General features: G+C 37.4%; 6 protein-coding genes across 10 annotated transcripts in view; 3 read left to right on the top strand and 3 right to left on the bottom strand.

Moving 5' to 3' along the window:
• LOC139137457 (high affinity cGMP-specific 3',5'-cyclic phosphodiesterase 9A-like) overlaps positions 1-35,906 on the bottom strand; it is a 142,473-nt gene extending 106,567 nt beyond the window's left edge. Inside the window, exon 1 of one of the 2 annotated variants that reach the window (XM_070705567.1) lies at positions 35,643-35,906. In XM_070705567.1, coding sequence (XP_070561668.1) covers positions 35,643-35,730 — 88 coding nt within the window. In that variant the 5' untranslated portion in view covers positions 35,731-35,906. The remainder of the gene's footprint in view (positions 1-35,642) is intronic. The other variant, XM_070705568.1, reaches the window with a different exon arrangement.
• A 9,633-nt stretch (positions 35,907-45,539) lies between these two features.
• LOC139137456 (serine-rich adhesin for platelets-like) lies at positions 45,540-89,302 on the top strand. Of its 4 annotated transcripts, none has more exons than XM_070705566.1 (11): positions 45,540-45,740; positions 63,818-63,880; positions 66,148-66,286; positions 68,339-68,441; positions 69,121-69,262; positions 71,962-72,194; positions 72,487-72,678; positions 73,165-73,266; positions 76,146-80,249; positions 80,805-81,072; positions 83,422-89,302. In XM_070705566.1, the coding sequence occupies exons 1-11, from the start codon at positions 45,695-45,697 to the stop codon at positions 83,547-83,549; spliced, it is 5,520 nt and encodes a 1,839-aa protein (XP_070561667.1). In that variant the 5' UTR covers positions 45,540-45,694; the 3' UTR covers positions 83,550-89,302. The 4 variants fall into 4 exon arrangements, with proteins under 4 accessions (XP_070561667.1, XP_070561664.1, XP_070561665.1 ...); XM_070705563.1 differs by having other exon boundaries at positions 80,532-81,072; XM_070705564.1 differs by lacking the exon at positions 45,540-45,740 and adding an exon at positions 56,343-56,482 and having other exon boundaries at positions 80,532-81,072.
• Positions 89,303-94,094: 4,792 nt separating this feature from the next.
• Positions 94,095-102,731, top strand: LOC139137455 (interleukin-1 receptor accessory protein-like 1-B). The gene is made up of 7 exons (XM_070705562.1): positions 94,095-94,523; positions 96,784-97,086; positions 98,435-98,675; positions 99,087-99,214; positions 99,448-99,624; positions 100,301-100,438; positions 101,631-102,731. Exons 1-7 carry the CDS (start codon positions 94,385-94,387, stop codon positions 101,987-101,989), a joined length of 1,485 nt encoding a protein of 494 aa, XP_070561663.1. The 5' UTR covers positions 94,095-94,384; the 3' UTR covers positions 101,990-102,731.
• Positions 102,732-113,695: 10,964 nt separating this feature from the next.
• LOC139136481 (uncharacterized) lies at positions 113,696-115,988 on the bottom strand. Its single transcript, XM_070704207.1, has 2 exons — positions 115,715-115,988; positions 113,696-114,057 (listed from the first exon to the last, which is right to left on the bottom strand). The coding sequence occupies exons 1-2, from the start codon at positions 115,986-115,988 to the stop codon at positions 113,696-113,698; spliced, it is 636 nt and encodes a 211-aa protein (XP_070560308.1).
• Positions 115,989-126,996: 11,008 nt separating this feature from the next.
• On the top strand, positions 126,997-129,159 carry LOC139137454 (uncharacterized). The gene is made up of 3 exons (XM_070705561.1): positions 126,997-127,297; positions 127,489-127,638; positions 127,919-129,159. Exons 1-3 carry the CDS (start codon positions 127,014-127,016, stop codon positions 129,150-129,152), a joined length of 1,668 nt encoding a protein of 555 aa, XP_070561662.1. The 5' UTR covers positions 126,997-127,013; the 3' UTR covers positions 129,153-129,159.
• A 379-nt stretch (positions 129,160-129,538) lies between these two features.
• Positions 129,539-132,894, bottom strand: LOC139136480 (uncharacterized). The gene is made up of 3 exons (XM_070704206.1): positions 132,862-132,894; positions 132,495-132,715; positions 129,539-132,006 (listed from the first exon to the last, which is right to left on the bottom strand). Exons 1-3 carry the CDS (start codon positions 132,892-132,894, stop codon positions 129,894-129,896), a joined length of 2,367 nt encoding a protein of 788 aa, XP_070560307.1. The 3' UTR covers positions 129,539-129,893.
• Positions 132,895-144,179: the final 11,285 nt, after the last annotated feature.

The raw sequence follows: 144,179 nt of genomic DNA, 5'->3' as shown, positions 1-144,179 counted from the left end.
CACTCATTTTCGTTCATATGACTCTGAACCTCCAGGAAACGATTGGGAAGAAAGGGTTATCTTGAATATTGAGGTACTCGCCGATATTTTGCAAAATTAAATGAGAAAAAATGCAAGGAAAATGCCGACAGGCTTACACAATGACAGTTTTCAGACTCGGAGGCATATGATCATCTCTGCAGATTATGCAACAGGCCCAGATCACGTGAGGCCATGAGGGGATATCCACGCAACTCAGTACCAAACACTAGCGCTCACACAGAGTGAGCAAACACAAAGTGAGTACCCCTAACGTCAGCTCAGTAGTCTGTAATAGATTGTAGTCAACTAAGAAACCTTGGAGAAAGGCTTAACACTGTGGCTATGCCGCTAAGTCCCTTTTGATTTTTGTCATAGCTCAAAATCGTTCTCCCACACCTCAACCTGAGCCATGACACCCCCACCAGTTTATGATATGACCCATCACAATGGCATGCCGTCAACGGATCTTGACAGACGGAAGTCTTGACAGACGGAAGTTCTTGACAGCAGCATTGGTTTTCAACTCTAATACCTTCTCTGTCTATAAATAGACACGAGAAGGTAAAAACATGTAAATTTATTGAATATTATTCGTAACTATTTTTTCACCAGCTTAAAACCTGCCTGATGTTTGGTCTCTATTTGCAACAAGGAAGCACTCTATGATCCAGAAAAGTTCTCGACATACATGTACCATGGTAACTTTGCAAGCTTTCTAATGAATACTTTATTCTAGACTTTGGAAAACTAGTAGTCCATTAAAAATAAATAATCAGTCAGATGATGATTTTCAAATCAGCCCTATATTTGCTTCATGAATATTTGAAAATTCAAGTTGGCTGATAGGTCTCCATAATAATACCCGGTAACTAACTATAAGAGAAAAATCTTAATATTTGATTTTAATGCAAAGCACATGCAAATTTCACAGCTTTTGCATTAAAATTTTTATCAGGAAATCAAAACGATATTGAGAGCATTAATTTTTCCTACAGTTTCTCCCCAGGATGTACTGGATTGTCTCCGCATTGACTCTGCACTACAATTACTGCCACCAGTGCCAAGTGACATAGAATATACCACTTGGACAACCATACGCCTCTCTAAGGCATGCTTCAAATAACAGGAAATTATTAAACACATTCATTTTCAGCAAGCACAAGCCACAATGAATGACAATTGACGATTTTGCTGAGCTGAATTCCCTTCAAAAACATTTTTTTCTCAGAATTGGGGTAGGGTGAACATAAGACCTCTGTAACTTTGTCTCATTCTGGGTCATCAAGAAACCATAACTTCCATATCGGCCAAATAAAAGAATTGTGTGTTTCCGGTAAGCCAACCTACCGTAGCAAAACCTGCTGACCTTTGACATTTTTTTGAATTTAAAAAAAGGAGTAAATTCTCAAAATTTTAGCCATCAAGTAGGAAAATAAAAAAAATTTCCCACAACCTACCCATGCTAATTTTCACAGACGTGTTAACATTTGGTCTTATTTGAATTTTTTTAATTCAACAAGCAATTAAAGTGATCTATCGCAAAGAGAGGAACTTTGTTGACAGAAACTGCAATATGAGCACTGTGTCTGAGTTGCCAGCAACAGCCCTAGCTGAAAATTATCTTCATTGCTTGTTCAAAACATAGTATGCTCCTTGAAAGTAAATGACATAAACTTTTGCTCAAACTTTCCTCAATGAAACTTTCAAAAAAATCAAGAATAAAGATCAGGGTTCACTGTACAAAGTTTGGGACTAGAAAAACAGATTACCTAACATTTACAGACAAATTACCAAACATTTATCAATATTTGAAATTCAAAATGGCCGCCATCCCAAATTAACCTGTTCACAGAAAGTTACAGTGCTACAGCACCATAATTTTAATGTTGGTGTTATAAAAGCAATCTGAATGCACGGCTCAAGTACAGAGAGAACAATATTTTCCACTTAGTTTAGCTCTGCAAATGAAACCATGACACCCAATTCACAGTGTTTGTACGATTGAGAGACACACATGTTAAAACATCATTTAAAATGCCATGTACTGATAATTGTTCCTCCACCGATGTATCCAATGCCGGCCCGTATGCTCAGTAAAGATATGCTGAAGTTGTCTCCGATGGTTAAACTAGTCAGTGGCAGTCATACTAGCCATTCTTGTGCATAAAACACATACAAAAAGAGTGAACAGTACAAACATCATGATCTTATCCGTGCCCGCCATTTTGAACTTTGAAAGGTCAGAGGTCACACATAGCTAGTTATCATGTCTGAACTGAAGCTAAATTCAAGCCTTGGGCAGGTGCTATGCGGGACAATTTGGCCCTGGCCAACTTTGCCTATGTGAACAGGGTATATGTTAACTCTATGGGGAAAAAGAAAGTTTTCAATTTTCAAAAAACTAAGAAGTGAAATTTAATGCTCCATAAGCTTTAAAATGAGCCCTACAAGCAGAAGATTAGAAAAGAGTTGTAAAAATATGAGAGTCAAAATCTCTGTCCTTGAGCGGTATTCTATTTTAATTTCACAAAGCCTGCAGAGATGATGTGTTCCTGTTACCATTTCAAACAAATTAAAAGGCATATTATACCTGATACATAACTGGGAAAGGAAACTCCAGATGTATATTGCAAACTGATGAACACTTCGCATTTAACAATGGGCATGCAGACTTCCCTTCATGTACACCGATCTCAAATAGCAAAAAATACACAGGAAATTTCACACAATGCCTGGGAGAAATCTATTCCCATCAATTGCTTTTTTTCATGCTGATAAAAATTTACTGCAGGGTATAATACTACTTCTGAAATCCCTGATTTACCATTGAGAGTGACAAGCCACTGCTTCCAGTTACACATACATTTTTTAGATATGATTGCAGTTGAACATAGCTCTTGTCCCAGCCGACTTGGCCTGATAGCGTACAGCACAGTTTCTGACACTTTTGCAAGTTAACAGAAATTCTACTTTTTCCAATAGCCTAAGGAGAGACATGCAAAAGATTTCCAGTGGGTCTTTGGAAATGTAATTGCCTTCAGAACTTTGGAATAATTCAGGTTTTTAGACATGGCCTAGTTTAAGGAAAAGATTTTCTCTGGTCAGTTCCAGTTAGGAATGATATTTCTTTAATTGCACCAAATACCCGACTTAGTCTATGTTAGCTATGAATACGCAGCAGTTCTGTGGCATATCGATCGCTCTCGGGTCAGGGGTCATCGTCACAGAACCGCTGCAAGCCAACCCATATGCTTTATTGGATAAGAATATGTCATTTCAACCATATTTCTATTGGCAGTCGACAGGTTTCTGCAACATTTGTCCCCTTGCACACTATGCACTGAATACACTGAAGTTCAACAAAGACTGATCATCGTAAACCAGTCTTCTTTACAGCAACAGCTACAGCGTCACCATGGGTTTGCATAAGTTGTACAGCAGCAGTAAAGTGCTGGTTTACAAGTGTAGCAAAAATAAAGTGCTGGCTTACAAGTGTAGCAAAAATATAGTGCTGGCTTACAAGTGTAGCAAAAATATAGTGGTGGCTTACAGGTGTAGCAGAAATAAAGTGCTGGTGGGCAAGTACAGTGGAAATAAAGTGCTGGCTCGTGAGTGCAGCAAAAATAAAGTACTTGCTCGCAATAATGCAAAGACATCACACTCCTTGCCATCCTGCATTGGAACTTTTCGCTAGATTTTTAGAGTCAGAGTGTTCACATTCAACCTCTTTATCAACTCTGTGTGGCATCATCCTATCGTTTACTGTGGTTTGGCTGGACAAACACACAGAGCAGCAGGGGTGACAGGGTTAAAACACCCCACCCTATTTTTCAGTATATTAAAGTTGGTCCACCCATATACTCTGGTATTTTGTTTGGAAATGAACTACATTAAATACATTCCACTGTTTATAGGGCAGGTCTTCAAACAAGAAGTGTGTGTACCAAAGTTATAAATATACGTTACAATAAACCAAAACGGAACTACTTCGGTAGTTTTAAAACTAGACTGTCTTATTAAAGAATGCAGGTGGTCTAGCAGGGCTATTTAGGCATGTTTCTGGGAACTAGATTTGATACTTGTAAAGATACACATTAATGGCATGCCTCCGGAGGTGGCAGCAAGCAGCTCACTGATACACATGCGCATGCGTCACTGCAGTACAATTACTACATTAAAATCTTGACATCATAGTCACCACCATTGCAATCCTAAATGCTTATGATATGAGTGTGTTATCACAGTTACTACGATGTATTCAGAATTTGAAAATAAGTTCACACCATTACTATATTTCCGTATTTTATGGGTTCAGCCCTATTGTGATATTATTGTGAAAAATTATCAAAAAATACTGTGAATATTAGAAAACTATCACAAATCAACACTGAACAATAATCGTAGTCATCATCATTTTGTAGCACAATGGTGAATATCAGGTTGTTAAAACTCACTGAATGCATGAAACATCTGATAAGTCAATTTACTAATTATATATTCATTTATGCAAAGTGTATTCACGAGCATTGTTTGAATATGCAAATCAATTGATGCTTATTATCAATGGAGAATATTGATTAGCCTAAAATCATGCACTTGCTTTATACGCAACAGTAAAAATCATACTCTGCCAGTACACTAATCACTCAGAAATAATCACATTTGGCAGATAATACTAAGTCTCTAATGACTACAGTAACAAGTTTCTCAGGAAACAAATTTGGTGTCAAATATCAAGGTATGGTACACTGATCACCAAGAGTTTCACTGCAATGTGAAACTAATACTACGACCCTGCTTCTGATTTAATGTATTAGTACAGGACACACAGCTGGCTTAAACTTGTTCTATATTTTCAAAGTCCAACTTAAATCAAACAAGCATTCAATGAGGTCTTTTTTATTGGCAATTGAAAAATGGTTTGATGACCAGTGAGGGTGACACGGGGTCAACCCAGAGCTGTACACAACTGGAGTAGTGCTGTGTTTGTTTACAAGTGTTTTGCTTATACAGGGTTGTTTGGGATTTCGACTACATCCAGTTGCAGGCAACTTGTTTTCCAGCACTACCAAAGCTCTGACTGCAGCAGGAGTGCACAAGATATTCAGTTTCACAGATCTCTGATTTGCAAATAGTATATATAATATACCATAGCCTATTTGCCTGAGGGTAGGTAACCATTTGCGCAACACCAGAAGAGCAAATGGTCTCCTGCCTCGAAGGTACTTTAATCCCTTGCTCGGGCTATGTTTTTATTACATGCCTCTCTTACATAGTTTCACTCTAATATTTTACGTTTAATTGTAAATGACAATAATATGCTTTATTTCCATTTTTATAGACAAAAATCCGTTAAAAAATAGAATGATTTTCATAATTGAACACCAAAATAACAGATTTTCTATGTAAAACATTTAAATTGATCATCTTTATGTCCCAAAGTTGTCAAGTTGAAAATAGTTCCGGGCCATTCAAATAGACTATGTGGCCCGCTACGTCATCAACAAGTTAGCATTGAATATCTATGGGGCTCGGGACGCTCGATATATGAGGCAAATAATAATAGGCTTTTAGGGACTTCTGAAAAGACATACTCACAGAAAGACCTGATTTTCAATCATTTGAAGAGTTGCACTACTTGATTTTGTGGGACCATTCCTTATGAATTTTTTCAAGTTGATATATATACGGTGAGTATAACAGGTGTGTTGAAATACGGCGGGCATAGTTTATCCATGACACCTGATGTCACCTCTTGATCATATAACTTTGGAGGTCCATATATCATCACTTTGACGATGCCTTGCGTGTAGGAAGCATCTGTTGTGTGACCAAGTGTTAGTTGTGTAGTTATTGAGCTTGTAACTATGGATATGTGTGATAGGGACTGACTATTGTGCACCATGCTAGCTTTATATGCCTACTTCATGTTCAAATCTTTTCTTTACTTTTGTTTTCATCTGTGTTTGGTTCTTCTGTGCCAGATGGTTGCCAAGAACATTCCTATGTGGATTTGAACAGATTCATAAAATAGGGTCTCATTCCCCAGGGGTGGTCGTATAACCACCAATGCATGAATTAATGGGGGCATTCCTTTACCATGAAAGTACCTGTTGTCGTTGTTATTATCTGTTACACCTTATTACTGTCAACACGCTCATGGTTACTGGTTTCCTAAACATGTCACAGACCGGTCTCACAAGAATTCCTTATGCCTGAAAGTATAATCTATAACTCTCGACTCTGTCTTTGACCTTCACCCATGGGGAAGGCCAAAGACAAAGTCCAGATTTCTAAACTAGCCTAAAGAAAGTGACAAGTTCTAATGAAAAGAAGGCTACACCAACTACATCTATATACAATCTTCATTGATGACTCAGACACATCCTCAAATAGGTATTTTCCTTTGGTAATAACATTTTACACAGACTTTTTATTGCAGAGACCTGATTTTTATATCAATTAATAGGGTCTTGCCAATATATCATCAAAATACTCGCCTAGTTATGAACTCAAAAAGCAAGACATTTGAATGGAAAATGCAAATACATTATGAAGTTTTGTATCTAGCTGCTTGCTTTCACACAAAATCCAAATTTTATTTATGGTAGTATGTGCCTCGAAAGTGAAATACTTACACTGACATCCAACAGAAAATCTATTGCAGGAACCTGAGCTGTTGTGACGATTAACCTGGTGTAAAGTGTGAAACAGCAGATTACAAACTGCCAAATTCCTACCCTGAAAAATGTTTGACAGACAACTTTTACAAATTTTTGTGGTCATTCATTGGTTAACTTATAGATTGTGTTTTGCAACCTTTCTGTTGATATTTCATAATTTTGTTGACACTCTGCTCGGTAGCAACAAATATCTATGGAGCCCCAACCACTGTCATGTGTACTTGTAATGCACTCAACCCAAAGTTGAGCTTCACTGAGTGGCTATTTGGGGTTTGAGTGTTTCAACTTCACTTTGTAAAGGCACCTTTTCAGCGATGTTCTTCGACATTAAATGGTTTGAGAACATTCAGAAATCTTGAGCACCAAGGCAGAGGAATAGCCCTGACAGCTGACATTGTTGACCTCATTTTAATACCCGTGCATAAAATTAGTTTCATACTGATAAATCTGCCAAAGTTCCTTGAAGTTTCCTACTTCTCAAAAACAAGCACAATGTATGAAGCATTAGCCTCGCCATGGAGCGCTTCAAGTCCATAAAAGGTCAAACCAAACATTAGTAAATACACTCAATTTGATGAGTTGGTGATGCTTGCACATATGTAATTCAACATCCTAACTACTAATAAGCGTTAACAAACAGGAACGCAAAACAAAATAACAGACATGAAAGATTCTTCTCTGAAGTGAAATGAAGAAAAACAAATTTCTATGCAGTTGGTACATGTATGTCTAGCCCATGCCACTGTGTACAGGTAACTTCCCGGATACTGCCAGCTCTCGACGTATCGATAAATCTGAAATTGCCACTTAATACAGCTGCCCTATGGCCTTGCAGACTGTGTCATTATCCAGGTGTACAAAGAATTCCGGAAAGGGAAGAGCAATGCGTGGCAGAAAAGTCATGCAATAATCCTCACAGGCTTTGGGGGAAAAGATCCAAAGACTTCTACATTCTTTCTGCTTGCCGTGCCACCATCAGTTCCCCATCAATATATAGTCAGTGATTGTTAAATAGGATGTGCTGGGTAGTTGTTGACACACATACAAATTCCTCGCTGGAGCTGACTTCACTAAGCAAAGCTGAACAGATGTGTGTTTACGCAGTGTATTACATTTCCTTTGTGATGGAAAAAGGAAAATAAATCATGCTACACTTTGCACTGGAATGGCTACAGGTTTGGAATGACCGGGCGAATGACCAATATTGGATCTTAAGTGCGTGCGATATAGACATGCTACTTTTTTCATTTTAAAATTTGACTTCGTTTCAGAGTTGGCATTACTTGCTTACTACCTCCCTAAAATTCCACACTTTCCAAATCTTCAAGTAATGTGAATATTTATTTTTGACAGTAACAAGGCAAAGAAGGAAAAGTTATTTCTGTTCCGAGGGTTTTTCCACTTTTGAAATCCCCTCTGATGTAATGGTTGGTCCCTAAAACTGCTTATTATTTTAATCAACTGAACTACACATGATAGATATAGGGTTAGATTTTGCTTAATTACTCGATAGTTTTTTTATTTATTTATTTTTATTTATTTATTTGTTTATTTATTTATTTATTTATTTATTTATTTATTCGTTCATTCATTCACTCACTCATTCATTCATTCATGATGACTTCCACAGCTATGGCAATTTAGGAAAGACAGTTAGTTATATAGGGAACAAATTGAGAACAGCTTGAAACTCAGAGATAATGCTGATAAAATACACCTACCAAGGTAAACTGCAATGTTCAGCCTCACTTGTGCTGGTACATGTTTACTCTGTGCAAAATGCAATGATTCATTATCCCGCCAGCACAAGTAAAAGTATTGTACTCATTTGGCTAAATTCACAGTACAGATTTCATTCAGACACAATTATGACAGAAATCTAGGATTTAAACATCAAATGCTGGCATAATTTTCCTTTTTTTTATTCACTCAATCATCCAACAGGCGAAAGCCAAATTACAGGATGAGGCACCCACAATATGAACCTATTACCCAATGAAGCAATGAGGAATTAAGTGCCTTGCTCAAGGGCACAACACCGTGCTCAAGTCTTAAATTCACCATCTTCCAGTTGCACGTCTGCTACCCTAACCACTGGCCCACAACACCTAAGTGCAAATATCTGAATGAATGAATGTACGGCAAAGGTGATCAAAGAACACAACTTCCTGGATAAATGTGATAAAAATTTCTAGGTCATCTCATTATACCTATACAGAGTTTATTAACTGCTGTTAACACAATAAATGTTACCATGGTTTTCCAGGTCATTTTGTTCCAATTCCCTGTGGTATTCCAAGGCAATTACGTGTGTTGATTCCTGGAATGTTACCATGGTTACAAAGCTGTTTACAAACTTCATTACAGCGAAAATGCCACATCAACCTTTGAAGGAACACTGGTGTACACCAATGAAGCCAATTATATTACAAACATGAAGGGTAAAGGCCATTTCACACCCTTACCCATGAACATTTGTTTAACCCTTTGAGCGCTGCAATTTTCTCCCGCCAAAATTTTAGTGCAAAATTTAACCAATTTTTATGAATTTTTCTGTAAGTTTTGGATAATTTTGGACCAAATGGACATCACCTTTCATTGGCTATAGTTTTTTCCCAAAATGTTGGCAAAAATCTGAGAAAAATTGACTAGGGTTTATTTTATAAAGGGAACAAAAATAGACTTTGGCGCTCAAAGGGTTAACCACCCTGCTGAGGACAAATAGGTTAGAGCACAGTTCCTCTGTGGTTAGAGCACAGTTGTAGGCTGAAGGGGATTCCAGTTACCTTGAACTGAAAACTTGCATATAAACTTAAAGGTATACAGTCACCTGTAATCTAAATATGCCCATATATGGTCAAAGGAGCGTTCCTTGGATTCGAAATGTCCATGTGAGGGCGCTGTTTTTAAAAAGCGGCCACCCGCTTAAAATCTGTGATTGGTTAGATTTTCTCTTTCCATGGTAACTGTGGCAAAATTGGAACAGGTAACAGTATACCTTTAAACGGACATAAACTGTAACTTGTGGCAAGTTTTTCAGTATTCTGCTTCTGTATTTCAACTACGGTGTCTGACCCTCATCCATTTGTCATGCTGAAATTTTGAGTATTCTTCTTGTCAACACAGCTTGTGTGTGTGTAGTGATCATTGTTTATTGTTTACAAATTAATTCTTGTCCGGACTTGAATACAATTTTCAACAATAACAATGTAGATTATACTCATATAGGTTGTGTTGATATGCTAACTACTTGGCATTAAATTACAGTTTACGGATTCAATTCAGAAAGTGTAGGGAAACCACAAAACAAAGTTCTGAAAAGACTGCCAAAAGATACAGTTTATGGAGTTAACTTTTAATAATCTGGACACAACAAAATATAAATCATGGAAAATATATCTGACTGTTTTACGCCCTCAGTACTTAGCTGCACCGATGATGAAATATGCTGCATAACCACTTATTGACCATTTCAAGAGATTAAATCTCCATACCGTACATGATGTGTTCTGCAATACCATAATTTAACTGTTGCATGGTGTTGGAATTACCATGGAAATAAACACAGTATGGAACAGACATGATTTGTTCCAGTGGGAGGAATTGTCCTCGTAATACTGGCCACCCACAGTGCTGATTTGAAATAAGCACACCTACAACGCTACACTGACAGAACCTTGCAAATTACAGTTTCTGAACAGACATGCCACACTGCAGTCCATGGTAGATCTATTGTGGAAGATTTATTGCAGAAGCATCAAATCTGTCAATGCAGGTGGAACTATGTAGACTGTAAGACGGATTGAGTTACTTGGAGTTAACGACTCCACATTCTTTCTCTCCCCCTCTTCCTAATGGACGGTATAACTACCATGTAGCATACATTTCACTCCAGGCGTGAAATTATGATGAGGATTTCTATTAGAATTAGGTCTGCATTAGAATCGCTGAAAGGTAATACTTTGCACACAGCCGCTCATCCAGGATGTCTAGTCTATGTCGCTTTGCAGTACCGCAGATTTGCAATAAATACACTGAAAATCTCATTAAATTTCAATATTTGCTGTCTGAAGCATTTGCAGGACAAAATTGCTCCTTCGCTAAAATGGAAATTGTTTTTGACAAGTTCCTCAAGCAAAAAGGAAAAGTTCTTGGAATACTTACATGTACAATGTTAAAACACACTTAATGACTGACATAAATATCAATGCTTTACAGATTATGGACCAAATGTACATTGTAGAGTAATCTTTTTACAGCGAACAACACATTTTATAATGTCTTGTTCCAGTATCAAAAGGATTTAAACTCCTTTATTTTCTTTTGAGAAAATGCATCACTGTCACGACGTACAGTGAATAAGAGAAATGTTCATATATTGTGAGCTGTGCACAGCTGTAGTACTTGCATTCAATTTGGCAATAGTAGACTGCAATCTGTTACACTCCACTAGTTGAAATGACGTCAGGAATTTTTTTTTCCCCTATTCTTAAAGCGCTCTACAACAACATCACACACCAATGGTCTGGAAGATTAATGCAACTGTCATTTACTGAAAAACGTGTCCTCTGCATACATTCTTCAATACCAATAACAGACTATGCCGTGTTTTAATTTTTGATCTGAAGTGATTTATACAAACAAAACACTACTCTAACACAATCTTGAATTGAGAAAATATAACACAAAGATGCTATATTGAAAGAAGCACAGAAAAAAATGTCTGCATATATACTTTTAAGCTAGATATTGATAAACCAGGATATGAAATGAAGTGACATGGTATTCCAAATTTTCATTTCCTTGGTAACTCAGGACTGCTGTTTCCAAGACCCCGAATATTTGATGACAGCTCCTAGGTGAATTTAATGTAACTGCCAACCTGTAACTAAGAATTAAAGGACCGACAGACGATGTAGAAAACTGAAAAAGTTATAACTGTCGAGTAAATTATCGAGAAATCACAGAAATTTATGACAGAGTGGGTGACGTTTGTGGATTTGGTCATATGTTTCCCTTCGAAGAGTAGATTACATGCAAAGCTGCCTTACATCATTCACAAAATAACGAGCAATATTATGTATTATGTATCTGTTTTTTAAGCAATCTATTCATATGTTAATAACCATATAAAAATATTTTCACAAAAAATATATATGCAAATTATGCATTTAAATGTGAATTGGCCAACACTCAGTTTTTCCAAGCTGTAAAGATCATTGGTTATTGTTACAACAGCTACATACAAAACCTAGACACCATATGAGCCTAGATACTTTCCTGGGTAAGATGTTATTCATAATGAGGAAAAACAGATAATTTGTTAACCAATTTCATAAAAAAAGCCAAGTATAAGGATAAAATTACTTCAGGCATCTGAAGAAAACGCAAACATGTTCTTATCAGAAGTGTTATTTCAAATGCCATACATTACAAACTGTGTTTTCCCTTGAAATTAAATGCAGTCGATGGAATGACAACCAATTTTGATAATTCACTATGTATATTGGAGATGCATTGATAAACCTATTTTGCCAGTGGGATATTACAAGTATCGATGCTGTCCTTTTGAATTCAGATCCCAACTGAACTGAAATTTCAGTACAAGCATAAGGAAAGGAATTCTTAACTGAATGATAGTCGTGAGGAACTTTGATGACACTAAACCCACTCTCAAATTGATATGTTTTCTGGCATATAATTTGAGCAATTTTAATGGCAGAGTGAGAAGCAAATATAGCTGCGGCTTCATAAAAACTGTTTTCACCCAGATGACTTGGAGAGATCAAGAAATTTTCACACACTGAGTTTAAAAACAACTGCAACTGATTCTGAGCGAAACACGAAAGTGGCAAATCTTCAAGTGCAGTCTCTGTGCACATGAAAATATTTGTTAAATGATGTAACCAAGCTGTGTCCGTATGCACTAATAATAGTATCAAAATGAATGAACCTTTAACAGGACATGTACGTACCTCTGTGAAATTTCCACTTTCTGCGTAATTGAATAGATATGCTCTGAAAAACTTTTTTGTTCTCATTTATCATCAAACAATGTCAAATTAAATTTCAAAGGGATATTTCAATATTATATTAACTCCCATTGGTTTTAAATATCTACAAATGTTAAGGATGTAAAATCTTACTCTTTTATTACCCACAATACTTATATAGGGCTGATTCAATATTACTAACAATGCCCTTATTGGCTTGCAACATATTTTACAGCTCACAAATTTATAAGTAATTTTTTTTTCAATTATATTGCCCATATGGTAGTGTTTATTTGTACAGAAAATATTCAGGTTAATCACTATTTTTTGGGTATATAGTAATGCAAATTGAACAGACATATTTTTTAATTAACAGGATAAATGTGGAATTTGCCATATTGTTAATGATGGTATTCAACATCTAACAATTTGCTGCTTTTTCTCATTTAAAATGCCTGCCAATCTCTCTAGCACAAAAGAGAGCATAATGAAAATCTTTATGAAAACAAGCTCCTTTTTGATATTCTTTTGACTTCATTTTTGTTATTTCAATTCTCATTGTGAAATTGTAACCTTGCATGTCTTTCCCATTTCTAACACAGCTGGACACCCATGATCTGGGAATATGCAAGTGATAGCTGAACCCCTGTCATGTGACCTTTAGGCAGCCAATCAGAGTCATGCACAAAAACATGATCGAAAAGAGCAGCAAGACTTAAGACGACTAAAGCCCTGAACAATTTTAAAACCAACATGATCCTAGCGGGGTGCAGTTGCTTCAAAAAAAGCAAGGGCTTGCCAGAGAGCAAGTGCATTTCAAAAGCACAAAATGATAACTGCTAGTTGTGAGGGCAAGCTGTTAGTTTGTCAGTTCGATGACAATTTGTGACAAGTTGAACATTTTCATCCATTTACACAACCACAAAGTGGTTAGTACTAAATGCCAGGATGTCATTTGGCACACTTTAAAAACACCAGCAATCTTAAATCACAAACTGTGATGTGACATTTGAATTCATTTCAAAAATACTTAAGGTAATTAATTCATATAAATATGTCATTTTATGTTGCTATCGAAGAGGGGGAAAATCATATCAAACATACCTAGCAAGGGGATTACAAACTGAACTCAAATAGTTTGGCAGCATTGATATGATAAATTAATCCTCAATTTTGGTACGACCAGCCATTAGTGTGCTTTGAATTATGGATTTGTCTGTCTGAAAAATAACTTATGTCATGACTTTATGATTAACTACCATATTTATTCATAACAGAACATTTATACTATCAGAAAAATGTCAAAAAGAAAACAAACAAGCTGATACTAGCCAACACAGCTTTGCCACGATGTGTTGCACAAATGTAAGATAAAATAAGTTCAGCTATCCAGGGAGTGATTATCATAGTTTTGCAAAATGAACAAATGCCTCAGCATTAACCCTTTGAGCACCAAAGTCAATTTTTCTCACATTTAGAAAATATACTCCAGTTAATTTTTTTCAGATTTTTGTCAAAATTTTGATAACAAACTGTAGCCAATGAAATGTGATGTCCATTTGGTTAAAAATTATCAAAAAATTACAGAACAATTCATAAAAGTTGGTAAAAATGTTACACTAAAATTTGGGCAGGAAAAAATAACAGCGCTCAAAGAATTAAAATGTTATACAAACAGGGTTGAACTTAAAAGTATTCAAGCATCCCCTCATATGAGTCACGACCAGTTTTCTCATTTTTAATAGTCACAATTTGAACTAAGCTTCATAGGTTGGGTTCTGAATATGATACAACTTAAATCATACAGCAAATGAACATATTTTTGAGAAAAATATTACAAACAAGGGCCAAAATGGTAACCACTTATTTCATAAGTTCCTGATTGTTGTAAAATATATGTAAACAAAATGTTTGAAATAAAAGAAGACTATATTAAACATGTACGACTGCACAGCTGACCAGTAGCAGGTGAGGTTGTTTCACTGTACTTGTTTGGAGGGTAAACTGATTTACAATCAGGGTAATTTTGATAAGCTTATTTGATTAATGTGTTTCTCATATTTATAAAGTCTAATATTGCTGATGTTACTAGATAGCGCTGATGAAGAATTGCTAAATGCCACTTATAAACAGAGAATACGATACATGACAAGATGAAGTGAGTCAGTGACCTACACAAATTGGTGTAACACTATTGACACGCCACACAAATTAAAAGTTTATGACAGGTGTAATCATAATGGCTTGAAATTTAGTAGTTCTCAGACTACTGGCCATAAATAGAGTCACATAGACGTGTTTCATGAAATGTTATCAGCCAAATAGACCCTATCGGGAGTTTTATTTCAGGACTACAGTATCACATGAAGCATTTATTACAACTTTAAAGATTATGAAGTAAAAAAAATTATTATTTTACATCAGAGTAAGAAAGGGTATAAAAGTAGCAAAGAATTCTGTGTGCACTTTATCTGTTGACTTCAAAGTAAACTGATAATTTTCGCGGTGTAGAATGTTCACACACGTGGATGGAATGTGATGGTATTAACTTGCTGGTAACAGTGATGTTCAACAACGTTTTCAATATTTTTGTGTTGTATGTTACGTATGTAAAATGTGTGAAACAGTACATGTGTGTGGAGAGCAAAATTTTGTACCTCACCATATATATAAGTATTACAGTCTCCTGTTTTCAAATTCATGTCACTTTTCCCTCTCAAAGAACTGCTTAGTATTTCATAAGATTTGAAATCTATATTAATCATGTGTTTTTGCAAAGTCCTATGGATGCTCATTTTGACGTAGAATTACAACAAGAGGCTCAAATATTATATTTAACAAATTTCTAACTTAAGACAAACTGTGCCAAGACGAACACATGATAGTCTTAAAACATGTGTTTGGATGATTCACCTAAGGTTTTATGCAACCTTACACAATTTATTGTGCATGCAGTACACATTTTCCATTTCAAAGAAAATGTTACTCTGAAAAAAAATAGCCATTCGCTTTCCATCTTTGATACAGTTTTGATTGCAAAACCCCAGGTCAGACAAGACATATGTATCTTTTCACACACAGCAATATTTAACAAGGAAAAAATTTTGCCTCAATCCTTTCACTTTTTATTACGTAGATCACTGCTTTTATATTCCCGCCATTTATCCATGCCGCCAGCGAAAATGGAAATTACAACAAAATTGATGACATTAAAAGGCTTGGGCAGCATCCACTCTTGTTTCCATGGCAACAGACGTGTTATTTCTGAAGGATTTTGAATAAATAGCTCATTCAAAGAGAAATCAACATCCATGCAATTTATGACCCACGCTTGATAAAAATTGGTATTATTATATTGCTTCAGATATTATCAGGAGACTAATATGGTATTTTGATAACACCCTAGCAAGACAGTTTTTGATTAACATTTTATGAATTTTTACATGTATGGAAGACAAGTACAAAGATTGGATTACATCCTATGCTACTCAGACACCATTTAGGGAAGGCATGGGGCGGCTGATGATAAGCAAATGTCACTTACAGTGTTTGGAAAATTGATAATTTTGATGAAAATACAGGTAATTTTGGATATCTTGTGAAGAGCAACTGCAACTTTTGACAGAAATGAATTACTTTTGTTCTGTTAATGAATTTACTTTTTTCAATTCAGATTACAGTAGCAAAACCATCTTGTAACACCCAACTTTTAGTTTGTCTACACAGTTAATATGATAGGTGCATTGTTATTGCTGACAGTCAAATCAAAGTTGGAACAGAAATTTGACAGTCTACCTTCACAGACTTACCGACGGTGTTGACAGGCTAAACACTGGGTAACTTCCACATGCCACTGCCATGGGGTCAGATCAAGAAATTGTGGTCAATACAGAAGACAAAACCTTTGAAAAACCCACCGTAAGGTACCCTCACTGAGGCTTCATGCAAGTCAAGGATGTTACACAACATTGGGTAAAAAGGCAAACAAACCATAGCAACACCACCTGAAAACATAATATGATTTACAGTCTACAGCGTATGCATTAACTCAAAATAATATTTTACATCCTGTTGTATTTGTAGCATTTCGGGGAAAAAGCTGGTATTATCATAATCCTTTCTCTCAAAAAAAGCCGGAATATCAAAATACTTTTTTCTGAAGGGAGGAAGCTGAAATGTCATTGACTGCACTTCTGCTTGTGTTATAGATGTGCTTCTAATCACCTGACAAATGCCAGAGGGTCTGTAGGTGTCGCATCTGGCTCCGAGTCTAGAGGTGTGAGAACCGTGCCACTTTCCTCTTGAAAAACAGTAGTGGCTGATAGAAAATGAAAATCTCTAATCTCACTTCAGTGTGCTGTACCACGGCCTTTGTGAAGTCATCTTGCACAGTCAAAAAAGAATATCGACTTTGCCATCGTATTCCCCAGCATCTCTCACTCAGTCAGCTTTTTATAATAATTTTATTGACGTTACACCCTCAAGGGTGAACATAGTTAAGAACTAAGACTACAAAAAAGAGCCACACAGAATAAACAGGAAAAAAATCCAATTATCATGTGAAGTATTTGACATATATAAATATATTAAAAAATGTATAAATGTGTAAATATATAATGTATTGAGGAAAGTTGGGGTGTGAGTCTAGATTCATATGAGTCTAACCTGGAAAAGGAAGCCATGTACACGGCAATCTGAACTCCCTTCTGACTCACTCTCCTGTTTGGGAGAGCTAACCACATTTTAGTCGAAACCTGAGAGGTTCAACCAAGTTTGCAGGTATATCAGTTTGAAGTACCACTGAACACCAGTCCATCTGTAGAATAGTGGACCCGTACTTCCATATGGTAATAACCTGTGTGCATTAATAATCCTAATGAACTTTGATCCGTCTTGCTGTGACCCACTGATCTACAGTCTTGCAAAGCCCACACGAACACAAAAATTTTACCTTTTCACCATACAGTTTTGGTAGACACTCTGATTTGTTATTGCAAAGTGGGACCACTGAAGAGAGTAATAGTGTACACCAAATCAAGAACTACTTGTACGTAGATATTGACGGCTTGAAATTTGTAACTTTCGAATCATATTCAATTCAAATTCAATTCCAGACATTCTAAATCATGTATCCTTTTTGAAATACATAGATTGGCAAGACCCACTCAAATTATCGATATTTGAAATATACCATATGTACCTGGGGGAAAAAATTGGTGAAAAATGAGAACTCCATCCAAGTAACATATTGTCAGCGAGGTACATCCAAGTACTGAAATGAAAATTGTGGAAAACGCATGAGCTTGGGTAAATATTGCAATATTGAGGTGGCTGGATAAATCTATTTTAATCCAAACCTCGACAATGCCCGATTTGTGAGATGGTTGGAATTGACGAAATTTTATGCCATCACCATGGAAACAGCCATTTCTCTTGAATACACTTATCAAATACATCCATGGATCACCGACTGAGCAGGTGTAACATATGTCGACCATCAACGTCTCGATGAAGCAGTCGTGCATTAACCATTCAAACATAAAAAAGATTCATTAATTCATTATTCAAGAATCTTGGCAAAGGATAGCGAAGCAGTCAGTCTCAACTTTTAAGAGAGTCAGCTTCAAAAGTACAACGAACTGGAGAGCACTTTAGGGGTCATCTCCAAATTTAGCAAAGAGCAGGAAATGAGCGATATGGACTTGAACGGAAAGGAAATTTAGAACTCATATCCTTGGACAGAGTGAAACTCACAATCACTGTATACTGAGACGCTTGACAGAAACGGTGGAAGAATTTCAATTCTATAGCTTCAAGTTCTGATTATACACACACACGTCATTCCTGACAAGACCAGATTGTTTTGAAGTGTTATGACATTTCCGTCTTCTCTACAAACAAATTTATTAAATGTAAAGGTTCCACTAATTCAAGGATCCTGACGATGTAAAACAAATTATTCCCTATTACAAAAAACATTTCATCGGAGGGGTAATCAGTTAATTAATTGATTAATTATTTATTTATTTATTTATTTATTTATTATTTATTTATTTATTGGGAAAGCCTACAGGATCTAGTCCCATTTACAGGTTCCAAAAATAAACTCAAAACACAAAATTACAATATTACGGTCACTGAACAAGTCACATGAAAAAAGGGAGGTATATATACAAAAGGTCCTGTTCATGACAAAAACTACAATATTATTTTAAACACACCGGTATATCTAGTAATGATTTGGATGTCATTTAATGAAAACTACACAGATCTCAAACTGCATCAATTACAGTCTCAGCCAATCTTCTAGCCCTGAATGAGTATCTAGATTATTCTCATTTGCATTTTCACGATATGGCAGAGTTTATCAGCTGTACCATGGAAATGGAAAAATTCAGCTGACACATACTAAACATCCCGTCACGATTTCCTTCTCACGCCACACACAAAGAAACATATTAAAGGACATGGAATGAGAATCTGAATGTGTGATATGCAAACCTGGCTGGTTTAATATCGGCATGTCTCTGTGAAATGAAAATATCAAATTCATTTCAATGATCCAACATAGATATGCTATTACTGATTGCGTAGATCAATAACGTCATCAAAAACCAGCTTCATTTCAATTATTTTCATGAATTTTGAGGAAGATTAGATTTTTCAAATATTCCACATATACATATACTTTGAACTCACAACCTCATAGTCAGCCACTTTCGAAAGGCGCACTTAGGTGATTTTTTTTTCCCCATTCAGAATCACTCTACACAGGAGATCTGTTGATCGATAATTCAACATGCCCGCAGTCTCTCATTTATGATTCTCAATTATTTTCACGAAAGAGAGCACAAGACAGAGTAAAAATGTATGAAAAAAAAATAAATCTGCAGCAAATATTCCCTTGTTGCAGTGAAAATATGATAAACAGCATGATATCATGGATGGAAATGAATTATCGACATGATAATGTTTCCAGTGTAACATTAGAAATGTGATAACCAATGCAATATATATGATAAGACTGCAGGATAATCTTATTTTTGACTATTTCAGCATTTGGAAAACATCTGAGGAGTTCAGTTTAAGAGCTTCTCAAGAATTACCGCAGTGTTATTGGTGCTGTCGTGACAAGAGATGCCTATCTTTGCGACTATAATTTTGTTGCACTTTCTCTTCACGTCAGCGTGACTGATGGAGCTGAAACAATGACAATTGCTACTAACCACACGCAGCCAATTAAAGTAGGTTGAATAAAAGATAAATTGACACATAAAAATAGCAACAACTGGTGCATTTCAGTTGTATTATGCGCTGCACCTAAATTAGACTTAATTGTTCACCGAAAAGCTGCAAATTGGGTTTCTGAAAAATTTGCCTACAAAATTCACTGCAAGCGACAAACAATGTTGTTCATGTTAATGGTTGTAGTCATTTGTTCTTCAATTATAATTTATCTACAGCTGCCATTATGTAATCAAAAGTATGGAAATTTCTCAGAGGGTCTGAAAATCGCAAACACGTTGAAACAGTTCTATCCCTTACCATAGACCCTAGTCTTTTTCCAGGGTCTGTGCAAAAACATGTGCCTACCGCCATCACATGGGCATTTAATCCTTTCACGGCAGTGGTTTGGTCAGAATCTTTGTTTGAGCCAATCCATGATAGTGGTGAAAGGGTTCATTTTATTCCTAACCTGTTATCGTACTTTGCTAATATCGTAATTAATGTTCTCAGGACTGAAATAAATAACGTTAACACCTACTGCACACATATACACTGGTCACCAACATCAGATTGTTACAAGATGACATTACATGGTAGCAACAGACGGTGACTGGGATTACTGGGTGTCGTGATGGGCTTGAGAGGCGATGTACCCAGTTACCGATTTATGTTCTGAATCTGTGTAAATTTCTCTTTCCTGGCATGACATGGCGTGGTATTGATGATTGCTAATGGGCTGAAAAAGCTCTCTTGGTGCTGTAATGAGTTTGAGGGGTACAGGCAGGTACTCATAAGTGACACATTTAGCATTGTTGAATAAATATGAGTACTACAGTTGCCTGATTTAGCTACTGGGATTTTTTAGCACATGGTATTAAACCACAGGACGGTGGGATGGGCTTTCTGGGTGTTGTGATAAATTTCAGGGGTACCCAGCTACCAAAAGGCATTCTGCATCTTTGTGTCAAGTTCTCTGTACTGAAAAGGGGATGCATGCTGTATCAGGGCAACCACAGATGCACAGGATTACTGGGTGTTGAAATGGGCTTGATATGAGGGATCATGTACCCAAATACCAGAACACTTTCAGCACATTTGTTTACATTTCTGAGTAGTTGCATGACACTTTCCTGAGATATAATCATTATTTAGTGAAATCAAACAATTCAAACACTACAACAAACCCATGGAAACTATCACATAACTCTTGTAGGATAGATCATGTGGACTTACAGATAAGTTGTGTTGGAGCTCAAAAAGTCTACTTTTGCTGACAAAGGGTTCCAAGGCTATCTGTACTTGCACTTTTTCCAACTTTAAACCACTAGACTTGAGGACATTGGAACTGTACCCAATACATGCAATAGTGCATTGAAAGAGTTACAAAATCAAACTTCAGCTCTTCTTATTCACTGTTTTCATGAGATCTTCGCCAACCAAAAAACCAAAGTGCCCTCCTTAATTACCAACTCTTGGTGGAATGGGCTTATTGTGTGATTGGCAAGTGCCATCACACAGTTCTAAATGGCCTATGAGTAGCCAATCATGCGATTCCTCAGTGCTATGCTGTATAGAGTTCCAGATGGTTACGGCCTTGGCTTACAACCAACCTTGGGTTAGCTGGTAAAGGTTTGATTGACACTCTCATGAAGGCAGTAAACTTGATTTTCAATGGCAGTGATGCATTTCTGTAATGCAGGACCTGGCAATTCATTTGTGTTGCTACACTCACAAAGATAGTGTTAGTTGTATCACTACTCCTGATTGGTCCATACAATTGGCAGACTGTATTGGCGAAATGCTGCATTCAAAACTGTAGGGACCACTATGCCAACCTCACCATGATGCGCTGACATGAAGATACTTTTGATGAAGGAGGATGGACCTGTTAGCAGGGTGATGGTGTGCATGCACAATAAATGAGACTTTCATTGTTGAATGACTTATCATCAGGTGTATGGTAGGGGTAGGGGTAACTACAGCTAGTTTTGACGTCACATGAAGACTGCCATAGTCATAAGACCATCCATAGTGATCAGAAAAATGTAGATGTTTCGATACACCTTACAGAAGGGTTTGTTTCTTATCCGTATCATATCTTATATAAACAATGCAATAACATGGTTGTTTATTTCAAGTTTTTTATGCTGACATGAGGTCTAATTATCAACACAAAAATGATAACACAGTAGGAAAGGACAATAATTCACTTATAACTTTGCAGTGCATACATGTTATCCTGTGGATATTACCTTTTGCTACTGTGCATTGTATCATCTTTTCACATTTGATTTTTTAGCGAAGAAATGAAACTGACACAGCCAGTCTAGATCAACATGTGCGGGAGATGAAATCCTGAATCTCCTCTTCTTACAGGATATGATTCTGTTCTCTATATCAAAAGTGTGCATTCACTGGATGTACATATACCCCTGCAGAGTGTACATGAACTACATATCCACACTTGCAAGTACATATCATCTACAAATAAATAAAGTCGTCATCCATAGTTACCACAAATACATCAGACTAATCAGATCAGTTTATATAACTTTGCATTAATTTGCTAAATTGTATGAACAGAGAAACAGGCAGCATTACAATGAAGTAAGCCATAATGTCCATGAGATCTGAAGATTTATAATAGGCCTAAAAAATTCATGGAGGATTTTCACACACAGAAGAGCTGTGAACAGGTGACAAAGTAGCCTGTAACCCCGGATTGCAGATAATCCCAACATAACAAGGTGCCTGCGGTATCCTGAGATAGGCCTGCTATCACAATGTAACTGATCAGTGTTTATCAGCTATCACTGACAATGTTTGGCTAATCTAAGAGAGCATAAGCTGATGCAGCACAGACAACAAAACTCTCAGATAAAGTCTGACTGATTGGATTGCTGGTAACCAACACCAACCGTGATAAGAAGAGAAATTCATGTCCCATCATATCCAAAGCAGAGAACAATACTGATGTTATAACAACCAGTCTCCAGAGACTCATCCAAATCTGTTTACTTTTCAGCTCTTCTCTCCGTTTTAGGTAACACTGCTATTTTGGATGCTGTGTTGGTTATGTTATCAAAGGAGCCAAGGCCGGCCACGTAAAAAGATTTCTTTAAAGGCCACTAAATATTTAACACCTGGACACAAATCCCGTGTGCCAAATTACCTCAATCAGTGACTGTTAGTGAACACTTAACAACACCTATTGATCACACACATCGTCTGAAGAAAGTTACAAATACACTTCACTGCGGGCATTTTTAATTTCCTTCATTGCGGAAGATGCTTAATGCTCTATTCACTTGTTTCTGCTTGTATAAACATATCAGATCAACAAGTTGTTACTCAAGATTCTAACCGTTGTCTTCAGCGTATAGGCAAACACACCTTATGGAGTAAATCTATCTATCAGTCTGTGGGCCATTCTCTGTAACCCACTACTTCGTAACTATGACAATCAATAACAGAGGTACCAAAAAAAATCTTGACTAGTTGTGACCAGAAACTGAATAAAAAGAAAGACAATTTCACTTTTAGTTTATTTCACTTTAAATTTGCCTCAACAGTGATATGGACCATTTTCATGATTACAACTGATTTTTTTTTCATAAAGAGCAAACGATTCTCAAACATTGAGAACAAGTTTTACAAATTTTGAAAATGGTTTCTATTTTGGCTGAGCAGTATCTGAAAAGGAAAAAAGTAATAATGGCAGGTATACAGATAATTCACGGAAATGGCATCATTGGGTGTCATCCAGACTATCTTTTTTTTTATAATGAGGCAATTACAGTGTGAGTTCACAGTGCTATAATAGTATAATGAGGTGTCCATTAACCAACTTGTGAAAACAGACCTGGCATTCCCACAAGGATGTTGCCACACAAACTGACAAAACAAAGGACTGGCAGCATAGACCCTTCAGTTTTTGATGATATTGTGTCTTTAACTTCCTGAAGGATTACACTTCATTGCAGTATCAATACTTAACTACTTTTTCATCTTTATTTAACTTAGGTTACTTTTGATTCCAAAGACATATTGTCTGAAAAGAACATGCTACTCAGCATTTTCTATTTCTAGCAGAGCAATCTTGCATAATCTGTTACCAAAATACACTCAGCCTGGGTGACAAATGGGTATATCTCTGATATGATAAATCAATTTTATTGGCTTTTGACCTTGCCTCTGTCTGTTCTCTGTACACAGATCCCACCTAATCAATGAAATGGAAGTCGATATGTGCTGCAAGGGATGAGTACTTTGGCACGCGTTGTGTTGAGACATGTCTGCTGGAAGAGACGAAGATGACACCCTGGCCACAGAGCTGAAATCAAATCCCAGGACAGCAGACAGTGTAAATGTTAGTCTGGACTAGGAGTAATATTTGCCTGCAGAGATGAGCTTGTACTGTGCCCTCAGAAACATTCATCTCTGCTTGAGATATCAACACTGTCAATAAAATCACAGTACAGTAGTATCAGGTACTACATCCTTTAACAGACGGGGATCAAGTAGGATGGCATAAACAAGCATTGAGGCTTCAAACAAATGCAAACCCCTTCAGCAAAATGGTTTGGTCCACATCTATTGTCTTTAAACCATAGTGTTGAAACTGGGGAGTATGGTGAAAAGAAGCAGGAACAAGTGATCATGAGCAGTATATGACAGAAGTCAGTGAACTTGTTCAGTGGCGCTTTTCCTCGGAAAGCATGTGCAAAATTCTGGGAAGGAACAAATCTGCAAGGGAAGATCTGTTCAAAGGTGTGTAAAGCAGTGTTAGTATCAATCACTGAAAGACCTTCACTGTCATTTTCAGCATGGACTTTGCCTGCAAGGAACTCCTGAAAAAACACTCCTTCCACAGATCAGCAAGATGAATAAGTGTTATCAAGTAACTTGGTGACATTCAAAAGCATTCAATCTTGCAAATTTTATGTAAGCGATATTGTAGGACTGGCGAGCATCTGACATGAGGTCATACAATGTGTACAGAATCATAATAAATTTAATTTTATGAAACTACACACAAACTCTCATACATCCAGCTTCAGTAATACTGCGATCAGACAACAGTGATGTGTGTGACTTTAAAAGCCTAGGGGAATCAGTACATGGTGCCTGTGAGTTTGACATCACAAAATACAAACCATAATTTTTGGGAGTAACACAAAATATGATATCATAAAATATGTCAACATATATTGACATCACAGCCTATGAACAGCAGAATCTATGACATCACAGATTTGTTCACACATTTTCTCCGAAACAGCTATTATTAACATATGAATGGTGTCTGGCAACCAAAAGTGACAGACATCCCCAATTCAAGTGTATTGTATGGGTGAGATAAACACCAACAATGCACCCTTGACGACTCCATGTCAATGCACACAAAGGAAACGCACAAGCACTGTCAAGATGACCATTAGAATTAAAGAGGGTACATGGAAGGCTCCACTTGCGGAACCTGTGACTGTAGATGTGGAAATTTAAACCATATTATTATCTTCCTCCAAAAGGTTACCGTTCGCAACTTAAACATGCAGTCAGATTTTGTTTATAAGTTAGGAGTCATAGGGCAGCGGTTAGGGAACCAGACTTACTAATGGGGATGAAGCGTTTGAGATTTGAGCACGGTGTTTGTGCCCTGAAGCAAGTCACTTTTACTCCGCATTGCTTCATTGGGTGATAGATAGACACTACCTCATCCTGCAAATGTGTGATGATCATCTGCTGGATGAGTAATTGATTGAATAATAATAATTAAGAATGATTGAATTGAATGAAAAAGACAAATTCATGACCTTGTATTTCAACTTTCTCACATGCAATGACGTTACCAGTACATTTCGTTTATGCGTCATCCATTCAACACTCACAATGAATGGCCAGTTTTGAAACATCACCTGCCCCGTTATTCTATACCCCTTTTCCTGCCGGACAGTATCACTTCCCCATCAACCAAGCAGTAAAAAGCAGTATTGAACCAAAACATGACGTATTTTCACCCACTTGGCTTGGTTTGTTATAGCATCTTTTGTCCAAAAAATCAAGTTTACAGTATTTATGTTTTCAACAGCTTTCAAATATACAGTATTATGTTAAAATACATCAAATGGAATATGTTGTCTTTCATTATTTTAACCATCTTGACCTGGTGGTGAAATATGGACTTGGCAGGAAAAGGGTTAAACTTGAGAGTAGAGTTACCATCTTCTGTACTTGACCTTTTTCTGAGTGTAGAGGTGTTAGGAGCAAAGCTTGCACCTTAGACGTCATGTACCTTGGTGAAAAAAAAGGATGCACTAAACAGGCAATGCCAGGAAACACAAGTGATAAAAATACCACCTGAAGGCTAGACTGTCCCCTACAGTAATTACCCCCATCAAGGTTGCAACAGCCGTCAAGTGATTCAACCATGATAACCCTGACCATTTTTCAATATTATACAAATATGACCAAATACATACCTAAAGTTATTGCACCTGTCTATTTATTTCACCTAAACACCTTTTCTTTCTTCTAAAGACAGCAATACAGACTCAAAACAAAATCAGACCTGAATTTTCTTTTCAAATGTTATATCACTTGTTACCATGGTAACTTGACAACCACGCATCATTATCTCTTCACCCAATGGTTATTCTTTTCACAGGCAATTTAGTCACATTGTCAGCCTGTGAACAACCTGGTGGGTTTGCTAATTGACACTACTTGGCCGATGACATCACAATCCTTTATGACACTTTTAAATCCCTGCTATTTTTTGTTTACAATTACTACACTAGCTGACGCCTTTCTTATATTTACCATTCACACATTTACACAAGTTTCCAAGAACACCTCATGAAATCCGGGAAACACTCCATTGAGCAGACTTATCAGGAAAATTGTACTCAAACACATCACTTTCTCCCTGAAGAGAAATGTGCTGTGATTTACTCATGCACAAAGAAGTTCAATATCACTTTATATCAGAGGTTGAATATGAACAATTATTTGATAATAAACGCAGACACAGACACAGACAGTAGATCAATAGTGATGGTATATATATCTATCTATTTCTATCTATCTATTTCTATCTATCTATCTATCTATCTATCTATCTATCTATCTATCTATCTATCTATCTATCTATATATATATATATATATATATATATATATATATATATATATATATATATATATATATATATATATATATATATATATATATATATAATATATATATATATATATATATATATATCAGGGAAAGACACTTATTTTTTTATGTGTGTGACTTTAAAAGCCTAGGGGAATCAGTACACGGTGCCTTTGAGTTTGACATCACAAAATACAAACCATAATTTCTGAGAGAAACAGAATATATGACATCATAAAATATGTCAACACACATTGACATCACAGCCTATGAACAACAGAATCTATGACATCACAGATTTGTTCACACATATTCTCCAAACAGCTATTATTAACATATGAATGGTGTCTGGCAACCAAAAGTGACAGACATCCCCAATTCAAGTGTATTGTATGGGTGAGATAAACACCAACAATGCACCCTTGACGACTCCATGACAATGCACACAAAGGAAACGCACAAGCACTGTCAAGATGACCATCAGAATTAAAGAGGGTACATGGAAGGCTCCACTTGCGGAACCTGTGACTGTAGATGTGGAAATTTAAACCATATTATTATCTTCCTCCAAAAGGTTACCGTTCGCAACTTAAACATGCAGTCAGATTTTGTTTATAAGTTATAGGAGTCATAGGGCAGCGGTTAGGGAACCAGACTTACTATTGGTGATGAAGCGTTTGAGACTTGAGCACGGTGTAGTGCCCTGAAGCAAGTCACTTTTACCCCTCATTGCTTCATAGGGTAATAGACAGACACTACCTCATCCTGCAAATGTGATGATAATCTGCTGGATGAGTAATTGATTGAATGAAAAAGACAAATTTCATGACCTTGTATTTCAGCTTTCTCACATGCAATGACATTACCAGTACATTTCATTTTATGCGTCATCCCTTCAACACTCACAATGAATGGCTGGTTTTGAAACCTCAAGTTCACCTGCCCCGTTATTCTATACACTTGAGAGTAGAGTAACCATCTTCTGCACTTGACCTTTTCCTGAGTGTAGAGGTGTTAGGAGCAAAGCTTGCACCTTAGACGTCATGTACCTTGGTGAAAAAAAAGGATGCGCTAAACAGGCAATGCCAGGAAACATAAGTGATAAAAATACCACCTGAAGGCTAGACTGTCCCCTACAGTAATTACCCTCATCAAGGTTGCAACAGCCGTCAAGTGATTCAACCATGATCACCCTGACCATTTTTCAATATTCTACAAATATGACCAAATTCTCACCACAAGTTATTGCACCTGTCTATTTATTTCACCTAAACACCTTTTCCTTCTTCTAAAGACAGCAATACAGACTCAAAACAAAATAGACCTGAATTTTCTTTTCAAATGTTATATCACTTGTTACCATGGTAACTTGACAACCACGCATCATTATCTCTTCACCCAATGGTTATTCTTTTCACAGGCAATTTAGTCACATTGTCAGCCTGTGAACAACCTGGTGGGTTTGCTAATTGACACTACTTAGACGATGACACCACAATCCTTTATGACACTTTTAAATCCCTGCTATTTTTTGTTTACAATTACTAAGCGGACACCTTTCTAATATTTACCATTCACACTAGTTTCTAAGAAGACCTCATAAAATCTGGGAAACACTTCATTTAGCAGACTTATGAGGAAAATTGTACTTCTGGTCGAATTTTAACAATTATTTGATAACACACACACACACACACACACACACATATACCATCAGTAGATCAATGATGGTATATATATATATATATATATATATATATATATATATATATATATATATATATATATATACACACACACACACACACTGATATACTAGTTTATAGATAGATAGATATATTGATGTACCGGTATATATATATAGATATATTTCTTGCATAAATATTTTACATGTCATCTGTTTTAAGTCCACAAATTTCAATCGTTGATGCATCCTCAAATTTGCTGCCCCTTGACATACATAACCCATGCATCAAAGAAAGGTGACCTGAGAATACCACAATATGTATGTACAATTAAACTTCTGCATGCTCCACATTTTTGCAATACACACATGCTGTACAACTTAACACTGGTATGTTGTTTTGCTATTATATACTGAACACATTGAAAACAGTAATGGCTGAATTCGCTTTTAACACCAAACTGTAGAAATGCATAGAAAACCAATTTGTCTGTCTGCTGATGGTAAAAACTACAAACAACAAAAGGTCACCCAAATTTACTACGATGTTCAAACACAAGAACAAATAAATTTACATTTACATTTCACATGTGCATTTAGTGCCACTTTTTATATAACCATAGAGATTTTAAAATATTCATCTATAACAGTTATTACACTTCCTCAAAGTCAAAATGTATTGTAAATGCCTCTATAGCTGACTGCATACTTGATCGTTGGTATTTTTACAATAGGCTGAAGTGAAAGTTGATGCAAAACCGGTCAACAACCTACAGATCAGGCGAATGGTTATGATCTCGCAAACATCCCACAAGAAATTTGATTCTGCCAAACTTCGCCCACAATTGACAACTTTCTTGGAGGAACAGTGAACAAATCGATGGCAGCTTTCACGCCTTAGAAATCATCAGTAAGACTTGTAGTGACAATTCCTTTCAGCGATTCTTTAATCCTATAAAGCTATTGAACTCCTCAGCAATGTCTTGAGGCTTCACATGTATTTATCATGACCTACCAAATCCAATATTTTTTTCTTCAATGTGTACACCCACCTCTCAAAAGAAAATTGGCCAAAAGTAGAGACATACCAACTTTCTCTGATTTGGGCATTTTTTTAAACCTTGAGCCAGTGTTTTAGCCCACACCCATTGTTATCAATAGTGATTGTGAACCTGTTTACAGCAGAGGGGCAACAAACAGGTTGAGCGTTTACACGATGGAGTTTGTAGCTACACAAACACACCAGCTAATGTTCACAATCAGCAGGCTTGCTACTCCAGTTTTATATTTTCTTTTGTTTGCTTATGTCTGTGCTGAAGCTTACATGAAGTGACAATATTTCACGGTCTCATCGCACTGCCTGCAATACTGAAAATCACATAATCTACACAGCCCACAATACTGAAAATCGCATAATCTGTCTTCATACAAGATTACATGAACTTTGATCTCCTACTAATGCCTGTGATACCAAAAATCAAGCTATCTGTCTCCTGGGTTCAGTTCACACCTCTCAAGTATACCCACACACTGTACAAGGTGATCAGCTCTATACAATGTGGCGCATACGCATGGTCGCCCCTCGGAACACCACAGCTTGCAGCCGGGTAAACCCAATTGCTGCTCACTGGAGTTGAGAAGATTTAGTACACCCAGTGTTTTGATATATTTTCCAATATAGTTAAGGTACATAGCAACACACTGTTGTCATTCACCTTGTCATACGTGTCTTTGTGACTGCTCCACCCAACAGTCCTCTCAAGTGGGTCCTGCCATATCACTGGAAACAATGGGCTTAAACCAAACTATGTCAAAAAAAAGTTTATGATCTCAATATCCCCATTCTGATATTCCAAAAGCAAACACAGTCTATACCTGAGTACATTTTATTTAGTTTGGACAAAATCATGAAAGTCTGCCTTTCTGAGCTGGAAAAGATATTATATTACAAGTAACTTAAAGTCAAAATGTTTATAAATGTAATACATAAAATGCCGTTCTTTTTGGAGTGCACAAAGACAAAAAGCTAAACTCCCTATGTGTAAATATTCTGATAAATTTATGAGTTGATTTTTGTAGGAAATGAGTGGCCATATGCTGTCAAAAAATACTACACTGACCACAGAATGTACAGAACTAGAGCTTTCAACAAATTAGTCTACTTGTGTTGGAAGGCATTCCTGAGAAAATTCTGATTAAAGTAGATAGGGACACAAGACTTGTCATCTTTTAATGTATTTATCATTGGAAAGGCTGAAGCTGGATTAACGTAACCACACATACAGTACAAGCATGCAACACTGATCTTTCATCTCTAAGTCCACGAAAATGGGTCAGACTGTACTGATGGGGTGGAAAAAATGGTACGGTACGTATCCACACATTCTAGCATGTAAACACTGATCCTTCACCTCTTTAGTCCACGGAAATGGGTTGGACTGTACTGATGTGATGGAAAAAAAAAACAGTTCAGTACGTATCCACACATTCTAGCATGCATGCACTGGTCCTTCACCTTTTAAGTCTACGAAAATGGGGTGGACTGTACTGATGCAGTAGAGAAAACGGTACAAAATCCTAGTGTACCAGGGTGTTAAAAAATCTTTGTGATCATACATGGCATATCGTGAATGGTAGTCGACCACGCAAGAGGTGGATTTACAGAGGTTGTATTCTGTAATTGCATGCTCATTTACAAATAAAGATATTTGACCAGCAGCTCTAAAAAAATAATGAATATCTGGTTAATTCGGCCAGTACCCAGCTAAATATGAACATAACATATACGGGGCAATTAGATTGGCAGACATATATGCTGGCACGTTCTCATTTCATACTTCCTTGAAAGACAGGAACATAATCTGAAAATCTGAAATTCAATACAGGGTATTATGAATATCCAGACATACTGGGATTGCACCAATATAATAACAAAATATGAAACCTGATTTGCGATATTCCGTGAGTTTGTTGAACAAATTAGCTTTGATACAACCATTCCATCTCCTGAACTGACCCATATTAGTATGGCCCAGAACTGGTGCAGGGTACACCAAATTATTCCTTCCGGGCATGCATGCATTACTGGGACCTCAAGTCCGATAATGACTTGTCTGCTCCATGCACTGGGCTTCATCTTGTGCTGACAAAGCCAGTTTCCGTCGGCTAATAGGAAAACTCATCACATCTGCACGCTCTGCTGACGTTCGATTCGGCACGTTCCATTGACTAACATGATGACGCAAAGTTTGGCTCTTTACATCATGCCAATAAATCATATTTCAGAATAGCCTGCAGAAGCATAGACTTAAGTCTTATTCCCTGTAATATATATTCCAGTATAAAATGCTATACGGATTCCGTATCTCTTGTACAGAATTCGACAGAATTCTTTTTAAATAATGAAACTTGTATACATGTACATGTATACATGTATATCAACCATCCACAAGCACACAACTTCCTAGTCAATCGGCATGTCCTTCTAAAAATCTAAACATGATATATATAATTTAGAGGTTTACAGAACAAGCATGATGGCGTCGCTAAAAACTCAAGATATTTTTGAGCTCTTCAACTACAGGTGATGACAATTGGCATTTTAAAATCCTGTTACCGCACCGGTAGTGCTGTTTATCTTTTAAATCAAATTAAGGTGAATAATTGTTCCATTGTAAGCAGTATGTGTGAGGACTTAAGCAGCCACTACTATACTATCAACAGAGATCAGAGAAGTTGGGACATAAATTCCAATTATAGTACAGTGTTGTCATCACAGGATGTATTTGCAAGTCACAGGACAAAGACGCAAAGTGAAGAGATAGAAAGAGCAATATAAAAATATTGAGAGTTAGGACAGCTTCGGCTGCCCATTATAAAAGTTAAAGGAAGAGTATGGTTTTTCAGTATTTTTTTTGGTCATTTTTAATTTTATAATTTCGGCACACAGTCCATGTAGCCGACAATGAGATGCTAATGATATGCGTTTAAGGTCTCCTCGACTAACTTTCAGCTGGTTGCTCACTTTCTACTATTTTTATAGTATTTTATACAAAATCACAGACTTATCCTACAAGCAACTTAAAACTGATAGTGATTTTGTAGCTCATTCTTTACTATTTTTCATAGTATTTGGTAGCCGGTATCAGACAGTTCGTGTTCACGTCGGCTACATCATGGAGGTAGAAGGAGAGACCTTCTCTCTTTCTTCCTCCACGAGCTACATGTACATAGACGATCTGCCATAATTTCTTGCTCATATCCTCAATTCAGGTTGATAAATTTCATTATCAAATCTTCATTCATTCATTCATTCACTGAGCCCTGAATTTTGAGGACAAGTTCCCGATAAAAATACCTTCAAGCCATACCGTTATTCAACTAACCACTACATTTGAGGGCCACAAAATTGACCAAGTTGGATTTCCATATTTCAACATACATCCAAAAAAAATTTCTGTATTTGCCTGTGGTTGATTTTCTCATTAAAAAAGACACATGAAAGCATATTGCTGAAAGAAGAAACATATGTTACGGAAAAAATGTACAATATGCTCCAAGCTTTGACAGCCAGAACAGCCAAGAACAGCAAACAGGAAGTATCATAATACGGAGTTTATATCAGCATTTAAAACTGCAGGTACTGTGCATTAAAACATGCTCCAAATACAATCACTGAATTCATCCGTTACTATGCAAGGATGTCAAACGCCGTGTTGACAGTTGGAGTGTTGACTGACATCCCGCATTGAACATATGGGTGACAGATATTTGATCTGTTGGTTCATTAAGTGCACTGCGTACATAATTCAAGACAAAAAACAACTCTATTCATTATCTTGGGCCACTAATCAACCAGAATTTAAAGAAATATGCCAACTGCCATAATTGATTGAAAATCCCCGAGGCTGTATATTGCTGACAATTATCAACGTTTGTCCACTTGTCAAAGTGGATGTCTACTAGGTTAACGTCTGGCTTTGTGGCGGTACGCCAATACCTGTAGAACGAGCTCAGTGTTTTCAAAATAATGTTGAAAATACTCAATAGGTGGCAAAGTGTCATAGACTGAGGGCTAGGGCAGGTGATAAATTTAGACAGTGTGTACCCATCATGGATGAGACAATGTTGAAGGAGAAATAATGGGCTAAATTGGTGGATACCTATATAGTGTAGCGGGGAAATAACAGACCAAATAAGTGAATATCGAGTCAATATTTATCAAGTGTCTGGCTAAAAATGAACACTTACGAAGTTGCCACGGCAGAGTGGCAGTTTCCATTTTCGTGGGATGGCAATCATGAATCAACTTTTTATCAATTTTTTTTTTTTTTTTAATTTTAAGGAAAACCGAACACCCAGACTTCTCTGACTTCAAAGCTGAGAAGCAGCAGAAATTCACAAATAAATCAGTGAACAACCATGGAGCTTATGTCTCTATTGGCATAATAATATACATTAGCCCATTTGAACTGCACTATGGTATAAACAGATTATAAATCTCTCAAAATGCACTTAGGCACAGAAACAAGCACAACTTACCCAACAAAGATTGCCATACTATTGTGTACAGATATTTTCTTGGTCTGCAAACATCTCATAAAATAAAATGTTCCTTTTTCATTTGTTAGCATAACTAATTGTTGAACTGTTAAAAATAACTGTTTAATGACCATGTTTACGATAGTGACCCTCAATTAAAACCGTGTACTCACTTTTACGGTCACCTCCATGTTCCTTGTATATTTTAGAGACTCGTATTAATTTGAACGTTTAACCCAACATACGAGACAAGATTCGAAAATCTTCTCTTCTCTTTCACGGTACAATCAAATTCCACGAGCCGTAGAATTGAAGATCTCATTTAAAGCTTAGATCTCATTTTGGCAAAATGGTGGTACGGTTCCTGACCACGGGTAAGTCAAACGCTCGCAGCTCACCCACTAGGAAATCGGCGATCGATTCGTTGACGGTAAGCACGATAGATCACTCAGGTGCGATTTCGTGGACGGTGGTTTTGGTTCAACCTGACTTGCAACGTTTATTTGTTTACATGGTGGAAGTCGTTTGGTTAGCTATTTTGTGGCTTACTTGTACAGTACAAAACATGCTGAGGGCTGTCCGACACAAGGGCAAAGGCATGTTTGGGTTGGTTTACATTGATAATAAAAACATACACAGAAACTATGCCCGGACACATTGGCTGTGTGACACGAGTTGTGGTTATTTCTACTTACAATTGGCCTAATGAATAAACCATCAAACAATAGTAACAATTCAGCGAGGCCAGACGGCTATTTTCTCAGGCTAAGCGTTGGTGACGACAACCCCGTGGGTATTCTCCGGTCTAAGAATTCAGTTGAGACCGCCGAGAGGGAACCATCGTGCGGCCACTTATTGTTGCTACCGTCAAAAACAGCACAGTACGCTATATAATATACGGACAGCACACAGGAAATCGATATAGCAACTTGGAGGGTTCATTCCCTTTACAAAAAGCGCAACCTGCTCTCTGTCAGCAAAAACAAAGCACCTCTTCACGCTCAATTACTGGCAGCCAGTTGTCTAATAACATGTCTCTGCGATGTCAGAACTACATGTAACATCGACAGGAACAGCGCAACGTTACATGCATCTCAGATGGCGAGGCAGCAACGATCAGATACGGGAGTCAAACTTCGGCCAGTCATCGACCACAACGATTCACACTCAAACATTCACACGTTGACGGATTCTGAGCAATTTTGTCGTCTGACTGTCACCACACGTAATCCTAAGAGCACTGTCATGGTAACCTGAGCTCTCAGGCCACCAAAAGGTTGCGAAGTTTCACTTAAATCATGACTATGCTGAAAAGAGCCTTATGCAACCTACCTTTGATATCGTCTGCTGGAAAGTCACTTCGAAATTCAGCCTGCTCGGGTTTACCGGCGACGATGAAGTAAATCACCTTGGTTGCCATTCTCTGGTGCCCCTCGACGTATTCACGTCTTAGCTGTAACGTCCCCAACCAATATTATCTCCTTATTACGGTAAATCAATTGAAAATATTCACAACACAGCGTAGTTTGTTGATCACAGCGTTACAGTGAGACTCGCAGGCCAGTTTCTGGACACATAGCTCTTCCTCTATAGTTCAATCAACAAATCCGCTGCAGTGGACTAAACCATTATTACGAAAGGGGTTGTAGCCCATCTTAATAGCAGGCACTCGGGCATACTGACATGTAATATGTTATGAGTATGCAGAATAACTTACACGACAGTGTAGGTAATCATTTTTTCAAGAAACCTTAAAGGTAAAAAAACTTGAGACTGAATAGTAAATGCAAACCATGAAGGTGTTTGCGAGAAAGTTTAATTCGATGATCTCAAAGACACCGATAATTCTGATATTGAACCTGGGCAACATGGCTCATTTGCGGACGCAAAATTCGTTGATATTCTAAACTAGATCACAATGGTGAAAGTTAGGAAATGCAATTTATGTGAAATATCGATGAATCTCCTTTGTAAATACTTGCAACAGAAAACAACTCCTACGAATTTGTCATTTCCTACACTTTTCCTCATTCAACTATTGGAAAATTCAAGTCGCTGGAGATGTCAGTACTGTTCTCTCAACCTGTGAAAAGGGTGGAAAAATACACTTTGTGAAATTTTCATCGTAAGGAGACGTTTTATTGAAATAAATAGTTCAGGATAGCTGGAGTTGTTGACATGGTAGCCGCAGTGTATAGGGTCGAAAGTTGCAGGCGAGTCTAGAACAGCGCCCCTCGCGGCAACTCTGAGAACTACCGTTGGGCCAATCTTAGAGCGGGTACAAGGTCGATGGTACGGATGGATGGCGCGTCGTCGTTGCGTAAGATAAATATTGCCGAGCGAGACGTCTGCTATTTGATCATTATGCTTCTGATATCCATCCTTTCTCCAGATGTGTGAACATGTTTTTTAAATATTTACGATTGATTTTTTTCACAAAACTAATTATAACATGCAATATTCTATTCCAGCAGGATGTTAGCTCTTAATATAGGCGTAAACGACCACAGACGCTTCGATCGTCGCTTGGCCATCCCCTCAGGCACAACAAGTGAGGGCTTCGTAAAGCGACAGTCGAGGGTCTGTGTAAATAGCGCCCATTAATTAATAATAAAATAATGCCCATTTATTTATTATGTTATCACCAAGAAGAAATAAACTGTGATAATATCAAACACAAAAGTAATATGTTGTTGGCCGTTCGCGATATACGAAAAAATATGGTAGGCCTAAGCTTAAGCTTATCATTAACCTCTTCGGAACATGATGAGTGGCGGAGATTTTGATCATAATTATCGTTTCAGTTTGTTATCGTTATTGTTATTTTTCACATGATCCAACTACTTTCATGAAAATAACCAAAGGAGCAATGCTCACATGCAGCGATAATGACACGCACAAGATGAGGACAAACACTGTTTAGAGCCGGCAAGTGCAGACACAAATATTTTCCGCTGTTTGTTGAATAATGTCGTCAATTTTTACACATAGGGCCTATTTTTTATTATTTTCGAGCGAATTTGAAAAATACGTTGACGCGACTATTCTAGATCGACACGTAGGTGGATGAGAAAGTAAACCATTTCGTCCCTTTTTGTCTAAATAGCAAATACTACAATCTTTAATCGGACAAAATACCAGTATATTGTATGCATGTAAAAAAATCGCGAATTCGGACAAATGTTTTGCGCTTATGTTTGTTGTCGCCGCTCGTGGTTTATTCCCCTCCTTGCAATTACTATGGTTGCAATGTGACATCTTCGTCGTTCCTGTACGGTCCGAAAGTTGCGCCCCTCCCCGGTCTTAAAAACTGGATGATCCCTAACGACAACATGTTTTCCATTGTGAATTTCTTTCGGAAACAGGGTGACCCCCTGTGCGTTGCAAAGGAACAAAAGATGGAATAAAATTTCAATAATTCAGTATATATATATATATATATATATATATATATATATATATATAGTTATATATAGTTATATATAGTTATATATTTATATACAGTTATATATAGTCAATTAATTAGTTAATTTTATATATATTATATATATATATATATATATATATATATATATATATATATATATATATATATATATATATATATATGATAAATCTGAGAACACATCAAGTATGTTTGGTACCTATTACTCGAGTTTCACGCATACACGCGATCGTCAGAAAGTAGATTTTATTGTAAATAAATAAATCTACCTATCTACAAAATCTACCTAAATTTCACATGAACTGCAGATTTTACAATGATTGGTACACTTTGCAAAACAGACTTTCAATTTACAGACCTCAAGATATTTCTGACATATATCTCTGATATATTATAGTACCGCGCTGGTAGGGCGAGCCGAAAAATATTAAACATCCTTGCAGATATCTCTGATATACATATATCTGATATATGAAAGTCGTATGGCAGAAGGGCATGCTGGAAAGATGTCTGCTATTTTAAAGTAATGCACCCGAAGGGTGCGCCGAAAAATTTCAAAAATACAGATATCTCTGATATATATATATATATATATATATATATATATATATATATATATATATATATATATATATGTTGTGTGTGTGTGTGTGTGTGTGTGTGTGTGTGTGTGTGTGTGTGTGTGTGTGTGTGTGTGTGTGTGTGTGTGTGTGTGTGCTGAAAAATATGTCTGATTATAGTTAAAGTTACGCCCCGAAGGGCGCGCCTAAAAATACAATTAAATGATGAAATTTGTGGCTGGCACAATGCATTTTAGGCAAGTATGAGCCCATGTCGAAATTAAAAACATGGTGACCCCCTTTGGCATTTCAAAAACATGGTGACCCACCCCCATCACCACAGTCAAAAACAGGTTGACCCCCCTCCATGAATCCACACCAGGTCGAAGAAATTGACCAATCCGTTACAACAGAGGAGCAGACGCTATAACAGAGGAGCAAACGCTATCTCCATAAATAGCCTTGCTGATGTAGAGGCTGTGAAACTGGCCTGTGACAGTGCAACCTTGGTACGCTCGTTGATGACGTCTGGCATTCGTAGATGTCGCTAATTGTCGGTTGATGATCCATCGAGGGTGTGCAAGTTTACACCGGAAGAATACTGTATATCCACACTTAAAGAACGTGACAAGATGCTCAATATTGCATTGACAAACAACGATACGCTGCTGATTTGCGCACAAGCAGGAACGTACCCGAGTTTCCTTGGTCAAAGTACGATACAAATTGATAAAAAATTGTTTTATACAGAGCTTGTATAAAAGTGCGTATGATATCTTTAAAACTCTCACTTTCGAGGCGCGTACTACCTGAACTGTATCTCCTATGCAATACTCCCTGCAGGCATGCAGTCTACTCGCTGTTCTTAAGGAACCGTGTGATACAGTTTCTGTGTAGTGCGTTATCTTCGCAAGTCAAGTATCACCTGTTTCGCTATGATTTTGGAATGAAAAGAGGCGCATTCTCCAGATTCATTCTCTCTCTCTCTCTCTCTCTCTCTCTCTCTCTCTCATTTTATTCCATTTTATATACATGCTTATATAAAGCGAAAAAATATTACAAAAAGCAAACGCTTAACTGAAATATTTATTTACACACATATTTTGCATTAGAGCATTTATACCTTATGTTTTATTTTCATTGTTTCTTGTAAGTTTTCATTTAGCAGAACCGTCAAACGACAGGTTGTGAGCCGTGTACTTTCACAACTCTCTCTAAGCAGTTTCCCGCTTGGTTTGCAATCTGTATCTGAGTTTAATAAGACTTGACCGACTGTTTAACTTTGCTTGGGGCATTTCCAAACCTTTAGGACAAGAGAGCGATCGTGACCGACACAGGGGAAGTCGTCGTATCCAATCATGCCTTGCTTATTTTATCGAACATGGGTAGCACACGATTCGCAGAGTACCCGCCGAGCACCGTGTGTTTTTCTGGAGTGATAGACGAACCTCTCAACTCTTCACTGAATTACGTGAAGCATATTTGACTCGTTAATGTTCGATGTGTGCGGCATGTATATTATAATTGTTTAGCTGTGGGTTCATAGCTGCGGTATTGGTTTTCTGATGTGTGTTTGTCTTTTACGGCACCATCACCACATGTACCCACAGTCACTCGTGAGCTACTCAGCTCTGGAACTATTCGCCCCATAGACTGTGTGTACATAAACGAGGTTTTTTCTCGCTTATGTACACACGTCTCTGGGGCGAATAGTCCCAGAGCTGAATAGCTCACGAGTGACTGTGCATGTACCACATGAAAAAACGTCGACGTCAAAGTGAACTTTGAGAAAGACAAAAGCCGTCAAAAAAACATCAACACAGCTATGGAGACACAGCTAATTGGTTGGATAAGTAACTCTGTGCCCTATTTAAATATTAAGTAAAGCGTGTATTTCCGTGATATGTTATTTGGTGCTTTGGTTGGTTGATTGGTAAATGCACAGAAGAAACCTTGTTGTTATTGTTTTTGTTGTTTTTGTGTATTGTTGTTTATTTTTATATTAGTCGTGATGTAATTGTGTTGTTAGTAATGTAGATGTGATAAGAAAGACTAAGGACACTATCATTATTTGACTCAATGCAACTCTCTCCCAAAAGTACACTCTCCTCACATAATGCAACTCTATCCCAACGTGCACTCTCTTCCTGTACTTACACGTGTAAGGATAGGAAGAGAGTGTAAGTTGGGAGAGAGTTGCATTGGGTCATTGATAGTATCCTTGTTGTGTTTCTTATCTACGTTACTTTTGAAACAACAACAACACAATAGTTATGTTCGTTGAATTGTATCGGTCAACAACAACAACAACAACAACAACAACAACAATACAAACAACAACAACGACGACGACGACGACAACGATGACGACGACAACAACAACCAGATCTCCGGGTCCCCTGAGGTAAATGTTGCGTTTCAAGTACCGCAAACAAGACAAGCGTTCACAAGAAGTTGGTATTTCGGTTTGAGGTTGTAGCATGTGTGCGCATCGAATGTGAAAGATTTAAACTTTTACTCAAACTTTCCTCACTGAAACTTTCAACCTTCCTGTCACCAAATCAAAACCAGGGGTCAGCGTGCAAAGTTTTGTACAAGGAGAACAAATTACCTGTCAGACATTTACTGATACCCGAAATTCAAAATGGCCGCCGTCCTTGTGTTAACTCGAAAGTGGGAAAAAATTTAGATTTTCGAGAAACTAAGTCGGTAAAAACGTGTCATCGTCAAACAGCTTTAAAATTAGCCTCCTTAGTGATAGACCAGCAAAAATACAACAAAATATTTCAGAGCCCGGATGCCTGTCCCCGAGGTGCATTCTACTTTAGGGGAGGGGGCTGTCGCTTATGTCGTCGGAACTGCGTTCAAAGGTCGCTGGCGACCCCTACCACCGATGTAAACACTGCAGCCAAGGTACGTTGGTATTTGATGAAAGTTAAAACATGTTTGTTATAATGTACATCGTAAAATTTAAATTTTGCAGTTATGTTGACATGATACATCTATACATAGTGCACGAAATACATTGTAAACAAGCAAGTTGCGCATGCGCAGTTCCGACGACCGCTTCCCTTTAAGCGTAATTCATATACTTCTCTGTCTTACTACAATATCAGCCATGTGGCCACTGAGTTTATTTCGAGAAGTCAAACCGCCTATCAAGTCATATGCTTCGTACTAAAGTAACATTACTTTACAATAGGAGAATTTTCATGGGAACATAAATATATATAGCAAACTGATAAGCCAAAGATAATCTTAGAATATTCCTCTGTCGCATGTACTTTAAATTGGTACACACCTCGAAATTGAAAACCTTAAATTTTTTCTCAAACTTTGTGCAAGGAAACTTGAAACCACTTTCTTTTGAAATCAAGAACCAGGAGTCACCTTGCAAAATTTGGAATTAGAGAAACGAATTGCCCAATATTTACCGACACTCGAATTTCAAAATAGCTGCCAACCCTGTGTTAATTCTATTGGGAAATTAAATTTTCTATTTTCACAAAAATAAGCCGGTTAAAATATTGCTTTCCTCGACCATATGCTTCAAAATAAGCCTTCACAAGAGATACATCAAATAAGTCTTGAAAAAATCTGATAGTCCAACTATCTGTCCCCCAGGCACATTCTGCCTTCATAGGTGTGAACTTTTTCTGTATCGCATGGCTATCGGACGTCTACCTAATCAGAAGCGACTGCGGATTTTTTGGTTTCAACCAGGAAGACAGATCCGGTGATCCGTTCTGTCAGATCAAATCATCAAGGACACCGTAAAACCTTGACAACCGCGAAATTAACCATGGATACCCGCCGGCAACAGCCTCGTCAACCTGTGAGTTAATCTTTGCCTGTTCCGGAGGGATGGCTCATGATTGACAGAACCCGTCAGCCGCCTTTTACGGAACTGTATCACGCAGTTGGGGAACGGAACTTCACGTACGCTTGAAAAATGTCACAACTTCCACGTAGAGTTTGTATTTTTCCACAACACTGATATTGTGTGGATCAGTAGATGTAGAGAAATTAGTTTACGTTCACATTTGACATTAGCAGTAAATGCGAGAAAAACACCGAGCGTTCAAACAGTCAAACTATCTTCTGAGTGAGTGCAGCGCGTTGCCTCGGCAACGATGACGTCAAATGATTTCTGACGGTAGCTGTTGCCGTGGTTCACTTTGAGGAAACAATGCTGGGTTGCTCCGATGTCTTTCCCGCTAAGCCGAGCTGTAAATTTTCTCTTACGCTGTAAAAATCCCAAACTGATCTCAATAAAAATGATTGATTCTTTAAAATATATTTACATCAGCCTTAGTCTGAACCGGCAAATAAACAGAGATTTTCTGCTTGTTCACATTTTTGTTAATATTCGCATGGTGGAATATCTCGCTGTTTTACGTCAGAAATAATGATAGTATATATGACATAACAAATGCACGATCACGTGGCAGAAATGTTGATTTCCTCTTCAATCGTTTACAGTGATTCGCCCCTTACCTTCTCAGTAATTGGTCACGGTGGTTGAATATTGACACCGTTTTTACCTTTATATAAAAAACTCGCTCTAGTACCTACAATTTTTTTCAAGGGGAAAAGGAAAGGAAATAGAACTCTATCAAGTTATGTTTTGCAATAAAGATGAGGTTATCCACGCACTTACATCAACTATTCGCTTAAATATCAAAGGTCTAGAGGCATATTAACAGTCACGGTGGTGATGTATCATTTTTGTCAAAGTGGTAGAATTTTAAGACATTTTACCTTCAAAACAAAAACACTCTCTAGTACTTACCATGTTTTCATTGAAGAGGAAAAAAGAGAGGAAATCAAACTCTGTAAAGTTACGTTTTGCAATAAAGACGAGGTCAACCACGCACTTGTGTAAGTATTTGCGTAAATGTCAAAGGTCCTGAGGCCTATTAACGAAGGTGGAAGTGTATCAAATGTCTTGTGCGTGTGTTCTGGACTGTGCAAAAATAAACATCGACGGTAAATGATGCATCTGTTCTCATGTATTTGTCTTGCGGTGTGCTGCATTCACATGTGTATACCGGTAATGTTAAAATTGTCACGCATGGTTGTATCAGCATGCTGGAAGCAACTGTGTGTTGAAGTGTAATTGCAAAGAGAACAGCGCCTCCATGCAAATGCGGTATCACTGCCTTTGTTTTTAGGGTAAACTCGTGTATGCACACGAGAGCAAAACTTCCACCGTTGTCAAATTTCAATTAAGTTCCCTTCTTTTATCTCCCTCGCGTGTATTTTTTTTGCATTTGGCAATACTTACAAAACATGCGCAATCAAACCATTTATTCAAACAAATGGATATATCTTGTTTGTTTTCACAAAAGCGTCATAAAAATAGCTCTAAGTTTTTACTGCACTGTTGTGAATGAACATGCTGCTGTTTCTGGTGAAAACGATGATAACATTAATTATTAATATTTTGTGCCAAAAACACGTGTCTTCAACTTAATAACATTGTCGTATCCTCGCTAAACTGTCGCTAAGCAAAGTACGGCGCCTATAGTCTCCGTTTAAGCATTTAGTCCCATTGCCGAAAAGGTGAAGCGAATCCACTCCATTGTTCTCAACAAAGTGCTATGAACTTTGTATACATTTTCAAAATAAACAAAAGCTACTAAAGATAAGCAAACCTGCTGTCTTACTAGCAAAACCCAGGATCTGTCCAGTCGATCTTGTTTGACTGTGAGGAAATTAAGCAAAAAAACAGAATTTATTTCTGGATTCCGTCGTCACCCTCTATATCTATGACGCATCATCAGCTTCTAGCTATCTAATAATCTTCAGAGTTCTTTTAAAAATCTCTTGCGCAATTGAAGAATATCTGTAAAGGTTTTATTCATAACTGTCTTCAAGCTACTATCTGTGGATCCTGTTTGCGTCAAACTTACAACAATTACAAGAGAAAAGAAGATCTTGGGTACACAAGCGACAAAAAATCAAATGCGAGAGAATTCTTCTACTACGTGTAGAGAAATTATATATTCTTTTCACCATTTCATATTCATGTTTGAGGAAATTACAATATTTTTCTGTAAGTTTATCTATTGTATTACGGTATAGCGTATGCTATGAAACTGTTCGTGTCGCTAAACTGTTCGACCGCTACGTGGGACATGTGACGCGTTCATGCTTTTTTTTTTATTGACGTGTAACCGCGGAAATTCGGAATGACTCGCTACATGTGTACGAGCCTTGTGTCTTCAGCATCCATCTTGAGGAAAATCCAAGACCTACTTGTAAAATACCGTCTATGATACTTTAGGAGTGTACGTGTAAGGTGTGCACGTGACAGCTGGACAAGCATGGGACAAGCTACCGTGGCGCGGCTCTTTACACGACGATGGCCTACCGTAGACGAAGTAGAACAGTATTTGTCTGTGATTTGAACAAACAGAAATGCACGAGAGAGTCAGTTGGTACTGCTTTGATGTCGGAGCTGTATATGTTTATATATATTTTGCACAGATTTATGTAATCCGTAATGACAATTTGAAACGGATTCCTATCGACAGTCTTAACAACTGGGGCTGGAATTGCAACCACTTTTGAAGTCAGAAGAAGATGTTTCCATAAATGTGTATTATTTTTTCCGAAATTTCCCCGGCGATATTTTTATGATAATTTGATGATTGCCAGATTTCAATTCAGCATTTTGTGCATTTTGAAATTTCTGCCAAAAAATTTAAAGTTTTTGTGACTTAGTAATGTGCACACAATACATGACTGCTATTGATGTCAAAAGCTATCATTGTACTGCAGACCTAGTATGATGATTCTTTATTGCAGGCCTACTGCGTTCAATTATATTCAAAACCGATGCTTTACAAGATTTTACGGAGAAAATCCCCATCAGTAGAGACGTTGCTGCGTACCTCCGATTAAAAACAACTCATAAAACGAAAAAAACCAGAAATGTCAATGGCAGCGCACAAACAGGCCTATAGGTTTACTGTTAAGTATAAGAATGATGAACATTAAAAATTGCAGTCGTTTATTTTATATTTAGGGCTCTTGTGTTTTCCTCTTTTTCAAACTTACAAATTGCAGTTATTAATTTGTTTACTCGCAAATAATAATAAAGGTTAAAACAAAAGGACGGAAATGAATCAAGTCCGCACTCAACAGGTGGGTGTCCTCAAAGGCCTGCTCTTACTGGAGTAAAGAAATCATGGTCAATTTGCAAAGGCTCATGGTAGTTCCGCCATTTTGCTGTTGTACTAGATAAGCCTGCGAACTGGGACGCTCGTATTCAACCTCGGCGAACTCCTGGAGCTAGCAGCAGGGAATATACGGACAGACAAGTCCTTGTCTGTGGCTAACCTGTTTCCCGCAAATTGTCCCCAGTAAACAAAATGGCGCAGGTTGAAGAGCCCGACTATAAGGGAAAGGTCGAAAAAGGTATGTGAACTGGGCAAAAACTTGTTGGCCCATAACACTGGCTAATCTGTATCGCTTGGGGAAGACAGTGGGCTAGGAATATTTCTGTTTGTCTGAATTAGGATTATAGAATTATCCATATTAAGAAGCCATGCAACCTTTTTCAACATTATGTTATAGAAAAAGCGCCCAATAGTTGTTGCAGTACGTTAAAATTTCTGAGATTTGAATTAAAAGAATCAAAATGATCGTGTACTGACTTCCGACCCCAACCTACTGCAGCAGGGGTTTGAAAACAACAACAATGTCCAGGTATCTCGAACGCAGCGTGTGACCCATAGCATACGTAAAACAAGTAAAAGCTGAATTATCACCTGCTGTACTTCAAATTTTGTAGCATGCATACACTAACTGTAAAGGCTCAAAATGTTGACGATAAGTAGTTGCTATGAATGCGAATAAGAATGTTATCGACACCAGAATGGACCGATTATTTAAACAAAAATCGCTTTCGTTTTTCAATACAGAACACTTTTACATGCATAACGTAATTGCCAAATTTGAATTTGAAAATAATATTGTATGTTAATTACTGCAGCTTATGTTTTAGCAGCATGAGTTCTAAAGAGTTCACTGGGAACTCATTTTGCCAAGACTCGGGGGGGGGGGGGGAGGGGGGGGGGGGGAACACTGTATTCACCCTCATTCGCATAATTATCAGCTTGTCAATATTGAGAGTGAGGAAATGATTCACTTGTTTCAGCGCCAGATCATTTGATTATTTTTTAAACGTCAACTTTTTCTAAAAACGTGTTGATATTGATTTACTAACATCTCGTAAAGTCGTAAAGAATAGTGAGCTATTCAAGCTCAACCTGGAGGGTATTATTTTTAATCACTAGTAGTACTAGTTGCTCATAACTTTTCCAGGGCTTTCTGATAAACTCTCTATGGCAAAAAGTTATTCATATTTCTTTGAAGTATTGATATCTGAATTTCCGTGAAAGTTGTACCATAACATTGTACAGCACCTGCCTTCTTTCACATAATCCAATGTGACCCTTCCTAACCTGTTTCCTATGGTAGAGACAAAACCTTATTGTGACATCATTTGATTTGTACCAAAATCTACTTGATACAGACTCTAGAGTAAACCCTTACCTAGATTCTAGTCCTCACTTTCCTCCATACCTCGGAGGTATGGAGGCAAGCGAGGTCTAGAGTCTAGGCAAAGTAAACCCCTATACTGCCCTACTTTTCTACAATACAATCCTTTTGTTTTACCATGGACGTAACTATTTTTACATCCATGGTGTTACACAGCAAAGTCTGCCATCTAAGAATGGTCAAGGGAAGTTTATTTGAAAGGCTTTGAAACTTTGAATTATTAGTATATACTGCAGCATCAAAACATATTGTATGTGGCGATCGGATGTTGTGGTTATCACAGATAAAGCTGGTTATCAGATCTGACCTGACAGGCTTTCAATCATTCTGGGTAGCATGCTCATTATCATAAAGTTTGAAAACAATGAATTTTGGAGCATTTGATTGAAATGCATGTTTCCACATTCTGTAGATCAAGAGGCTAGCATTTTGAAGTCATTATTACTGTAGTTTATTTTAGCCATGTTGGTTAATCAAAATATGTCAAGTGAATCAAATTAGGCCGAATTCTGTGACATTGTGTATTCTGACTGAGCCTGTGACCCCAATACTGTGTTGGTTCACTCTATTTTAGTACAAAAGACAACAAGAATTTCAACTACTGCAACTTTTAGCTTTTTGACTATATCAGGATTTTCTCATTTTAATAGTCATGAATACAAATTAACTGTATGTCCAGTGTGAAATAAAGCCTCTCCTTTAAAATCTGAAATATGAAAAATATTTGAACAAAATTCCTAACCTTGAAATACTTTTCCTATCACAGAACAAATATTGTTTATCGGCATACCTGTAGTGCTCCCAAACACAATGCAGGTTGTATATATTTCCTCATTTATGGCAGCTGCGTGACTCAGACATTTTTATTGGAGCCTGTCTGTTACTCCAATAAGACCTATAACCATTAGGCAGGACATTGTAGATCTAATGATATTAGCTCTTAAACTGTATGGTAATTCCACCTCAGTGTGTGTGCTAGAGCTTTGAGATTGATCCTTTGTACAAGGAAAGTGTATTGAAAGTGTGAAAATCTAAAATGGTTTTCTCAGAAAAAGATTGCGTCATGTTGAGATTGAGACAGTAGGTTGTTTTCATATACTGGTATAATTCCAGCCATTTGTAAGAGTGAAGACAGATCCAATTTCTGTTTCATTTCCAGTACAATAAATGCAGTGTTTCCTCAGGTAACACATAAGGCCAAAGAAACATCAAGCATGTCTGATCAGATGCCAGTTGAGATTATTAATTGGCTTAATACACGTTGATTTTCAAATAGTCATCTAGAATTGTATTAAAAATTGTCCTGTTGTGTTGATAGCAACATATAATTAAATTTGGGAACTTCTGTTTTGTGAAATTGTGAAGGAAAACTGTTCTTTGGCCGTACCTTAGTAAGAGTGTCATACAAAGGTATTTCCTGGTTTGGACAATTGCTGGGGGGGGGGGGGGGGGGGGGGGGGGGGGGGGGGGGGGGGGGGGGGGGGGGGGGGGGGGGGGGGGGGGGGGGGGGGGGGGGGGGGGGGGGGGTTTCCACTTCCAAAGAATTGTGTTACGGGATAAATAGACTAAAATCCTTTCACTGCCCACGGTGTCACAGGATAAATAGACTAAAATCCTTTCTTTGCCTTCTTGAATTTTGTTAAAATGTTTCAGTTCTACTCATGACATGTCTGCAAATTTGAGAAATTCAAGTTCAAACCAACTACTGAAAGTGAGTGTAATTTTGATATTTTGAAATTCCCTCCAGGCTGTATCTTCAATATCTTTTGAAATAAAAACATACGATTTAGCGTTGTAATGAGGTGAGGTACTGGGGTAATTTTATGTATTTTATTGACTAATTTACACAGAAATTTGCCCAAAGGAAGTCTACAATAAGAAATAACAATTGATTTTGTTACAAGGTGATGGCAGTGTTGATCTTATCTAATTAGCTTTTAGACGAACACCTGTGACAACTGATATACATAGCCATGACGTCTTTATTGGCAGGTGATCAAGATTTGATATGATCATTGTGTTTAAATTGTATATTGTTTCAGTCACGTGTTCACCAGGTTCGTACTCCAGGCTTTTGTGATGAACCAAGCAGAGAGATCTTATGATAACAATGAAACTGTGTCAAAGTGCAGTCAAAGTACAGAATATTGACTCCATTCTCTGTACATGTAACTGAAAATTCCCAGCCTCATTCAAAAATTAATCCAAACTGCAAACACACATCTGTACAAATGATCCAGATGAAATGTAGTTGGTTATACTCACTGGCCGTGAACATTACAGCAACCGAAATGGCCATAGATAGTAGTGTAAATTTGTTTTGACTAGGACTGTCTGGTATCTCGACTATCAGCAGGGTTTTGGGAATTCCAATATCACTCTGAGATCACTAATCTGTGAGCTATGTGGAAGCGTTATCAAAAGAAATGTCCGAAGCGTCTTTACAAATTTTTTCGTGGGATTGTGCTATGGTGAAATTTTAACACACATGATGTACTGCTCATACAGTATCAAATAAGACTGACACATTATACATGCATTGTTTTACCATTCAAGTGTACAGTTTGTGTTTTCAATGGGATATGATGGCCAAAGTACAATGTACATGCACATGTCTATATTATTCTATTGGTCTCTGAAACATACATGTATATTTATTGGAAATCCCAGATTGAATTGTTTTACTCTGACTCTGCCAGTGTATGTAGGTCTCAACTTTTATCAGCCAAGCTGAATTCCACATTAAAACATATTATTTGTGTACTATACATGTAATGTGCTGCTCCTACTGTGTGCTCTGTCTCAAATTTGACAGTCATTGATAAGGCCATCATGCCAGTATATTCTATATTACAGTTAGTAACACTGCAGTATTTTGTAGTGCATTCATCCATGATTTTTGAAGTGACTGCGATCATTGTGTCCACTCCATGACATGATTCATGCAACAAACACTGTACATACTACATGTACATACTGATAATCGGTCAATTTTATATCTATACATGTATGCAAATAACATATCAGCCGCCATTGTGGCCACAGTCTCAGGAAGAACACTGCCCAACAAAATAAGTCAAAATTTTGATTTGTATGTTCAATACATGCATGGACTCAGACAAACTTTTTTTTTCAATGTACAGTTGCACAGGCAAAGTGCATGTCATTGTACTGTTGTGTGTGACAAGACAAGTACATACATATACTGTACTGTGCATTATTGAGGCCCTTTGAAGGACAAAAGTCACCCACGCTTGTCGTTATACCTCAGGTTGTGAAACTATGCTGGTAAGTGGTATTGTCTGTAACTGAATAACTGTTATGCAAGGTTCATAAAAGTCAAAATTTATAGATTTTTGAAGTCAATTTCATATAGAAATCTAAAATCTTATGTTTAGCTTTCAGTCCCACATCTACACAATGACATGAAGGCAGAACATTTGCCAGAAAAATAGCCTCACTATTTTGTCCACAGGAAAATACGAAATTCCCTGAAAAATCATCCCCATAAAGTAAATGAGGAGTACAGTAATGTATTGGTCTCAAGTCTCCAACAGTGTGAGGTTTACCATATGTAGATGGTTGCAAATAGACAGTCAGTCTTCCGATCTATGGACTTTTACACAGCAGTGTCAAGAAATGGCGGGGAAACACTCTATCCAAAAATCACAAATCCAAATCAGATAATGTTTCTAAAACTTATCCCTTCTCTCACATAGATGTTGCTCTCTATTCAGTCCCTCAGTCCTAAAGCTATCTTTCTAAAACATTTGTTGATGGCAACATCATCAAATAGCTTGAACACTGAGTCAGAGTTGTAATCTTTGCAGGAATTTTATGTATCCAAGAAACTATTTTTCTGCAATGTGTGTGCAGAAATCCATGCAGTACTGGCCCATGCAGAGAAATCTGAGATTAATGAGTGGAATAGCAGAACTGCTTTCTTATCTTTGCTTTCCCATGCTTGCGGTGATAGTCATTATGACTGTCTACCTTCCAACCAGGATTTGCAGAAATCTCAGGAGCTTTTGAATAATTAATCAAATAAATGGTAGGAAATTGCAGTAGACAGAGGAACATACACACTTTGTGTGTATGTGTAGATCTTTGGGAAGCGCTGTTGGATTCCGCTGTTTAAATTTAACTTTCAAGGACTCATGTACAATATACACACAGTCTGTTGCAGTGCATTTGGGTAACATGAGGCATGCTGTATTCTGACCTATTGCATAATTTTTGTAAATTTGAACTGACGGCAGGATGATATTTTTCATGCATATGTCTCCCGATACGTCTATCTGTGTGCAGTAGCTGGAGCATTTTGCGGAGCAGCTGCAACAAACGGAAAACATAAAGGATGTGTAGAGTTACAACAGGGTGGTTTGTGAAATTTATAGACTGCGTGGCATGTGAACAGGCAGCCACTGCCAACTGGAAGTAATGTGTGTACATGTATCGGGTATGTTCTGATTTGTGATGATATTTATTTCCTTGTTGTCAAAAATACAGGGAATGAAATCAGCAGGAAACAGGAATGAAAAATTTATAAATAACAGATTTGACAGGATAACGTAGAAGACTTTGCATCTGTTTTTACTGTGCGGGCAAACACTTTGTGTGATTTAAATATAGCACTCGTTTAACAGAAACAGTTTATTTTGCCAGGAAATGGTTACCAAATGATAAAATCATGGTGATAATAGGATTCTAAAAATTGCAACTTAAACAGTCGGTGTCTGTATCATTTTCTAAAAGTGGAAAATTTTAGCTTCAAACCTTTGACATTTATGCTGGTACAGTTTATCTGTGGTTGATTTGTTTATTATTGTTGTGTATGTCATCTTACCTAATTTAGTTGCATTTTGTATCAGTGAAGCCATGCCAACGTACTGAGCAGACTGGTGAAGAAACTTAAACAAGTTCCCCTACCTTTGCCACTTTCATACAGATGTACATAGTCTGAAACTGTGTCACCACCATTTTATTATACACAGGTCCAACTATCCATTATTAAAAGTCACAAGGATTGTTCAAAACTTTATGGGAAAAGTTTGAACTGTTTATGTTCACCAATGATAGACAAAATTGAAATATTATATGGCATGAAATTATTATCGTAAATCTTAGTGATTATTCTGGGCATAATTGTTCAAAAACTTTTTCACTTTATCGTGAAAGGATCCTAGATTTTCTCCTGTACTGTCCTGGCATTTGATAAGTTGTAACAACAGTTGGGCAGTCTTCCTGAGAATGTCGAATCTCCTTATCACAAAGGTGAAGAATCAATGAGAGGTCTTGAGCACTTTACAACTGCAGTGATGACTTACACTTGGATACTTCTTGTAAATTGACCTTTGAAATTTACAACCTCAGGTAAACTGGGGAAAGGGGTGGTAGCACTGTGAGGCCAGAAATTGTCAACAGAATCGTAAAATGTCTGCGATACCTTGAAGTTGAAGGATGAAATCTGGGCAGGAAATTCATACATGTATTTGCATACAACATTAGCTTCATGGGTGATGTGTTACTCAATAATACGCACTAAAAACTTAAATTTACAAGCCTCTGACTTGGAAAGTTCTCCTTGAAGGGACAAATTTTGCATATTACATGTGCTAGGACAGAGTTATTTTCCTGAAAATACGAGGTCCACTCAAAGAGTTCAGGAATGTGCTGAGTTAGGGGGCACACCTATTTTCACTGACCAACACAACTGAACAACAGGATGGGTAAAGTGGAGTAGCAAATAGGCTGTATATCTTATGTTCATGGACATTCCTGTTTATGACATGTCATGGTTTGCACGGTAGTTCACCCTATTCAGTACCATGTTTTGCTGGTAACCTGTTGGTTTTAATAGGGAGCTAGGCATGTACAGGAAAACAGATAGGTGAACTTATCAATACTGAGCTCTAACCTCATCCTCATGAAATTCTTCCTTCCCACTTTTGCTTCCTGAGTATGTATCATTATGTGCAGTAAACAAAATTGGGAGATGCGAAAAATAATAAACCTCACAAAATGATGCCATGGCACTTGAAAACATCATGACCATTTCTTGCGGTAAAAATTTTCCAATTTCCAGTATTGTTAGTAAACGGCAAAATTGGAACATGTGGATGTGATGACCTATGACCTTTCACCCACAGGCGTGATGTTTTCTGGGTAGTTTCTATAAGTGTGGTTCCAAGTTTCGACGTTCTCTTCCGTAGCCTAATCACCAAGGTAAGAAACAGAATTATCCGGCCTGCCAAGAAAACTGCCCGTTCTAGTCAAAAATAAACACGAATCCTACAGTCAGTTACCTCTTTGGACGCGGAAGGCCCTCTACTGTCCAAAAAACACTCTCATGTCACGATAAAATGACAACTTTAGGAGAAATCTGCCGTGTTTGACAAACCAGGCATTTCTGGCGTCCAACGTTGTAATAACGCAACTCATTATCATAATTGTACGCCGTCCGCATCGCTGATTGGTCCGTGAGCAACGCCATCAACGGCATCAGACTGAGACGCACCACTTTCTATGTGCAGACACCGTCCATTATGTTAATGAGTTGCGTTATTACAACGGTGGCCATCAGAAATGCCGATGTTGTCAAAACGCGGCAGATTTCTTCGAAAGTTTTCATTTTATCGTGACATGAGTGTGTTTTTTGGACAGCCGAGATCCTTCCGCATCTACTAGGTAACTCAATGAAGGATTTGTGTTTATTTTTCGACGAGAACGGGCAGTTTTCTTGGAAGGCCGGATAATTCTGTTTCTTACCTTGGTGATTAGGCTACGAAAGAGAACGTCGAAACGTAGAATAAACTACACTTATAGAAATACCCAGAAAACATCCCGCCTGTGCTTTCACCGCCAAAAGAAGGAGTGTGCTGATTTACAATGTACCATGACCTTGTATAGAATCAACATGTACTGTATATCATGGTTTCTTTGTGGCTTTGTCTCTGTAAACCCAAACTGAAGCTTTAGCTATGAAACAGGCATAGATACTTAGCTCATGACAAGAAGTAGCTTTTCAATATTATTACAATGTTCTCAAATTTCATAGTATATGATTGTGTGACCTAAGTGAGTCATCAAGTCTGAGCTGGTCAACCAGTGTTTTCAATACGGCAGATTTCTACAGATAAAACACAAACATCACAGAAGTCGAAATAAAATTTTAGATTATACAGGAATTTTACAACAGAAATGCCTAAAAAGTTGGAAGGATTCATAAGTTTAGCTAGTTTTGCAAACAAAGAACTTTTTCCATGTCTGCGATTATATTGGTGTGAAAAGTATTTATTTGATCATAGACAGTGGAAGCGATTGTCTACGATTAGATCACTATCTCAAAGTCTTGCTATGGTGAGTAGTCAACTTTTAACCCACAATGCATTGTAATATCATCTAGTTTGTACCCTATAGCACAAAGACAAAAGCTATTTGAGGTAGCGATAATTAATTCTGCTAGTTATAAACACCGTATAGTACTGTACGTATGCCAGCTTGATGGGTTTGAAGTGGCTTTGACTTCAGCCCATAAGCAGAATACATAGAGTTAATACCTTCTATTGGAAAACAAGACAATGCTATGAACTTTGCTCAAGGAGGCCTCTGTATCAATTTCCTGTTGCATATGGTACCCTGAACACACAAGTGTTGATAATCTGATAATAATACTCTCCACACACAGCCTGGCAACAAGTTACCCAGCTCAACAACTGTGAACTTTCTAAGCTGTTGATTGATGCAACAACTGCAAACCTCTTCAAGAGTTAGGGAGCAATTTATTGCAAGACTCCGTCTGATCCACATAAAACTTGATGCCTGAAATAAAATACTCCCTTGTTGTAGTAACTTCTGATATATTTTCCTGTATATATTCTGCTTAAAAATACTGTTTCCCATATTGTTTGCAAAAATTTTGGAAATTCTAGATAGTGTTCAACTTGTTGATACAGTCTGTCCTGTGTGTGTCCAAATTTATTGTTGACAACTTTTAGTCAGAAAACTGAATATTGTACACAACGCGTTGTCTTGGAAAGACTTGCACTTTATATTTCAGCATGTTTTGGAAAAAGAATAAGTTAGCTTTAAAAAAAAATGATGAAAATCTATCAAAATTTATTATGCCTTTTGGTTCTGTAATGCTATCAGAAATTTCAGAAAATTTTATGTCATTAGAATTATTCAAATGTGCAAGAAAAATGTTTTCCCAGGGATCCATTGTTTGGTTTAGACCAGGAATTTCTTTGATTTTTCCTTCCAGTTTCTGCAGATGATAAAGTCTGGTTTTGCATTTATCTACTGCATGAATGAAATGCTGTGTGTGATGTGTCGGTAAATTATGTTCCACGCACATCAGTCCGGCTTTTCTAAGCTAGAAATCACAGCCAGAGTTATTTGCCTGTGCCAGGAACAGTCCACATAGCCCCAGACAGGCCATGTCAGATTTATTAGCTGAGTTTATGTGGTAATGTAAGTTATATTTCACAGAAGCCACTGGTGATAAAGTCAAATTTATTTATTGCGAAAGGGGTTAAATGCTAATTTAGAGAGCATTTAAATATCAATTTGTGAATGTCCACTTCTACATTTAGTGTCATTACTTCCTGATAGTGTACTGTGACTCCGTTGCTGCCTGGTTTCTCTGTTGTAACCAGACTCAGATGTGACTATTTGAAAGACCTCTTGTCATGTACTACAACTTAGTTGACCTGATAGTGTTGACTGTTGGCATGCATTTCTGTAACTAGTCTAGAGTCTGTCTGGTTGTTGTGGCTGTGCAAATCACAACAGGGATAGCACAGCTACAAAAGCACAGCTACAAAATAACTGGCAAGGACTCTAGACTAATGTCTCTCACAGAAATCATACCACCACTTTTTATATCAGTTATTTGTGTCATTAGTCAGTAATAAAGCTCCATTAGCTGTGATTTTGATGAATGTTCCGTTCTTTTCATTGAGTTTCTGCACTTCGTCTGAAATCATGTTGAAACGCCTCAACTTCTTCAAATTGTCAGCAAAGCCTGTATATGTGGAAGTCCAATATTGTTGTTGACAGCTGAATTTTAGTCCAGAAAAGAGTTCATTTGTCAACAGAAACATTGCATATTGCACACTATACATCATGTTGGCAAATGCTGCAAAGCTAATATTTTTGTATTTGACATGTCCAGGGAGGAGAACATGGAAAAACTTTTGTTTTTAATATACGGAAGAATCAAAATACTGGTATTGGTAATGAAAACACTTACAAAAGTCTGGACTAGGGACAGAATTCTCCACAAGGGGATTGTTACATGTAAGGGCGGACCACCCCTCTGTTTTTTTGTAACAGTCTATTCATATTTTTGTAACTTTAGAAAAGAATACATTTTCAAAACAAAAGAATATGCAAATTATGAATTATTATATAATATAGCCACTCCCTCTGATTTTCCAAGCTTTTGAAAACACTGCAACAATGACATCACAGTGGCATGGTTAACAAGTTGTATACTGTATGGGGAAAAAAGAATATGAACTTGTTTGACAGAGTGAAGATACAAGATCAAAAGATGGTTTTCTCACTATTAGCAAGGTAAAGACCACTGAAAGGTAACCATGTTTGTATATATTGTTGATTTGGTGTGTCTGAGAATCACAAAAGTTATGGTGAAAGTCTGAAATTATCTCAAATTTACAAAAAGCAATGTCCAAAATGCGGCACTTGGACAGCATAGAAGTAGAGGTGAGACACCATGTACAATTTTGTTCAAATGTTTGGCTATTGAGTTTCTTTGGCATCATGGATATTGTGGTATGTCTGTACCATCACCATGGTTTAGCCTAAACACACTGATTGTGAATCTGTTTGCAGGGAATTGGGGTGAACAGGTTAAACTAGGCCGGTATCAGGAAGGCAGACAAAATGTAAACATGAAGTCATTATAATATTGCACATCCTCCGGAAATACTTATAAAATTACTTTCAACAAAAACACGCTCACACCTCAATAGATAAGGGAGCACAGGGTTAGAAAGATTATCAATGAGTGGAAAAAATAAGCTTGCCATAGAAATGTCAAATTTATATGTTCAGGTAAATGCAGTTTGCACATTGTTTCTAACTTTAACATTTAGAATATGAATTTCACATCTACTGTAGCAAAAAAAACCCTGAAAATTCCATTCATTGACATATCAGTTAATGTTGATTCTACATTTTGAAATGCTATCACAGGACAAAATTAAAATTTCTGTAGTACCTTGGTCAGTGTGTGTATGTATGTCTCAAAGAATTGTTTTGCCTCTGTAATCTTATATCATAAAAACATTGTCATACTTGTTCAAGTAGAACTGATTATCAAGTATCAAAACTGTGCATTATGTTTGGGTGACTGTAAATATTGAAGTTAAAAAGTAAATCAAAACCAGTAGTCTCGTATAAGTGATGGCAATATACCATATATGTAAATCTACTGGTGTAGGCTGTATTTGACAAGCTTGACACCGGGTTTCTGAACTTTATTCTTCTGGTGAGTTGAACACGGAAATGTGGTTTATACACACAATAGAACCACAGACAAACATTTCCAGTCAGCGTATTTATCCATTAGCTGGTACACTTCCTTGATCAGTGGTCAGAACCAACCCAGTGAAAGTATGTCATGAAGTGTGGATGACTATAAGATGAATCATTTGTTCCTTTGTATCTGTTTTGTTATGTAAGTTCCTACTGGAAGTGACTCTTCCTTTGGAAGGTAATGACAATCAGATAGCCGGCAGCAATCATGGTCAGTCAGCCCACCAAACCTCAAACACTGCACATGTTAATTTAGTTATTTCAGGCCCCAGGAAGCAGGGATGAACATTTTATCTGTAAGAAAATTCTAGATTTGTAGTTGTTGATCATGCATTGGTTACTTCACTTTTGAAATTGTTGTTTTGGAACAAATCATGTTACAGGATTGGAAAGGAAAATTATAATGCAGGGATTTTGGTTGGTGTGAATTTTGACTGAAATTCCTGCTACACCGCTTCCTTATTTACTTCTCTGATTGCTGTGTGTGAATGTGTGAGTGTGAATGGTGAATAAAATTTTGGTTCCCACAGATACATGTAGATATGAATGTATGTGAATTTGCATACAATAGTTATGTGTAATGAAAGGACACTTCCCAAGGGAGATGTCAGCCTAGGAATGTGTTTACCCAATACGGTACATGTATGAGGAACAGGAGTGTTTCATGCTTTTGTATCATAACAGTTCAATGTACAAGCCCAGTCATGTTTTTCCAATTGTGGCAAAGTTAAAAATGTGTCAGTGTTCGAGAATTCCCCCTCTTTCCTAAAAATATATTCGATTTATATGATTAATGAATTTAAAAAAAGTTATGTGTAGAGTCATAGTTTCAGAACATATCTAAACGATCATAATGCAATTTGAAGAAATTATGCATACATGTTAGTGGTAGATTGTCGACAAAACTTGTACAATACAATTTTACAGCTGGACAACAATGTTTTCTATAAACATTCACTTTTGCCCTTTACCCTTCCATCATCAGTTTCTCCACAATTCTGAGAACTAATGATATCTAAGTTATTTGTGATCTTACTGTAGATGACTGGATGAGAACAAAATGTTGTAGACATTACAGAATTTGACCACTCATAAAAAAATTAATGGAGATAAAGTATGCAGTGATCATACAGGTTCTAACATGCTCACATTTGCATAAATTATCTCTCATGACACTAAAAATACTCAGAGTTCAGTGTACACTGTACTTTATTAGGAAGGTGGCCAAAATATTCCCAAGCACTATTTGTGTTGGAATTTGCCTTGGTGACATTTTCTCCAAAGCAGTCAAACCCTGGCTTTCCACAGGTGTTATTGAAGAGTACATGTATGGATGCTCACATTTTACCACATTTAACTCTACCGTATACTTACAAGGGCATGGTGTTGCATTATGACGTACAGGTATTCTGTTTGTAACATGTTCTAAATGTCAAAATTCAGACCTACCGGGTACATGTATATTATTGACATACACTCAGTGTAATTTTCATTGTTACGTCACATGTAGTGGATATTACATATGTGGATGCTTCCTCCCACATGAATTCCGATGGTAATAAGTCTACATGTAAATGGTACTGGATCTTAAATCTTCCCTGTGATCTGACCCACGCATAAACCCCCTATAAAGATACACCCTACATAATTTTATCAGGTTCAGTGCACAGTTTTTGTTTGGCGGCTGTTACACAATAGCTGGGTTATGTTTTCTGTACGCAGTGCGTGTTTGTGATCCAATGGAATCCTTAGCTCATTTGGAGTGCTGGTCAAATACCAAACCAGTGAGTCAAGAAGCTGATTTGAAGACTTGAGAGAAAGGTGCTATGATATCGTGTATGCAGATGTCTATCATTAATTCATATCTATCATATTGAGTATTACCGGTACCAGACTGTATAGGGCATCCAAACACATGTAAACATATTGTTTATCAGATGCATGATATTCCTTCAAAATTCACTTAGAATGAGGGTCAGCAGAACTAGTTTCCAAAGCTAGACTTTCTCACAGCCCCTTGCTGACTACGCAATCGTGACAATGTAGCCCATTCCTGGCTCAGTGAACTGGTTTATGCATTGGAATTAGGTAGTCTGGTTCCCTGACCCATTTCCCCGGTAGAGGGCGTGGGGAAATATAGGGTCAGGTACCTGCTAATGTAAGCATGGACGCTATTGGGTTAAAATAAAACAAGCTGTGATTGGATGAAAGTAACACTTGTAACTTTTTCCCATGTTTCTTGGGTTTCGCACTTTCAGGCTCACTTGACACCAATTTCTTGTTTGTACCACAAAGCCGTGGAGGTAGAAAGAAAGACTTTTTACCTCTATGATTAAACTACTGTGATTTAGCACACCTCTTGATACTTTTAGAACGTCCACATGATGCCTGGCATTTTTTACGAAATTCGGACACCATTCTATCCATCGAAATCAATCGTCGTTCGCAGTTCCAACAAAGTTTGCTTTCAATTAGCTGTGATTTCGCAGCAGTACTTGTGGCGTGTATCGAACGTGCTCGGGTCATTGGGGTCACGCCACAGTCGGCGATGACCTCAATGACCCTTGCGCGTTCGATACACGCCACAAGTACTGCTGCGATATCACAGCCAGCCTCAGTCACCTCTATTTCCCCGTACTTCTGGATTAATCCTTTCAGTTTATGTTTCCCATCTCGTGTACCAATGTTTTTGGTTCGGATACCAGTGTTCGAACATAATTCTGCTCCAGTCTAATTTTGACCAGCGTTTTCATGTTAGCAGCCATATTTATTGTACCATGTTCTGTCAGGTGACTAACCTCCGCCATCTTGAACAAAATTCTGTTCAAGATGGCTACCCGGTACCTGACCCTATATTTCCCCACGCCCTCTACGGGGGAAATGGATCAGGGAACCAGACTATGGAATTAGGCTGGCTTTGCCATACCGTTGAGGGCATATCAGTGAAGGGCAGAGATTACATTTGCTGTTTAGTGAACAGGGGCTCTGAGAATCAACTCTAACTAATTGTCATAAGGTTTGTGATCTGTTGTTTACATCACATTTAATGTTTTTTTTCTGTGCTAAACTATCATTATCAAGCCATGGGAAAGGTTGTGAGTGTGCATGTATAGATTATGTTGAACGTTGTAATATAGTATACATGTATGTGTTTATTAATAACAGTCCATTGCATATATCAGTGACCCCAAAAAATGTTGTGGGATGTGCAGATGAACAAGCTTCTCTTTCTTATTATTGCAAGGTTTCTGAAAGTTTAGTGAAAAACCTAATGTTTTGTTGATCAGCATTGGTTTTGGACTTTTAATCCCTGTTTCCCAAGTACAGCATGTCAAACCACAGAGCAGAAAACAAGGGAATGGAGCAAATATGGCGGCGATACAGCCAGACACCAACCAGCATTTTTCACTAGGCTTGTTTGATATGTTGTGCACAGTAGCCGATACTGTTACACCTTTATGGATGGCAATATGCTGACCTCATAACAATACATTGTGATGAAGAGACTGGGGGTGATACTGCGCTCACCTCAGATGACCTTATTATTAACTCCGCAAATTGACAAAAAAAACTGTAAATTTTAACATGGATGTTGTGATATCCACTCTCTCAGTTACAAAAAGGGATTAAGCCGGGATGTCTATTCTGAACTTATACAAAGTTGATGTATTGGGTTTATATATCATTGAATCCAATCTTGCATGTCTTTATATTATTGCATACATGTATAAATATAGTTAGGCAGCCTCAAATCATGGCTGGGAATGCATTTGCTATTTTAAATCTTGTTCTAAATCTAAATGTAGTTTAATAATTTCACTTCCATTTTCCCTGTTATATACATGTACTGCTCGGTACACTCATCCTATTAAAAAAATTAGTATAATACCAAACTGGTGGTTTACGATGGGATAATCTGTGCATACTTTAATTTAGTTCGATCTCAGGGATGAGCCTTGATCATTTTCAGATCCACTAGCCCAATGATTTGTAACCAAATAAAATCACTCGCTAATCCCCAATTTCCACTATCCCACTGCTCAACGTTTTAGTTACCAGCAACAGTTAAATGATTTACTAGTCTATAAGGCCCTCTACTGTCTCTGGTTAGGCTTTTAGAAACAAAAAAGCCTGATATATAAACACTACAAAATGCAGCCTGTGTGCTTAGGCGAGGGGATTTTCTCACTTCTATATATCCTGGTTCTGTATAGTGCAGCTAACTTTTAATTAAACATACAGAAATGGAGAGTTGTTAGGTTTCATTAAAAAATGTGTTGTCACCACCAATAGTTACAGAATCTGTTGGGGCAGTAGAGTACTCAATGGTGAAAAAAATATTTTGACACCCTCAGCACCGGTGTCTTTTAGCAGGAATTTTCCTGGCCATTGTGAAATTACAGCTGTATTCTTTAGCCCACAGCTTTTGAGTTAGCCATCATTCACTCTGTGCGTCATTGGTTTAATGTGAATTTACTCAACCTGACAATTGCTACATGTATACAGCTTATGGTGAAGTGAGTGCAAGTATGCAGTAATATTTCCAGCCTTAATTTATGGCAGAAAGGAGAATTTACAAATACCAGTGGTGTATGCGCTGTCATGTACAGAACATAATGTAGTGTGTAAGCAATTAGAAGTGATTAGTCGTCAGTCTGAATTACCCTAGCAATAACATTAACCCTTTGAGCACTGTAATTTTCCTCCCCAAAATATCAGGGCAACATTTTATCAATTTTTATGAATTTTTCTGTAATTTTTTCCATGATTTTGGACCAAATGGACATACATTTTTATGGGCTGCACTTTTTGACCAAAATTTTGGGAAAAATCTGAAACAAATTGTCTACATCTGAAAGAAATTGTTGGTTTTGTATAGTATAAATGCAACAAAAATCGACTTTGGCACTCAAAGGGTTAAGTTGGTCAGTGATTATACGGATAACAGCATGGCAAAATTTCATAAAATTAATGTTTTACTCTGTTTCGTTGCTGTATTCCCATTTCTGTTGATTAACCAGTAGATTGATGACAGCCATTAAGAAAGGCAAAGACTAAAATAGTATGGGCAATATTTCTTTACCTTATTGTATTAGTCTTGTTTTCATTGGCCCAAACAGAATCAGCCTATGCCTAGACAGCCACAGTGATGTGTGCCATGAATGCAAATGAACATGTGGGAATTTACCAATGCGTAACAAATGATGAAAGTCCTGATATCATAAAGAAATTAAACCAAGGAATTGATCATGTGCTATATACATGTAATTTGTAATTTACCAGAAAGGATAAGAGATATATTAAACCTGACATGATTGTTCATCCAGTCAAAATGTTGAACTAGTTATTGTCATTATTATAAAGTCTCTATTTCAGATTTATAGAAAATAATCCATAGCAAAATAAACAACAGACAAATACACACAGTAAAATACATGTAGATGCTTGCTCCAAATACTCCACAAATCACTGTGATAACATGGAGAATAAATAAAGATACAACGCTAGGTGTTATAGTTTTTGTCAGTTACATGTGCAGCACATGTATGTTGTAATTTACATTGAAAAGCTAATAATTTTAGAAGGCTTTTAAAGTTTCAATTTCTCAAGTGTAGTATTTTTAAACACCATATACACATATAATGAGGATACTCATCATACTGTAGCCCAAGTCTGTCCTCCAGCCATCGTATCACTGAAAATTCTGCAATTACTTCCTGTATCAATAAATTTCCCTTGGCTCAGCTTGGGATTTCATAGCATGGCATTTGATTTATGCATGTGATTATGTTTGGCATTCAGATATCACATCTCCTATTCCAGGGTTCCAGTTTGACCATTTTGTCCACTATTGATCAGGGAATGCAGGGGTGATTAATGCACCATTCTTAATAAGTTTATAAATAAAATCAAAATCAAATTCTTTATCACTGACAAATGCATTTATACCTATAGTGACATGACATGTCTATGATACATCCGAGTACTTGCTCTGTTAGTGCCAATCCCTGGGGTGCCAATGTAATCTAGCTTTGCTTATGAATTTCAAGCAGTGTGATAAGGTTTATACTTTAAAACAGACCTCTAACACTGCCCTCATTCAGAAGTCACGTCACAGGGGACACAACACCTGTATACAAGCATGATTGCTCTTTGAGTCAGCTTTGCACAAAATTTCTGCTTCAATACAATGTCCTTGATTCTCTCTGTGTTGTTGATATCCAGGTTCTGTGTGACTTTCAATAAGTAATAAAATTTGATTACACGCAGTGGCCTCTGCTGTAGCACATAGATAACAGCAATGTATGGCAAATTTTTGAAAAGTCATGAAATACTGTATGGTCTTATTCTGTGCTTTTCATTTACAGTTCGAAAAGAATGGGCAGTGTATGAAGATGGAGCACTTGCTCACAGGTTACAGGAAGAAGAAAGTGAGTGGACTAATCATGTACCTTGTACTGTTTTCATACAATTTCTCTCCCCAACCTGTGATAAAACTCAAGTATTTCTAATAATAGAGGTGGTTGTGATTTATCAATATAAAGTGAAGTAAATGGCTGAATGACACAAACATTTAAGGAAACAAGATGTATGTGTGTAAACTGCTTCACGATTTGAAGAGTACCAATGTTTTCAAATTTTTTTGTACATATAAGGGTTCAGCAGTTCCTGTTAGGTACAAAAATTATTAGTCCCCACGGACACCGTCCGGGGGGACTTATAGGTTTGGTCATGTCCGTGCGTGCGTGCGTGCGTGCGTGCGTGCGTGCGTGTGTGCGTGCGTCCGTCCGTTCACACAGATATCTCAGAGATGCAAGAAGCGATTTCATTCAAACTTGGTACAAGGATTACTTCATATGTCATACAGATGCACGTCGATTTGTTTTGGGATACGATCCAATATGACCGCCAGGCGGCCATTTTATTACGATTTTTTCATGTACAGAGCCATAACTCAGACATGTTTCAACCAATTTTATTCAAAGTTGGTACAAGGACATTGACCAATGTCATAGATATGCACGTCAATTTTTTTGTGATACGATCCAATATGGCCGCCAGACGGCCATTTTATTACGATTTTTTCATGTACAGAGCCATAACTCAGACATGTTTCAACCAATTTTATTCAAAGTTGGTACAAGGACATTGACCAATTTCATTGATATGCACGTCGATTTGTTTTGTGATACAATCCAATATGGCCGCTAGGCGGCCATTTTATTACAATTTTTTCACATACAGAGGCATAACTCAGGCATATCTCAACTGATTTTATTCAAAGTTGGTACAAGGACATTGACCTATGTCATACATATGTACGTCGATTTTTTATGTGATACGGTCCAATATGGTTGCTAGGCAGCCATTTTATTACGATGTTTTCATGTACAGAGCCATAACTCAGACATATTTCCACCAGTATCATTCAAAGTTGACATTGACCTATTTCATACATATGCTCGTCAATTTGTTTCACGTCATGTAGCAGTAACATGTCAATTATTGAAGTTTCGTAAGTAGGCTGATATGTCAAGAAATATGTACTGCATCAAATTCATGAAACTTTATACAGATGTTAACCGATGTTAAGCTCACATTGCTTTAACATTGAAAAAGACATTTATCAGTGTCATTTTAATTAATTTGTAATTGCATAAGTAATGAACTTTCCTAATTAGGGTGATATAGCCACAAATTAATACAACGTCAAATGTGATGAAACTTGATACAGATGTTGATCTCATAGTGTTGTAAATACTGCATCAAACTTTATGAAATATGGTACCAGTGATAATCTGTTAAGTGTTAGAATTGTATGCAAAAATGTTTTGCAACATCCTGTTGATTAATTCCTAGTTGACTCATTTTATGAACTTTAGGATGGTGCCTACATTGGTTTTATGTTTTCATCACCATGGAACTCATTCTTGGCCATTGAGCGCCATCTGTATCAAAGTATTTTTATCACAGACCTAATTAATGAAGAGGACTCTATCCTCTCTGAGGACATGTAATCAAAGTACCCATTTTTAACAAGTGGGGACTGTGTCATCAACGATGACTTGTTAAAATAGAGAAAACCTGTCAAACGTTTTTGTAATTTTGGTGTTATGTTTGTGTAAAGGCTTGATTCTTGCATGATTGGATGTATCCATGGCTGAGAAATACTACTCCAGTATATGGTTCTACAAGAAATTTTACACTGTTAAAATTGTTTTCTGCCCAAATCCTTTATCTTATGATTGTCATAATTTATATTACAAAGGTTTAACAATTATATTTCCTTTGATTCAGTGTTTCTACAACCTGTACAGGTTGTATTTTTATTTTTATTTTTTTCTGCTCATAAAAGTTCTTTTTTTTCTACTCCTAAGATCATGTCTAGCTGCCCAGTGTTCAATATTGCAAAACAGTCTGAATTAGTGCATGTGCGCAATGCCTGATGTTACTGTTAACAACTGAATTTGTTTAGTAGAATTGATTTGTCGACCATGACATTTTCTGTTTATAATGTGAATACATTTTATTTCAACAAACTTCATATTTCAACAGGAAGGAGAATAAAATGTGTGCTGTATGGACAAAAATAATGTATATACTATCAAAAGCCCTTCTTACTCTGATCTGTTCTACAAAATGCCATGAGGAAAAATTATTATAATTTTTTATGTTTCCATGTTTGCTTTCCTCGTAGTTGGTACACACTATTCTGGAAATATCCAGAGGCGGCAGACGGTTCGTAAAGACATAGAAACTGCCAAGGTTGTTGCCGGAGATGAAGCTTTGGAGGCATTTGAAGCAGAGCAAGAGATGGCCAGACGGCAGTTAGAAATGTAAGAATTTTATGTGTGGGCATCTGCATTGTATACAGTGTTTCTGACAATGAAGAATGTTTAGGGAGTTTTGTCCTAAAAACAGCAAAAAATGTCAAGATTTCTCCTATTTGTATTAGTCTTGAAAGTTAATCATTAAAGGTTTTAGATTTGTTTCTGGCATCAGAAATTACAGGAATTTGGTAAAAAAATTGGCAGTATTGCCACAGTCTGACACCATGATGCGTATCTGTTCTCTATATTTGTGCTCATGGGCTGCCACAAATAGAATGTTATGTTCCTTTTGACCATGTCAAGAATTGAAATGCGTTATCCTATGGAGGGGTTTGTAGAAAGTTTGCCTTTTTACTCCATTCATTTTTCTCCATTGGTCAAACCAATTCATTAAAACCAATTTGATTGTACCACTTCTGGCATGAAACATGTTGACATACAATTACATACATGCAGAAATTAGAGTCAGCATATGGCAGTCTAGAGAAAACATCCTCCCAACAGTTGATATTTTAATAACTCATTTACAAAAAACTTGAATATCCCAGTGTCAACCAGTGAGATCTACTGTACATGTATGCAACCTCAAATTATGATTTGCATTTAATTTGCATAAATTTCCTACCTACATGTATTTGTAAGAATGGACATTACTTTATCACAAAATTACTGTAAAGACAGGTCTGATAAATCTTGCACTTCTCAAGGATAACTAGAGAGATGATAAGTATGTACTGCGTATTAAATCAGAAATTTCTGGAGTGTGAAATTTAACCTATTCACCCAAATGCCTTGCAAACGGGTTCAAAATTACCATTAACCCAATTAGAGCTGTAATTTTTCCAGCCAAAATTTCAGTGCAACATTTTACCAATTTTTATGAATTTTTCTGTAATTTTTTTGATAGTTTTGGACCAAATGGATATATTGTTTCATAGGCAACAGTTCTTGACCAAACTTTGGGAAAAATCTGAAAAAAAATTGTCTAGACCCGAAAATAATTTCCGGCATCATATTCTATAAAGGCAACAAAAACTGACTTTGGCATTGAAAGGATTAATACAAATTGGTTTGGGGGCAAAACATGGTGGTGAAGGGGAATGTTGTGTGCTGGGAGTTTGAATGATATATGGCTTTGTAACTTGACAGAGCCATATCTGCAAAGTATTACCTGTAGACATGAAGTATTCAGGCTGTTGACCCATACAGTAGAGAGCTTGAAAGTAGCAGATCTGCTGTCACAGGAGGGCAATTCTACACACACTAGCATATATCCTTCAATCACATTAGCAGTCATAAAAATTCAAACTGCCAATTTACGTGTCTTTTGGGTTGCCATAAAACTGCAGTAAATTTTTACAAAAAATGGTCAATCTCTAGAGTCCACAAAGAGATCTCAGCACACACATTTCATTTCAAATTTCTTTTCGAGATGCTGAAATTCCTAATATTGCAATGCATACATGCAGGAAGTACAGAATATTAAGTGAAGTAATTTACACGTCAAATGGTGACATAGAATTGAAATTCAGGACTACCAGAATAGTATTTACTGTCCTATGATTTTTGGTCAAGCCATTACTTAAATGCACTCAAAACAGTCAAGTGCTCTTTCTGTATATTAATATTGCATCTATTTGATCATTTGCCCTTCGATATGATGTTTGATCTGTGCAATATAAAAACTTTTTATTCCTTTATCAACATTGATGTGTATCACACAAGCCTTGTTTACTTCTTTTGCTGGTTATATAAGGATACATAGATGACAGTCTTGGTAAAGAATTTATATGTCGAAATCTAGTACGCAATCATACCTGTTTCTTTCCAATGCTATTGTTCAGTGGTGAAATTAGACATGTACATGGGAATAGCAAAAATAGGGTTGCAAAGATTGAGAAACTTAAATTTGTTGTATTAAATAAAAAAATCGTAACATCATACAATCATCCACACGTGCACATTACCTGTGTATTATCTTTAATTTTACTGCAAAACATCAAAATGTGTACAAATTTTGTTAGCAATGAATAAAACCAGTTATCTTTTGTTCCACAGTGAAGAAATGGACAGACAAGCTGCTGAGCAACTTTATCAACAGTTATTAGAGGAAGAAAGATCTGTTTACGAACGACAAAAAAGTCAAGAAGACGCAGATGCAGTAAGTTACAGTGACAGTGTATTTGTGTTACATTTTATTTTGATTCCAACCATTCTTATGACATGCCTCGTATATCAAACATAGCACACTTCATAGGATTCAATGGTAACTCATCGATGACGTCCCGGGCCGCATAATCATAACCTGACTGAAAGTGAACCGGAACTATTGTCAACTTGACAACATTCAGATTTAAAAATGTTCAGATTACATGTTTTATGTAGGAAGTCCGGCTTTTTAGAAAATTATGCATGAAAAATCGAGAAACTGCATAACAGTGATTTAAATATATTAATGCGTCATTGAAAAAATCTCCAAGAATGTCATCAAGATTTTAGAGGCAAATGTGGCAATTGAAACTATAGAAATCACATATCAATTTTTCTGACTATGTGCTGCAGCAATAAAGACAGGTTTAATCCTTTCACCCCCCATTTCCCTGTCTGGAGGTCCAAATTTACCATAGAGAATGATGGGATCGGCTCAAACCAGGGTGGTGAAAGGGCTAATTAATGGACAAAATTTGTCCGAATTTCTATTTCTGTCCACAGAGTGCAGCAGAAGTCACCCAATACATTGCTATATGAGTAACAAAGTTTCAATCTTGATTTGTGCTACTTCTGTCATCAAGATTGCAGGGTTTGATGCAATATTTACTGTGTTCATTTCTCTATATTAGGAATATGCCAGACATTTACAACAGAAGGAACAGAGGAAATTTGAAAGACATCAACTGAAGAAAAGAGAAAGAGAATTGAGGAGGGAAAGAGAGCAGTTAGAACGACTCATGGCTGAACAAGACAGAGGTTACGGACAAAAAGGTACAAATAAAACCTTGTCTCTTCTGTATTGAAATGCAAGGTAAATCAAGGTGTAAGATTAACCCTTTTCCTGCTGAGCGCCCTTGTCCATTATCCTGCCAAGTCTGTAGAAAACGGCCTCATAATGTGTGCCTGCAAAAGATTGGCTCTCCTGCACGTTATCCTGCCAGGCATTTTGGCAGAAATCGCCCATTTTCAGGGTAGTTTTAGCCCTACTTATACGTGTTAGACTTCGATAATTTCTACATGCCCGTAGACAGGGGAAGGAGCTCAAGGGTTACTGCAGATAAAAATTGAGGTCACCGGCTTTGTTTGCCCCTGGAGTGCGTCATTTTATCGCCGTTTCATGTTTATTTTTTCGGAAATAAACTCCTTCAGTATTGCGCACGTCTGCTAGGCACAAACATCACCTCACTCGTCTGTTAGTCAGAGACCCTGGGAGTCATGCTAGGGGTGCAGCAGCACCGGCAAACCAGTCCTGTTTCCCCAGGGTAGGGTCAATTGAATACGTACCTTCAAAGACTTGGCAGTGTAGCACAAAAACTATGTTTTTGCCGTTGTATTAACGACATGGCTGAGCCATTGAAGCACAGCTCCACATAGTTTAGCCAGCTCATTTGGGAGTTTACCGTTCATTACCGACTTAATCGAGTGGTCCTCAGTCAGGTACGGGTTTGTACCGTCATGGCTTGGGCTGCAGCTAACCAGTGATAACCAGTCACTACACCCAAGTCATCAGTTCACTTTTGCGATGCACGGGCACAACGCAATATGCTTCCATTGTTCTAGCCATCGACGTCTTTACATGCCTGGCGGCCATTGTAATGCTAGCTGAACAGTCCCTGCTAAGTGCAGGCGGTATCCCCGTAGCATTGACCTCATGTCCCCTTTTGAATTCTCCGTATGCAAACAGCGTACGTAGTTACCAATGCGTCGGCAAGAGGATACGTTGCCTGCAAACCAGAGCCAATACTTTGGACGATGGAATAAATAAAAAATCCAAAGCCACGTCCATTGAATGGCACGGCCAAGGCGGTGAAGGACGTTGCCTGGCTTGAACTTGCAGAGCTGAAGCCCAGCTTAATACGTCGGACACCTGTTTGTAATGTATTTCCCAGTTGTTCATATCCGTTCCATCGGAGGAACAAGTCGAGCCGTCCCGTCAAAAATACATTCTCATTTTCAGTCACGCACAACTGAATAAGTGACTTTCGTCTCGCACCATCGGCACCATCTGCCAAGTCGTTTGCAAGAGGTAGCCTTCTAGATTAGCATTGCCGAGTTGGTCAAGTTCGGCAGCAATCTCTATAGTGCCAGGCAGCCAATTACGTCCAACTCCGCCAGAAAACGTCACCATGCTATCCTGCCAAGTCCGCTAAAAAGCGTAAAAAAAACCAGCCCCCCTCGGGTGTGGGGGACTGGCGGACAGGTTTCTGCACCTTTCCCTGTCTATCGACTCCCTGCGAACCCATTTCGAGGGGAAAAGGCGTTCCTTGTCAGAAAACCTGTCCTCGGAGGACCCCTAAACGAACAGGGGATAGCAAAATGTAGTGCCGTCGACTTGGCAGGAAAGGGGGTACCCAAAAAGGGCCCGATTTCGACCGAGTTGGTAGAATAACAGTCATCAGTGTTTAGATTCTGGCTACACCGAATTTCAAGCGGATTTTCACCGACTTGGCAGGAAAAGGGTTAATGGTAGAATGTGCCTCGGGACAGATACTCAGACTATCACATCTTATCAAATTCTTTTCTGATAAACCACTTGTTTGGGCTCATTTTGAAGCTCTGGGAGCAGGACAAAATTTCAAAATCTCAGTTTTCAAAATGTTCAACATCTTTAGTTATTTGGTGAGAGAATGGTGAAAGGTACACTGAGGAAAGTTTGAGCAAAAGTTAGTGTTTCAATTTTGAGGCTCTTTACAGCCTGAAATAATTTTTGTGTTTCCCCTCACCCATACGGAAACATGTTTCCAGTCAGCATTCAGTGTGAGCTGAGGGAACATAGGACAATGATTTCCAAATAATGTTAACATTTCTCCTGTCCTGTGTTACTATTACAATGAAACACAGAGAAAAAATCTCTTGAAAATTTGGTTTAGGGTCATTGCCTCACTTTGCTGTGACTAAAAAGCGATTTTCTCAAGAAGATTGAAACTTACTGGATACAGAGTTTGTATGCTCTAGGAAAGTCCTTGGATTTTAAAGCCCCTGGGGAAAGTCTCGGAAGAGTCCTTAAAAATGAAATTGAAGCCTGGAAAGTTATGGAAAAATTTATAATCCAGCCACAGTTTTCAAAGATTTGCCATGATATGGGAAAAATGATAATGTGCAATTGTATATAAAAATGATATGTTGTAAAAACAATCTCTGGAAAATAGTATTTTGGCCCTAAAAATGTCCTGAAAAAATTGCTGAAAAAGTCCTTCACAGTCTTTGAATTAGAAGTGATTTTGAGTGTATGGAGCCTGTGAATAAATCCAAGAATTAAGGAAGGATAGAGTGTTGTAGATAATCAGATACAGTGATAGTTCTGACAGGAACCTGTCCATGGTGGCATTCTGCTGCTTCTGCTCCTTATCCTGGATTACAGTTTCCAGGAAAACAAGGTCCATTGTGAGTTCTTGGGAAGATATGTCTGCAAGACTTTATGAAACCATATTTATCTTTTATACTGTTTTAATAATGTGATATTTCAACAGGAGGTGTGTATGATGAAGATGACATGACAAACGCTGTCGCCGCAATGAGAGTTGACAAGCCAAGGAAAAGTGATTACCCACCGGATCAGTTGCCCCCGGAAGGTTACGATGAAGACTTTGTACAGAACAACGCTGACAAACGTCTTTCAGATGACATTCCAGGGTATGAAGTCGGCGATGAGGATGTAGTGGATCAAGAAACAAGACAGAATAGACAACTACAAGATGATGAGGTAGGGATGGTTTTGTTTTGAGTGACCTCAAAGTTTCTGAAATACTTACTTGCACATGGCAGCAAAACAGAAGAAACAAAGTTTCAAGTGATATGAGAAAACTCAGTGTTTTTGATTATAGAGAAGAAGTCCATCTTGTAATGCATCTGAAGAGACAGTTCTAAAAGCAATTTGAATAGTCACTTTCATTTTTGCATGTCTGTTTTCATTTTTAATAAATTAAATAAAATTAGCATTTTCATGTTATTTCTGAATAAACTCAAATCTCACATGACTATTGAAATATCAACAGGAGTTTGCCAGGTTACTGGAAGAACAAGAGAGAAAACGTAAAAACAAGCACAAACCAAAGGACATCAGTGAACTTACAGCTCGTGATGAAGAAATCGCCAGGAAGATGCAACAAGAAGAAGAACTGATGGCCAGGAGACATCAGTACAAGAAACATCAAAAAAAGGTTTCTGGAGAAATAGCGGACCTTGATGTAAGTGTGTTTCTGACTATATCCTTTGAAAAAGTGATTTTAGAGCAGTTTTAAAAATATTATTGTCCTCCAAGTATTTTTTTTCTGTGTATCACTATAACAGACCACTTTTAGCGTGGTAAAGTTTTTCCAAAAATGTTTTGAACTGAAGAAGTCTAATTTTTAAGCATGTGTATTTAGTTTTCAAATACAACAGTATGCAGAACTATGGTTTGCAAATATCACACCACTGAGTTCATTCATGTGAAAGGATTTTTCTGAATAATGAAATGAAACTCACCTGATGAGCAAATGACATCTTCAAAAATCAGATCTGATGTTTCAGTGGAGAGACAATTTCTTTTCTGCAATACTTATCATGTGCATCTGTAAGCTTTGATAGAGGGATTGTATGGAACCAAAACAGCATTTCCATATTTGTAGATGAGGTCCCAAATATTGTCTGTTAGTTTGTGCTCATTATTGTCGTGATGTCCATTACTATAGCCGCTAGTTCCACTGAGGGCTGACCACCCACGGCAGCAGTCAGTTCCAGCCAAGATCAAATATGGAGAGGGCGGTATCACTCTGACAAGTTACAAGCAATCCGTAAGTGGTTCCATCACATCTTTCTTCGTTCACTTTCTTTCAGAATGTACTGTCTGGCATATTTGATGATTCTCAAGACCTGAAATATAACCTTGTCGTCATATCAAGAGATGTGAAAGTCAACCGGCCTGCTGGTCATTTGACCACTTTGATCATAAAAATTATATATTCGACTCTTTGTCAAGTGAACTGTGTGAAAATTATGACTAAACTTTTAGAATTGAAAGAATTTGTATGTTGAAATGTCAAATGTCAAGTAAATTCCAACTGCTTTTTGGTGAGAAATTATTACTGAAATTTATAGGATTGTCAAGATGATATTGAAAAGCTGATATTTTAAAATAGGAATTTCTACTTGAATCATAATCTGAATACAAAAATTCTAAGGTTGAACTGTGATAGTGAGCAGTGGTTGTACTCTTCCATTCAAGTTATCATTTGCTTACTAAAGACACAACATGCCCTGTGACTTAACCCCCACCCCATTTTGCTGTGTGGAGGTCCAATTTTGACAAGAAAACAATAGGACTGGGCCAAACCATGGTGGCAAAAAGGTAGAACTCCTTGATCTAGGATGGGTAATATTTCAGGTCCGGAGAATTGAAAGTAAATCTCCATGGACGATTCTGGCATGAATGAGCTGATCACTTTGGAATGGAAATGAAACTTTCCATGGAATGAAATAATTACTGGCATTGAATGTGCATGTATCTGCTGGAATGACATTACTGCGTGGAATGATAAGTGAATGCCCTGGAATGGAATTTCCCTTCACTTCCATGGAGTTTGCATTTCATCCAAGGCATGGGAATGTAGTCCGTTGGAATGACCTGAATGACCTATTAATTACTGATAGCAATTCAGTGTAGTCGATGCAACATTCATAATATTGTACATGTTTGTTTTGATTTCCTTCACTCTTACTTGTAAATAATACGTCATTTGTATATTTTCTACCCCTCTCTCATTACAATTTGGTTGAACCCAGTGGTTTAACTCAGTATGGTACGACCCAATTGTAGGGAAATGGGGGTAAAAGGATGAATCCCCTGCAGTTGATAGTCAAAAAGTGGTGTTCGTGTACCTCTCATTAATTAATTGATACAATATACAAGTTTTTTGTTTTGCAGAAGTGCTGTTTGCTTGAAAATTCGCTGATACAAAGACTTGATATGCACTACAGAAAACAAAACAGTGAAAACAAAACTTTCTTTGCTTTGATAACCTCATACATGTGGTCAGCATTTGGTATAATGGAGCAAATGTATCCTGCAATGCCCATTAGTTAATGTTCGTTTTGTTGTCAGCAGTCTTAACCTTTCCTTACCGAGCACATCTGCACTGCGTGTTTTACTGAGTAACGTTGTCCAGTAAATACATGTTCAGCTATATATGCCACAGTCACTAAAGCCCTATTGGCATCACAAAACAGAAAGAAACTTCAAAAAATTATTGCATATTGCTTGTAATAAAAAATGAAGACACTGTATTTTCTTTCATGAAGTTTGAAAATCCTCTGGGTACCTCAGCATTTCAATGGACAATGATGAAAAATGACTCAAAAATCCATGAATTTGGTGCACAGTTCTTGGTAATTCTATTTGTCCATTGTGACCCTTAACCTTTCAAGCAAAGGATGATCATTATCAGCAGTTGCATTGTACAATTAAACCTGATCAGAAGAAGCAACCATGGGTTCTTCCAATATACGTGTTTTGTCTTTAATATTCTATCTTTGTCTCAACTTAAATCTTCTCAGCACAAAATGTGTTCACACTCTCTCTAATCTGAGCAATTATAAGGCATTTTTTTCTCTCTGCATGCTACTAAAACCGCACTTTCATTCCTCAAGATTCTCAGCTCTTTCAGCCTACCTCTGTAGGGGGAAATGGAACAGTCCGAACCCAGGGAATCATAAGGAATGTTCCAAAGCAATGCAGAAAGCATGGGAGAGTAATACTCATCGCACAGCTGTCAGTAAGATTGGATAACAACAAACAACTTTTGTTTGTCTCTGTGCGTTGACTTCTTTAACATTTCACTGCAAACCCTTGCACTGATCAAAGTGAGTTTTGGACTGACGTTTTTTGAAAATTGGAAAATATAACACCATGATTTCGGTAACATTTTAATATTGATGCATGTGGCATGATTTTCATAACAGTAAAAGCTGCCCTTCTTAGAAGTTTGGTAACTGCCCTACTGACATTTCTACACATTTTTGTAGTTTCTGTAATATTTGAAATTACAAATCATTAATCACAAATGCAAAACTCAATTAAACTAATCTCAACAATAGCAGTTTGGAACATTCTCAGATTTCTATCCCAACAGCAACATCAAAGAATATTGAATTTTATATTTTCACAAAGAATTTTTGTTGACAAGGAGTTGTATGGAACACTTACCTTTTGAACAAGCCACTTTAAAATTCACTGTCAAGGCACACAATAGCTGCACAGTTTGTTTTATTTTCAAAAAATTAAATTCTCATTGTTTGTCGTAGATTTATCTCAATGTAACAAAATTTCACAGTGTTTATAGTAAACTGTCTTTTGTTCAAAACTTACTTTTCACTGTAGACACGGTGGACACTTAAATATGTATATGTCTAATGTGGTCATCAAAATTTTGTCAAACTGCTGAAATAAATGGTTTTTTTTCGTCTGTGTCAACAAGTTGCCGTTCTGAGCAAACTATCTGAACTGTTGCATTCTGGGATAGAAATGAAAATAAAGCCTTATAGTTTGCCACATTCTTGGTTGAAAGTTCAGAGGTCACGATCAGAATGCAAGGGTTTTGTTTTGAAATCCTCCCAGGTTTTCTCTGCCTCCCTGTTCTTTGACTCTCTTTTTTGATCTCTTCTATTGACTTTGCAGAGGAAAAGGCAATCCAATACAAGTGGGAAACCCACCAACATCATCACACAATCCTGTAGCTTGGCTGAACCCTATGAGTACACGCTCAGTAGCAGCAACTGCTTCCCCAGACCCTCCCACATCCCTCTGAACCACTCCTCTCTCATTCTAACCCAGCAAGATTTCACTAGCCACCAGACTGTGGACTCTGCGACTAAAGACGCTGACAGCGCCCTCGCACTGTCACTTGATAACACTAACACCGATCCTGACCTGATCTCGAACCAGCCTGTAGATCCCAAACAAGATGCAAAAAGCCACCTTGATACTAATACTCAGCAAAGCTGCAGCACTGATTCAGAGGGACTGAACCTTGCTAATGTTGAAAATAGTAAAAGCCCAGTTGAGCCTGCCAAAGTCCTAGACACAGACACTTCAGTGCAGACAAATTTTTCCTCAAAAGTGAACAGTAGTGAGCCCTCAGAATCTGACCACAAAAATTCTAAGAACACTGAAAAAATTGAGGATGATAATAAATCACTGCATCAACCTGAATTGAATAAAATACTTGATTCAGACTCGCATACTGGAGAAACAACTCTCCAGAACACTATAATTGAGCAAAAACCAACTGTAGTAACGCCTACAAAGACTAAACTTGAGAAGAGTATAGAAAAGTCTGTAAGCAGTGGTTTGAGTCCACAGAGAAAGATTGTTTGTATCTCAGAGACTGACTCCAGCAATAAATCTCCACAAAAACAGTCCTATGGAGAGTTCTGGATATGTGAGGAAGACGAGTATGTGTTCAAAAGGACTTCAAGTTTCACGGAGAAAATTAAACGAGTAATCAAACCCGTGAAGAGGTACTCGTCGAATCAGAACCTGAGAAAATGCACGGAGACGGCAGTTGTTGTTCAGAGCAGTAGGCAGTTCCAGATGAATGCTTCCCCAAAGAAAGGTAAATTGAAGGAGGAAATCAGTGAGGAAGCTGTTACAATCAAACTGACAGATGTTTCGGTCAGTGAAGATTCAACGCCTGTAGAGGGCGATACAAGTGCCTTGCTGACAAAGGAACAAGTGGGCATACAAAGTGATGTGATACTGTGCAATAAGGAAAACTCGGAACAGTCGGAATCGGGAAGCAAAATCTCATCTTCGCAGATTGTTCCTGAAAGCGATGGAGATGCCGTGCAGAAGTGTGGAATATCGGGACAAGTATGGGAAAAGTCAAAGCTCAATCCAGACGATAATTCCACAACAGGCGATGATAAACACATCCATAGTGTTGGCCATGTATGCATAAACCCTTCTGTGTGTACTGCATGTACAAGTGAAAGTGGCGAAAATAGAAGTATGGACTCCGACAAGAAGGATCACCAAAGTAAACAAACTCCTGTGTGTGTTAAAGCATCTGCAAGTGAAGCTAAGTTGAAAGACAGTTGTGATAATGCAAAAGTATGCACAAAAAGCTCTGATCACAGAAAACTAAATATAGACTATTCTGTTGAAGGAGAATCAGAAATGAACATTTCATCAAAAAGGACTGCAGAAACAGATTCAATAAGCCAAGCTGAAGGCTCTCCTTTACAAGATGATCTTCAAATTGAGAGGAGAAACTCTGCCACAGAACCAGAGAAAAGAAACTTTATACTGCAAATAATTCCCAGTCATGCATCTAGTAAGGAGTCATTGTGTGATAGTGACAATGATGGTTTTCTCTACTCTCCACTCAGAGAGAGTTCCGATGATTTGCCTTCGTCTTCCAGTAGTGAATCCGTGGACCAAAACTCTGTGTTGAGTGACCACTGTTCCTTTCCTGAGGACAGTCCGGACAGTTCACAGTCCAGCAAGCCGTGTGACCACATTACAGGTGTATTATCACAAACAGATGAAGAATCCTCAGATGCAATAGATGTAATTTTGACATCCGTCCATAATGAAAACAGTGACATCGAATCAAGCTCCACAAGTGAGCAAGATTCATTTGACAATCCATCAGATTTAGAAAAAACTGCACAAAGTGACAGACTGGAAAAAAGCAAACAAACAACTCAACTAAATGAAGCAACCAATCAAACTTATGTTGGAGATTTTGAAATGTTTGTCAAACCAACCAGAAGACAATTATTAACTAGTAGTCACGCTGAGGAACAAAATCTGTCGATAGGAAACTCAAGCTGCTCCAGCAATTCTGAAAGTTCTTCTGCCGGGACTTGCAAAGCAGAGGACCAGGAACATGAATTATGCAAGGATAATGCAGCGATTGGCCAAACAGAGGACCAGAACCGTGTCAGGATTGGCCTTCCAGAGGACCAGGAACATGAATTTTCAAGTTCAGAAGATGATATCATAGCAACAGATGCATACTGTATTGATCTTTCTGACTGTTCAAGTGATGAGAGTAGTAGCTCTGAGGATTTCAGCGTACCTGCGTACCAAAGGACTTGTGTGCCAGTGCCTTTATCTCAAAATTGTATTATGCTCACTCAGGAACATTTTATGCAAAAGAAACCAGGAGAGCAAGTTGTGGACAATGTGGAAGCAGCTGATGATCAGATATCACAAGAGGGGACAAGTGGCCACCAGGTCGGAGAAACAGGTGATACAGACAACAGCAGCAGCCAGCAAGACTTGATGTCCATGTCAGCAGAAGACATTGAATGTTCTTGCAGTGCTGCAGAAATTCCAGGGGAACAGACTGTTGAATACACCACATCAACAACTGTAAGCAGTGACTGTCAACAGACTACCGGTACAGAACCTGCGGTTGAGGACACAGCAAAGATATCACCACTTGATACTGGACAACAAACTAACAGAGAAACTGGATCAGCAGTTACAGAGAAATCAAAGGCCAGTTCTCTCACGGAGGGAAATGATATTTGCAATGAAGTTGGTCATCATGGTTCGAATTCTAAGGTCAAAGGAAAGGAATATGTCTCTCAGGAGGAAAATTTACAAAGTATAGCTACTTCTGCGTGTGTAGCTGTGAGTGCAAAAGATAAAAGGACTGTCACTGAAGAGCATCCTAGTAAAGTTTCAGATCACAAACAGGATGACAAAGACACCAAGGATGGAGATGTTTGTAAAGGTCAAAATCAAGGTCAGACTGACGGGAACCGTAGAGCACCACACTCACCAGAGCGGTTTAGTCTACCAGATCCATTCTCTGTTCAACTAAACAAGGACCTCAATAGTCCAGACTTTTCCACAAAGCCTGAGGGCGGAGAAGAAAGGTTTGCGTCATCTGATGAACATTGCCCAGACAAAGGGTTCCGTGGAAGGTCCAACTCAACAGGGTTCAAACCATCAGTGGCGACATCAGAGTACAAACCATTTGCAGCCAGTAAGGGTAGCAGTGCTAGTGTAAGCAATGTAACATCACACAAAGACAATAACTCAAAAGTGTCTGGACATTTGATACTCCAAGGGACATCACGGAATAATGAAAAAAACGATTCTGAACAATCTCGTGAAAAACCTGCCACAAAGAGGAACAAATCAGTTGATTGGGAGGCTGTAGAAAAACCGAAAGACACTCAAGTTGAAACTTCTACAAATTGCAGTGAGGGTAAAGCTCGGTCTACAGGTAATCTGGCCAAACTTACACCAGTCAAGGAAAATGAAAGTCTCTGGCTTGAGCCGCTCGGAGGGAATAGCCACAAAACTGCCACCACCGTCAACCAGTCACCGAATTCCGTCAAACTGCGACAAAAATCTCAAAGTCCCAGGACGCGACAGTGGAGACACAGCTACCATGGCGGGTCACCTCCGCGATTTGCTGATCCTTGGGTACGGAGAGAGAATTTAGACACTCACAATAAAAATAAAGTAGCTGTAAGTAAAGAAACATCTCAGACAGATTTACCCGCAAACGATGGAAGGACAAATATTGGCGTATTGAGAGGTGCCTACAAGGCGACCCCTGGAGGTTATAGAGGTGAACAAAGACGGCCTATGTCTGTTGCATATCCGCCCCGTGTTTCCTGGGCAACCGTAGCTGATACCCTTGAAAGTGATCTTCCGGGTTTCAGGAAAAGACTTTACAGCGACAGCAGAATCAGGAATGATAGAAGGACGGTTGAATTCCGAAGTTTTCGCAGTCACAGACAAGATTCCTATGGAGTGAGTCAGAGTGCTTCCCATGTGTTAGAGCAGGGTGAAAGTTCAAAAAGTAGGGGTCAGGGGTCGATTATGTCAGGTCAAAGCACTAACCATAGTGAAAGTTATCTAACTAATCCTACTAACCACTCCTGTTATTCCCAAGTGCAGTCTAATAGTAATTCCAAATGTTTCTCTGACAGTAAACGTGCACGCCAATATCCTACGGTTGCGGGTGCTAGTCTGGGTGTTTCCAAACCTGTGTCCTCATCTCTTACTGCTCTGCATTTTTCTCCATCTTCACAGGACGGGCATCCCAACAGAACGCATGGTGACAGTCACAAACATCACTACAGACATGACCATCGTCACAGCTACCAAGGCAACCAGCATCTGGCTAGTTTCCGTGGCAGCACGCATTCATCCACCACATCACATGTCACGTCTTCTTCTCCTCAACACAGACAGTCTCTTTCAAAAACTTCGGGTGATCAGGGTTACTCTCGGGCATCTTATCACCATGGGGACAGCCGGTCCCACCATCCCACTCACTCTCATCCTTCTTTCCCATCTTCCCAGGAGGAGGTAACTCGGGATAAGCGCCATTCACTGCCGGTGGGTTCACAGCCTCCCGGCGCACATAATCATCATTCCTCTCAGAGCGGTCACCGCAGCTCGTCATCATCTTTCACCTCACCCAGTCAGACCATCGACATCGCGGCAACGCTTGACCCCACCTACCGACCAGACTCATCGTCAGGTGACGTTCCCTCGTACCAGCCTCCTGACGTGGAAGGAATCACATTGCTGAAGAAGACGCCGCTTAATGAATCTCTGCCACCTGCCAGTAAGTATACACAGTGTCTTCACTATGTGGTCTTGCCAACTGTGAATGAATGTATTCCCTAGGTCTTTGAAAGACAGCAAGATGATACAAACCTTACTGGCTTACTAACTTGTCAATCAGTCAATCAAAAAATATACAGCACCAAAATCAGTAAGCAAAGCTATTCTCAGAGGCGTGGTTGAGTCAGAGTACATTATATACCTTGTCAAACAAACAAGTCTATAATTTATTAGTCTTTCACCTATGAAACCTCTCTGATCTTACAAATCACACTCCATTTAATCTGCAGGAATGTCATGAATGTTTTACACTCAGCAATGCAACTCATTAACGTTTATCACGTAGTAAACTAATTCATCCTTGTTTCACGGTCAGTGGTTTTAATATTATATAGGGCTCTGCCCTTAGTGTCGCACCAGAGGGGTTAAGATTGGCAATGTTATTTGTATTGATTCATGATAAAATAAAATTAATTGTTACTTCATATACGTTTATATGACAAGTATGCCCACTTTCCCTCTGATGAAAACAGTTCACGTACGTACACTGACATACACGACGTCAAACCCTGCAGCAGTGCAGGAATAGATTTTCTGTAATGTGTAAAAATGTTGGAAAAAAATTGGCAATTTTTACCATGATAACAGCCTATTGTGTTAAACAAGGGACGTATTATGCCATCGTTATCATTGCAATGGTAACCGCACTGCCCACCTTCCACTTGCAAGCTGAAAACTAGAGCGTTCCGTCTAAAAACTGGCAATTTTTGAATCTAGTTATTGACACAGGGGGCGCTTTTCTAAAATTCAATCCCAGCATTCTCTGCGTATGCCCCCGTTCATATGCACGACAGTTTTCTCCCATTTTCTACTTTTTACGCGTGATATTAACGATATTTTGTATCAGCGACAAGGTGGATAATAACACTAACTGGCTAACAAAAGATATATTTTATAAATTGCATGTTATAAAATAATAATTTGCACGTTTTGTATTTGTTTATTTACGAGTACTCAAAAAACATGGCGGCGCCCATGAAGGTAGGGTACACTTCCGGTTAGTCGCATAGTATATTATGAATAAGCGCATTGACATACCTAGGAGAACCAACAAAATGATAATAACTTTTACCTATTCAAAACCCTCATCAAAATCACTATATAATGGTTTGTGCAGTCTTCCCACTGCATGTGCACAAATTTCTAGCTGGAACAAAATCAGATGAATGAAAGTTCATTTTTGTGTTTTAAAAATCAGCTTCAGATACAACTAATTGACCTATGACCTATGACCTTTCATCTAACTCAAACTCAAAATCAGGCTGTCCATTCAAGGTATCCTTGTTATATCTCAATCGTGTATGAATGAGTGACAGGGTCCATACTCTCTGGGAAAGTCTGTGAAAGTCCTGGAATTTTAAAGCCTTCTGGAAAGTCCATAGAAAGTCCTTGAAAATGAAACCTAGTCCTGGAAATTCCTGGGAAATTGATAATCCAGCCACAGTATTTGAAATGACAAGATGATCTGTCATGATATCATCAAAATGATATGCAAAATGAAATATGTAAATGACATATTGTAAAAAGGATATCTGAAACCTCAAACATTCCTTGAAAATTGCTGAAAAGATTTTGAAAGTCCTTGACTTAATGGTGACTTTGAGTGTACGGACTTTGGGATGAATCAGCAAAATATATCTATATTGTCGTTTCCCTGAATGCAAGTCTGTTTTGCCAGATGTATATTATCGATAACTTTTGATGTTGTTCTGCAAGTCTCACCATCAATATATGTGACTGCTTTTGTTATCATGTCATACAATACATTTAATGTACAGAGAATGTAGACATCCTCTGCAGTTTCTGTCAAAGTAGTCTCTGCATATCATTTGCACACAAGCTTAATTTGTATAAAAAACTATACCATACCTAATTTTGATTCGTTTTGGTGTGTTAGACCCCATAGTACATTTTTAGTACATTGATTAACCCTTTGAGCGCCAAGTCATTTTTTGGCACCTTTATAAATATACCCAAGCAAAGTTTCTTTTTTTTTAAGATTTTTGCCAAACTTTTGAGAAAAAATCATAGCCAATGAAATGCGATGTCCATTTGGATAACATTGTCAAAAAATTCCATAAAAATTCTTGAATGTGGGAAAATTTACGGCACTCAAAGGGTTAAAGATGTAAAGAAGTCAAAGGTCAAATTGTCAGAATCTTACCAACTTATCTTTATATATAAACAATGTCATTGCCAATTGCCTCACAAGGATCTTGAGTATGTACATGTACTGTCTTTCCTGTATGTATTGACTGTTAAAAGTTTACTTGTATTGATATTGTATCAGTGGTAGATGAAATGGATGGTTACCGGAAACTGAGGCCGATCCCAATGCGGGACCAATACAGGGGACCAGACGGAAAAGTGACAGCAAAAAGGAAAAGAAGAATTCGAAGGGATTGTTTGGGAAACTGAAGAAGAAGAAATGAGTTGTTCCTCCAGTGAATTGAGTGTCTGTGTGTGTCGTCAAAAACAGGGTTAAGTGAACACTTGTGTCCAAGCCATGTAGCAGTAAATTGTTTGAAACAAGATGTAACACTCATCCAACCCTGAAGGAAAAATATTTTGGTATTTATTTGATTTTATCAAAGTGCTTCCTACACTGGGTAGCATTATCTGAAAGTACATATATGAATTTATGTTTGTCATCACTCTTTCTGAAAATCCTCGCAAGACAGAAAGTTGCACTTTGCAAGCATTTTTACCTTTTTTTTTGCATTTTCGTTATGAATTCACAGGACACTTTGACTGTTCAGATGAAGCAGGCACTTCTAATAAATTTTCTTTTTAAATACAGTGACATAACTTAATTTTTAACATTGCTTGTACTATGCCAATAAACACTAATTTTCTGTAGGAACTTTAAGTTAGTGTGCGCCTCGGGCACAGATAGTCGGACTCTCAAATTTCTACAATTCTCTTCTGATCTACCAATTGTGGGGGCTCATTTTGATCAAAAGCAAAACTTTCATCACCTTAGTTTTTCGAAAATCCAAAATTTAATTTTCCACCCATAGAGTTAACTACAGTAATGGTGGCCATTTTGAATTTCAAATATCGCAAAATGTTGGGTAATTTGTTTTTCTATTTCCAAACTTTGCATGGCGACCCCCGATTTTTATTGTTGATTTGGTAAGAGAATGGTTGAAAGTTTCATTCAGGAAAGTTTGAGCAAAAGTTAGAGGCGCATACTACCTCAACCTGCATAATTCTATGTAACTGATATATCATAAACTATGACCACAGTGTGTAGTACTTGAGTAGCTCACACCACAGTGATTATCAGCTGATCCTGAAACATCAATTGAATGGCGGAGGACTGTGCACAGGGTATAGGGATATGCACACAAATAATTCTTGTTAGCTATATTTATATTGCTCACCAACAGAACACTCATCAAACCATGTCAAAGAGAAAACATCTGTTTAGAATTTCAGATGCTCGGACCATGTGCTTTAAAATCACTCTGCAAATTGCCAGTTAAATTTTACATGAGATCACAACTTTGTTGAAAAAACAATGATCATGTAATTACAGAAGATTGAAAGGAAAGAACCTGTCGTCTTCTGTATCAGCTTTGCTATTGTGAATAACTGCTGTGTTTAAAAAATAGCAATGATAAGGGTAGGCAAGCAGACATAAAAGCATTGTAAATAAAATATGTGAAAGTATTACAAAAGTGTTTGAATAATTTAGAAATAATTATTAATGACATGTATTCAATTTATCTCTTGGCAAGCTTGAACAATATACAATAGTTAGATAGAAGGAGATACGCCCGAAATGTTCAATATGTATTTATTCAGAGACTTGTGCAAAATGTGTGGAGAAAAGACCATTTTAAAACAAGAGAAATGTAATAATTGTACTGTGATGGCGCTGTACTTGTGGTTGAATAGGAAAGATTTTGCCAACATTGAATTTGTGCAGTTATAGTTGCAGGGTAGAAAATGAACATTATTAATGAAATCTTGTGGTAATGGATTTTTGACCACCATTGTTTTGTGTACTCCATTGGTGAAGTTTCTGGTCAACTTTTTCCATTGACAAATGTAAATTTGTGGACTTAAATCAAAGAGAATGTATATAGGACTAGCAAACTAGAGAGCAGGACCACAGGATGTACCAAGCACCACCTTCTTTCAAATGCAAAATTGATTTGCCCATGCAGCCTATGAATAAACTTTAGATTGATGCTAGCTGCCTAAAGGTATAGCTCTTTGAGATTCAGATTAAATTATTTGATTGTAAGGGAAGACAGCGCACTGTTCTTGAAATGTCTTTAGCTCATCTGACTTTGTGAAAGCTTTGTGTTATGTGCAATACCTCAGCTCAAATTTGTAAACTTGCTTTATTGAGTGTGAAAGAATCGTAAAGGCTACGACGGCTGTTAATTGATTGCCTGTAAAGTTTGGAAACGCAAAGGCCAACATGCATCCACTATCTCATACTTGAAGCTAAATTTATGGGCTGAAAGTTCAATAATGAGTGTATTTGCAGTATAGACTTCTAGTGTAAATGACTCATGGTCAAGGTTTAATCTCTAAAGGGACAAAGTCGGCCATTTTTTCATGAATTTTGTTTGATACGAGATACCATTTATATTGCTTGACACGTTGAAAGACAATGGATGGGTGACCATGCATATATTCAACCCCGGTTTTAGACACGATAAATGAAACCATCACAAAAATGATATAATGGTCATGACCATTAATTCATTTTCGCGATGGTTTCACGTATCATGTCTTAAACCTGGGTCGCATACACGCATGGTCACCCATTCATTCAGTATCTTTCAACATGTCAAACAATATAAATGGTATCTCATATCAAACAAAATTCATGAAAAAATGGCTGACTTTGTCCCTTTAAACATCATGCATAGTCCTCCCTTTAACACATAAACATAGGCTCAACTTGCACAATATAAATGAGCCCTACATTACTACAAACACATTTGGTAGGGGTGTTAAGTTCTGTAGATAGAACCCCGATATTCCCTTTTGATATCACCATAAACATTGTCATTGCTTGCCACATATAAACAAATTTTCAAGTCCCCCTCTCCAAATAAATACTGGATGCAGCGTATTACTTAGGAATTTGGCGGTTGAAGTCACTGCCAGACAACTAAGGCCATCACTTATTAATGAATTGTAGTATAGACTAGAGCAATAACAAATCAACTGACCAGTATTAATGCCATTCCTCCAGACGATGTAAGATACTGCTTTGTAAAAACGCCTGTCATATTAAAAAACTGCTCTATGAAATTTATTAGACAAGTAGATTAACCCTTTCAACCCCATTTCTCTCTCTAGCGGTCCAACTTTACCGTAAAATGGGATTGGTTCAAACCACAATGGTGGAGGGGTTAAATCTCATCAGGAGGGTTGCCCCCTGACTTTTTCAACTTGAGTATTTCCTGTCGCAAGTCAAGGCTGGGTTTGCAAACAGGCTTAGGGTCAGTATCCATTGAGTAATTGTATTTGATGCCACTAGCTTACACCAGTCCCTGGTATGGTATGATCATTCTCACCTTCAGATATTTTATCCCCCCGGACATAGTTTGGACAATGCTGAAACTGTGATGGCTATTATTTTTTGAAGCTTATTTAAGTTATATGCTCTTGTGTGACAGTCATCTATAGCAAAACACTGTGTTATGTAGTATTTAGTGTACAGTACGCCCTGTGAGTCAAAACAACTTACCAGTGACTCGAGAATGTGGTCTTCGACTTGAAATGTTTCATGTATTACAAGTCCTGGTTCAGGGTTGACTCATGAAAATATCAAGAAATTTGTCAGTTGACTCCAAGAAAGTTGAGAAAGCTGCTAGTGCAAGTTACGGTAACTCAAGCAAAATGAGCAGTATCCTACAGGACTCTTCTTGCTGTAACAGTCTTCCAATACATCCCTATGTCCTCCATATGAAACAGTTTAACTTCATTCCTAACTAAACCACTCTGTTTTAGATGAAGTAGAAAGTGCTGTTTTCATGACTATTTTGTGGTGTTTTATTTAATGGCTGCTAATTTTGTAAGTTAAATGACATTCATGAGATTTGGTAGTGTCATGATAGGAAGCCTTATTTTTATGCTACTGTTCAACAAATCTTAGATACCAGTAACTGGTTTACTGAAACATCAGAAAATATTTCATCTTCTTGTCTTTTTAAATACGTTGCTATGTTATATTGATTTATATCAGATGGACTTGTTGTCGGCAACTTTGGTCAAAGTAGACTTTTTTCTCTTAATTTCTGCAAGAGGAGATGCAAATACTCCTTTCTGCTCCACAATACAAGTTATTTGAAGTGTTCGTAGAATTTTGTGACAGAATGATACGCAAACACACAGCAAAGAAATGCTTTTATGTTCTGTAATCAATTTTGCTGCCAGTGAATGGATTTTATCAATATTGAACAACTCCAAATCATAAACACTAGCTATTCGTAAGTGTTTTGTTGTTTAGCTAGTGTAGAAATACTCACATAATTCCACAAAGCTATTTGATGACAAGTTCTAACATTTTTTTAAGCTCCATCCAGTAGTTTCGATGAAATTGTACCATTGTCATTAGAACAATTGAACCAATATGCGGAAATTTTGTGATGCTATGAAAGCATGTCTAATTCCTATGTCATTTCAAATGTAATGCATACCTTTTGAATTTGATTGGCTGTTGCCATGGTAATTACAAAAATGATTGACAGCTGGTGTCCTGCAGCCGCATCTGATTGGCTAGTCTATCTACACAGGGAAACAATTTGCCCAAGAGATCTGACAAGCATTCCAAGTTTGTGAAATGAAGGACAAATTAATAATTTCATCAAATAATATGCCATTATTTTGTCATGTTATATTTCAATCTTATTGAGAAGAGAAGTGTACATTTTTAATGGAATTTTTTTACATAATTTTAATACTTGTATTTAACTATATTTTCTCTCTTTATTTTCTGAATAATTTACAAAGACATGTCGTAGTTACAGTTTTGGTAACACTTTCACTTATTCCAAACACCTTCACCTCAACAAAGACTTCAGTACATGTCCACTGTTTTCAATAGGTCCACTTTTACCACATAAATGGAAATCACTGGTCAAAGGGAAAGACTAGGGTTGTGCATAGTGGTTTCTATGTGTAAATGATGGACCCCAGAGTACAGAGATTTTTCTTTCAAGCATAGAACCATTCAGTTTCTTATAGTTGTTTGTCTATAGTAGGTCTGATTTCTTATCCTACTTTTCTTATCTTACTGCTCTCATCCTACTGTTTGGAATAAATATACTCAATGCCATTCTGACTGCTATATCTCAGTCAAGCTGTCCTCTGCCCTACAGAAAATGACCAAACACATTATGAGGAAAATGGCAGACTCCAGAATTTCACTATTAGATGCTATCAAGCACCAGTTTTTTTGGTCAGATTTTATATTTCTTTCTGTGGTGTAGACTGTGTACAAGTCTGTCAGGTGAATGACTTATAAGACCTGTGTTTTTATCTTTGGTTTATTTCAAGCTGTATGGTTAGGTCGGATGAAGTATGGCAGTACACGAGAATGGAAAATTCATCTATTAGTAACCGTATCACATTATCTTTCTGAGCAAACTTTATTCTACAGTGTCACCCAGCACTAGTATTTACTCATTAAACACATGACAATTCTGTAAGAAAAAACAGATTTCTCATTCTAAAAATGAATGTAGAACAAGCTGTTTGAAATGACTATATTTCAAAAAAAAAGCCAACTCAGATTATGAAGGCCATGGATTGGTCCACGCCAAGTGCAGCGATTACGTTCATAACGTAGGTCTCTACAGTGGACAGCCAAGCCAGTTCTCCATCCAGCCTGTAAATAATGCACTTTTACTTTTAAAATTCCAAGCCTGTCCAATCAGAGAACAGAATGTAGGGTGTCAGCTTCAAGTCTGTCCAAGCAGAAAGCAGGGTGTCAAAGGTTAGAGTGGCCAGTTTATTTATGCATAATAAATTAAAACCAAATTCTGCTGATGTTCACCCAATGTTCTCATCCTACAGTATTTGTGTAGAAACATTGGTAGAATTGGGTTTATAGAACTTCTGGTTTCTTGTAAATATTTCTTGTATTTGACTTCATCTATCTTTTGGCAATGTAATAAAAACATTTTTATACAAATGAATGTGCAGTCTCCTGAACTTATTCGCAAGAGTATGTGCAAGTTTTTCATTGGTTTAACTTTCAATTTTATTTACATATATGTAAATAATTTTCTCTGTGGTTTGGGAAAAATTGTCAACTTCATCTTGAAAGTAGACTGGAAGATCTGTTGCTCAAGGACTCTCTATGCTTCCCCTCATAGCATAGACAGCACCCTTGAGCTACGGATCTGTAGTCTATCTTAAGGTAGAACGCACATCGGGGACAGAAATTCGGGCCTTCAAATCTTATCAATTTTCTTCTGACCTACCACTTATCGGGGCTCATTTTGAAGCTCTTGGCGAAAGAAAAGTTTTCAACCTCTTAGTTTTTCGAAAATCGAAAATTTTATTTTTTTCTCATAGAGTTAACACAGGAATGGCGGCCATTTTGGATTTCAAATATTGAGAAATCGCAAGTTATTTGTCTCTCTAGTACCAAAGTTTGCACGATGACCCCTGATTTTTATTCTTGCTTTGGTAAGAGAATGGTTGAAAGTTTCACTGAGGGAAGTTTGAGCAAAAGATTAAGTCTTTTACTTTGGAGGTGCATACTACCTTAAAAGCAGTTGATCATGTTTCCTGAACTCTTATCCTGCCAAGTTCACATGTCACCACAAAGTCAAGTTTGTTGAAAACATTTAGTTCGACATTCCAGTGGTCAAAGTGTGGTACTTTTGTCATCCCTTTTTGAAATGAAATTTTTCTTCCAGTCCCTAGTAGACTTTCTACACTTTGTAATAAAACGTGACATCAGAACAGCTACTTAGTTATTTTACAAATTTCCCTGATTTCTTTAAAATGTTAAATTTAAGCAATAATGTACCCTCTCCCGGCCCATAATGGAAGAAAGCAAACTTTGCAGGACATAATGTGGGAGGCGAAGCGGAGTACATTATGGAGTGCAAAGTTTGCTTGAGTCCATTATATGAGCATTGAAGGGGGTTACTTTATTGCTATTATTTCATAGCATTGGCAATGCCGTTGAATTTGTAGACATAGAAAATATCTGGTGCCACAATGCTGGATGATTTGATACATCAGTAATAATCTGGGGGTATGACCACAAAATTCACTGGTGTTCCTGTCATCTGTATTCTCATACTTTTACAGAGGGATATGATATATATATATAGAGAGATAGAGAGAGAGAGATATATATATATAGAGAGAGAGAGAGAGAGTATACAGATTTCCTGGGAAAGTACAGTGCTGAATGCGGAAATCAGAGCGTTATAAATAATAACACAAATTACAACTTTGTACTTGAAGTAATTTGTGTTGTTGTAATATATATATATATATATATATATATATATATATATATATATATATATATATATATTAAATTACAGTGCTCGATGTGGAAAGCAAAGCGTTATAAATAATATCGCCTGTAACAATGGACAGGAGAATGTTCGGGAAAGTGTATGGATGGCACCAAACGTGGGCAAAGAAATAATTTTATAGGAAAAGAGAAAGGGAACGTATGCTGACATATTTGCAAAGTATTTGTAGTTGCCAAAATCTTGCAGGATAGATGTATGGTCAATGGCTCATTCCTTCATAAATCATCAGCGTGCGAACTTCGTTGTCAGATTGCATAATGAACAAACAAACATGCTACCGCAAACATTTTGACTCAAAGCAAGCCAAAGATTGTTTACGACGTCACCCCATTTCCATCCGCAAATCTGATAAACAATTGCGCTGATTTTTCAGATTCCTTTCTGTTAATACTCAAATCCTTTTTACCGTACCGGCATCCATCGTGGAATCCCAGTATTTCCCGATCCATTCTTGATATCTGACTACGAACATCAAGCCGTACTTTCAGGTAATTGTTCGAAATAACTTTTTCTAGTGAGCACGTCAGTGTTACCTGAAGTAATTTCATTCGTCTGATCTTTTCTCCTTCTTGCCTGTTCTTGATTGTAAACTTGAACTTGGCCTGAGTAGTACGAAATAGATGGCACCATCAGTGCAAACGTGCCTTGCTTGTAATGAACTGACTGCTGGTCACTACTACTTGAATTGAATATGGTCTTCACATCCATAAACGAACCGAGGCGAATTGGTTATCGGTGCGCATATTATACGTGCCAATCCAATGAATAAATTATAAACAGTGTCATTTTGACGTTATATACAAGCGTTAGCGTACCATGTCAAGGATATATCAATGATAGAATTGATCAACATGATTAACACTACAGAAATGTGGGATTGAGGAGCGTGTAACACGCAACGTATGCAAGTCCGGGTTAAGTATGCACAGCCTGTGCGTCAGGCGGATGTACCTGGCCAGAAGGCTACATGATGACGTCATCCAGCAACACATGCCGTTCTTATCGTCTGACACTGAAGCAACTGTACACAGTCATTTTGTCATTTAGTAGCATGGAGCCAAAAGAAATGTTGCCTCTTTAAGCTAAATTGAATCGAGGACTGCCATATGCAATCTAGATAGATAGATGATAGATAGATAGACAGGTAGGTAGATAGACAGGTAGGTAGATAGATAGGTAAGTAGGTAGGTAGATTGATCGATAGATAAATGAATAACACGATTAGAACAAATTCGGGATGGATGGTGAAGTAAGGTCGTTTTAACCTGCAAATGTAAGCTCATCTGCTTCTCTTTTTAAGTTTCGCACTTGATTTTATGAGTAATTTGTATATTGCAACATTCAGCTGTATGGCACCCAACACTTTTGAGAAATTTGAAAAATATGAATATCCATTATCCCAAATTAGTTACAATTGTGTTGAATAAACAAATAAACATGAATAAATAAATATTTCCTCAAAAATTTACCACGGTCCGTACGTGAAACTGTCAAGAAACGTATCGTATTTTCTGCATTATGCTTACGGAGTATATTTATCTTCTAAATATCCCCGATGTTGACGATTTGATTTTTGTATGTCCCATACAAGCACGCAAATTGAGAGACCGTATAGGAATGTCAGTGCACGCCTTCAGGGTGGAAGGTGTTGAGCATGCTAGTCTGGTTTCCTCTCGCATTTCTGCAACCAGCTGTTTCGCCAACGGCAGAAATGTGACAGACAACGGAACTATTCGGAGTGAAGGAATTGAGATACGATGATATTAAGCAAACTTTAGTTTTCTCCGAATCCTGTTTCAGACGACTTATTTCCTTGTGCAAATATGACAAAGAAATTCGGTAATATTTCAAGTTACTTCCTGCTACCAGTAAGTACAATAATATTTTCAAGCGCTCGCCCATGCACTACCTCAAACTATTCGTTCTATATCACGACCCACGCACCCTTCCTGATCAATATCTAGACCAACTATCAGTGGTATTTTTAGGTTCCTCCTTGCTATTGTTTTCAAGCACTCTGTTCTACTGACCCTAAAACGTCCCCAAACCCAGCCGCCTGATCGTTTATTTTCCAACTTGCTCTTGATTACTAACTCGACTTCTGCACGAGTGGTATGGCTGGTCTGGTCTATATGATGCCATGGTGACTTCATTAAATGCAAACGACACTTGTGTCGGCCGTTTCAAAATCACCGCTTTTATAATATGATGTTCACTCTATGAACATAACTGGGCTACTGACTATGGTCCCGCACGTACCTACAGACAAACCAACCGACAACATTTAGATGTATAATCATTGGCTTTTAAAGTGTCATATCAAGCACATATTTATCAGATTTATGGGGAATGCCGTAGTACAGCATGTAACAGACAAAGTAGACATGTCCACACACGTCCCCTTCTTTACTTCATACGCTAAACATCCCGATCGCATATCGTTTACCGGACAAGGTACAGTGCGTGACATGGCCTGAGAGCTGAGGTCTGCGTTGACGCAATGCCGCCCCCACCCCTCCGCCTATTGTTATCCAACGTCAGTTTATAATGCAGCATTTCACAATTCGGTAGCGATACTATTCTTTACACATTGAAATCGAAGAACTGTTAAATGATTTCTATCAACTGATAAATGCGCTACAAAGTATACGCCTTATTATGTGCACAGATACCCTAACATTATTAACCTTTAACCAAATTAACACGATTGGAACTAATTTGGCATAATTTGATGATGACGTAATGTCGATGTAATCAACAAATGTAATCTTATCTGCTTTTCTTTGTACATTACACACTTGTTTTTATGAGTAATTTGCGATATTGCAATATATTGCGATATTCAGCTATACAGCACCTAACACTTTTGAGAAATTTGAAAAATATGAAAATCCAATTATCCCAGATTAGTTCCAATCGTGTTCAATATTCCGACAAACTTAGTTTTCATTTCAGCAAACTATTAGATCGTGTCGTTTGTGATCGTTTTAAATTTTATTTGTGTGTGTGTATTTATGAATGTTATATCAATTCTATATTTTTTTTCAAAGTTTTCAATCAACTCCAGGGTTATTCGACAACCTGTTGATTCATGTAAACTTTGCAATGATCTTCTTGAGCGACTAAAATGACTTGTTGTCCACAATGTACTCCTCTTCAGAGGAAACCGAGAAAGACACAGCAAAGCGCTACACCATAAGCGCATTAAGGACCTGTTTCTTGGAGGATTTTGATAAGATGCAACTTTGAGACGTAATTCCAATTTTAATCACAGCGGTGATATCTTGCTGAAAAGTGTCCTCGTGTTGTTAAAACGTGACGTATACGCGAAAGGAGTGGCGTAATTTACGATAATGTTTTCCTGGCTTGAAAAGACCCTAACGCTAAGGGTTGGTCGAGGCCGGACAGGATAAGTGTTGAACCGCTTGACCTTCCTTATAGTTCCGGATACAAAGTCCACCGTATCAGCTTGGTTTTGAAGAAAATAGTGGTGTTACTGGATACGTTGAGGAGGAAGAATGTTGATATCGCCTGCCTTAAAGACTCGCCGACGGTTGTAACTTCTCGGGACTTCCCCATTCTGTACAAACAGGGGTCATTCAATTGCAGCTTGAGCAGTCAAAACGGGGATCATTGAGGGCACACGCCATTAGACGGACGCACTGTTCACTGGTCACTCAGAGATCATATCCATAGCTCTGGCTTTGCTGTTCTGATATGGCGCTATTCGTCACACTAATATGGACACAGAGATTGCCGTCTGTGCTTTTTGTCGGTATTGGTCTGCTGTCTATTGCCGAAGCTAGCTACTGCAACACATTCACGTGTCTGGACTCCCATCACACGTCTGGAAATGGTGAGTTTATCCACAGACATTCGAGAGATTTAAAGATTCCTTGATAGTACAGTAGGCCTAATCAGTTTTAATACGGCAACGTATAGTTAGCGTGCGTGTGATTTGCGGTGAATTCATAACCAGAACTGATGTCAGTATAAAGTTCGGCATGTATAATGCAAATATTCATCTTGGTGATTGGGGACAAATATTTTGTGACGACAGAGAAGCTGCAAGTTAAACAACATTACGTTTTGTGCACTTTTTTTATTCCCATCCCCAAAAAGACGACGTTAAGCTTGAATCGACAAGTGAAAAAAATTGGAAATATGAAAAGATCGAAGGTCGTTTCAATCAAGTCTAACGTACAACAGAACAATTTCCGTTGCTCGCAGTTCCCTAAAAATTCTGCGCGCTCGGTTTTAAGATTACTGCAATCTCTTCAGCCATGAAAAACAAAGGCATGGGGGACTAGAAACTCATGCGTCATTTCTGCTAATGCATGGTCAGTAAAATATAAGTATATTCTTTTGTGGCATTTTTTTGTTGTTTCAATATCGCTGTCGTTTAGTACACAATCATGAGCAGGAACCATAATATTCCCGAATTACAACAACAAAAGTATCCTGTATCCGCCAACAACAAATTCTGCGCCTGAGTTCCCTTTAAGAAGAATAGGTGTAATAGATGCTCCGGCTTGTGACGTGGTTTCCGATGTTTACCAGGGCACCGACCGCAGAGCTGAGAGCTCCACGTACAAGTAGACATGGCGACAGAACAATATGTAGTCAGACGAGCAAACTACAGGGGAAGTGTATGAAGGCGTTTGTCAAGGGTTTATTTGCCTCTATCTACAGAGATTAGATTTAACACGGTCATCATGGAACGACGTAATGATACTTCAACATTGGTATAAGCTTAGGCTGAGCATTGGCGTAAATAAAAAAGATTTACGTCCACGGTGCAAGCCAATGAACATTAAATTCAACACCCAGAAACCTTTTAAATAGAGTTACCTGGTTACAGACAGTAGCAAACGACAAAATAATCGGAGATACAAGATCAGAGGTGGCTTTCACAAAAAAAAATAGCGACGGTGTTGCGTGACGCTTTGCATTGGTTTTATGACAGTCGCTGGTTGCCGGCGTCTTAGCGTGTCTGAGTTTATCTTCCCTTGGTCGATTTCTGTTCGTGGGCTCTGACTTATTCAGCATGCTAATGTCTGTGTGTGAATGTGATAAACAATAAATTATTGTATTGGAAACTAGATTTAAACGAGATTAGTGCAACCGTCGAATAGGGTAATATAAAATAAGAAGTTAGAAGATACGGTAGCGAAATACTTCGTGTATACACAACGATAAATGCATCGGGAAGAAAGATGAAGCTTGGAAGGAGTGTGCTTGGCGACAAAAAAAAATCAATATTGTGGAAACAAACTGTCGGATGCCACAGTTCTTAAGTGCGGATCATCGGATATTGAAGCAAGACCACTATTTCATGTACGATGGCCACTTTTCATTAAATGTGGCTTGAATTTGATCTCCAACAAAACGTTTCCTGGTAATATTTCAGACATGATACGGAATGTGTCTCGGGGACAAATATTCGGACTCAAAATTGTGATAGTATTTTGGTCTACTATATATAGGGTCATGTTTTGAGGCTCATCGAGTAAATACAGCTTTTACCGGCTTATTTTAGTGACAATCGAAACTGTATTTTCCCAACATAGAATTAAAACAAGGATGTTGGCTATTTTGAATTTCAAGTGTCGATAAGTATTTTGTTATTTCTAACTCTGATACAGAATTTTGCACGGTGACCCTGCTTTCAATTCCTCATTCGAAAGTGATTGGTTTAGTTTCCCTAAGGAAAATTCAGCAAAATGTTTTTTGTCTTTCGATGTCGAGGTGCGTACTCCCTCACGGAACGGAAATTTACTGCAAGAATTTGTCAAAACACAAAAACCAACCTTACGTATGAACATTCGCAGAAATTATACATTCTTATACATGCAGATTTTTAGAGTGTAGAACGAGAATGGCTTTAAGAATAAAACCTCACCATACAACCTGGCATGGTCCACTTTTTATAACCGTCCTGTCATTAAAAACAAAACAAGCCTTTATATGTAAAATACTTCCTCAAATGTGTGGTCATTTCCAGATTTCCCCAAGGGCAGGTTTGTAAAAAAATGACCCCCCCCCAATTACCCCGGCCACCCGCTGATAATAACTGAAAGCGCCCTAAACTTGTTCTTAATTTATATTTACTGCAGGTTACGAGTTGAAGTTTAGCAAACAGGTTGCATCTGTCGAGTATGCGACAAGCGAACATTACAAAGCGATACATTGTTGCGTGAACAGCGCCACCGCTCATGTCAGCTGGTTCAAGAACTCTGAAGTGTACCCTTGGCAGGGTGTGGACAAGGAAAAGGTCTACCCCGATCCTATCAGCAACAGCCAAAGCCTCATATTCCTAAGTATCGTCGATTCGGATGAAGCAAATTACACGTGTCGAGTTAAGGAGCCTCAATCGAACTCCCCAGGGATCCAAGCTTTCGTGGAGCTTCTGGTGTTACGTAAGTACACAAACACCCCGCACCGTGAGAATAAAAGAAAATGAATTGTATAAGAATTAAAACAGTTTTGTTTCCCCTTATATGTATTTGTTTGTTTGTTTGTTTGTTTATGTGTTTATTTATTTGTTTCTTTGTTTACCCTGGACGTGATTGGAACTTATTTGAGAGAATCGGATCTTCATATTGTTAACATTTCTCAAAAGTGTGAGGTGCTCTATAGGTGAATGGCACACTATTACAAAGTACTTATAAAAACAAGTGTATAACTTAAAAAGAAAAGCAGATGAGCTTACATTTGCAGATTGAGTAGGCATTACTTTCCAGTTATCCCAAATCAGTTCCAATCGTGTTCCAGGCTTCCCTGTGGTACCACCCCTATCGTTCTATCAGTTTGCTCTTTCCTTCGCACTCCTGGCATGGAGGTATCTATGTAAGTGAGTGAGTGCACATAAAACAGAATTAGAATTACACCCTTGCAGAAAAAAGGACCCCAGTCGTTTTTGTTACTTCCTAGGTCTCCATACTTCTCGCATACTTCGTGATTTCCTTTGCTTACCCTTTGAGGAGAGAAACGGTCTGTTCAAAATTGACCAGCATTGAAATTCCGACGTGTGAATAGGTTTTATCTTTACTGCCTAAACGGAAATAACCAACTGTAAACTAGAAGCTATGTACTTCACTGAAAATTCTTTCATTTGAAGGCGATCACATCTTGGGAGGGGGCTCTGCAGTTTCTGTCCTCGATCACTCACACTCGCACCACGCGTTGTTCCACCACCGTTGCTCCGCGTTGTTCCCTTCCACTTTTGTATTTTATTTTATTTTGGTTGGGGGGAGGGGGAAGGGGGGGGGGGTGATTACCGCGATCACTCGTTTGCGGGAGTGGCAGCCACAGACGTTTTACAAAGGTGGACTACACCTCGAGGGCAGATATTCGGGCTCCCAGACTTATACAATATTCTTGTGGCCTGCCACTTGAGGGCGCTCATTTTGAAGCTCATGGAGTGAATAAAGTTTTCACCGGCCTTAGTTTTATTTCCCTCAATAGAGATAACACAGGGATAGCAGCCATTTTTAATTTCAAATATCGATAATATTGGGTAATATTTTTCTCTAGTGCCAAAATTTGCACCCTGACCCCCAAATTTTATTTTTGATTTTGAAAGAAAATGGTTGAAAGTTTGCTGAAGGACAAATTGAGCATAAGTTTAAGTCTTTATTTTCGATGTGTGAACCAGCTTAAGCAATTTTCATTCTGAACATATTTCACACATTCAACCACTCTTCTCGAGAGCTATTGAACTTTCCCTTGTATAAATCTTTAATACTTTTATCGTCTCATCAACAGCGCCATTACTGAACCACGGTCCCATCTCTACGTCACCGCCTGATTGCCGAAACAAAACTGTAATTCTCGGAGCAGATACCAGCGTCCTATTTCATTGCGAGTTCTTCTTCGGACCCGGTAGTATCCATGGGAAACATCTATACTGGATGAAAATCGAAGCTGATTTTCCAAGCAACCGCTCCTTCATTAATGAGTTGAACTTGTTCAAGAAATCTAGCTTTCGTGAGAGAAAGGACGCTAGGTAAGCGGGTCTTTCACGCCAACTTCCATAAAAAGCTCAAATTTCACAAAAACATTGACGTCTTTAACCCTTTGAGTGCTGTAATTTTTCCCACCATGAATTATTCTTTAATATATTTTGATAATTTTGGACCAAATGGACATCACATTTTATTGGTTACAGTTTTTAATCAAAATTTTAGTAAAAATCTGAAATAATTGACTGGGACATATTTTGTGAAGGCGAAAAAAATTCACTTTGGCGCTCAAAGGGTTAAGAGTTTATAAGAGCGGCGCCTGTGATGCAGTTTACATTATTTGTTTTTTGTTTGTTTCTAAAATCGTTTATTGTTCTACGTCGACTCCTAAAATCTAAAATGTGTTACATCGTACGAATTAATAATTCTACGACTTGTTGCGTCACTTCCGGTAGGGATCAAGGCAATTACGTATCGTCTTACCTGACCATCGACAACCTGCATCATGATGCCCTCGGAACGTACATAGTACGTGCTGAAAATGACGTCAACTGGACGGACATGGAAATCCATTTAGAGGAAGGTATGTGTGGGGGCGTAGTGTACTTTCTAAAGTTATTGGTTGGATTGGCTGTTTGATAATTTTGAGGCCATACAAGCTGGGTAAGCTACCGAAAAGAACAGAAGCACACACATGTCAAAGAAAGCAATATTTCTACCAGCTGGTCAAAAGTTAGTATTCTAAGTTGCATACATTTTCTGATTTTGTTGCTTGGAAAACAACGCCCTCATTTTCAATTTTTTCTGTTCCTGCAGGTTTTCCAGAGCCGATACCACCACAGGTTTTCCTGCATCTTTTTATCATTCTAGTTATTATTATACTGATAGTTGCAATTTTGGCCACCATTGTCTGGTACTTCTGGCTTGATCTACAGTTGCTCTATCTTCTGCATGTACGCCCTCACTGTTGTAGTAGCACGATGCGCCAAGAAGGTAAGTGACGTCATGTTTATTGCCACATCGGGTCCTACACTCCAGCCGCCAACTCGACCGTGTGATCCGATCTGATAGTGTTCAGGCGATGGGTTCCAAGAATATTCTTTCATCTATCGGATATACGCACCAGACATCCACCCTCATCGTCAATACATCCGCATGTTTATGTTACGATATGGTTGCTCCACGAGGCAGAATTACGGAGAAATAAGAGTTCCAACATATCACTACGCTCTTTGAAACGCCATAGCTTGTCTAGAGTCATTATTGTATGAAGATTTCTAGTTTATGTGTATATCTATGCCATGTACAAGTACTTTATTTTGAGGATAAGCTCACTGGCAACTTAAGAGGGTAACAATAGCTGAGAATGTACGAAAAAATCGAGAAAAAAGAATTACACGGAAAATTTATAAGACATTTACAGAAAATCTTGGAAACAATCTGCACGGGTAGTGAGTTTGAAAACAGTCTTAGTAAAAACTATTAAAGGAAAGAACAATTGTGATCAAAGTATTGGCAACTTACTTAATTAAGTTAGTTTTTTTCTTTCATGAAAGCAACTTAGTGAGAAAGAAGACACAGAGTTTGATAGACACTTCCTTGATATGTTGCCAACTTGATACATCTATCATTCGCTGAACTCACATGTCTGTCATTTTACTTCCCACAGGGAAGAAACCATTCGATGTGTTTGTTTCTTACGCCCAGGACGATTTGAAATTCATTAAGAGTCAGGTTCTGCCAAAGTTGGAAAGAGAGTGGGGCTTTGAAGTGAGAATCGAAGATAGAAATTTCCTCCCAGGAACAGGTAATCAATTAGCAGTCAACATATCCGATCGTCTTAACTTTACGGCCAGAAATTGATTTGTCTTTCCGTCAAGAATCGGGCAATATTGACTTGTGTTCCGTGCATGTCCCATTTATTAAATAGATAATCCTTGAATATGCGCACTGGAGATTCTGAAGACGTAACTGGTTAGTCATGTGGCTTTGGCTTTTGACGCGCGCGCATCATCATCTTGACGGCGCAGCAGTTACTCTATAAAGAAAAGTACAGGCCCGATATTGATAGGACTTTGACAGCAAGACATACTTGGCTCATTTTAAGCTGCAGTCCAATATTACATCATCTTAGGGTGTATGTTTGCGTTTATTCACTATTAACGGCACCCTCATATTGGCACAGATTCGAATCAAAAGAAGAACGGGGGCTCTATGTTATCTAGGTGTGTCAGTTAGGCAAGTGAGAAAGGTATTTTCCTTTGTTGAAGAATGCAACACATTGAACAATTCTAGCAGATATACTCAAATGTTAATCACAGCATGATCGGACTGGCTAACTGTGCTGTTTAAGTATATAATACCTATTCAACATTTTTGGGGGTTCCTGATATTGATGTTTTCGATTTAGACACTGTGTACTCAGTATGTACTCAGTATGTACTCAGTGTGTACTCAGTATGTACTCAGTATGTACTCAGTGTGTACTCAGTATGTACTCAGTGTGTACTCAGTGTGTACTCAGTATGTACTCAGTATGTACTCAGTGTGTAGACAGTGTGTACTTTTTTTGAACACGATTGGAATTAATTGGGATAATTGGATTTTCATATTTTTCAAAATTCTCAAAAATGTTTAGTGCCCTATAGTTGAATGTCGGAATATTACAAATTACTTACAAAAACAAGTGTGTGCTATAAAAAGAAAAGTAGATGAGATTACATTTGTAGATGAAATCGACATTACTTCACCATCCAATTATCCCAAATTATTTCCAATCGTGTTTTTGCAAGACGATTATTGCTGTTACCGTTATCAATGCAATGCCATGAATCAAAACTTCAGACGACCACGATGAATTATAGAGAGGATGATTAATTTATACTTTCGTCACGAGGTCCGATAATTTACGTAATAATGATGATATTTGGGAGAAGTATGGATTAGATGTAATGAAAGTTCATTTGAAAAAACGAGCATTGTCTTTTTCCCTCCTGTAGTCTATGCAGACGAAGTCATCCACTTCGTTGAGAGAAGTCGGTGTTGTCTTCTTCTACTCTCACCGCGTTATTTGACCGGCCGTGAAGGTTGGTGCACCTTCCAGTTCCACGTGGCTCTGGAAAACACGATTCGACTCAACAGCAAGCTAATTATCCTGATCCTTGAGGACATTCGTGGACACGAAAAGGAAATGGACAAGGCAATGAAGCATGTACTCGGTGTCACAAAGTGCCTGAGATGGAAAGAGGAAGATGCTAGCTATACTAGTAAACTTTGGAAGAAGCTACATATCAAACTTTTGAATATTATCAATGAGGATTCAAACACTGATTCGGCAAAAAGGGCTGTGAGCGTGTGATAATATGGCTTTCTGAGAATATAGTGTGTTGACACTTACAAATTGTGAGAAGAAATCTTCACTGAAGTAGATTTGTGTCCGGAGCCTAAGCGGTTTCTTTCGTTTATGAATCTATGCAAGTGGATAAAATCGTTGCAGTCCAACCACAGTCAAGCCTAAATCAACCTGACGGTGACATTTACTTGAGATGAGTTGTATAGTTTGCAGTAAAGATAGGTTTCTTTTACTTTCGGGTCAACCTTGACCGTGCTCTTTGTCACCTTCCTGTGATTGGCTTGTAGTCCATTGAAACTGCAAGCGACATTGACGCAATTCCACGATATGAGGGGAACATTTTATTTCATCTTTGGAATGACAAAGTTCTCGGCAATTTTATTCAAAGTGCCCTGAATAGTTAGGACACTGTAAGTTGCTCTTTGCCCTAAAAAACCTCTTGTGTAGGAAAATACGTCTCTTGGTGGCGCCCTTCAACTCCAGCTTTTTTCATCCTGGGCAAGTAGACCTGTCGGGATGGAGAGAGCCTATAGTGTTAGGACTATAGTTGATAAGTTCACAGGAGACCACAGTTTACATCTACATCTAGAGCGATTCAGGCAAACCACTACTGAAACGACTTTGAGTTGAGAAACAGAACAAGAACCGGAGGACCTGGTTTAATAATAATTGATCCAATGACGGTTTTGTGGCAGCTGACTTACTGATTGTACGTCAGGAATCTGAATAAAATGTAGATTGTATAAAATGTTGATTGTAGTGTACAGTTCAATAATGCATGTCCTGACATCACCATCTGTCGTTTTAGAATGATACTTGTGTAAAGATGGAGTACGACTTTCATACCATTTTTGACAAAATTGTTTTGAAAATATTGATTCGTATGTTTAGTAAAAATAATTAAATGTTTGCATTAGGTATAGGAGAAAGCCCGAGTACGAGGGCTGTTCTGGTATATAAAGTCAAACCCAACGATAAAATGTCTCGGCCTGCGGCTTCGACATTTATCGTAGGGTTGGACTTTATATACTAGAAGAGCCCGAGTACGAGGGTTTTATCCGACTTAAAAACTATCGCACCTAACTGATATATCTTCGTTTTCAATGTGTTTACGTCCACCGTCCCCTTTGTCAATGTAACATGTTTCGGATATGAATTAAAACTTTTATTTGTGAAATAGCCTTCCAATGTAATGGAACATCCTATAAATGCCCTAGGGCACATTAGTTTAAATGCCCTAGGGCACATTAGTTTATGTTTGTACCACAGCAGATTTTGTGTTGCAGCTGGTTTCCTCTGTGTTACTAAATTTGAATATTAAAACGTACCAGATGTCTACAGAATATGACATGTTCACTTTTGATTGGACAGTACTTTACTACGGCGCTGTCATTCGTTTCTGGAATTTGGTGACCAAGGCTTTACGAGTAGATAAAACACCCTGAATTGAGCACTCTGATTGGTCAATCAACAGTAGATAGTTTTCCAATAAAATTCAAAGGACACTTGTCTTTTATGTCGACTTGGCAAAGCTACAACTTGTGAAGTGACACTGCAGGGACTTGCAGTGTTGGATGGTATCCTACTAGCTCCTTCTACCTATAAACCAATCTCATACCCTTTTAGGTTGCCTTCAGCGATGTTAATTGCGTATTGAGGGTTGGTTTAATGGGATACCTAGTGCGTAATGCTAGCTTGTGCAAATCGTTGTGTTTGTTAATTTGAATTTTCCTCCTCCTTATATTCTTTCAACAAATGCACAGCCTCATTTTTGAACACAAACACAAAGTCTAAAATGTACAGTACCATGGCAAAATGTGGTGTTATCTAATGTCATTGCAACATGAAAAATAAAACCCCGATGTACTGCCCTCAATCTGCTAAGGGAGCCGTCATTATTTACGGCCTGGGGGTTGGAGGAATCTGAGGGGTCACTCAAAAAATCGAAAGTTACAAGGGGTACCGGTGCTCAAAATGAGGAGAGAAAGAAGGGGGTACTCAATTTTGGGGGAAAATGAATTGAAACACCTGTCAGATTTCACCATTCCACATATCAATTTCTCATTTTTTATGCGAGGGGGGCACCCCTCTCATGCTCTCCCCCTTGGTTATGTTCTAACAGTTTTACTTGGTAAAAATACAAAACGGAAACACCTCTCAGATAAATTTCTCAATTTTTCAACGCAATACGCGCAGGAGTCTGAAGAGAGGGAACAACCTCATCTGACACTTTCTCCTCAGCCTCCCGTGTGTTCTCCCCCACTGTACTTTCAAATTCTACCCTGTCAGATATCGTAGTGAAAACCCTGTCATGATACCCATCTACAGTAAACAATATTATATGGTTGCACACTTGCTATAGCGTGAGCTTTTATATCTACATTTTGTTGTGACTTTGAATTTCATTTTGATGGTTTCACCTTTTTCAACCGTCATGAGATAACCGATGATAATCTAGCAGGCTACACCAGGATTTGAAAGTTCTTTACTATTGCTGTGTTTTTGTAAATATTACAAATATATGTGGTGATATTAACCCTTCGAGCACCACAGTCAATTTTTGTCACCTTTATAACAAGTGCCCCAGTCAATAATTTTTTTTTTCATATTTTTGCCAAAATTTTGGTGAAAAACTGTAGCAAATAAAATGTGATGTCGCTTTGATCCAAAATTATCAAAAAAATTACAGAAAAATTCATAAAAATTGCTAAAATGTTGCAGTGAAATTTTGGTGGGAAAAATTACAGCACTCAAAGGGTTGTTTTCTAAGTGGGGGTAGGGGTCAGTTAAAATTTCTGTTATCGAGGGGTACTCAAATTCTTTATGGTTGAAGAGGGGCAGTTATTAGGAATTTCAGTTTCCGATGAAATTCCTCCAACTCCCCAGGTCGTAAATGATATGACGGCTCCGTAAATAAGCTTAGTATTTGTTCTGTGAGTTTCAATCTAACTTCTGTTTGTGGGGACTGACACCGGGGGCGCTGTTCTTTACCCCGTCCATACTCAGCATTCGATGTTGCACATGCTTCCCCTTCATGGAAGTTCCAATAAAAGTTATTGAATCCTTCCATGAACTCTGTGCAGAAAACTATCAAAGTATACTTTTTCTGAAAGCCTAGATATTGGCAAATACTGTGTTTTGTATTATTTGATAATTGTTTTGTTAAGGACCACGTGACAGTCAATTTGAACAACCTCTTAAAAATCGGTTTGTTTGGTTTCCCTGCACTGACGCTTACAATATTTCCGGTCGAAATTAGCATGATAAAAAGGTGTCGTTTCAATCATGGGTCTTTTGGTAGCTCCTTTCTATCATGCTAATTTTCACCGGAAATACCGCAGTGTCACCGCAGGTTGTTCTACAACCGCGGCAAAGCCAGTGCATAGGTAACTGATTGTAATACAAACACTAATAGTAATTAATATGTAGTATAACTGCGCCTTGTTTATCTATACTTTGTCGCTGTCAGTAAGAAAATCTCAGCAGGGTGGCGTTAAATGGTACTGTCTTCAGGAAGTCCATGCCAAGTTGATTTCTTATATTTATGTTTGGCAAGGAGACTTCTCATATCTAAACCAAGCACCCCGTGGTTTATTAGCTCTTTATCAGTAAAATAAAGGTGCCGCTTCTATACTTTAAGTTTTTCTAGTACTTGTTGCTATCGTAGTTTCTGTTTGTATTACAATCAGTTATCTATGCACTGGCTTTGCCGGGGTTGTAATTTGACTAACTCGTGGCCCTTATGTACATAGCTCTGCATGGCAGGGCTGTGTGTTACCGGCGTTATACGGCCTGCTGTGGTGGGTCCGAGGCCGTTGCGCCGGTAACACACAGAGCTATTATGTAAACAACTGCCAAATAATACAAAACCGTTTTTGCCAATATCTAGGCTTTCAGAAAATATAAAATAATATTTTGATGGGGTTACTTGCTTAATGTTCTGCACAGTTCATTAATTGGAAGGCTTCAATATACTTGACTTGGAACTTTAATAGACAGAATCATCAAGTAAATTATTGTTTATTACTGATCAATAAGGGACCGTTCAGTTTTTACGGCCTGGGGGGGGCGGCAAAATCTTGTTGCCGGTTTTTAAAAAAAATAAGACCCCCTGCATTTTTTGTGAAAAAAGATGACCCCCCTTGTCAGACGAAAAAATTTGATGACCCCCCCGTGGCTGAAAAATAACCAAAACCCATATGTCAAATTTACCCGCACGGTTTGGATTTGAACTCCGGTACGCGGCGCACTTTATCCGTGTAGCAGAGATGCCAGTGCACAAACTTCTCAGCCACATCCATGCAAACGTCTGTTAATTAGGACAACTGTAAGGCAATTTTTAACTTCATTTCCATAGACAACTTATGTCCATCACACTGTTATGCAAATTCCCCTTTTTGTCTCAGTGCTACCATTCAGGGTCGCAAGCATGTAAATGGTCTTTCAAAGATGAGATAGGCACTTAACCAGATACTACTGTAATATGAGTTGGCCGCCGAAGGCAGCCCGCTGCTTATTGTAGTGGGTTGGCAAAGTCCGGGCCTGCCGGTAAAGAGGGTCATGGGCCACACGTCGATCATGGCCATTGCATGAAGTAAACCTATTTATTGTAGTGGGCCACCGAAGGCGGCCCGCCGGTAAAGAGGGTCGATCATGGCCATTGCATGAATTAAACCTAATTGAAGAGGGGCACCAGAGGCGTCTGCCCGTTATGAGGGTCATGGGCCATTACATAAAATCAATTTATTGTAGTGGGCCACCGAAGGCATAAAGTGAACTTTATTGTAGGTATTATGTTTTTGAAAATGTGGTGATCCTCCCCCCTTCCTACCAGTGAAAAAGCGATGACCCCCCCCCCCCTTTGCGGATTCCAAAATTACAATGATTCCCCCCCCCCGGCCATAACTGAACGGTACCTAAGAAGGGTCTATGAAACAATTGGTTGTATGTTGAAACTTCATGAGAGGAGATTATGTTCCTATATTTCGTAGGTAAACATACTCTGTCAGACTACAAAGTCCCTCATGGCATCCATGTTGTGACAGCGCCCCCCCCCCCAATTCCCTACAGACATAAACATACACGCATGTAACATACAAAATGAATTTGCACATAGAAAGGTTACTATGAAAGGCATATCTCAAATTGTTCACTTTATTGCCCTTTCCTATAGTATGACACAGGAAGCTTCTGATTTTTTCCAAATATTTAAACCTCAGCATTTTTGCATTTGAAAATGTTATGTATTTACCAACTGTAATGGAGCTACATAAAGATTTTCAGTGTTGCATCTTAGATGAATGGTGTCAATTTTGGTAAAAATATCTCATTTATTCTTTGATTAACAAGTATGATGCTGATGTTTTCAAAAGTGTAGCTTAATTGTCCTTTGTGGCTTCAACATGATAATACTGTTTTTCACAAAATACATTTCCTACAAAAGGCTGCATGGTCACATGTTCAACTGTAACAGAATGACTTACCTTTCAGTGTAAGCACTTTGTGCCTACACTGAAAGGCACGCCATCTATGTGCCAGCACACACTTATGTGTTATTCCAGTATGAACATATAAAGTAGTAGAGTCATAACAAAATACAAAATTGCATAAAACTTTTCACAAAAGTTGTGATAAATTTATCCCTCTGAAATGAAATTCCAAGATCATTACTGCTGATCTACCACTGGTACAATCTCCATGATATTATTTATGACTGTATTTTCCTGTAAGTTGCTTAAGGTAGAATGTGCCTCAGGGACAGATATTCGAACTCTCAAACTTTTTCAACTTTTCTGATCAATCACTTGTGGGGGTTCATTTTAAAGCTCTCGGTGTAAGAAATCTTTCTACTGGCTTAGTTTTCGGAATTAAAGTAAAAAAACTTATTTTCCTGCATAGAGTTAACATAGGGGTGGCAGCCATTTTGAATTCAAATATTGGTAGATCTAGGGTAATTTCTCTAGTATCAAGGTGACCCCCAATTTTTAGAAATTAAAATCAAAAAATTTTATTTTCTTCCATAGAGTTAACATAGGGATGGCGGCCATTTGAATTTCAAATATTGGTAGATCTAGAGTAATTTGTTTCTCTGGTACCAAGGTGACCCCGAATTTTTGAAATCAAAATCAAATTTTTTTTTCCTCGTTAGAGTTAACATAGGGATGGCAGCCATTTTGAATTTCAAATATCGGTAGATCTAGAGTAATTTGTTTCTCTAGTACCAAGGTGACCCCCGATTTTTATTCTTGATTTAATAAGAGAATGATTGAATACTCCTTGAGGAAAGTTTCTGCAAAAGTTTAAGTCTTTCGTTGAGGTGCATTACCTGTTTGTAAATAAAGCTACTTTTTCTCTCTGGAATTGCCAGATTTGTTTTCTCATCATCTTTTATAAGCTGGGGGAGCTACAAGGATCATCTGTTGGTAATTTTAACAAATGACAGTTATGAAATAAACAGAAATAGATTAACCTGTGACCTTGGACATGGGGAGAATTTAATTCTTGTACACCTATTTGGACATGGAGTATCAGATTCTCCCTTGTGGTGGAGAGACTCTGGATGGGTGAGACAAAGTTGACGTCTCTATATTGTAATTTGGCACTGTTCATTATTTCAGACAAATGATTTTCAGAAAGAAATTAAAGGTCTGATATTTAGTATTTTGTCTGTGAAAGATGCCATGTTTGGACTGATGGTACTCAATTTTGGTCTGCAAAACCATATTCCTGCTTATATTTTAGCTCAGAAAAGGATGTCCATGGAATTCTGCCGAGCACTGCAGTCAAACAGACAATACGAAGGAATCACGCATCACTAAACATGAGCAATAACCTATCCACATTCATTGTATATATCTAGGCCTGCCTGTGTTCACTGAGGTCTTGCAGTTCAAGGGTCAAGGGTCAAGAGTTAAACACATTGGATGAATGCACATGGCAGTATTTAAGCTGTCTACATTAAAATGAGCTTCCGAAAAGTCACATTCCTGTATGTTTATCAAACTGTAGTTTTGAACAAAAATTTACAGTCACTATAAAGGCTGGTAGTCATTTGATCTCCAAGACTGTAAAAAGCTGTCTAGATCTTTCTTGAGTAAAGAAATTCACATCAAAGGCATTCAATCCGGCCTGACTTGTCTACATTGTAGTATGTGTCACAGTTTCAATCATATTCTTCCTTGAAAGTATAGTGTTTTTCCTTGGTCAAAATATGAATTACTAATCTTTAGGGTGGAATGCACGATTTTAAGAGTGCAGGCATGGGCCACCTCTAGTCTAGCAATGGTATGCAATTTTTTAGTCAAATGGAGTAAAACGGCATACTGTATTTCCTATATTGACTCTAATATTAGGGTCAATACAAAGAAAGCAAGATATCCAAGTATATCATTTGTACTTGGCAGTTTCGTAATTCACCTGCATGAATTCAGTCATATACGTTTTCAAATCTACATCACATGTGACTGAAAAAAACAACACATTTTGTGATAAAGTCGTCCTGCAGAAGTCTCTCTGTTTGGTATGGTGTACTAAACTAGGTGTGCACGGCCATGGAAAAACAATCAAACGTAGCTTGTCACTGTACGTTGTTAAACTGAAAAAGCTTATTCTAAATATGTGCAATGAAATAAAAAAAAAATTTCTACAGAGATTCTTAGCAACAAACTCATCACAATGGGAAAAGATTTGTTACCGTACAGCGTTAAAAGGCTGAAGGTGAACCTCTAAGTATACAGCTCCTGGCAAAACATCTACACTGAAATATCTACATATTGTGAAAACTATGTTTTTGAAATGAGCAAATATATATACAAAATAATCAAAACTATGATAAACAACAATGAAAGAAATTTTATATGCCACAACCATGTTTCAGTTTTCAATAGTCTTGAATACATATCTGAACTCTGAGTCATCAAAATATACAGTCTCTGTATAGTCTGTATTTGCAGTATGTGGTGAAAGTAATATGGCAGTGTATATTGGTTAGCATAACCTGCAGATGGTAACCTACTGGAAAGACATTCACTTCATAAAGGGCCTGTGATAATTTCTTATTGTACTCCCAAAAGCATATTGAGATACACATTATTCAGCTTGTCAACTCGGCCTGTTCATGTGTAAAGTGCATTGATTCAAATGTAAACAATAACAATGCATTTTACACATCTAGATACTATGTATAAACAAGCCAAATAGCAGGTGTTTCAACATTTTCCGAGTAGAATTTTTGCAATCATACAAAATAATGTAAAAAATCATCTAACATTAGCATTACTGGCCCTTGAAATAACAAAATTTACAAACATGATATTTTCTATGAAATTTCTATAAATGTAACATTTCAAGCAGCATTTAATAGTTTAGCATAAAATCCCTGAATCAAGAAGACAAATCACTTTGTAACATAACCTGTGAGCTGAAAAAGAGGACAGACAGATACAACCATAGAGCTAGGGAATTGTTACACAATAACTTCACACATAGTGTTGCAGCCAGGACACGCCCTTGTGACTATGTCCCCAAAAGGGAACCTTTTGTCCTGCATTCTCGCGTACTGCGGGTCACATGTCGCACTTGTGAGTCAACTGTGTTGGGTGTAGTCTGCAATATCTGGTACTGGCAATGACCTTTGTTTTGCATGATTATTTTGAGGCTTATATAATACGTACTTTCGGAGCTATGATTAAATGTAATTAGAACACTGCACTTGATATCAGAACTTGAGCTCTGATTGGCAGAAAATATGGTATACGGCTATAATTGCCAGAAATTCAAGCTTGGCAGGGATTGACAACTGACGCATGTCCCAAAACATGTGCAAAATGTCCCAAAAAATAAACTCTAGTGGGACATGCCGTGTCCCCTGATTTAAAATTCCTGGCTGCAACACTGCATAATCTATTATTATAATAGAACAGCATGTATTTTCCTCACTCTTTGATATGTAGGTTGTCGGACATAAATTATAAACATTGATTTTTCACTGCAGCTTTTCATATTTCTGTAAGACTCTGATGTTCTTAAAATGCCAAAATGTCACTTTCAGCCTAGATATGAGTTGGTAAACTCAATCTGTCAGAGGAATATATGTCACAAACTACAATACTTCTGTAGTCAACCCTCTGCTTGGGTCCAGAAAAATGACCTCAAAATAGCTCTGGATTCTCTTCTTACAGATGTAAAACTTGTAAATGCATAACATATGTAATGATGTACTTTTGTAATTTTTTGATGTTTATGCTATGCTATCTCACCACGCTCACTCCTTTCAGTGTCCATCAAATGCAACAAAGTCATTTTGTGCATGCGGACTTTATAAGTGTTATCTATCTCTACATTACTTGCTACTATTAAGGAATTAACTGACTGCTAAAATTTCGGTTTTTTTGCCTCTTAATTAGAAAGAAAAAAATTAGACACTAACATTAATAAGTAGCTCTCCTAAACTTCAACTTCTTTAAAAACCTTTTCTAGAATATAAACTACTTTAGCTATATATATATTTTACTATTCTATAACGTTTTGCTAAAATAAGTTTTTTTTTTGTTTTTTCAAATACCTTTTCACTGTAAATTGCAATCTGGTTGTTCCTGATTGGTTGTATACCACTTAAATATGGTAAATTAACCAATCAGATTTTACCATAGCATTTCAGATGTGAATCCTGGGCATTTCAATTGCATTGTTTTTTAAAACCACACAACAAAGTCACTATCACTAGTTCACACAATAAAGAACATACTGGCAGTCTCTACTGGACAAAAACATATTGTTTCTAACTATACAAGTCAATATTTGACCTGGCAATCATGATCGGATTTTGTGAAGTTGATAAAACTAAGGATGCTTTGGAGAAGTTGAATAATGATAGCCCACTAATCTCTGACAATTGAATGGTCTTGTAATCTGAGCTAGGGAGTACAGACACACTCTGAATATACAGTGAGATAGGGACACAGTTTGTGCTTTACTTCTTCTGGGCTGCCTAGGATAGTAGCGATTAGAATGATGACGCATATCGTAAGCCTGTCTGCTAAAAATAGCATATGGTCTTGAAACATAAGATTCTGAATGTTGCACCCTGAAAACATCCTTTTTTACCAAACTTTACATGACCAGCCCCTGATTTTGGGTCAACTATGGACAGCTGGCATCAAAATAAGATGCATAAAATGTTACCACAATAAAGTTAAACGTTAAACATACATTCACTGATCAAAGGCTATTAAAATGTTACTAAATTTACTTTTCCTAAACATGATTTTAATATCATGATTAAAATACCAATTTGTGTCATGGTATAAGAATTGTTGATGCATATAGCTTTGCATGTCTTTCTCTGATGGCAGAATCTGAACAGCAGTACCATGTCATTAAAGGTGTACTTTGTAATCTTGGCAGTGAGTTTACAATGACATGAATCATTTGATCATGGCATTGAAGAATCGGCAAAATTGGCAGTCAAAAAAGTGTCGATATGATGACTTAAAATTCCTCTTCAGATATTACTGAAGACAACTTGATGCATAATTGAAACAGCTTTTTGTGTCAATAAACACCGAGTTGTTGTCATGCTTTTTTTCATATTTATAAAAGTCATCTAAAAGTCAAGGCAGGAAGGTTGCTCATGTATATGTCAATTGGAAGAAAATATATCAGAGTTTAAACCTGCACAACATCAATTTTAAAAGTGATTTAAACCTGAAGTACGTTTTTTGGTTTCCAGTGATACAAAATTTACAACAATGCGTCTTGCTTGCAATTTTAAAAATCATGGAAGATAAAAAACATACATTTGCTTTAAAAAATAAAAAATTGATTAAGCTTCTCCAAGGTTAGAAAAAAATACCGCTTTCAAATCCTTGCAAAATTGAGTTGTTAGCAAAATAAATCATTTCAGAAAAACTTTATAGGGGTATCTGATATAAAACAGTCTACTTATTTGCCAAAAGGGATAAAACACTTGAATAGCATTTGCAGCTTTGAGTTGTGCCAGGTTGGATTTTTTGGGTTGAATGCAGCGTTTTGTCTTCAGCATTGCACATTTGCTAAACGCCATGTACTGCCAAAGAGAGCTAAACTTGCTAACCATATAAAACATGGTTTAACTTTGAAAATGTAGCGCAATCTAATTATCAATCCAAACTTTCTAAATTAGCTGCAGTCAGGATTTTTCTTCTATAGGTAAAAAAATCTCATCCAACGATATACGGGATATATCTGATATTTGGTCCCATCAAAATAGCATTCAGATCTTTCTAAATTAGTTCCTGTTAAGATCTGTCTTCACAATTCAAAAATCTTTTCCACAGATAAATATATCCAATGTTTAGCTTTATCTAAATAGCATTCCAAACCTCTTACATTAGCTAGCTCTAGTTCAGATCTATGTTCACCTGCAAAAATGCTTCTCAAACGCTACATAAAAAATAACCGATATTTAGCCCAATCCAAATACCCTACATGGAGAAGTATTATTTTGTTGGAATTTAAACCAAGTCTGTTCAAAGCACCAATGAAAATATAACGTAAATTTTTATCTGATGAAGCTAGTAGTGAATTGGCTAGTGCTACAATTCTGGTTGCCTTGTAAGGCTTTACTACCCTGAGTAATTTACTGTTGAGAATGACATCTACGATGAATTACCTGGTACACCTATCACCCCTGAGATGCTAATGGTTGAACTACCATGGATGCCTTCTATTATCTCAAAGAAATTGTTCTTCATGATCGACTTGATGTGCCAGATTGTAGAAGAAACCACAAGCAATACAGTCTTTGTGGTACTTTTCAATTCCTAATACTGCTTTGTTCCTCTGCATCTGGACGTGAAGGCACTGTAAAACATGTGACAAGTTGAGTTGACCATTCTGAGATGCGATACTTTGGATTGCTGTCTTGGCTGATTCTGATACACTGCTTTCTCTCCATTCTCCACTGGGTTTTCCTGTCAAGTGGTGGAAAAGGTCTTCAAAGTTTTCCTTCTTAAGATGGGATTCAAATGCTTCCAACATCTCTTGATAGTCTTCAAGCACTTTTTTGAGAGTCAGTGGACACTCCTCCAACAGTTCTGAAAAAAAATTATAGAAAAAATGTGTCAGTATGGGTCTATTATTATTATTTGTCTCCGTGCAAGTTCTCTTTTACTTTTGGCTTTCCGGCTTTACATTTTGATTATACCACAGCCATGCATAATCTTGATATTGGACATTTCAGTCACAGCAGAAGTAATAGTATTAAATACTGCAAGTGTATGAGGCATTTTAAGTTAGTTAATTAATTAAGTTAAGTAAGTTAATTGGTAGACTTCCACTCATGGTCTTTGTAAATACACTAGCCACTTGTAAAATCATATGTAACGATGATAGACTGAGAAAATACATCCTAAATGCTAGCTGTGATATCGCAGTGGTACTTGTGGCTTGTATCAAATGCCCTCGGGTCATTGGGATCATTGCAAAAGTTCCGCTGCGAGCCAACGCATGGGCTTTTTTGCAGTTTACTACAACACCGAAGAGTGTTGTAGATTTAGCTAGCAAAATAAAAAAAACAGATAAAGCTTGGAATAAATTAAATTATACCTACTGTATCACTGACTATCTACGACTCATCTTCTACTCCTGCTAACGAGTCCGACTGTGACAACATGTATTTTCGACCGTTTTTCAGTGAGTCGTTGATGGTTCCTGCTCGAATATGAACTTTTGACCTCCAACGTATTCAGTGCGTTGTACGCACGATTGGGCAAACATCGCAGAAACCGTCGACGGCTCACGAGAAAATGGTTGAATATACGTGTTCTTATGTTCAAGGTAGTTAGCAGGCATACAGAATCAGTCTCAGATAGTCAATGATAAAGATGATACAAGTTTATTCATTCAAAGGCTAATATAGTTCATTATTTTGCGAGCTAAATCTACGACACGGTTGGTGTTGTAGTAAACTTCCAAAGAAGCCCATGCGTTGGCTCGCAGCAGGACTGTGGCAATGACCCGATACACACCACAAGTACCGCTGTGATATCACAGATCCTAAATGCCAAAGCAACAGTTATATGCAAAACTGCATTGCTTTTCTTTAATAGCAATGTCATACAAATATTTCAAAATTCACAGTTTGTTGAACCTTTCAGGGTTCATATACTCAAAATAACTTAAAATACAATAAAGACCATTTTTGAGTGATTTTCAATGATGTTCTGTGATCCAAAATATCATTTTCACTGTACCATTTTCAAAAGAACCATTTTTACAACATCATGACACGATCCCTCTTGTGATTTTCAAAAATTGCAAGTCGTTCAATTTTCTAGGAATTTTCCAGAACTCAATTTCATTCTCAGGGAATTTTCACGGACTTTCGAGGGGCAGAGATACCCTGCTTTTCAGTCCAATATTGTTAAGTTGAAGTACAAATATACTCATCAACAGAGTACTCAGTGAGTAATTTTGGTTATTGATTACTCAGCACACTGGCATAATGACATACAGACATACAGACGCCACCTACTCATCATATAAGCTCTTTTGGTATTTATATACATACCAAATATGAGCTAATGACATTCGAGAACACATCACACCTTACAAACTTTTCATCCTCTGATTCAAAATTGATATGATTCACTCTAAAAACAGCTTCCAGTCTGAACCTTTGTCACTAAACCCAATGTTTATTATTATTGAGTGTCTGGACTTGCATATCAGTACAAAGGCAATACAGCTTACCTTCAATCTCGTTGTAGAATTTGAGATCAAACCTCAAAGTGATCACGTAATCCTCTCCATCAACTGCCTCAACATAATATTTGCCAGCATTTTGCTCTGTGAATGGATCTATGGTTAACAAAAACGACCGGCCGGACTTCTCCATGTCTATTTCTTTTTCTCCTTGAGCATCTATATCACCTTTAGTATGGCTGATTTTGACACTTTTCAAGCCATCATCTTTAGTGGTGTAACATCTTAGTGTCACTCTTCTCTGCTGCCCTACAACCCACATAAACAAGTACAAAATAATAAGATCGACCTTCCAAATTAATTAAGGTAGAATGCACCTCGGGGACAGATATTCAGACTCTCAAACTTTTGCAAATCTTTTCTGACCTACCACTTGTGGGGGTTCATTTTAAAGCTCTTGGTCTAAGGAAAATTTTCATAGTTTTAAGTTGTTTGAAAATCTCATTAGAGTTAACACACAGGGGTGACTGCCTCTTTGAATTTCAAATATCAGTAAATCTTCGGTAATTTATTGAATGGTGACCTCCGATTTTTATTCATGATTTTCGAAAGAGAATATTCGAAAGATTCCTTGAGGATAGTTTGAGCAAAAGTATGAGTCTTTCTTTTTAGAGTTGCATCCTACCTGAACTTGTTAACTTGCAGTGATCATTGTCACACAAATATAAAGTACCGGTAACATTGGATTGAGCAATGTTGTATGGGTTGATATAACAGAGATCCCACGCTGCTTTTAAAGGTATACTGTCACCTGTTCCAATTTTGCCACACTTACCATGGAATGAGAAAATCTAACCAATCACAGATTTTAAGCGGGTGGCCGCTTTTGGGCATTTTGAATAGCACGGAACGCCCCTTTGACCATTTATGGGCATACTTAGATCACAGGTGACTCTATACCTTTAAAAGACCACCTCCCTTCTGTCACAGCTCTAGTGAAACTGTACAATACATGGCCATATGGTGGCGAAGTTGGCATGAAATATCTGATGTTACAATGTAAACAAGGGAAAACACTGTACTCACCTTTAACAAATGGGAATGGTTTTACCTTCATCCGCAGGTTGGAGTGTTCTATAAATGACATAAAATATACCAATATTACAAGAATATTCATCTAAGCTTCTAAATCTGTAGTTAGAAATGTGACAATAACATGTTATCACAGCCACAAGCCAAGTTTGTTGTCTCTGAACAGAAAATACTAGGATTTGTTCTCTGGTCATTCTATGTTATGGCAAACACACGTCTATATCATCAATTTTTATCTTTAATGTGCTTGTCAATGTAAACCCTTACCGAAAATTATTTCTACTGCAAATTTGCCGTAAGTTTGCTGCAAATGTTGTTTGTTTACATTGTTGAACACATCCAAAATCTACGCAAAAACGTTCTGACGCGGAAAATTGATGATATAGACATGAGTTTGTTGTAACGTAGAACAACCAGAGAATTATATCCAAGTATTTTCAATTCAGAGGTGACAAACTTGGCTTGTGTATGTGATAACTTGAGAATGTAAATTTTGCTTGATATGAGAGAGTTATCCCGTCATTTGTTATACAGACAAAGGTGGAACAGAGGGCGAGGATGGCGCTTGGGTAGATCATCATCTGTTGGGTGAATGTCCAGGAGATGGCTGTCCTGAAACCATTTTGCTGAATATGTCCCTGAGCAAATTATGACCTGAAAATCAATGAAAAACAATATTTTCCTTCCACCATTATTTTTTTGAAAAATAGTGTCAATGACACTGTCCTCCCATTTTGCAGCGATACTAACTACATGTACTAGTACACACATGACATTGCATTCCTACAGGTTGACTAAGAAAATTCCATTGCAAGTCCAAATTAATCTTATACCCCAGCAATATGAAATGCTCCATCTTATAATGACTTTACACGTCTGACAGAAAACAACCCTAGGATCAAGACTATTATGTTTTACAGCAATCCAACAAATACTTTGGGAGAAAATGATTTTTTGACAAAAAATGGGAAAAATTGCCCCAAAAATACAAATATGAAAATTTCACCACAATTTGAACAAATCTGACAAAGGTCAACCCTAGGATCATACATATAAGTTTTCAAGGCAATGGGATGCGTGCTCTCAGAAAAGATTTTTTGACAAAAAACGGGAAAATCGCCCAAAAATTACAACTTTCAAAATTTCACCACATACATCCGCACATAATAACTAACATACATACATACATACATACATACATACAGACAGACCATAGACCCTCCAAAAAACGCGGGTCTATGGACAGACAGACAGACAGACAGACAGACAAACAGATAGACATGCATACATGCATACATTTATTTTTACAGCTTTTAACCTCCAACAGCCGACCAACTTGTCAATATTAGCTTGATCAACTTGATACTTCTGCTTATAATAATATAAATGAGAGTTAATTACATTCTAATACAAGACTGGCTTATCAACATTTACATCATAAAAAACAGCATATCTGTCAGGTTATAAAGAATCTTCAGCTGGTTATCTTTATCAGTATTTCATCCTATTAATCAAGCACATTTTAACTTTCAAATTAATATTGCAAGTAAGTTCTGTTGAATAAGTTGAGCCTGTAGGTACTCAGAGAAAGCACACAGAAGAGACAAATGTTTGCAACTTAAGAAGTTCAAGGTCATCAAAAGCATTATAAGGAATCATGTAACACTTTCATTGCACTGTATACACAGATTGCATAATTGCTATAAATAGCACATGAGGAATCTTACAGTCCAGCTTTACCAACCCTATCACTTTCCTCAAAAAGTTATTTTATTTTATCCTTACCAAGTCAACCATAAATGGAAATTGGAACTTTCTCTATCTCTATTTATTTGACCAACCTATCATGACAAACTATTATGAGCAATTTCTTTTAGATGACATACAGAGCACAATATATGACGGTTCAGAAAATGTCAAAGTTGGGATTCAGGAAAGTTGCCTTTACATGTTTTAATCCTCCACGATGGTAAGCATTTCACTATGAACTGTCAAAAAAGTTGAACATTCTAATAATTCTACACTAAAATTATTTTGGCTTTGTTGATATCCTCATTACTTCAATTATTTAAAATCATATTAATTATTTTTTTCTGGGTGAATTGGTTGGGTTTATACAGTACAAGAGTTACATACAATGTAAGTCAAATTCAGTTAAAACATCAATTACCGTCTAACATTGCATCATTCCTATAAAAAGCACCTCAGCCTGGAACAGCACAATCGTAATCTGCTCATTCACACAGGCAGTACTTGACTTTGAATGAATGACCTACTACATTTCACCTATGTACCAAATTTGAAAGCATGACAAAAAGTACCACAAAATTTGCAAATTTCAGCTTGAGTTCACGGAGTCATCTTCAGGTCACTCCTAGGAACCTGCACACCCAATTAGAAAGTAATGGCATACACAGTTTCAAAGAAGATTTTTAACCAAAAATGGCAAAAATTGCCCAAAAATACAAATATGCAAATTGTGCCATAATTTTGATGAATTCTATTTGAGTTTTCACAATGTACCTGCAAGCCAAATTTTAAAGCGATCCAACCATTGGTTTAAGAGGAAAAGATTTTTTACTAAAATGGCAAAAAAAGAAAAAAAAAATCATTAAAAATAGAAAGCATCAAATATTGACATCAAATCTATATGTTTAAATGAGTTGGGCCCAAGGTACCTTAAACCCAAATATGACAATGATCAGATGAGTAGTTCCTGAGTTATTGATTTTTGACCATTTTCGCTTTTTTTCTACCTCATTAGCATATCTATGGGACTAAAAAGTTCATTTTAACAACGGCACATCTACATCATGTATGGCATCACTACACCAAAAATCAGCTCAATACGTGCAGCAGTTTTTGAGTTTTTGCGTTGGACGGACAGACATCCATACATACATACATACATACATACATACAGACAGACATCTCACATACAGACTTTTTTCAACCATATAACCTCCCAATTGCCATATATGTATGGCAAATGGGAGGTAAAAATCAACTTTGAAGATTGGAATACATCATTGATGTCGCAACTTACTGCAAACTCCAATACCTCCTTTTGAATAGTACAGAGGTTGTTGTTTAAAAATAGCATCTGCAAGTTGCTGTGTTCCAGCAGTTTCACCATTCTCAAGTTCACTCTCCTTTCTCATGATCTGGGCATCATTACTGTCACCATTCAATCCATTCTCTGAAAGTTACACATGAATCTAATTGATCATGTTGAATACTTGCATTTCAAAATTACAAAATCCAGCCTTGTCATTTTCAGTTGTTGGTTCTAGAATCTTCATTTTATATCCCAGACATATTTGAATGAAAAATCTCTGTAACTTTATACTTTGTTAATTTATTTTACCCCTTTCTGCTGAATTTATGCAAAACGGCAATAAAAGCTCTAAAAACTTTCATTCTGATTTCAGCAAAACTTACACAGCCATAAAACAATTGACACAAACACTCGCAAACACCACAATACAAACATAAATAATGCTGACATGTCACTTACTCTTTTCAGTGTCAAAATGATGAATGGATACCGTATGTTGTGGGTTTGAACCCCGATTGAAAACACCGTATTTTCTACCCTGGGTTGATAGCTCTGCTGATGGACAGAATTGTACCCGAGGCTTTCTTTCACCCAGTTTAAGCGATGTATGTATTCATTAATTGCTTCGAAAAAGTTTGTATGCAATGTGTGATAGTTGAGTATGCAAGCCTGAGTGCTTCGTGAACCTTACAACGTGTGGAGAAGTCGTAGTCAGAAAAATGTAACAACCTAGCTTGATTATTGAACCACTCTTTTTTGAGAGTGGGGATCTGGCCGAGCGGTTCTGTCTGTTGCTTCTCCGCTAGGTGACTGGATGCCGTACATTGTGTTTTTGAACCCCAATTAAAGACGCATAAATACAATCACTATGGAATGGACATTTCATCTCTCTGCCACCAGAATGAAAGTCAATTCTAAAATTTCAGAATTTGGACAGGGCCATCGATATGACAACCATTTAGACATGGACTAAGCTAATTAGTTTTTTCCTTTGTGCTTTTTGGGACTTTTTTAAAGCAAGCTGAATAAAATACAGTCTTGTTTATGTGCATCAACATTTAATTTACCCAGTAGAATTAACATACTTATAGCTAACATTCTGAATGTCAAATATTGGTAAATTTTAGGCTTTTTGTTTCTCTGTTTAGAAACTTCAATGATGACAATGAATTTTTATTCTTGATTTTGAAAGAGAATGGTTTAAAGATTCCTAAAGGATATTTTGAGCACCAGTCTAAACCTTTCTGTTCTTAGGCAATTTAGTAAATTCTTGGATTCAATCTTGCAATATTCTGCACCAAACCACCCAGCAAAGCCATCACAGTCACTTCTTGGCTAAATCCCCACCCTTAACCCTTTTCCTGTCAGACAGTATCACTTCCCCATCAGCCAAGTCAGTAAAAAGCGGTATTGAGCCAAAACATGACGTACTTTCACCCACTTGGCTTGGTATGTTATAGCATCTTTAGTTCAAAAAAAAATCAAGTTTACAGTATTTATGTTTTCAACAGCCTTCAAATGTACAGTATTATGTTAAAATACATCATATGGAATATGTTGTGTTTCATTAATTTTAACCATCTTGACCTGATGGTGAAATATGGACTTGACAGGAAAAGGGTTAAAAAAGATTGGTTCAATAAACCCTTCACATGCTGTAGAGTTCATGAAGCACTTGTACACACATACTCGCTATCACACATTGCACACAAACTTGATCAAAACAATGAATTAATAAGCTTAATATTGCCAACAACAGTACTCTCAATGAACTTAGATACTGATTACAGTAAAAACAGAAATGGCTTCTGCGGTTCAGCTTTGTGTTAGTTAAAAAAATAAACTTGGTTTGACCTGGAAAACGCTTATTATGTATCTCTGTCTTTGAAACATGATTAACCCTTTTCCTGCCAAGTCCATAATTTCACAAGCAGGTCAAGATGGTTAAACTTAATGAAACACAACATATTCCATACAGTGTACCGTATTTTAACATAATACTGTACATTTTAAAGCTGTTGAAAACATAAATACTGTAAACTTGATTTTTTTGGACTAAAGATGCTATAACAGACCAAGCCAAGTGGGTGAAAATACATCATGTTTTGGCTCAATACCACTTTTTACTGACTTCGCTGATGGGGAAGTGATACTGTCTGGCAGGAAAAGGGTTAAACAGATTCATAATTTGATGTGAGGAAATACTTCAAGGTATATAACCTTGGTGGTACCTTTGGGTTCTGCTCCTCCTGGGAAGTTTGAGGCATTGGCAGGAAGTCTGGCAGATTTCTTCTTCACTGGAAGAGGTGGAGGCATCTTGTTTTCCTCTTCGGAATCCATGGATTCCGTGGAATTTGTCATACTGCTGTCTAAAGAGGATGCTCCTGCAGGACTCTCATCACCAGAACCATTAACTTCTTGCTGTCTGATGTCCTCAATGCTACCTTGTTGCATTGGCCGCTCCGGTTCATCTTTGCCTGCATAGGATTGTCTTTCTGTAAAAAGTGTTTAGATATTATTTCTATGACATTAAATCACAGCATTGACACTCAACCTTCATTGATCATGCACAAATTCTACAACAGTTTATTTAATAACATAAAAGCAGGGTAGAACACACTGTTAGGCGCATTGTAACAATATTGTTGGAAAGATTGACAAACACTGGGCTTATGCTAAATTGCATTACAGTTAGACACTATCCTACGGGGTATGCTTGCATTTATTCATCTGGTAAGGCACCCTCAGAAAAGTACTAATTAATGCTGTTCGTAGAATGGGCCAAATGTTCTTTTGCTGGGTAAGGTCATTGATTAAATCATCCCAGTGCCTTGTCTGAACAGGTATCTGCCTGTGAGAGTGAAATATCACAAAATTCCCTCTTGAATAAACGTGTTTACAAGTATTATGGCCATCTGTAAAAACGCAAAATATGAGCAAGATTTTCAACTCTTTAAAAAAGTTTTCCAACATTCCTTCACACTGGTTACCATCAACAGCAACAAGAACCTTACAATCACAATATTTTCAAATTATGGTGGAAACCCTCTCTTATCACACATATTTTTACTTGCAATTTGTTTGCAAAGATTAATGAGGTACCTGAAAAAGCTGTTTCTTCTTCATCTGCAACTGTTTTGGGTGTCTTCCATTCTTCCTTTGAGAACCTAACACTTCTCTCCAACTGCTCCAAAAAGTTTTCATCCCAGGCATTCAAAGTAGGGTAATGTCCAAGAAATTCTGGAACTTCACTGTCTGCCTTGAGTTTAACCAAAATAAGTCTGTTGTCTATGGCATTTTGATGTGTCACGTCCAAAGCATGTTCTATGTTGAACTTCTCCTTTTGATCCAGCTGATCGATACCAATAATGATCTTGTTGCTACTTTTCATAAAGTGATGTGAAAGATCAAATTTGGAGACACCTCCAATTTTGTTTTTCTGGTCACTCACTCCGTTGAAGCCTTTATTCTCAAGGTGATTGTGGACACGATTGACCCATGATTCATCAGGACTTACGATGTAAAAGTCCTTTTCAAACTGGTGTGTCTCTGCTTTCTTCGGTGTTGGTTCGAGAAGTAAAGAGATTGCTGGAAAGCAAAAGATTAAGGTGCAGTCATTCTACCACCTGTTAGGGCAATCATTTGCATAAATGTCTTATTTCCTTCAGTAGCATGTTCATTTATCTTTACATTAGAATGTACAGACGGAGGACACCAATCCAGTTATCAGTTGCCTATAGTGTTCATTAAGATATGGAAGATATTGTCTCACACAGTGTTGACTTCAATGGAGAGACGTTGTATAGTTTATGAATGAAGCCTGTTTATATAAATACTAACAAATTCATGCGCTTGGCAAAATAAAAGTAAAACCTCAAAAATTAAGTTTTTTCCTATCATTTGCAAAAGTCTGGGCATGGATACATGATAAATTGGTTATTTATGCAATAAAACACACCCAGCAATGGTATACCACAAGATTTTGACCAGTTCACAACATATGCACAGCAATAGTGAGTGCATATATGAAGTGAAGTGAATTGGTGATTTATTGCTATTATATCATAACAGTACATTGAAATTCTGGCATGGAACGTCAAAAAAGGATTTCTGCCCTTGCTCAAGCGTGTGCCTACCGTGGTATATAGTGAATATTGATAATATTATCGACAGTGACGTATCTACATTGACATCTGGGTATCAGTGGATTTAGTCTGGCAACATGACTGGGTAATCTCAGTAAAATTTACCAGGCTGCCTCCGTAAGCACTGCAAACACATTGTAATGCTGCGATATTTAAGATCAAAGTGAGACTTGAGTGGACACCGTGGGTCATCAGTATGTATTAGGGAGATGGTGCAGTGGCAAAGAATGTGAAATTTTCAGAAGAGTTACTTTCAGAATGTGCTTAGGAATACAATTCAGAATAACATTCAGACACTCACTATGTGAGATAATATTCTGTATATTCCAGAAGAGTCCTTTCAGAATGTGCTTTAGAATACAATTCAGAATAATATTCAGACACTCACTATGTGAGATAATATTCTGTATAGTCTAGAAGTAACAAGTCATTGACAATGACATAGTCCCCACTTGTAATAGGAGTATTAGTCTTGATGGGGCAGGGAAATGAGGTCATTAAGAAGTATCACTGGAGTGTATATGTTCAGATCTATGGACACATAGGTCTATGTCATTGTTCCCATTTTGAAACAAGAGGCATGTCTAAGTTATGGTTCTAAATCGGGAAAAAAGATCAGACCTCTAGCTGTATTGGCCTGCCAAGAAATACATATGTGCATAATAAATGAGGTACAAGATGTGACATCTTAAGGTCTACTATCCTATCAAAATTGAAGCGTAAAGAACTTGTGGTTACTGAGTTATGAATATATATGCATATTCAAGGTCAAAGGTCATCAAGGTCACGTGACATTTTGAAAAAAAAAAAACCATTGTATTGCTAATTAATCCATATATGCCAAAATTCAGACCTCTAGCTCTATTGGCTTGCCCACAATTATATATGGGCATAATTAACGAGGTAAAGCATGTGTTGTCATAAGGTCTACCATCCTACTAAATATAAAGGAATAGCACTTGTGGTTACTTATTTATTGACATAATCGTGTATTTTAGGTAAAAGGATAATTGAGGTCACATGACATTTTGTCAAAAAATTTCTATCCTATAGTCTGTCCCTATATACTAAAAATACCGTCAAGGACAGTGTGCTCACATTCGGTTTGAATTGGTCCATTCGAGAAATATTTAAACCAGGAAAAACAAGAATGACAAAAGCAAATAAGGTCTGCAACTTAGGTACTGGAGGTCATCTTTAGGAACATGCATATCAACTTCTATAGCAATGGGACAAGCAGATCCTAAATACATAAGCAAATGTCAACAACAAAAAATAGACAGAGAAGGTTTGATAAAAAGAAAAGGTGGGAGTGGGTAAAAAAATGTACAAGGGATCTGGTAAAAAGCAATGCTACCTCATCAATCTTCTAGACCTTACCCCCTCCTGAATATCAAATGTTCCATCCCTTGGTATTACATAACGCCAGGAAATGTATTTACAACCTTGGGAAGTTTTTAATTAATGCGATGAGTGTTATCATTCTAATGTAAACAGCACTTAAGATGGTGAAATGCCTTCCACTGTGGGCGGTGATTACAACATCTGGAATTATCCTGGATCCAAATTTCTCATCAGTTTTTGTATGTCTTACATAGAAAAGTTGCAAAAATTGGTCCACAATGAAAAAATTCACCTCAGCTTTGTTTTCTGGATCAAATTTTCCTACAATTTGATACCCAATATGACAAAATTAGGTTCACAGTCTTCAAAACTGTCTCACAACATATCCTGGGTTGTTGTAGGTCATTTAAGGTCACAAACTGAGAAAATTACCTAAAATATACAAATTTGGGGGTTTCCCAACACTTTGAGCAGAAAATTTATCTTATAACATTCCTCGTGACTTTATACCAAATTACAAAGCTATCAAACAAGTAATTTTGAGAACAAGTTTTTTGGACCAAAAATGACAATATTGCCTTAAAAATACAAATTTGTATATTTCAGGACAATTTCCACATATCTAACTATTGTCATCTCTGTACGTCTGTGTACCAAATATAAAAGCTGTCTGTCCAGGGGTTTTAAAAAGAAAATACTGTATAAGATTTTTTGACCAAAAATGACAAAATTGCTCCAAAATAGTAATTTTCCCAATTTTGTCATAATTTCAACAAATTAGAAAAGTAACACCCTTGCAAAGATCCAACCCAAATTTGAGAGCGATTGGGCTGGCGGTTTCAGAGAAGAAGAAATTTTACTGAAAATGAGAAAAATCACCAAAAAATTCAGCAAAAAATACAAATTAAGGAGAACTTCACATTATTCATAAAACTGTATGAGGTTCACCTAAGGTACTTGCACACAAATTTTCAAAGCAATCAAAACAGTGGTTCTCGAGATATTAATTCTTGACCATTTTCACCTTTTGTAAGCTCATTTGCATAATTTTGGCAATGCACACTTCATTTGAACAAAATCCCATCTATACCCCAGGATGCAACCACACACCAAATACCAAGCTGAAATGTGTAGCGGTTTGCGTGTTTTTGATGTTGACGGACATACTGTACGTACATACATACATACATACATACAGACGCCATCGACTTCAGCTTATACGATAAACTCACATTGGTATAACCAAATGTGAGCTAAAAATCATACATTTACCTCTATTGGCTTGCTCAAAATTAGATATGCACATAATTAATGAGGTACAATATGTGGCGTCATAAGGTGTCCCATCATACCAAATATGAAGGGTGTAGCACTTGTGGTTACTGAGTTATGGACAAATATGTATATTTGAGGTCAAAGGTCACTGAGGTCATGTGACATTTTGTCAAAATAATTGTATTGCTAAGTTATCCCTATATACCAAAAATCAGACCTCTAGCTCTATTGGCTCGCTCAAAATTAGATATGTGCATAATTAATGAGGTACAATATGTGGCGTCATAAGGTGTCCCATCATACCAAATATGAAGGGTGTAGCACTTGTGGTTACTGAGTTATGCACAAATATGTATATTTGAGGTCAAAGGTCACGAGGTCACGTGACATTTTGTCAAAATAATTGTATAGACCACTTTCCCGGAAGTGGAAGATGGCGCTTTTTAGATGCGCACGCATGGTAGTCACGGAGACAGACGACGCTGTCTGGGGTGTTGTTGCCGGCCCGGGCGACGATCAGCTGTTGCATAGCGTAAACCGGCAAACAGGGAAGTTCAGTATGGGAAAACGAACATACTGCTGTGCCGTTGGATGCACTAACAGTCGTGGACTAATAAAAATACCCTTCTACAGGATACCTGTGAGACCACCTCAGAGGCGCAGAGCGTGGATATGTGCAATTTCACGTAAAAACTGGACGCCAAATGAAAATACCCGGTAAGGTAACCGTACCCCTGCACAGCAAAAAATGTCGTCTGCACCAGTTTTGAAAATGGCGCCAATATCATACATACGTAGTACTATTTCAAAATCGCCGCTGATCATATAATGTTTTCTTGGTGAAAAAGAGAAGAGATGCCACTTTTCTCCATAAACTGATCACTGTTTTATTTACTATCTTATTTCAGGCTTTGTGCAGCACACTTTGTTGGTGGTAAAAAAAGTGACAAACCAGGCTCTAGGTCATATATCCCCACAGTATTCACCCATAAACAACGCCTAAGACCAAGTAAAAGAAAAAAACTGAAAAGAAAGGCACCAGAAACTCTGACCTCAAGGTAAAAATAAGTAATACTGACAAGAGTCAAAACCCACAGTGATATCTGCAAAATGTAAAATGCATAAAGTTTGTAAACATATGCAATTTTTTAATGGAAAATTCTGAGCCATATATTTGAGCAGGTATATGCTCTAAACTCAAGGATTAAAGTTATTAATCCTGTAGCACTCAACATACTATGGAATATATTGAGAGATATTTTAACATTTTTAAAGGTTGCTGTAAATAGTTTAATCATAGGCAGATAAAATATAGCGACTTTCATATATATTTTATAGAGAGAAAAGACAAAGGAATCGAGAGAAGATGAGAGAACATGATGGAAGAATCCACAGAAAGCAAGCTACAGAACATGAAAACTTCAATGCCCTCATGTTCCATGATTATACTGTGAGTGAGTGTCCAGCTACCTCAAGTATCAGCGCATCTCTCCACGATCATGATTACTGCATTGGAGCAACAAGTCTTACAGTTACTGCAAATAATTCAACCTTGGATGAATCAATCAAGAAAATTAAAGATCTGCAACTAGAACTTGATACAGTGAAAGAAAAACTTAAAGAGACAGAGAAAAAAATATTATCCCTTGAGAACATCAAAGACGATGACAAATTAGTTCATTTTTACACATCTTTACCAAATTACGCTACTTTTAAAGCTTTATTTGAATATTTTGAGCCAGATGCAGCAAAAAATTTAATATGGAGAGGGAAGTACACTACTACCGATGGTACTTGGAAAAATGATATTCAAGGGGAAAGAAAACTGTGCTTGGAAAGTCAGTTTTTTGCAGTACTAGTACAGCTTAGACTGGGTATGTTAAACAAAGAAGTGGCAAGAAATTTTGGGATTTCTGAGAGTTACTTTTCTCGTATTTTTACAACTTGGATACATTTTTTGTCCAATGCCCTTCAGTCAATAATTCAAATCCCATCATCTGAGGAGCTTGAAAATGAAGGTGTCCTACCGCAGTGTTTCAAAAGATACACCAGAGTGAAACTAGTAATCGATTGCACTGAAATCTTTTCAGAAAGGCCATCACAACTTCAAACAAGAAAGCAAACCTGGTCAAACTACAAACATCATGACACCTTCAAATTCTTAATTGGTGTATCCGCTAAAGGGGCAATTTGTTACGTATCAAATATGTGGGGTGGGCGGGCCTCAGATAAATGTATTACCAGAAATTGTGGCATTATGGATGAATTTGAAGCTGGTGATTCTTGTATAGCTGACAGGGGATTTGATATGGAAGCAGAGTTCAGTACTTATGGAGTAAATCTCATCATCCCATCATTCAAAGCAAGCAGATCTCAATTAACAGGTGAAGAAGTAAGCCAAAGTAGGCGAATTTCTGAGTGTCGCATACATGTCGAACGTGCCATTGGGCGCCTTAAAAATTTCCACATATTAGACAGATCTATCCCCCTCAGTATGAAACGAAATGCCGAGCAAATTGTGAAGACCTGTGGTTATCTGACAAATTTTCAAAGTCCGACAATAAAATTGTAAAGTGTCATTTGCAGCAATGTTGTCTTTGATGATGGTGCGTGTGTGTGTGTGTGTGTGTGTGTGTGTGTGTGTGTGTGTATATATATATATATATATATATATATATATATATATATAATATATATATATATATATACATCTAATGATCACTACAGAGAACAAACGTAGCATGAAACTCTTGAATAAAACCTACGCCGTTCAATTTTTACTGTGTGTGTAAATGTATATATATATATATATATATATATATATATATATATATATATATATATATATATATATATATATATATATATATATAGGTATATATATGTGTATGTGTTAATCAAATCATTAAGAAACAGAAAATAAGATACAATTTTCAATATTTATTGAGTTCGAATTCACAACATTAACTTCAAGGCTCTGGTTTTTGATGCTGTGCAATCAGAAACACAGTTCGAAAGATTTTAACATTTATCAATTTTAGGAACAGAATAGTCTTATTAATGTTAATCATTAAAATCATCACTATAGCACATGTACCTTCGGGCTGACAGCAAAAAATATCACTGGCCAACCTAGTTTCTTGCATAAAGGCTGCAAGTACAATACCAGAGTCAAGGTCAAATTAAATTTACAATCCGTTGGGCTAGTCAGAGCAAAAATTACAAGCCCAGTATAAAAATCTATGACCTCAGCTCAATGAATTGTTCTGTCCCCTGGATATGGTTTGCATTTCTATGGTCAAACTAGTTTCACTCAATGTGCCTTATATGAAAAAATAGATTGTAAAAGCTTCTTATTTAATACCTTAAGTGATCTTCCATTTTTGATATTTTGTTCAATAAGTTCAGGCAACACCAAATTATCATATATAATTGTCATTTTTTTTATCATGCGTTTCCATAACACTGCATTTCTATTTACCTTAACAATCAAAATACCCTGTGTTGTCCACTCTACAAAGTAACAAACATCAACATCACATATATTAAGTTGGCCTTGAACTTGGTAAAAGTAATTATGATTCTCATCTAATTTTGGACCATTTGCAGATTGTACAATGGGATATCCAAGTACACCAATAGGTTCTATGGGACTGACAAACCGATATCTATATGGGCATTTGATTTCAATAATGGCTTTCACATTTCCAGTTGTGTTTGAAACTATTGTTGCATCAGGTGTTGCACCAAATTTTGGCCACTTTGGATTTACAACAAAACCACATTCTTGAATCTGTAAACTATCTGATTCTAGTATGGTTGACATCTCATTAGAAAATTCTTCCAAAGCAATTTTTTCATGTTCTCTGCCCCACTTTGTTTCTATGGAAGTGAAAGATCTGTAATGCAATATCTGAGAAATAAATGGATCAAGATTTGTAAATTTTCTCCTCTTATATACAACACCAAAATTTGAAGCTGTGATTCGAACACTGCGATGATAAAACCATTGGGAGCATTTTGCTTGCAATCTGGTTTCCTGTTCAATCTCTTTGGCCTGTTTGTCATTGACAATAATTTTGTTTTGAAGAAAGGAATTGTAATCTACATGTGACTGACCTGAAGACTTTGGAAATGGCAAAATGGTATTATTATTAACACAATGAACAAAGTGATTTCTCATTTTACATTGATCAAAGCTAAATGATTGAATAGTTTGGACATTTCCCTCAGCAATCTCTACAGCAAATGCAATGGCAAACAGGCCACAATCTTTATTACCGACTTGCTGCTGAACAGGAGGACACTCTATTGAACAGCTATGCTTATTTAAACCATATATGTGTGTAACTTGCTTAAGTAATTCATCAGGTATGTGACCACCAAAGCTACTATCAAATATCTGCACTTTACCTCCTACATTTGATGATGTCAACCAATGGCCATGACCATTATAGTGTATCTGTATAGACTCTACTGAAATAGATCTGAGCTGAGAAACAGGAAGAACTGTTGACTGTAAACCAGAAATATGTGGGTATTGTTGTTTTAGTAACTTTTGTGCTGCATAAATATGCATATCTGAGAATTCACTACCATTAACCACAGTCAACATGTCATTGTATGTAAGACCAAGATCTCTATTCCAATACAGAGTGCTTGAGTTTTCAACACTGGCATGTTGGCTATCAGAAATAGTTATTATTTCTGGTGTGTTTGACACACCCTTACTGATAGGGGGCACACTGAAATTACATCTGTCCTGCACAAGTGATTTAGTCAGTATGTTACAAGTACTTCTGTTATATTGAGTGTTGCATGAAGCAGAACTTTCATTTTTTTCAGGCAAGGAGCGAGGCTCAAATTTGCAATCAGTTTTGATTTCAGATATACTCACATCTTTGGACAATTTCAAATTCATGCCTTTCATGTTTACATTTTCTTTGTCATAAACAATGTCTGTCTTAACCTCAGTGGTTACCTCTATTTCTACACTAGGTGGCAGATAATCAGAACTCATCTCATTAGGAAGCTCTCCTAACACAGAAATTGATTCTGAACTTTTATCTGGAATAGTTTTGCTTAATCTAAAATGTGTCAGCCAATCACAGTTTCTATTACAGTTCAGCAGTTTTTGCCGTAAGTCTAGACATCTGATCTGTTCATCTTCTGAGAGGTCGTGACTTCTGTGTCTTTTGTACACTACATGTGGGTCCAAAAGTGCCTTTCTTTTTTTTCCATATTTCGGCTTATAAACTGGAATATCCGATAGAGGTTTGGCTGTGACTTTGTTGTTCTTCACTGCCGTCCATTTACAGATCACTTCTGTTGTTCCAGGTGCATCAGGTAAGTAGTTACATCCCCTTTCAAAGAAGTCAACCAAAGAAAACAGCAAGGCAGCCAGGTGAGTGCATGCTTGACCAAGACTGAAACGCAACAAAATAAATAGAAAAATTATCAAAGTGAAACCTTGGCAATAACAATGTATGAAAAGTAATGTCATTCATTTTTTTTCAGTGATTTTGTAAACAACATTATTTTGCTGCAGTTCACTATATCAGTGGACTTTGATCACTATTTATTTTTATTTCATCATTTAAACTACATTATGAAATCAATTAACCACTCTCGCAATTAGCCATCAATGACACAAGACAAAATTGTACTTTGCAAAGTCAAATATCACAGTTACCACTGTTACACTACTACTTCTATTCTATTACAACAACTCACTACTACTACCCACACCGCCAATGCGACTACTACTACTACTACTACCACTACTACTACTACTACTACTACTACTACTACTACTACTACTACTACTACTACTACTACAGTCTGTACAGTTGTAGTACAGACTACAGTTGTACTTGTACTTGTGTACTTCACGATCAGTGGGCATAGTACTCACCCAGCAACACACTGGCAGGTCCCACCATATACAACACCAGTAACTTTATCCAAACAAACGTATGTCGTGTAATCTTTGTTTGTCTTCTGTGATGGGAAACACTTACTCCGCACAATGCAAAAATTCTTACTCGAGGACAACGGATTATATTGCACACTATGGATGTGGCCTGCCTCGTAGAGATTGTATGCTCTCAGAGCTTTGTAGGCTCGTAATGTGTCCTTATCAAATGATTTATCGTTTGAATTTATAAGATATTCCTTCACATTTCGATGGTAATTACTGGGCTTATCTGTCGTATGTCTTGACTCCACCCATCTTCTATCTTTGAAAACTCTAAGTCGCGATATTCCAATTCTATACTGACAGCAAGTGGGTCCGTCGTCTGCTTCGACGCCATCATACCGGAACACCCCAGGCAGATGTAGCCTCGCTTTGAAAGCAACTTCCGGGAAAGTGGCTATTGCTAAGTTATCCCTATACACCAAAAATCAGACCTCTAGCTCTATTGGCTCGCTCAAAATTAGATATGTGCATAATTAATGAGGTACAATATGTGGCGTCATAAGGTGTCCCATCATACCAAATATGAAGGGTGTAGCACTTGTGGTTACTGAGTTATGGACAAATATGTATATTTGAGGTCAAAGGTCACCGAGGTCACGTGATATTTTGTCAAAATAATTGTATTGCTAAGTTATCCCTATATACCAAAAATCAGACCTCTAGCTCTATTGGCTCGCTCGAAATTAGATATGTGCATAATTAATGAGGTACAATATGTGGCGTCATAAGGTGTCCCATCATACCAAATATGAAGGGTGTAGCACTTGTGGTTACTGAGTTATGGACAAATATGTATATTTGAGGTCAAAGGTCACCGAGGTCACATGACATTTTGTCAAAATAATTGTATTGCTAAGTTATCCCTATATACCAAAAATCAGACCTCTAGCTCTATTGGCTCGCTCAAATTAGATATGTGCATAATTAATGAGGTACAATATGTGGCGTCATAAGGTGTCCCATCATACCAAATATGAAGAGTGTAGCACTTGTGGTTACTGAGTTATGCACAAATATGTATATTTGAGGTCAAAGGTAATTGAGGTCACGTGACATTTTGTCAAAAAAATAGCATTGCTAAGTTATCCGTACATACCAAAAATCAGACCTCTGGCTCTATTGGCTCGCTCAAAATTAGATATGTGCATAATTAATGAGGTACAATATGTGGCATCGTAAGGTGTCCCATCATACCAAATATGAAGAGTGTAGCACTTGTGGTTACTGAGTTATGCACAAATATGTATATTTGAGGTCAAAGGTAATTGAGGTCACGTGACATTTTGTCAAAAAAATAGAATTGCTAAGTTATCCGTACATACCAAAAATCAGACCTCTGGCTCTATTGGCTCGCTCAAAATTAGATATGCACATAATTAATGAGGAACAATATGTGGTGTCATAAGGTGTCCCATCATACCAAATATGAAGGGTGTAGCATTAGTGATTACTGAGTTATGGACAAATATGTATATTTTAGGTCAAAGGTCACCCGGGTCACATGACATTTTGTCAAAAAAATTGTATTGCTAAGTTATCCATATATACCAAAAATCAGACCTCTAGCGGTATTGGCTTGCTCAAAATTAGATATGCACATAATTAATGAGGTACAATATGTGGCATCATAGGGTGTCCCATCATACCATATATGAAGGTTTAGCACTTGTAGTTACCGAGTTATAGACAAATATGTATATTTGAGGTCAAAGGTCACGTGACATTTTGTCAAAGCGTCTGAGATATCTGCGTGAACGGATGGACTCACATGGATGGACTAACGGACTGACATGACCCAATCTATGAGCCCCCTGGACTTTATCTGTGGGGACTAAAAACTGTGTCACTGCATCCATTTTGCAATATGAATACGATGAGAAACTAAATTTTATTTTCTTGGCCTTATACATGGGGTCTATGGACTGCCTTATACATGGGAGTCTATGGACTGCCTTATACATGGGAGTCTATGGCTTGCCTTATACATGGGAGTCTATGGACTGCCTTATACATGGGAGTCTATGGACTGCCTTATACATGGGAGTCTATGGAGGTGAAAACTGAAAAGTCCTCTAACACGGCCAAATTTGATCGCATTGTGAAACAAATCAACGTGCATCTGTATGAGGTAGAGTACTCTCCTTTTACCAAGTTTGAACGAAATCGCTCCAGGCGTCTCTGAGATATCTGCGTGAACGAAAAAAGTCATAAAATATGCAAATGAGCAATTAATTAATAAGCCACACCCACCAAAATCTAATCAGATCTAAGTCTCATCATGATAATACCAAATACCAAATTGCATGACATTGGACCTAAGGGTTCTTAAGTTATGAGTGGAACAAAATCTGTCTACGGACGGACGGACGGACGGACGGACAGACGGACGGACGGACAGACAGACACACACACAGACATTGTGGCGACATAGGACACCTTTGGTGCTTCGCACCACGGTGTCCAAAAACAAAAGGAACAATTAGAGATACTCACTGCTAGAGTCTTGATTTTCAAGTTCATCATACTGAGTACCTGTACAAAAATAGAAACACATTTTGACTGACAGTTTTTACAGTGGTTGTAACAACACACTTAAACATGGGGCCAAAGTCCCTGAAGCTACTATAGACATGGATACAAAATTAAGTATTTCCTGACTGTATGAAATTATCTCACTAAGGTCATCCTAGGGACCTGTAAACCAAATATTAAAGCTGTCTGACATGCAGTTTTGAAAATACAAGTGACCCTAGAGTTGACAGAGCTCTGCTGTGTTATGTAGAGAATAACTTTTTGTGACACATGTATTGATGAAGAAGGTGGATATCTTTGATAGCTCATTTCAGGATGGCTGGACCAAAAATGGCAAAATTAAATTGTAGCTGCAAAAATACAAAATTGATGATTTCATAAAATTTCAATATATCACACTAGAACAACCCCTAGGAACCTGTATACCAAATATCAAAGGCATCAGACAAGTAGTTTTGAGAAACACATTTTTTGACCAAAAATGGCAAAAATTGTACCAAAATACAAAATTGCAGATTTCGTCATATATTCAATAAATTATATTAAGTTTATCTGTAGAAACCTGTATACCAAATATCAAAGCTGTCAGACAACTGTGCTCTCGCTGTCGCTCGTAACTTTTGTAAATTACCAACAAAAATGAAAATTTACGAAAAAAAATAAATGCCCGATCGGCCATTTACGAACAATTTTGTTATTTTTGAAGCCTGATTTTCGGTCAAGATTATGAATTCTGGGAAATACTGTCATATCTCGTCTTTCAAAAACTACTCTGCCCCTATCTCATAAGCGTATCGACACATGGTGATAGCTAGCTTTGGACTTTGACCTGTGATAACATGAGCATGCGCGAAAAGGTTTCAAGATCCCCGGGTCGTGTACTCTTATACTGGTGTGTCATGCATTACGGTAGTTTCGAGACACCCAAACACTTACATGCTGTCAACTTTCCGAATGGACGGTTTAAAGGCGGAGCCTCCCTTTAAAAGGGTGCCAACCTATGGCGGCGTTCATTGTGTAAGTGGACACCAAACAGGTAACATGAGGGCACACGCTCCAGAAAATGCCACTTTTTAGTTTTTTCCAACCGCAAAAAGTTGACAGACTGCCAAGCGGTCAGCACGAAGCTGCTGCCGATCAAACCCTGTGGTTATATTCAAATTCTAACTTGACTGGACGATGTTTTTTAAGGAAATTCGAGTGTGGTGCTGAGGTTCAAATGACAGTTGGCAATTTGAACTGACCGTCAATCAAACGGTTATATAAGCTCTGTTTGCAGGATTAGCAAAAGGTGACAAAAGATTGAAATCAGTTTGTGTAGTTAATGTAATAGAAATCAAACATCGTACTGGCCATGTGTTTGACTGGGAGGAGAACTCCACTAATGCGAGAACCTGGGATTGAAAAGTGCGGCTTTAAGTGGATCGAGGGAAGCGGGCAGTTACAAATGCTTTAGATATATAGTATCCTCAGCTGGGAAAGAAAGTTGGGCATAAAAACGGCAACTGGTATGAAAAAAATACGAAGCAATGAAACCGCTGAGAAGAGATCAAGAACAGTCAGCCTGAAAGACAGTCGAACTACAGTCCGGACCGCGCATGGTTGAACGACGTAACGCAAAGTGTTTGTCTATGCATGGAGGTGGAAGCGAGCCGGGAATCTTAGCCAGAAATCTTAGCAGGAAATCTTAGTTGTCATAGATTTGTCATTTGACGATCTGCAGATTGAATTTTTTCAGTGCAAGAAACTGTCCCAGCAAATGTTATGAATACTCTTAGTTTTCTTGATGATCCAGAGACAATGCTGTGCACAGTCGACGTCCCAAACGAAAAAGTTTATCCAGACAAAAAAATTATGACAATCATCTGCAGCATTTTAAAAGTATACTGTCTCTAAGAAACATTAGCAGGATCACCAGCCTCAAGTTTGCGTACTTAAATTTGCAGTTATAATGAGACAAATTTGTGCGAAATCACAGACTGCCAAATGTTCTAATCAGTGGTTGTTTTAACCTGTTCACCCCCAATTCCCTGTAAACAGGTCCACTACCACCATTGATAACAATGGGATCAGGCCAAACCACGGTGATGAAAGGGTTAAAAGAATTTTAGAGATGAACATGGCATAATGACTGCAGCTATAGAGGCACCACCTAGTACCTGTGGATGACATGCATACTTTCAAGGTAACAGAGCTTTCCAAATATGCAAACACTGATAATATTAATGACCACTTCATATATAATATATATAATCATCAACCACTGAATACACACACAAAGGGAGTTACGATTTGTGTCACAATATACTTGAAAATTTTATGTTGTGTAATAAAGATCGATTAATTGAATAACATTCATGGCCGGTTGACCAAAATGACACACTTTATTGACACAAGGAAGAAATGTCAATGTTACAAGCACTCATGACCCATGATGTACTGTGCTATTTAATGGATCTTTTGAGAATGCGTATCAAAATATGAGTTTTCATTGTCAAAAAAAACTGAAAAAGGAATTTTTCATTTTCCTTTGTCTGTAATGAAACCATTCATCATTTCTATCCCCATCATTTCTTTCCCCTTAAAATCATTTATTGAGTACCAGAAGTGCTTGTTGAAAATTGGCGGGCTCAGCATTACATAATTTGTGCTTACTAATATTTTTTGAACCGAATTCGTAAATTTATTAAACATTTCGAAAGGCCAGGGAGAGCACAGGACAAGCGGTTTGATGAAATAAAGTTTTGACCAAAAATGACAAAAAAATTCCTTAAAATACAGATTTGCATATTTCATCACAATTTGAACAAATCTACGTTGGTTATCCCTAGAGATCTGTATACCACATAACAAAGCTGTCTGACCAGCGGTTATGAAGAAGATTTTTTACCAAAAACGCCTTTTTTGGTGCTAATTTGCATATTTTCAACAATATCAAAAAATTAAAAAAAAATGTTTCTCAAAATCATATTTTCATCTACACAACAAATATCAAATCAGTAAGTACTGCAGTTCTCAAGATATTTGAGTGGACAGACGCCTCACAAACGGACATACATACATACATACATACATACAGATTGATGCCGGACGGATACCTATCCCAATAGCTTCTATAGACTATAGTCTATGGTAGCTAAAAAATCCTTCTGTGAGTGAAGAAAGGATTGATAGTGGACTTAACCAAGAGAAATTTTCAAAGACCAGTCTGGACACAACCAAGCTTGGGAAACTTCTCTTTTTCATTTCAGTAAATGTTATGAATTGGGTGGACAATTTTAGAAGGGAATTTAGACTTAAAACAAGTGACATTTATACCTTTGCTGTGTTATGTGGCAAAGAAAACAACAATAGAATCACCTGATTCTCTTTGTTATTCAATAATCACAGCATATGCTTAACATTTACAACTTAAAATTAAAAATAATCTGACACAGGCAAAAAGAAAATCTGTACATTGCATCTAAAAATCAAATATGCAGCCTTTAACAACAGATGTGCTGAAGGTTTTTAACACAAATAATGTTTGATTGACCATCTCTTAACAATGACAAGTTTGACAAGAACCTTTTTATATGCACATGGAGTCATAATATTTTACATCTCTATATGAAGTCATCTGTATCACACATACAAACTGCAATGGTAATATTGGGAGTACCGGTAATAATGCTAGCAATTTCACAGAAAATGATATTTTAGACAAGAAATAATAATTTTCATGCAAAATTTTTCCACATTTCCCAATTTTTGTCATAATTACTCTACCTCTGAATGACAGCATCCCCCGGGAACATGAATACCAACTGTGAGAGCAATGAGGCCTAGTGATTTCAAAGTCAGTGAAAAATGTATTTGGCTAAAATTAGATAATTGGCCAAAAAGATTTACATTAAATTTCATCACTATTTTACGGTGGCCCCTACACGCCACGGAACTCTACTACTTTTGAATATAAACTCTAATTTTTCTTGACAATATCTTTAATATTTGTGAGAGATTTTATTTCTCCACCGCAAACTTTTAATTTTGTACGGGCAACTTTATCTTAACATTATCTTAACTTTAACTTCTCGAAAGTAGCTTTAGTTTTAACAATAAAGAAAATATGTTTCTCAAAAGTATTTTTTATTTTGTAAAACAAACGTAAAATGTTTTCAAGATGACAAACTCCCCTACACGTCATGGAAATTTATTACTTTTGAACATAAACTCATATTTCTTGGCAATATATTTAATATTTGTAAGAAATTTTATTTCTCCACAACAAACTTTTATTTCTGAACGGGGAAACTTTATTTTTGGGGTAAACTGTTTTTAAAAACTTTTAACAAAAACACTTTAACTTTTAAAAAATAACTTTAACTTTGAACAAAATATTTGTTTCTCAAAAGCGTTTTTTATTCGAAAAGAAGTAAAAATTGTTCACAGCAAGAGTTTAAGATTTTTGCTGAGCGCGAACTGAGTTACTTAAATGACATAACCTTATGTCTTTAGAGCAGAAAACTTAAATTCTTAAAGAAAAGTTTTATTTTTCCAAGAGTAAAATTAATTTCTTTATGGAAAAAAGATTTTCTCAGAGCAGCAAATTGAAATATAGTGAATAAAACTTTTTTCTCAATGGAGAGAAATTATTTTCTGAAGACAACAAAACTAATTCCTTCAAGATATATTTTCTACATATGAGTGTGGTTAAGATTTGGTAAAATTTGAACTGCGAAAGAACGAAAAAGAAAAAGGGATGAAAAAGTCAAACTTACTTTTCTTCAGAGCGAAATTTATTTCTCAGAGGAGAAATATTTCATGTGAGGGCGCAATTACCTATAATGCATAGCAAACTCTTTCTAGAGAGTAAACATATTTTTGGGAAGAGTAAAACAATTTTTCCGACGAGCAAAACTATTTTAACGGCGGCGGAAGTTAAAGTATCCCACCACGCAACATCCAAGTTTGATGACCCAGAGTCTCCGAGTTGGTAGCCGGTATCAGACAGTTCGTGTTCATTTCGGCTACATGGACGATCTGCTCTCCGAGACAACCATGACTGACTTCATCGGCGATACGGGCACGCCAGCCCGGCCCTATCCTGCCTGCGTACGATGCTGTGTGTTGGGGCCGTATAACGCCGGGAACTCACAACATCGTACACAGGGCTACGGGCACGCGGGTCAGTTGCCACTTGTCTGAGTCCCCGAAGAACGGTTTTATGTTTGAGTGATTCGTCCTGACGGCAGACGGTGTGCGACGGGACCGCATTGGGGTTCTTCATTAGCTCTGCATGGCATAGCCCTGCGAACAGGTCTGTGTGTTCCCGGCGTTATTATACGTTATTATACGCCGGGAACACACAGACCTGTACGCAGGGCTATGCATGGCAGGGCTGTGTGTTACCGGCGTTATACAGTCTCCCACCACATAACACCGGTAACACACAGCCAATGTGTGTGATATTCATCTTTTCTAAGAGGAGAAGCCAGATTCGTAATTTATAGAAACTGAAACTGAACCGAGCCCGCCAGATTTGACCACAGTCGCGGACTGGTTTTGACTTTCACGTACGTGTGGTTTGCGGGGTCAAAAACGTGAAAGTCAACCAGCCCGTAAAAGGCATACCCCGTCCGAAAACACCACAGCTGTGGACCCACACCTACTGTATTGAACCACGCTCGACTGTGATCAAATCTGGCGGGCCAGGTTCAGTTTCAGTCGAAGACTCTATCAATTACGAATCCGGCTTATAGAAAAGATGACTATCAGTATCACACAACATAACATTTAACAACACAGCAACTGATGAAGGAATAGCTCTGCATGGCAGGGCTGTGTGTTACCGTCGTTATGTGGTGGGAGGCCGTATAACGCCGGTAACACACAGCCCATGCAGAGCTAATGAAGGAATCCAATGCGGTCCATCCCGTCGCACAACGTCTTTGGACGAATCACTCAAACACAAAACCGTTCTTCAGGGACTCAGACAAGTGGCAACTCGTTTGCGTGCCCGTACCCATAGCCCTGCGTACGATGCTGTGTGTTCCCGGCGTTATACGGCCCCACGCCCCAACACACAGCATCGTACGCAGGCAGGGTAGGGCCAGGCTAGCTGCAGTACAGTACGGCAAACCGTCCGACCCAAATACCCAGGTAAAAGCTCGAGGTACTGTACTGCAGCTAGGGCCGGGCTAGCGTGCCTGTATCGCCGATGAAGTCAGCATGGTTGTCTCGGAGACTCTGGGTCATCAAACTTGGGTGTTGCATGGTGGGATACTTTAACTTCCGCCGCCGTTAAAATAAAGTTTTGCTCGTCGGAAAAATGTTTTACTCTTCCCAAAAATATGTTTACTCTCGCTAGCAAGAGTTTGCTATGCATTATAGGTAATTGCGCCCTCACATGAAATATTTCTCCTCTGAGAAATAAATTTCGCTCTGAAGAAAAGTAAGTTTGACTTTTTCATCCTTCCTTTTTCGTTCTTTCTCAGTTCAGTTTTACCAAATTCTTAAACCACACTCATATGTAGAAAATATATCTTGAAAGAATTAGTTTTGTTGTCGTCAGAAAATAATTTCTCTCCATTGAGAAAAAAGTTTTATTCTCTGTATTTCAATTTGCTGCTCTGAGAAAATCTTTTTTCCATAAAGAAATTAATTTTACTCTTGGAAAAATAAAACTTTTCTTTAAGAATTTCAGTTTTCTGCTCTAAAGACATAAGGTTATGTCATTTAAGTAACTTACTAACGGTTCGCGCTCAGCAAAAATCTTAAACTCTTGCTGTGAACAATTTTTACTTCTTTTCGAATAAAAAACGCTTTTGAGAAACAAATATTTTGTTCAAAGTTAAAGTTATTTTTTAAAAGTTAAAGTTTTTTTGTTAAAAGTTTTTAAAAACAGTTTACCCCAAAAATAAAGTTTCCCCGTTCAGAAATAAAAGTTTGTTGTGGAGAATAAATTTCTTACAAATATTAATATATTGCCAAGAAATATGAGTTTATGTTCAAAAGTAATAAATTTCCATGACGTGTAGGGGAGTTTGTCATCTTGAAAAATTTTTACTTTTGTTTTACAAAATAAAAAATACTTTTGAGAAACATTTTGTTTATGGTTAAAACTAAAACTACTTTCGAGAAGTTAAAGTTAAGATAATGTTAAGATAAAGTTGCCCGTACAAAATTAAAAGTTTGCGTTGAGAAATAAAATCTCTTACAAATATTAAAGATATTGTCAAGAAAAATAGAGTTTATATTCAAAAGTAATAGAGTTCCGTGGCGTGTAGGGGCCACCGTACTATTTCAACATCTATGAATTAAGACCATCTACAGGAGACAACAAAATCTTAAAGCAGCAAATTAAAAGCCATTGAGCAATTAGTTTCACATTAAATGATTTTTTTCAAAAACAAATTAGATACAGCACAAATTTGGGGCTAGGTTAGTCAGTGTTACTTACAGGGTACGCAGTGTGTACCAAAAAGTGTACATGCTTTTTGATCTTTCTATCCAGATTTGGCTGTCCTGAATGTGCACTTTACTTTTAAATCCACACAATTCTGTGTTGGTTTACAGCCTGTGTGGACTTGGTAAGAAACTTAATGACAATTTTCAACATTCCCTTTGTTTTTGAAAAGGAAAATTCAATTTTTCCCCAATAAAATTTAATTTGAATTTAAAATGTTGGTTTAGTGCAGGTAATTTAATCCTGAACAAAAAGTCAATACATGTAACCCATGAGTTTTATTCTTGACTGACTAGGTATGGACTATTGCATCTTGGGAAGGGGTGATCAGAATGCTGATACGCATTTTATTGTTGCCTACAAGTATTTGCCAGGAGTGCATGCAGTCCTATAATTTTCTTGATTTCCTAATCAGAGTAAGGCACCATGATCTCAATATAATTTTTTGTCTCCTGTCATGTGATCATTTTTTTTGCAAATGAAAAATGGCTAAGTAGTTGCATTTTTTTAATTTCTGCACCAAAGAATTTAGATTTTGAGTTTTTGCCATCCTGGTGACAAATTAAATTGGTCTATTTCTTCATGAAAGACAGTACGTTGAAGTTTCTTGGCACACAGGATAAACAAAACTTTAAATTTTTTAGGTGTTCTTCAACCCCTACAGTGTATCAACCAAATGCCATCAAATACACAAAATATGCATAATTGATGTCTTTGCACTTTAATATTTATAATAGTTGTTTAATATTGGTTATTTTTCCTGGCAAAGAAACTAAACATTATGGAAAACCTTAATACAATGATGCAGACTCATCTGTGCAGACATACTATACTCTTGTAGCTAAAGACTAAAGTATTTAGCTACAAGAATATTCATACAGTTTGTTCCTCAGTAAAGGATAATGGTTTAAGACACTGAAAAAACAGCTTTATGCATGTTTGTGAACTTAAAAACTAGTTGGCCATGCATAAGGAAGATTGTGCACATTCAAGAAACCTGTAGGAAAGCCTCACAATATCGAGAACAGACAACACTGCAAACCAATACACTGACAGAACCACTTAGAATTGCACACTGCACTTACCATACACAATGGTATGCACCACTTTCCGTGGGTAGAAGTAGGAACATAAAGAGGGACAAAGGCAACTGTATGTATAAAAATTAAATCTGCATGGTAAGATATGACATTTAATTATTAAACGAAACTGACCAAGAAGATAACCATGTATCAATGCTGCCAAAGTATACATATACCAGTATTTGATTAGAGAAACAGTTGTCTGCAATATTGGTATTAACATGCAGAGCTCAGCTCATGAACAGTGATTGGGCTTTATAGATATTTGATATACATTACAATCTTTTACATTCTTTATTATTTTTTTTAAGGTAGGATGTGCCTAGAAAGTGAAAGGCTTAAACTTTTTCTCAAACTTTCCTAAATGAAACTTTCAACCATTCTCTTTCAAAATCAATGATAAAAATTGGGGGTCACCGTGCAAAGTTTGGAACTAGTGAAACAAATTACCCAATATTTTGCGATATTTGAAATTCAAAATAGCCGCCATCCCCGTGTTAATACTATGATTTTCGAAAAACTAAGATGGTGAACGTTTTTCTTTCTCCAAGGGTTTTA

The sequence above is a fragment of the Ptychodera flava genome, chromosome 7, assembly GCF_041260155.1.
Source record: "Ptychodera flava strain L36383 chromosome 7, AS_Pfla_20210202, whole genome shotgun sequence".
NCBI classification, from domain to species: Eukaryota; Metazoa; Hemichordata; class Enteropneusta; family Ptychoderidae; genus Ptychodera; species Ptychodera flava.
This window is presented reverse-complemented; position numbering and strand designations above follow the sequence as displayed.

Excerpts from the sequence above, each read along its gene's own strand:
- LOC139137455 (XM_070705562.1), top strand. The coding sequence starts at position 94,385 with ATGGCGCTATTCGTCACACTAATATGGACACAGAGATTGCCGTCTGTG. Across the intron at positions 97,087-98,434 it reads CGTGGAGCTTCTGGTGTTAC|CGCCATTACTGAACCACGGT; the intron begins GTAAGTACACAA and ends TCTCATCAACAG. Across the intron at positions 99,625-100,300 it reads TAGCACGATGCGCCAAGAAG|GGAAGAAACCATTCGATGTG; the intron begins GTAAGTGACGTC and ends TACTTCCCACAG.
- LOC139136480 (XM_070704206.1), bottom strand. The coding sequence starts at position 132,894 with ATGGCGTCGAAGCAGACGACGGACCCACTTGCT. Across the intron at positions 132,716-132,861 it reads AGACGACGGACCCACTTGCT|GACACATTACGAGCCTACAA; the intron begins GTCAGTATAGAA and ends TCATTTGATAAG. Across the intron at positions 132,007-132,494 it reads ACCTGCCAGTGTGTTGCTGG|TCTTGGTCAAGCATGCACTC; the intron begins GTGAGTACTATG and ends GTTGCGTTTCAG.
- LOC139137454 (XM_070705561.1), top strand. The coding sequence starts at position 127,014 with ATGGCGCTTTTTAGATGCGCACGCATGGTAGTCACGGAGACAGACGAC. Across the intron at positions 127,298-127,488 it reads ACGCCAAATGAAAATACCCG|GCTTTGTGCAGCACACTTTG; the intron begins GTAAGGTAACCG and ends ATCTTATTTCAG. Across the intron at positions 127,639-127,918 it reads CCAGAAACTCTGACCTCAAG|AGAGAAAAGACAAAGGAATC; the intron begins GTAAAAATAAGT and ends TATATTTTATAG.
- LOC139137456 (XM_070705563.1), top strand. The coding sequence starts at position 45,695 with ATGGCGCAGGTTGAAGAGCCCGACTATAAGGGAAAGGTCGAAAAAG. Across the intron at positions 66,287-68,338 it reads GCCAGACGGCAGTTAGAAAT|TGAAGAAATGGACAGACAAG; the intron begins GTAAGAATTTTA and ends TTTGTTCCACAG. Across the intron at positions 68,442-69,120 it reads GTCAAGAAGACGCAGATGCA|GAATATGCCAGACATTTACA; the intron begins GTAAGTTACAGT and ends TCTCTATATTAG.
- LOC139136481 (XM_070704207.1), bottom strand. The coding sequence starts at position 115,988 with ATGTGGGTTGTAGGGCAGCAGAGAAGAGTGACACTAAGATGTTACACC. Across the intron at positions 114,058-115,714 it reads ATTCTACAACGAGATTGAAG|AACTGTTGGAGGAGTGTCCA; the intron begins GTAAGCTGTATT and ends ATTTTTTTTCAG.